The sequence below is a fragment of the Anastrepha obliqua genome, chromosome 2 (assembly GCF_027943255.1).
Source record: "Anastrepha obliqua isolate idAnaObli1 chromosome 2, idAnaObli1_1.0, whole genome shotgun sequence".
NCBI lineage: Eukaryota > Metazoa > Arthropoda > Insecta > Diptera > Tephritidae > Anastrepha > Anastrepha obliqua.
This window is the reverse complement of record NC_072893.1, coordinates 45,595,728-45,721,797: the sequence shown is the minus strand read 5'-3', so window position 1 is coordinate 45,721,797 and position 126,070 is coordinate 45,595,728. Positions and strand designations below refer to the sequence as shown.

The 126,070-nt window shown below is 35.4% G+C and overlaps 8 protein-coding genes across 8 annotated transcripts; 1 reads left to right on the top strand and 7 right to left on the bottom strand.

The window, feature by feature from the left end:
• Positions 1-5,115: 5,115 nt before the first annotated feature.
• On the bottom strand, positions 5,116-31,694 carry LOC129239201 (uncharacterized). Its single transcript, XM_054874545.1, has 4 exons — positions 31,546-31,694; positions 10,885-11,056; positions 5,856-6,032; positions 5,116-5,773 (listed from the first exon to the last, which is right to left on the bottom strand). The coding sequence occupies exons 2-4, from the start codon at positions 10,999-11,001 to the stop codon at positions 5,576-5,578; spliced, it is 492 nt and encodes a 163-aa protein (XP_054730520.1). The 5' UTR covers positions 11,002-11,056; positions 31,546-31,694; the 3' UTR covers positions 5,116-5,575.
• A 9,441-nt stretch (positions 31,695-41,135) lies between these two features.
• Positions 41,136-42,372, bottom strand: LOC129238111 (hsc70-interacting protein 1-like). The gene is made up of 2 exons (XM_054873151.1): positions 42,336-42,372; positions 41,136-42,031 (listed from the first exon to the last, which is right to left on the bottom strand). The coding sequence occupies exons 1-2, from the start codon at positions 42,370-42,372 to the stop codon at positions 41,136-41,138; spliced, it is 933 nt and encodes a 310-aa protein (XP_054729126.1).
• A 1,244-nt stretch (positions 42,373-43,616) lies between these two features.
• On the bottom strand, positions 43,617-47,338 carry LOC129237463 (uncharacterized). Its single transcript, XM_054872241.1, has 3 exons — positions 46,849-47,338; positions 46,641-46,774; positions 43,617-46,377 (listed from the first exon to the last, which is right to left on the bottom strand). Exons 1-3 carry the CDS (start codon positions 47,028-47,030, stop codon positions 44,039-44,041), a joined length of 2,655 nt encoding a protein of 884 aa, XP_054728216.1. The 5' UTR covers positions 47,031-47,338; the 3' UTR covers positions 43,617-44,038.
• Positions 47,339-51,903: 4,565 nt separating this feature from the next.
• LOC129237908 (selenoprotein BthD-like) lies at positions 51,904-53,750 on the top strand. The gene is made up of 3 exons (XM_054872884.1): positions 51,904-52,037; positions 52,257-52,878; positions 53,476-53,750. Exons 1-2 carry the CDS (start codon positions 51,996-51,998, stop codon positions 52,734-52,736), a joined length of 522 nt encoding a protein of 173 aa, XP_054728859.1. The 5' UTR covers positions 51,904-51,995; the 3' UTR covers positions 52,737-52,878; positions 53,476-53,750.
• On the bottom strand, positions 53,746-55,493 carry LOC129237906 (beta-Tubulin at 65B). Its single transcript, XM_054872882.1, has 2 exons — positions 55,098-55,493; positions 53,746-55,038 (listed from the first exon to the last, which is right to left on the bottom strand). The coding sequence occupies exons 1-2, from the start codon at positions 55,152-55,154 to the stop codon at positions 53,746-53,748; spliced, it is 1,350 nt and encodes a 449-aa protein (XP_054728857.1). The 5' UTR covers positions 55,155-55,493.
• Positions 55,494-55,531: 38 nt separating this feature from the next.
• Positions 55,532-56,665, bottom strand: LOC129237907 (signal peptidase complex subunit 2). The gene is made up of 2 exons (XM_054872883.1): positions 56,494-56,665; positions 55,532-56,334 (listed from the first exon to the last, which is right to left on the bottom strand). Exons 1-2 carry the CDS (start codon positions 56,533-56,535, stop codon positions 55,795-55,797), a joined length of 582 nt encoding a protein of 193 aa, XP_054728858.1. The 5' UTR covers positions 56,536-56,665; the 3' UTR covers positions 55,532-55,794.
• A 1,407-nt stretch (positions 56,666-58,072) lies between these two features.
• Positions 58,073-59,514, bottom strand: LOC129238903 (ubiquitin-like modifier-activating enzyme 5). The gene is made up of 2 exons (XM_054874131.1): positions 59,139-59,514; positions 58,073-59,082 (listed from the first exon to the last, which is right to left on the bottom strand). The coding sequence occupies exons 1-2, from the start codon at positions 59,393-59,395 to the stop codon at positions 58,143-58,145; spliced, it is 1,197 nt and encodes a 398-aa protein (XP_054730106.1). The 5' UTR covers positions 59,396-59,514; the 3' UTR covers positions 58,073-58,142.
• Positions 59,515-65,395: 5,881 nt separating this feature from the next.
• Positions 65,396-88,994, bottom strand: LOC129239495 (synaptic vesicle glycoprotein 2B). The gene is made up of 11 exons (XM_054875009.1): positions 88,811-88,994; positions 88,451-88,741; positions 77,107-77,269; positions 76,864-77,042; positions 76,620-76,801; positions 67,910-68,160; positions 67,674-67,836; positions 67,454-67,565; positions 65,907-66,066; positions 65,690-65,817; positions 65,396-65,614 (listed from the first exon to the last, which is right to left on the bottom strand). The coding sequence occupies exons 1-11, from the start codon at positions 88,842-88,844 to the stop codon at positions 65,559-65,561; spliced, it is 1,719 nt and encodes a 572-aa protein (XP_054730984.1). The 5' UTR covers positions 88,845-88,994; the 3' UTR covers positions 65,396-65,558.
• Positions 88,995-126,070: the final 37,076 nt, after the last annotated feature.

The window sequence follows — 126,070 nt, the reverse complement described above, 5'->3', positions numbered from 1 at the left end:
TTCGCCAACAAGTTCTCCTCGCCCACTTAAGTTCAAGCTCAATCCATCATCTAATGAATAGATGGAAGCTTCAACTTACATTTCTGGACTGTTTTTGAAGAAGTACGAGCTATTTCTGAGGCCTTTAGAGCAGCTTGTTTGTCACTAGAGACCCTGATCTTATGTTCTTGCCTACTTTTCGTCAATTATCCAGTCAGCTACTTTAAGTATTGCAAAAGCTTAGAATCGAAAGTCTGCTGTCATATACCTGGAACAGTAAAGCAACTGAAATAGCTCTCCAAATGTCATCCAGCTCCAGGGCCATTTTCAGTTTTGAAGCCCTCTGTGCGGAAAATTTTTACCGAACTGCTAAAGAAAGAGTCTCAATCTATTTCCCCCTTGTAGGAAAGCTAACCACATACTTTTTTTCGAAAGAAGTTCCAAGTATCAAGTATGTTCGGAGCTCCGATCGACGTTCCACAATCCACACATCGTTCTCAATGCCTCCTCCACCGAGTTGCACACCAGAAGTGGCAGTTACAGTCGAAGATTATTTCTTAATCCTAGAATAGCATGAGTGGAATTTTGTATCGCTAATACGGTTTTTTAATTACGAATTTGGGAACTAAACGTGAAAAAGGAAATAAGCTCGCATGTGTGATTGTACGAGGGTTGCTACTTATATTTCTACCCTTGGGCATTTCTGGTGCTGTGCGACGCCTTCTGACGTTTCCATCAGAAATTTTGACACATTTTATCATAACAACACTCAGAATGTTTTAAATGTGTGAGCCATATTCCTGCGATTATTTTTCGCAATTATCGTCGTGGTTTAACAAGACAAGAATACATCGATGCGACTAAAATTAATAGGTATATGGTGAGCGAGCACCATCCAAACTTTTTGTTATTTCTTTGACAATAAATTGAATGAAAAAATAAAATGAGTTTAGCATTACAATTTGTGTCGTTCCTAGTCGGAACATTAGACGGAGTTCCGTTACTTGGATATTTTGGTTTTACGACTGAGCTACCAACCCTGCGCAGCTCCACATGCTTCAATGGGGAACGCACTGGTAAATACAGTCATACCAGTCATATCACGTTTTTTATATTGGTACTATAAATTAATTTTAAGGATTTTCTGAATGAATTTGAAGCTTTGTTATAAAAATTTAGTACAATATATTTTATTCAAAGTACTCGTATTGTCCATCGTTAGCCACTACTTTTTCCCATCTTTCTGGTAATTTGTGGACACCGTCCCAAAAGAATTGTGCCGGCTTGGCTGCCAAGAAGGAATCGATCCAATTTTTGATACCCTCAACTGAAGTGAATCGTATTCCAGTGAGTGCGTTCTGCATCGACCGGAACAAATGGTAGTCGGACGCGGCAATGTCTGGGCTATAAGGTGGGTGAGGTAAAATTTCCCATCCACTGTTTTCCAAATATGTTTTGGCCGGTTGAGCAACATGTGGCCGAGCGTTATCATGTTGTAAAATTATGGCCTCGTGCCTGGTCGCATATTCCGGCCGTTTTTCGGCGATTGCTCTCTTCAAACGAATCAATTGTGTTCGATAGGGGCCCCCTGTGATCGTCTGGGCCGATTTCAACAGCTCATAATAGAGCACACCTTTCTGATTCCACCAAATACAGAGCATTACCTTGGCGCAATGAATATTCTTCTTCGGCGTCGATTTCGCTGGTTGGCCGGTCTTCACGTATGATATTTTGCGCTTAGGGTTGTCATAATGAATCTATTTTTTATCCCCAGTCACAACCCGATGCAAAAACGACTTCAGTTTGTGGCGTTCAAGCAGCAATTCGGCCATGCATTTTCGCTTTTCAACGTCTCTCGGCTTCAGTTCATGGGGAACCCAATTTCCAAGCTTCTGAATGAATCCGGCTGCTTTTAAATGTTTTAAAATGGCTGCTTGAGTGACTCCCAATGATTTTGCTAGTTCTTCTTGAGTTTGACAGCAATCTTCATAGAGTAATGTCTCTAATTCTTCATCTTCAAACTTTTTTGGCTGTCCTGGACATTCCTTGTCTTCCAAGTCAAAATCTCCACTCTTAAAACGTTGAAACCAGTACTCACACGTTTGTTGCGATGGAGCATGTTCACCATAAACTTCACACAGCAATCGATGACTTTCAGCTGCTTTTTTCTTCCAATTGAAACAGAAAAGTAATGCTTCCCGCAAATTGCGTTTTGTTGGCACAAAAGTTGACATGTTGATGGCTACAAAAAAAAATATTGTTTACACTTTAACGAAATGACACATACTGAAAAATAAAGCGCAATAATAACGCTTCACAATGACGTTAGTTAATGTATGACCTGTTGCGATTTTATATTGGTAATGCCATCTCTCAGAAAATCCTTAAAATTAAGTTATGGAACCAATAGCGAGCCGCTTGCTCCAAGTACAAACATCCGCATTCGACCACATCCCGTATGATGAAACAGACATCGCAGAAAGTTAGTTTCTTAACGAAGTTTACCAGCCCTATCATAGAATCCGTCGTAGAAAACCTTCGAATACGAATTTCTACTACGAATACGAAAAAAAATTGTAATCGTGGGTCCCATGTGAACACGAAAAAAGTTCTGCCAAACTGAAATGTCAAATTTTGATATTTCGACAAAAGCCCACTTCAATGTAAACAACACAAATTAGCAAATAATCTTTAAGTTTGTTTTCAAGTTAGCTGAATTTTCAAATTAAATTTGAAATTTTTTATTCGTTGACATGTGCGGCTGTGTTAATAGAGGAGGAAAGTGAGAGAAGCAAACGGAGTCTCAGAATTGAGCGAAAAATATTGAGAGATGCAAGCAACTCTCTCGATATGGACGAACCAATGTAAGTGCTCGCCTTTTTGTTAACAGTTTACTTAAATACAGTTTAAAACAGGTTGATCAAAAATTACCGCTTAAATAAAGCTGCATTTACCTACATTTTGAGTTTTATTGAAAACAGCGCAAACTCAACCAGGTCGTCGTCCATAACCCCAGTTCTCCGACTATCCTCTGTTTTACGGTTTCCTTCGGAGAGAAGCTATCAGCATGGAGTTGGCAAAGATTTCGACGTGCCAATGAGGCAGTCTACATTTTGTTATGTACTAAAAGACGTGTTGGTGTCACTATAAACACGATTGTGTACTCAGTGGGTAAATCTCCACATGAATGCCAATTAAAAACGACAAAGCAAGATGGAATTCTATCAAAAATATTATATATGTATGTAGATTTTCTGGCATCATTTTGTGTGTGGATGGGACGCACATAAAAAGTATTTCCCACACTAAAGAAATATTCCTCTACTTCAACCGGAAGGGCTCCTACAGTATCAATGGCATGATTGATTTCTCCTTTATTATCTCCAACAACTTTACACCTGTGGAAGTCACATAAAAGTGCATATACTTCAAAGATTTCTTTTTATTTATAGTTTAGTTAATATAGGACTTATAGTCTGGGAGCCAGGGGTCGATTTTGGACTGCGTTTTTATACCGTTAAATTAAAGCAAGAATGTATCATTGCGTTCATACATCGAGGCGGCGCTCGGATTTTTCAATGCTTCGGCTGACGGTCTTCCCACCGCTATAAACACAGCTGACCATCAATATTATATTTTCATATGTGTCCAAAATTATGCACGCACGAAAAAATATGTCATTACCTTGCTCATTAGTGTTACCTTGCTCATTTGTCGTTACCTTGAATGAACTGCAAGCGAGAGCGCGGAACGAACGACAAAGAGCACAATCGGCCCCCGCGTTCGGCAACCGTTCGACACTCTGTCCTACTTGAGTGAGCATATATATGTATGTATTGTATATGCGCATATGTAGGTATATAAATTCACATACTTGTATTTGCATATGCCTTCTTCCTGTGTGCATGGTAATGAACCATTTCTCTGTTGAGAATAGGACGATGATAGAAAAAGTAGGAATGAAAGGGAGTGTTTCGAGTGTAAAGTGTCTTGAAAAAGGCAAATCGATGATGGTGCCTCTTAGTGTTGTTGACTTATTAACGCCTGATGCACAATCGAAATTGAAGATATCTTTCGTGAATTTGATAAATGTTTCGTCATTTTTCACGTTTGTGTAAATGTAACTTGACCTATTCCATTGCAATTCCATTTACCTCCTCCTCTATATCCATACAAAATATCTATCAAACAAATAAAATTAAAATTTTGTTTTGAAAATTGCAACCATTCCATCAATATTTTCTTATGACGTTGTCACGTTAAACTATCGTCAGTAAACCGACTTTACAGACAGCCTCTTTTTTTTAATCTATTAAATGTCAACAATATACAAAAAAAATTTCAGCCGGTATTAAATGAGTTGTTAAAATTTTTTTTCGACACGTTTCGCAGCATCCCACGACCGTACCCACCGAATGGAACAAAGCACTGGCACCGCGACTGGACGAAGTGCTTCGAAAATTGGTTCAAACCAATACAAAACTAAAGGGCTTTCCAATAAGATGTGTTATTTTGATATTCAAAGCAAAATGCTATTTTTTAATATAAATGATCGGATGTTTATTTCATTATAAAGAGGAAGGTAATAGTGGAAAATAACATAGGGCAAGTGACCACCACGACCACGCTTACAGGACAATATCCTTTTCATGAAATTTTCCCATAACCGAATTGCAAAGTGGCTGCCCTATGTCCTCGATAGCCTCACGAATTCCATCTTTGAGGTCTTGCATTGACCCTGGGCCGTTGGCGCGAGCCTTCTCTTTCACGTGGCCCCAAAGAAAAAAGTCACAAGGTGTTAAATCACAAGATCTCGGTGGCCAATTGTGATCACCTCTTCGAGAGATAACACGGTCCGGAAACTTTTAGCGTGAAAGATCAATGGTTTCGTTGCTTGTGTGGCACGTAGCGCCGTCTTGTTGAAAATAAACGTTGTCCAGATCAATACCATCCAATTCCGGCCATAAAAAATCGTTAATCATCTCTCGATAGCGCAATCCATTCACCTGTAACACCTGTTATTGGAAAACCCTTTATGTTGGTCATCATGGAGAACAATTTGAAAAATAATAAAACCATTTCACCCATCAGTGTTCATTTTTCCTTTCTAGGCCAGAAATATAAATGCAACCCTCGTATCAAACACTCGCAATCAATAAGAAATTTTTTATTCGAAAATTACATAAAAGTACATTTTACACAAAATACATATTTACTTTTGTTAGAACAATATAATTTACATATGCAAATATATGCAATGGACGAGTATTTAAAAAATAATCATGCGTATATTTTGTTTACACTTATACTTAATTGTATGTAGACAAGGCAAAACATTTTTATTGTTAACAAATATTTGGTTTGTTTTTTTAATTCATTCTGTTGTTTTTTGTTTGAAGTTGTTTTTTGGACTGGGTGTAAAAAATCCTCATTCATTTGTTTCTGCGTTCTCACTTAAAATTTAAATAAATCTAGATAATATTTTAACTTAAGTTATCAATTAAAAAAAAACGATTTCCATGAACACCTTTGGAAACGTCGCCACGAAGGGGAATCCAACGTCTAACGCTGCGCTGTTTTGGTTCGCTCAGCGGCCTTAGATGCCACGATATGATCGGTGAGCCAGGAATGCGCTGATGAAGTACAAAATCGTGTTCACGAGACCCATAATTCCGGCGGCCATATAAGCATCGTACCGTTTACTATATTTAAAACGTCTGTCATTCAATTCAATGACGAGGTTTACTGAAGCGGCTAGCAGCAGTATGGCCGCAATGCTATGATAGATGAGTTCCTGGTAGAAAAAGATATTAAAAATAATAAATATTTTTATTTAAACATAGGTACATATATGCGTGTGTATGTGTATAACTCACATAAATGGTTTTGGAAATAATTCCACCCGTACTGAGTGACGTTAGACACGCCAGTAATAAACAAAATGTCCCAATCATAAATGTTGTAGCCATGAGGAACATAAAGATTTCGGCTGAGGGAGTGTCAGCTCTATTGAAGTAATAGCCAAAGATGCCAACTATGGCAATTCCAATTAACTGTGGAGGATTAAAATATATTATATATAAGTTAATAAAGTTTTACGTTCAAAATTAAAATATTTCAAAATTAACGAAAGAAATATTAAAGTTATAGGGATTCCTTAAACTTCCTAATGTTTACAAAGTCCCCACGCCACCATATCAATTTACAGAGATTATAAATCCTAATACGACGATAGAGGAGGACGTAAAGATATTGTAGTAGAAGGATGACGTCGTTCGATCGCCCACTGGCAAAACCGGTAGAACGATTAGGTAAGAGTGTTTTTGTTTACTATTTTATAGGCCTTGTGGTAGCTCACAACCCTTAAGTGGTCTTCTGAAACCATGCCAAGCCTGTTTATTTCCAACACCTCTCGCCTGGCTTTTTACATCAAGTATTAAATCGCGGAGACGCAGGCGATTAACCGCCGCTGCAGCATCTCACTCTTTCTATACCCCTCTTCTCTTTCATAGTCTCGGCCACTACGTCGCATGCCGCATTCCATTTCCTTCGAGCGCAAATCCACAAATGTTTTCAGCGAAGGAGGTTCGCCAAAGACTCTATGGAGTTTTTTGTTTGCAAAACAAAAGCGCGAGCAGGCGAGGAATATTTGGGGAACATCTTTAAGGGGGGGGTAAGGGATAAAAATCGATTTTTTTTTTTTTTTGCATGTTATTGTAGTAAAACATTTCAAAAATACCGTGTTAAAATTTTAAGTCAATCCGAGCAAAACTTTTTAAGTTATAGAGCATAAAGCCGAGCCGCCTCAAACATCTGCCGAGACGCAGCAGTTGCGCGCGTAGTCCGTTACAAACTTTAAACGCGGTTTTCTCGAACCTTTTTTTTTAAAGTGCGTAGTCATTGGCATTTGAAAACTACTCAACCGATCCTTTTGAAATTTTGCACACATATTTTACATATAAAAAACCTCCCGCCAAAGTTTTTTTTCGCCATTTTTTTTAAATTAAGGTGGTTTTACAGCTACAAAATGGCGGCATTTTTTCGTCAAAAATCACTTTTTACTTCAAACGACTACCAAATGGCTGAAAATGAAAATAAATCGTCAAAATAAACGTTGGGGGGAAGTTTAACTCATACTTTAACTAAATTATTCGATTTTTTTGATTTCAGATGATTCTACGTTGAGATATGCTGACTACTGCAAAATGTATTTTTGAAAAGACGTCTACGTAAATGTGCTCTCATTCGCTCATTTTGCAATATTTTTACATGAAAATTTTATCAAATATTCTTGAAATGTTACTTTATAATATGCAACAACTTTTAATAAACTGACTTGAACCGTTTCGCTACAATAAATTCATGAAAAAAGTGTTTTTTTAGCGTTTATCCCTTACCCCCCCTTAATAAAGTTTTCGTCGCAGTGATCGCAATATGGATTGCCGTCGTGGTTGAACCTGTATAAGTATGCTTTGAAGCAGCGATGATCACTCAAGAACTGAATCAGGTAAAAGCCCACTTCTCCATGTGGCCTCGTTAGCCAAACCTTAAGGTTTTCGTCAAAGTGAATGCATTTGTGCGTCCGACACCCTTTTTTTGAGTTATCCCGCCTCGTTTACCGCTCATCGATGCAGTTTACTCGTAAGCCCGCACGAGAAGACGAGCTTATAGGCCTCTGTATTCTCGCTTTGTGGTAGATGGACACATAAGTGAACACGCATCCGTACGACTGGGTTAGAAAGGAACCATGGAGAAACAAACTACCACCTGAATAAGTTCCCTTCAGAACACGGGATGTTTCGAAAATACCTTCATAGATTTGGCCATGTCGCTTCCCCAAATCGCTCAATCTGCACGTAAGGGAAATAAGATGTTGATCACGTATTGTTCCAATGTCCACGCTATGCTCCCGAGATCTTTAAAAGGAAAGAAAGCAGAAGGAAAAAAACCAAACAGGTGGAAATAGGAAGACGGGGCTTTGGATTAGAGGATGACGGCCAAACGTGGCAAATTACGTTCGTATTAACCGCTTCAAGCTACTGATGATCACCTACCAGGTAGGTGATATTTAAACCCGCAATATTCGCAGGTGCAGCAAAATAGTGAGAGCCCAGATGTCTAAATCTTTGCCCTACGAGAGCAGGGCAGCTGAGAAGAAGGTGCTGAGATGACTCCATCTCATTCTCCAGACTGCTTCCGCAGAAAAGACTTGAAGCAATCCCAAGTCTTACCACATAGACACCTAACGGACAATGTCCGGTAACGACACCTTTAAATTCAATAGCTGCGCTTTGTTAGCCTTAGAAGTTCCTTGGAATGCCCCAATCTACCCGTAGACTTTGCACGGTTGCTCTTTAGCCCAGCTCTCGCTGAGTTGACGCGAGGCCCATTTTTTCAGGAAGAGGCCACAGGTTCTCAAGAGAATCTGAATCTCGTTTTGCGATGAAACCGTCTCCAGGATCCCCTGTCTAGCCAGCTCATCAGCTCAGCCTAGGAGCTGACCAGCCCCGAGAGTGTATGTGATACCTTTTTGGCAGCTCCGCGAGGAGAGTGGCATATAATGAAGGGGGGTTTAGTGCGTAGAGGTAGTTGCGGGAATACAAGTCGTGTATACTGCCATTCCGGTATAGCATCACTCGTGAGAGTTTCCAATCCACGAGCATCATCCCGGGGAAAAACACATGTTAATTTTAACAGTTATCATTTCCAAATAGTAGACGTTTTTTTTAGCTTGAAAGTCAGCATTGCAATGGCAACTTCAGTTTTAAAATCCGGCACAGACTCATTTCTGCCAACAAGTGCTACTTTGGGCAGAGTTAGTAACGTTCGCATTCAACCATAAAACTTTAAATTTTTATAACACAGGAGCAAACACATTAGCAATATCGGATGAGACGACCTTTGAAGTGTATGGAAGCAAAGTTTGACCCAAATTTTTTGGGCATTCGGTCGTTAGTACTAGCGAATAGCGCAGACACTGGAACGGTAACCTAATCTACAGGCGCATTGTTTCTTAACTCTATGCTCTCCGAGCTTTGCAGCGACAAAGGTAGTAAGATAAGATACCACGAGTCCACTAATTAAATAATAAAGAATTGTTTTATCTATAAAAGTAGAGAAAGAGGGAGATCTCTTTTGTATAGGAAAGACCAGCTGGAAAAGTAGTTGATCTCATCTTTTGTTTCTAATATGGATCAACTAATGTGAGAAAGAGGAAACATGTTTTAAGTACTCTACTACAGAAACACGCAACCATTACAAGCTATTTCACCTATCTTAGCCGGCAATGCAATTTTCTAACTAAGCTCAGTCTTAGACACCCAGTTTCTACAGTCCATTTTAGGTGATATTGGACAGAATTAGGTTTGTTTGGGTTATTGATCAAAATTAAAGACCCAAGTAAAGCTGTTATAAAAATATAATCTACAGGGTGGCTGATGAAAGCCGCTACCAAAAAAAAATTGAATAACTTTATTTCTTTTTAAGTTATCTGTTCCATTTTTATTTTAATTTGCAGATTGATCTTTAAAATTTATTAAAATGGATAACTGGGACACGCAAACAAGAATTTGGATAGTCCGCCGCTATCACGCACTGGAGTCCGTAGTTTTGGTACAGAGAGAGTACAGGCGGATGTTTGGCGGCGATCCCCCGAGCAGATGGACCATAATGAGACTGGTGAATAATTTTGCTGAGCAAGGAACAGTCGCAAGAAGGCCTTATCATCGAAACCCACCAGTTCGGACGGAGGAAACGATCGCTGCTGTAGCTGCAGCTATACAAAGCAATCCAAGGGTTTCAACAAGAAGCTTATCTGCTCAACTTGGTGTCAGCCGACAGTCTTTGCAAACAATAATGCACAAAGATTTAGACTTATTTCCCTACAAAATTCAAATGGTTAACAAACTGAATGCAGCAGACTTGCCGATTCGCTTGGAATTTTGCCAGAAGATCCTGCAAATGGTGGAAGAAGACCAAAACATGTTAAACTGCCTTTTCATGTCTGATGAGGCCCATTTCGATTTAAACGGCAATGTGAACAAACAAAATTGTCGAATACTTCTACCCACAGATACTCCACGAGACGGAGTTGCATCCTCTTCGCGTGACAGTGTGATGTGCGGTTTCTTCACGCTGTATTGTCGGGCCTTATTTTTTTGAAGAAAATGGTCACACCGTTACGGTTACTGGAGACCGTTATTTGAAAATGCTGAAAGAATTTTTCTATCCAGAACTACGCCGAAAAAGAATTCCTTTCAACTCTGTGTGGTTTCAACAAGATGGGGCAACGTCTCACATAGCCCAGACTGTTATGACAGAGTTGCGACGAAAATTTCCCAATAAACTGATTTCAAGAAACTCCGAATTTCGTTGGCCCCCCAGGTCGCCTGACCTTACTGCACCTGACTTTTTCTTGTGGGGTTTATGTAAACAAGAAGTTTATAAAACAAAGCCAACAAATTTGGATGAACTAAAACAATCCATTCGGGCAACAATTGCGGCTATTCCTGTCGCAACTCTCAAAGCAGCAATGAACAACTTTTTACTAAGATGCCGCACTTGTGTCAACGAGCATGGGGGGCATTTAAATCCAATTATTTTTAAAACTATTATAGTTAAGCTACATTTAATAAAATTTAATGACCTTCAACTTGAAAAAAAAATAAATGAATTCCATACACTAAAAAAAAAGTTATTTGAGTTTCTTAATGTAGCAAAATTCATGAGCCACCCTGTAGTTACGATTTTTCGCCGTTATTTACTTTGACCAAACTGTCAAGAGTGATCTCCCCACATATTGAGGCATTTACGTCGCAAAACTGAAGGTCTGTAAGGACCCGTGACATACATATGTATAATTTATTCACCCTGTGTTCCTTAATTAATTACTCTCAACACACTCACCAGCTCGAACAATTTCAATAATCCTGGAAATGACTTCAAGTAGCCGGTGTTAAGCACAATATACGATGTATTTGTGGTGCTGGTGGTCGTTCTGGTGATTGTCACTGAGTGAGACATTTTCAAAGTTCCCTTCTCAATTCCTTAGTAGTCCAAAAGAGTTAAGGATCAAATGCTGAAAATAGAACGTGAAGTATTTGTTTATTAAAATAATATATTTATAAGCATAGATTGTTTTCTAATATAAATTTAAAACATTATTTAAATAAATATATTGAAGTTTTTTACTCATTCAGAGAGAAAAATTATGCCCAAAGAATGTCAATGATAACCTGATTGCACACCTTATCAGCCACTTCATTTTACGGATGCATTATTTATAAGTAATTGCGACAAACTATTTGGATAATGTCAGAGGGGGGCATAAAACTGTAGGTCCCTTCATTTCTGGAACAACATCAAGACGCAAACCACAAATTGGAGGAGGAGCTCGGCCAACCATCCAATGATGGACGGACGAATGTGCATATAATCGCTCTCAATAAAAGATATTACAACAACTTTTATAAAAATAATCAAAGTACTACTAATTTCTGTAAATATTAGGTTGGGGTAAAAAGAAATCCGTTATTTTCTCGGAAGATGGCTGTAGTGATCGATATCTCGTAAAGTATCGATCAAAAAATTTGAAGTTTATGCTCGTTGTCAAGGTGACGTTACACACTAAAAAATTATTTTGCTCTTTTTTGTTTGTTCCATTCAGTTGTGAGTTACAGGGTGTACATTTTACAGTTTTACAGGCGAAAATGCAAGCCAAGCGAAATGCGCCATAATTGTGAATGGTGTTTGTGATGCCGATACTTTAATAGCTAATTACGTGCAATTTTGGTTTCGTTGATTCCGTTCAGGCATTATTGATGTCAAAGGAAATGTTAATAAAATCACAAAAATAATCGAAGTTGTTCGGCAAATTAGTTTGTTAGCGTCGCCCAGGAGCTGAAGATCGACCATAAAAAAGTTTTAAACCTTAAAAAATAAAAAGAATGGATATCTTTTTCCCCAATCTAATATACCTATAGACATACTCGAAAACGAGGGCCTACAAAGTATGTTCAATAAATAACAGAACTTTTTATTTAAATCATGGAACACGTAGAGCCGTCTATTAAACTTTGATCCTATTGAAAAGGTACAAGTGTCAGCTTTCAACCGCAGCCAACTTCATGTAAATCGTCTGACAGGTTAAAAAGTTACGCGCCTTTTATTGACAGTATGTTTCGTGCTTGTGTCGTAAAAATACAATGGAGCAAAGAGCAAATATTAAATTCTGTGTTAAACTTGGAAAAACATTTAGTGAGACGTACGAATTGATGCAAAAAGATTATGGTGATGATTGTTTAGCTCGTTCAAATGTATATAATTGGTTTAAATGATTTAAAAATGGTCGTGAATATTTGAATGATGATGAAAGACCTGGTCGTCCAGAAGCAAGTAATCGTGCTGAATTGGTGGAAAAAGTCCGCGAAATCATTGCTGTTGACGGAAATTTCACTGTAAGAATGTTGGCTGAAGAATTAAATTCATCTACTGGTACTATTTGGAAAATTTTAACTGACGATTTGGGTAAAAGAAAGGTTTGTGCACGCTTTGTTCCACACCAATTAAATGAAGATCAAAAAATCGCTCGTGTAGAGCATTGTAAAGACATCATTTCAACAGCTGAAAACGATCCAGATTTTCTTGATTCGATCATAACTGGTGACGAAACATGGTGCTTCAAATATGACCCTGAAACTAAGCGTCAATCTGCAGAATGGAAGACGAAAGGGGAGCCAAAAGCAAAGAAATTGCGTTTTCAGCAGTCAAGAAACAAAACAATGTTGATCACGTTCTACGATTCCAAGGGTATTGTACACAAGGAATTTGTTGCAGAAGGTCAAACTATTAATGGAGAATACTATTTACAAGTTCTACATCGTTTGTGATCAAGAATTGTTCGTGTAAGACCTGAATATCCAGAGGGGAAACAGTTGTTTTTATTGCATGATAATGCACCACCTCACAAAACCAAAAATGTTCGTGAATTTTTATGCAAAAACATATTTGTGTCATCCACCACCCTCCGTATTCTCCTGATCTATCACCATGCGACTATTTTCTGTTCTCTAAATTGAAAACGGCAATGAAAGGTGCGTTTTATGATGATATTCCAGCCATTCAAGCAGCCGTGCCACAGGTGTTAAAGAACATTCCCTTAGATGACATAAAAAAGTCCATGCAGAAATTGGTTGATCGTTCTGAACGTTGTATCGAGTTAAATGGAGACTATTTTGAATAAAAAATAACTTTCAAACACAGTACGATACGTGTTTTATTCTACATCTGAAAAGTTATGTTATTTATTGAACATACTGTGCATACATTTTATTTATAACACCAATTTGTTTGATATTCGGCAGGTGAAAATTTAATCGCTACGACACTGTTCAGAATTCGCCTAAAATATTTATAAATAGTTACGGACAAAAAATTTCGCTCACATATTTAGATTTTCCTGCAGGGCCAGGAATCCACATAGATCATTGACCGCAAACAATATTATATGTTAAAGTAGATAAGTCAATACATCAACCTGAAATTTTTTCCGATCTTTACTCGACTTTGTATTTACACAAATATATGTATGTACTGTTATGTGGCTACGGGAGCAAAAAATATAATAAACAAATTTTCAATTTAAAAAAATTGTGCATAGCATATACATACATACATACAAGCACACATATGTTGTACATACAAAAACTAGATGTTCGAGAATTTATTTTATAAACCTGTTGTTTTTTTCTTAATTTTTAATAAATTCACTTGGTAAAAAGAAAGCGTCGAAGTTTATCGGAGTGAACGCTAATTTTTTGGGGCATGCTTTTTTTTCTTTAATATTCCGCTCGGGAAAATATGTCTTCTACGTAAGGGGTGTTTTTTTAGGGGTTAGGTTTTCAAGTTGGCACTACTTTTTTCGTAGATGGTCTTTTTGACAGCTGTCACTTGATTTATGCTCAGTTTGGTTTGCCATTTCATAATGAATAGACTTACACCTGAACAACGTTTGCAAATCGTGCAAATTTATTACGAAAATAATGGTTCGGTTCGCGCGACGCATCACAAGAAAATTTTGTTCAGCGATGAAGCTCACTTTTGGTTGAATGGGTATGTCAATAAGCAAAATTGTCGCATTTGGAGTGAACATAACTCAAAAAGTCACTGTTTGGTGTGCTCTATGGGCAGAGGGAATCATTGGTTCATATTTCTTTAAAAATGAAGCCGGCCATAATGTTACAGTCAATGGAGAGCGCTATAGAGCCATGATTAATGACTTTTTCGTGCCTGAATTGGACGATGTTGATGTGGACGACCTTTGGTTCCAACAAGACGGCGCTACATGCCATACAGCCAACGCAACAATCGATTTATTGAAGGAAACTTTTGGTGAGCGCATTATCTCGCGCCGTGGAATTGTGGCGTGGCCTCCAAGATCGTGCGATATAACACCGCTGGACTATTTCTTGTGGGGCTATGTGAAGTCGCTTGTCTACGTAGATAAGCCCGAGACGATTGACGTCTTGGAAGAGAATATTCGGCGCGTTATTGCTGACATACGGCCCCAATTGCTGCAAAAAGTGGTTGAAAATTTTGCCTCTCGGCTGGAATTTATTCGAGCCAGCCGCGGCGGCCACTTGCCCGAAATCATTTTTAAAACATAATGGCAAACCCTTATCTTTATAATAAAGCTAAATTCTTGGCCATAACATTAAATTATATACGTTTTATTTCATCTTGAAAACCTAACCTCTAAAAAAAACACCCTTTACTTGGATTTTCAAATGAAAGGCAAAAAGCTCAATTTCAACCTCGAACCGATTTGGCAGCTCCTAAAATAATTCGAAATTTAAAAAACATATATATATGTATATAACATAATATTATATATGCATGCATACATATAACTATATTGTATGCATAAAATTGCGCATACCCATATGTATATATGTATGTAAGTTCACAAGCGTTGAAAGTGTGACCTACACTTGTCTTTTTCGTCAACACCGCAAAATCATTACTTGACGGACTCATAAAGGATGCTAGAATATTCAAAATCTTTCATACGTCCATTTGTGCATACATACACATGCACATGTGTACATCTAAGAATATAAACAGACACACCAACGTGTATATTATTTGCACACCCACACAAAAACCAAAAGCTTTGCGTATTTTTTGAGAAAATACTAAAGATGTTTAATTGATTTTCAAGAATACCGACACACCCAAGCCACAACATGCATACACCCACATATACATATACATTTAATACATTATAGTATCGGGTGATTTTTTAAGAGCTTGAAAACTTAAAATAACAATACAAAACAGAAATGTTTCTGGGATGAATTTTAATGAATTTCTTATAATCTGGTGGTAATTTCATGGTGACTTGATGACTTGCCAAACCTTACTAAAACAGAAATGTCAACACAGCTCGGGTTCTCAGCTGTCAAATCATAATTATCGATATCAATAGTTCTCATGCAGCTAAAAAACCACCCGATGTATACAAGAGCGAACATCGCTAACGTGTTTCGAAATGTGTGCCAGCTCATACCCATGCATAGGGGGACCAACAATTAGTTTATATCTAAAAGTACGCTTTAATTGTCAATAAATCCACAAAATTAATCTCCCCGTTCACATATGGCAGATTACCTGCAAAATTGACAATCAGCTGTCAATACTGTTGTGAAAGGTTTTTCTGCATAGAAATTATTTTGGTGTAATATTTCGGTGTTTTTGGTTTGTTTAATTATTATTGACGATATGAAGAAAAGACAAGGAGAAGAAATAGCTAATTTAATTGCGCAATTGGCTACTAATAATAAACAGTTGAAGAAAATCCGTAAAGTCGTCTACTGAGCTTTCAAAAAATTATGGCAGCAATACGCATTCAGTGTATACCCTCGATTAGTCCAACCGGAAACTTCTCCATTCATATTCCGTCAAGGGAAGAGTGGACGGGGGGCTACACTTGGGGGCAGGGCCTGGTGAACTTGTTCACGGATGGATCGAAGTTGGAAGGAGAGGTTGGCGGAGGAGTCTTTTGTGAGGAGCTCCCCATCAGACTCAAATTCAGGTTACTGGACCACTGCAGGGTGTTCCAGGCAGAGGTAGCCGCAATCAAAGCGGCAGCTGGTTGGTTGCTCACATGCGTTCTAACAGTCAAGAAAGTAAATATTTATTCCGACAGCCAAGCGGCAATAAGGGCCCTCGGGTCAGTGACGCTGCATTCGAAATTGGTCAAGGAATGCTTGACCTCACTTTCGACTGCGTCCGAATTCTTTGACATATGCCTCATCTGGGTTCCTAGTCACAGCGACATTGCGGGAAACTGTGAGGCGGATGAGCTGGCCAGACAAGAGACATGTGAGGTGATTTCCCCGCGAAGGGAGAGAATTGGGATCCCCCTGACTACCTGCGGTCTGCTCCTGGAAAGATGGACATCGCGCCAACTCAACGAGCGTTGGGCAAGTACACAAACTTGTAAGGTCGCGAAATCCTTCTGGCCACGTGTGGACCGGGGGCGCTCGGGCGAGCTTCTGAGGTTGACAAAATATCAGCTCTCGAATCTCGTGGGTTTTCTCACAGGTTACTATGCGAGAGGAATGCATGCTGTGTGACTTGGAATCACCTCGAGTCCTTTTTGCGCTAGATGTATGGAGGATCAGGTGGAATCATCTCAGCACCTTCTCCTTAGCGCCCTGCTCTGACGAGGCTAAGATCCAGGCATCTTGGCTTTTACTCCTTTGCTGCGCCTGCTGATATAGCTGGCGCTGACATTCAAAATCAGCATAGTCATCGTTCGTAATCCACACACTCTAAACCCATCATCCTAACCATCCCACCACCACCTCTTCCCGCCCTCTCCCTGTATCCCATCGGTCTTTCTCTTTCACTTCACCTCCTTCATAATGGTATCACAAAGGACGAATTCATTATTCTTTGTCCAAGTGTGCTCATTCCTTGGGCAACCATACCAACCTAACCTAACCTTGGGAGAATAATTGGGTATGGGAAATCTCGCTTTTTAATTACGGATTGGGAGTTAAGCACGAAAAAGTAGATCATCTGCTTATATGTGAACGTATTATAAGTCATTTCTCTCTATTCTATTTTCTATTACCTTCCATGTTTACATTAACATAACCTAACTTTTCATGTTCCTTTAAAAGATTTTTATTTCAACACTCTCTCCTTAGTTCTCACACACATCTCACCTAAGCTCTTTATTGGTGGATAACGAGTGGGATCAATATTTCATTGTCCATGGTGCAAAATTTGAATTTCTAAATGTTTTTTTTTGGTACATATTCTTTACTGATCACCTGATATAAAAGAATTTCTATATACATTTATTTTTTAAGAATTAGAGATGGAAGATCCGCCATGGATTCCTTAAAAACCCTCGATTTTCGAAGAATCCAAAATCTACGGCTTCTTAAGTTTCTTTCTTTCTTCTCCGCTAACTCAACTTTCCATATAATTGGTTGGGCACAATTTTAGTTAAGTCTAGACTAAGTGAGCAATAAGACGTTCCCTGAGGTTAGGCTTGAATGATGTTATAACTCTGCCAGATAGTAAAAAAGCATTTTAAGGTTGTCGCTAATTAAAAGGCCAATATTTGAAGATCCCGTTTTGATGGGTCAAAAACTGGCACCGCATTGAGAAAGAGTATGTGCTTTAGACGAAATCACATACATATGTATGTACATATAAGTATATTTAAAGTGCTTAATTACTTAAATAGCTTTAGATGGGTTAATTGCTTTTTAAAGTGTCAGCAATAAAGATATTTTTAGACGCACTGCGAGCATACCCCAATCAATAGCACTTGTAATAATATCAATCATGCTTTTAATTAAGAGAAACATAATTGCATTAAAACCCACATATACGTGTGTGTGTGCATACTTGCATGTGTGTGCCTGATTCATCTACTCATCTAGTGCTGCTAATTACTGAAGTTGCTTACAGAAAATAGAACAGTAAGAAATGCTGCAGTTCGAACAGTCCTTGACTTATTTTTGTTGTGCACGAGAATAATGTTATGTTATCGCATACGCTTGTTGTTTGTGCAATTATAACAACACCTCTTTCTGCTGGTTGTCCAACAATGCCGGCTAGCTCAGATAACTGCAATCATTGGATGAATGTGGCTCGCGATCGCAATCGAGAGATCAAAGCATGGCGCTGTGAGTGGCCGAACGGAGATATGTGCACACACTTACATACTCACATACGAGTATAGAGATGTTCATGTGGTCGTTCCCACATATAGTACATGAAAAAATACATCATTCCTCAACATTAACAACCATGACATTTGTGGTTTCCACTTAAAAATATTGACTCACAATTTTATCAGCAGAACCAGCAACAGTTACTAGGGTAAAGAGTGCATACGTACTACATGAATACATATGCATGCATACACACATATGACATACAGGCATATTTGTATGTATAAAGAAATGCTTTTTTAATTGCCACTTTATAGTACTTCTAAAAAGAGTACATATTTGATAAGAGAACTCATTAGCGTTTCTGGAAAGAAACACTTGTGTAAGTAGAGAGCAAACGAATTGTAAACAGAATGAATGGCTTAGTAATTTCCACAATTTCCATGCGGTACGTAGTTTGACTTTAAAAGTTAGATGAATCACCACATTGGGCTTGCATTCTTTATATGTAAATAACTAAAATAATACAGTGCAAGACATTTTAACTATTATTTTTCTCACATGTTTGTGTATGTACATATGAGAAAATATTTGTTTCTGTTTTTCATCACGTCAATATTTTTTTTTTTATTATAAAGGGTGGTTAAGTTTCAAGGGCCGGTGTTGATTTTGAATAAAATACAATTTTTTTAGGAAATTATTGTCATTTTTCTTTATTATGATAATATTGGTATGGCTCAATTACGTATGGAACAAAATATTGGTCAAATGGTCGCCGCAGCCTCGGCGGCACACCTCCATTTCATGGTCCAAACTTTCGATGACGCTGAGGCATAATTGAGGTTCTATGCCGTTAATGTGCCGAATTATCTCATCCTTTAGCTCTTGCATTGTTGCTGGCTTATCGACGTACACCTTTTCTTTCCAATAACCTCAAAGAAAGAAGTCCAACGGTGTCGTTGACGTTTAGGTGTGGTTCACATTCAATATCGGCCCTTAAAATTTAATCACCCTTTATATGGCATATGTAGTAAATAATAAATCTAATGAAACAAGATTCAAGAGAATTAAAAAAAAATGTAATATATTATAATAACCCTTGAATTGCAAAATGTTGTTTTTTGTGAAATTTTCGACCTTCAATATCCAACTGCCTATTCTAATTTTTTTCGGCATAAGCTTCAAGAAAATTATCAAGCTTATTGAAGAACGAATACTTCATTTCTTATTTTTTAGCCAGGATTGTTATGAATAAAATATATATAAATTTTTTTGAATTCTCTTGGCAAAATTTTCTGGTTTATTGAAGGAAGAAAACTTTATTTCTTATTTTTTGGCAAGGATTGTTATGAAAAAAAAAATTGAATTCTCTTCACAAAATTTTCAAGTTTATTGAAGGACTAAAACTTCATTTCCTATTTTTTGGCAAGGATTGTTATGAAAGAAAATATATATTTTTGAGTACTCTTTTATTTGATGCTAAAGTTATAAGTAGCGTGAAGTAAGATTTTAAATATTTTCGAGAGAACATACCATAAGCGATCCGAATTTGGGGTGGGTTAGGTTGGGCGGTCACTATTAGGTTCCTGGCTCTCTTTCTCTTACAATTTCTATAGTAACTCACGGTCTCTTATAGATTCTAATATTTATGGATGATTTGCTCGAAATGTCGCAGCTTTTCGTTAAAACATTGCTGACATTTCACAGCAACTTCAGGGGAAGTCAGAAATTCTTTTCTGAATGGCTTTCAGTGAAGGCGTAAACGTCCTGAATGAAACATAATACACTAGTTATGCTAAAGAACAACAGAAGACCATCTACTGTGGTCACGTTAAGTAGATAGAATGACGAGGAGATGCAAGAGAGAGAGATTAGGAAAATCAGTGGATATATGGAAAAATACAATTAACATACAACAACAACAGAATGTGAATTTGACAGAACTTTCGGTACTATTGTCCATTTTAGTCCACCCCAATATGGAGTGCGGAGTTAGAATAAGTGTTAAGGGGGGAAGCTGGTCTAGAGCGCAAAAAATGGGCATATTTTATGAATTTATTTTGACTCAACAAAGGAATCAATCGAAAATCTATGAAATAGGTTTAATAATATAGCTTTCATGGTACAAATACAAAATGTTTCGTCTGAATTAATTTCAAAATGGCCGCTGTCCAGCAGTTCTCCTAAGGCGCCTTTTTTTTTCCGAAGACGTAAACTCCTTAATTTTTGTCCTGGATCAAAAAATAAAATTTTTTTAGTTTCTATATAACAACAGAAAGAGACGTACGTAGGATTTTTTCGATATTTTGTTTTTTCGTGAAATGGTGCACGTTTGAACAAAAAGTTACAATTTTCACTATAAAGAACGACATAAAATTGTTGATTAAAAAAAAAACTATGTAATATAAATAAAAAATCCTACGTACGTCTCCGGAGAAAGGTATTTCGAATGTATTGTCAAAATTTCGTAAGAATCGGTAAAGATTTGTTCGAGTTATGTCTTCGGCCAGTTTAAAAAAAGTGATTTCGAGAAAAACGCGTTTAAAGTTGTAAGTAGCGTTCGGGGCATACCTGCGAGGCACTGTCGTCGAATGAAAAATTTGGGCATTTAGACATTTTTGCTGGCATCCCTCATTTGGTATATTATTTCTAAGACCCTAAAGCACCTTTTAAGACAAAAAAAAATTTTTCGATTTTTTCAAAATTCTAGACCAGCTTCCCCCCTTAACTTGGACCTGTCCGCTCTAGGAAGTAATTTTACCAAAGAGCGATTACTAAAGATTATTGTTATCCAATGACTGATAAAACGAGGGATAGGCTCCCCAAGAGATTCACTATTGGTATTTTCAGGCCTGATGGACCTGGTATCCAAACAGTTACCAATAAATTGACTTTGGTTCAATCAAATATAGCAACTGTTTCCGGCTATCCAATGCCTAGTGCAACAGCTAGAACTGCTAATTTTTTTTTTCTTTTTTTTTTAATATGAATATCCATGCTGCGCAACTACCAAGTTATAAACTCCGAATACAGATTGTAAATATGCTGGTATGTATGTATGTATATAGTTACAGCACATTATTCCTTTTTAATATGCTATTTTTATTTAATTGTGCCCAAATAGTAAAATGTTATCGCTTACTTATGCGGCACAAATTTCGTATAAACAAATTCAATATGGCGCACATTCCAAAAAATGGCGCACAAACGATCCAAAATGAAGCTTCCAGGCTCGCATTACAAAATACCTCAATCACAAAACAGTGTATGCCAAAAATGTGTTTTTCAGACATTCTTTGTTATTTGAGTTTATTATTTGTTGTGACTCCTCAGCGCGCGGCGCTGCATATAAACAAGTTTTGAATCCAATTTAAATGTAAACAAACACATTATACCTGATCAACATACGCATTGCAGACATGGGTACATACATACATAAGTGTGTGTGTATGAATGTTCATACAAACAAATACTAAATAGGTGAATACGTTTTAAATTCGGGTTATGAGGTAATCGCAAAAAAATGATCTCATCAATGGAATGCCATGAATTGTTTTCATTCTCATTTTTTATTCTGTGTATTCTGAATATTTTATACTTTATTTCAATAAAAGCGAATACGAAGCAACAAGAATTAAACGTACAAGCATACATATGTATATGTAACCTCTCTGGATGTTTGCGCATACATACATACATATCGCGAGACCCAAGGCGGTGTTGGCCTTCAAAAGGTCGTGTTTTGATCATTACAGCCTTTTTACCGCACAGCCTAACTAACTAACTCACTGCATAACTACGCCGATTAATTAAATATCTCTGCATAAACAAGTGAGTGCCCTGCCGGAAATTCTACAGACTTTGTAAATATATTTCTGCAAGTGCAAAGTATCTCTTTTATCATTTGACAAATATCATGTCACATAGTGTACTTAGAGCCCCGTGTAGAATTGATATTTATTCCCATAGGTGGGCACACTGCATTATAAACTTACTGCATTACAAATAGCAGTAATCAGTAAAATTTTACTGATAATGAAGTTTAATTTGCATTACCAGTAAACTTTTACTGATTACTGAAAAAAATTGCAGTAAAAATATTTTTTTACTGATTACTGAAAAAAATTTGCAGTAAAAATATTTTTTTACTGATTACTGAAAAAAAAGCAGTAAAAATATTTTTTTACTGATTACTGAAAAAAAATTGTAGTAAAATTACTGATAATATAATTTGATTTGCATTATCAGTATAATATTTACTGTTTATGGGAAGTAAAAATGTAATACACTCTCATCACGAAATTCAATCATTTATGTACTCAATAATTCTTTCTTTTTTTTGGTTTCTCTTATTTTCTTTCATTCCAAAGGTAAAAAATCCTTCAATTTAATAGAAATTTTTTATATTTACATATTTTCTTACTGCACAGATGCACACAACTTTGGAATAAATGCAATAGACCGAAATCTGCAGAAGTAGTTAATGGAGTGATAAATGCGAATTTAATAACTCCATGCATAACAAGGTGGAACTCGCTTTATGATTCCGTAAATATTGGTCGTCTATTATTCGTCTGCCTGTTATAAAGGGTGGTTAAGTTACAAGGGCCGGTGTTGATTTTAAATAAAATACATTTTTTTTAGAAAATTATTGTAATTTCTCTTTATTATGATAATATTGGTATGGCTCAATTACGTATGGAACAAAATATTGCCCAAATGGCCGCCGCGTCCTCGGCGGCACACCTCCATCCGATGGTCCAAATTTTCGATGACGCTGAGGCATAATTGAGGTTCTATGCCGTTAATGTGCCGAATTATCTCATCCTTTAGCTCTAGAATTGTTGCTGGCTTATCGACGTACACCTTTTCTTTCAAATAACCCCAAAGAAAGAAGTCCAACGGTGTCGTTGACGTTTAGGTGTGGTTCACATTCAACATCGGCCCTTGAAATTTAACCACCCTTTATTTATGTCGTCGAGAAATATTGCCAGTTAACATTCATGCACCAACAAACACTTCTCGCTATCATATATTGTGCAAAACTTTAAATAATTACTCAATTATCGTAAAATATCATCTGTCACTTGATTGCCAAAACTTTCCCTAATAGCCTGGATTAGCCACTTGATTTGGAATTATCTCACGAATTAAGTGCAACTAATGCGGCTTGACAATTCGACTTAATTCTAATAATTTAAGCGGATTAGTGGAATTTTCGATGCAAATTGCCGAAAAGTAACAGTTAGCATCAAATGTGAAAAATAATGAAAATTGTAAAGCGAAGAACAAAAACGATTGGATGCAATGCTAGTTTTGCACAAACACGTTCGAAATTACATGAATTGTTTTGAATATCGGTGATGAAGATAAAATTAGTCAAAACTAAGATGCTTACTTTATTTTATAGTTCGTAAAATTTATAAAAAATTTATTATTTTTGAAGAAAAAATCAACAACGCGCTGGCAATCTGTCTGCCATGGGATTAAGTTCGATCTTAAAATATTTGCAAGAAATTATTTAAGAATATATTCACAAGTTCATATAAACATTTCAAAGGACTAACTTGCTTTCAGGTTAAACTTTCAGATGTTAATGATAACCTCACAATTCTTGGAAGTTGCAGTTGTTTCAATAAGTGCAACTGCTCCTCATGGAGGTGGAACAATTTCTCAGAAGACAATTTGGTCTCCTCCACAATTCGTGATGGGTTCAACAACCTATTCGACATAACACACACAGTATCTTCAAATTATACTTTTTGCTTCTTCTTCTTCTATTATTAAAATTCTTCTATTATTATGCTGCTATTATAAAATTTAACTTTTTCTGGTTATTATTCAACGTTCATTCATTTTTTTTATTAACTCTTTCATTTTGATTGGACAGCTAATTTCGATCACTTTCCGTTAAAAATTAGGGAATCGTTCATAATATGCAATTGAGACTGAATTAATTATACATACAAATTAGGTAATTCGCTCTCAAAATTGTGTATGGCGATTTACACAATTCTAAGGGTAATTGTGTGAAGGGTGAAGTGAATGACGCATGTGAAGCTTATTACGAATGGGAGTGCGAATTACGTGGCGTGAGAACATAGCATTAGTCGGACCTGTGCAGTATTTCCCTGCAGGGCATGCACAGTGCCAACGCTTACATATATTTACACACATACGAAGCTTATTGGCAATCATTGAACAGTTAAATACCGATTGCGCTATGTATGTATGCAAATACAACTAGCACTATAAAAATAAGCAAAATCTATTTTAAGCGTTTCGGTGACGCTTCGATGATTAATTCATTCGTTTGTGACGCCCATGTGTAAATATGTAGACATTTGCTTTGATCAGTTAGACATGGGATCGCGCAATTTTTTATTCTGCCTCTTCACGGTTGTGAATACATACATATATTTCTAAAGTTTCCTCATTTTTCAAAGCAATGCAAACCACGCATAAGCAGCTCAAGTACGTATGTATGTATGTACAAAGAGGGCGAGTATTCAATTCATTGCATACATATGTATGTATGTATGTATGTGGGCATGCATACATCCATACAAAAAATATTCATTCATCATTCATACGCAGTATACGCATGCATTTTGATTAAATTTTCCTAAGGTGTGTTCACAAAAACTTTACTGTAAATACAAAATAAAAAAATGTACCCCCACCACGTGCTACGAATAGTAAAAGGTAAATAATACAAAATACGGTAAATGATAAAATAAAACAATAAAAAGTAAAATCAAAAACCAAAAATGTAAATAATAATCGTGCAGCAAAAATTAACTTCACTTTTTTAGATGAAACAAAAATTGTTTTTATTCGGCACTGATTTTTTTTCTGTCACAATCAACAACATACATACATACTTACATGCGTTCATACAAGTAAGTCTGCATTGCATTTTTAGTCTTTTGTTTTACTTCTTTACATATGCACATGCATACATACACACGTACGTGATATAGCGCCCTAAAAGCGAATCAAACGATGTGCTTTGAATTCCTAATGCAGCCCGCTTTTGTTCAACAATAAATACCGTTGTTGAATTGCATCTTCTCTTGACTTTCCAACGGCTTCTCGAAAAGAGGAGGTAAATCAATTCAAACGCTTACACGTTTTTTACCCAATAGGCGAAGCATAAATATTTGACTCAATCAATTTAACGTAAATAACATCTTCAACAGCTTTTGAACAGCTAAACGCTGATATATTTCCCGCGCCTCTTTGATAACAATAGCACTCTGAGTGACCAGTCTCCCCCTTAAAAAGGCGCAGCCTGTTATGCGTAAACTCTGGATATTCGATGGATATGAGAAAAAACCCCAAAACAACAAAAAAACATTCGTACTCTCAAACTGTTATTTTGCACTCTTTTATATGATTTGAAATACGATTCATGCATTTTTCAACATGGGAATACTTTTTATCATAAACGTGTTTTCATCAGCTATGCATCGAAAGGGAAAGTGCCGCCACAATGAAAGACGCTCTGGAATTCATAATAATCGCTGGCAAGCATCAGGAGTACCTGTTTTGTGTTGAAATGACAGTGAATGACTTGGGTGTGGCACCAGTGGAACCAAGAAAAGATGTTTTCAAAGACAAAAAAAAAATAGAAAAAAACTGTGAAACCGCATTCCGATGCAGTTCGACTGCCAAATAGGAATTAAATAAATAACTGTATACGTATGTATGTATTGTATTTTTGTATGTAAAAGCCTCAATAGAGTACGTGCGTGTGTATTTACGTAAACAAATCTATAAGTAAACTAGCATAACGGTTTCTAACATAGCAGCCTAATTAGCAGCTCCAAAAACTAACTAAAGCTTTTTTAGATTTCTGCTTATTTTGAGTTACTTTTATTTCGAAATTAAATTTTTAACAGACCAAAACTCAAAGCAGTGCGCGTTTCTATCCGCAATCATTTTTTGCTCGTGAGTTTTTTTGTTGAACGATTTTTATAGCGGTTGGTTTTGCTCTTATTTATGCAACTATTTTTACGAAGTAGTCGTAAGTATAGACTTTGTTTGATGGCTTTATGTTATCTAAATAAACAAGGTCGAAATTCTTACCATAGTTAAATCAAAAACTGAAACGCCAAAACCTAAGGTAGTAGTCTGGTCAAATACTTATTTTTTATAGATATTTTTTAGGATTTTTTTTTTTTAAGAAAATAAAATGCGATCATCTTGATTCTATAGTATGTTATTATTGACATCAAATAGTATACAAAAACAATTTTTTACATATTTGGCACCAACAAGCCTACAAAATAATAATCAGTTTAACTTTTTCGTTTCGGATGTCCTGAAGAGCCAAAATCCTGTGGACAAGCCACCTACCTTTTTTTAAGACGCTTACTTTGGTGTCACACTACTACAAAAAAAACATGTCAAAAAAAATGTTTTGGTATACTAAAGGGTGGTTAAGTTTCAAGGGCCGGTGTTGATTTTGAATAAAATACATTTTTTTTAAGAAATTATTATCATTTCTCTTTTATATGATAATATTGGTGTAATTCAATTATGTATAGAACTAAATATCGGCAAAATGGCCGCCGCGGCCTCGGCGGTACACCTCCATCCGATGGTCCAAATTTTCGATGACGCTGAGGCATAATTGAGGTTCTATGCCGTTAATGTGCCAAATTAGCTCATCCTTTAGCTCTCGAATTGTTGCTGACTTATCGACGTACACCTTTTCTTTCAAATAACCCCAAAGAAAGAAGTCCAACGGTGTCGTTAACGTTTCGGTGTGGTTCACATTCAACATCGGCCCTTGAAATTTAACCAATGTCAAAAATAACATACTAAAAAATTAAAATGATCGCATTTTATTTTCTTACAAAAAAATATCTATAAAAAATGAGTATTTGCCAGACTACTACCTTAATAATGCTGAAAAAAATGAAAAAAATCAAAAAAACGCAACCAGTTAAAATTTATTTGAATAATGTTAAAAGCGCCAATAGAAAAACACAGACTGGTGTGGTAAAAATGTTGACCGGTCATCTAATACATAATTTTTTCCTTGTACACTCCTCTCGGGGGAATAGGGCCTCGACAAGATGTCTTGCGTTGGCCTGCCGCTACCAGTCCTAAATAGTAGGAATGCCCACCTGTCGTTGCTTATAACATATTTTCATTTTTCAGAAAAACTCGGGGACCTCTTTACCAACAAATCGCGGCGCTCACTACATCCTAGCCCAACTCGAATATGTACAAGGTAAAGTCACTACTCACAACAACACTTACTTGCATGAATTTTGTTTCAATAATTTGTTGGTTTGAACGTCAACATTCGACCAGAATGTAAACAAACCATCAAAGCAACAACAAAAAACAGGCATTTAAGCCACAAAATCGCAAGAAGAACAAACACCTTTTATGAATTCGTCTTGCCCTCGCCACTCTAACTACACTTATTTTGATCAATACCCGCAAATTTTTTTACTCTCACATTTCTTATTTTTTTTATTTTAGTAACATGACTCTCAAAAGTATGAAGCAGAATTATCAGAAAAAAAAGTGTGGAAATAATTTTTTTTTTTTCATCAAATTAATCGAACACAAACAATATTATTAGTCACCTAAGCACTGCAGCACAAAGAGGTATTCGATATGCGTGCGTACATACATACATATTTATATTAGTATATTTTGAATGCACAGTAACCAAGTCAATAGCAATTCCAGCATTTTTTTCAGCAAAAATAATTCTTTATTGATTGTATGGGAAAATTCACCACTCAAGTGATCACACAGTGTGATATTTCGACAATGTGTGCAGATGGACAAAATTATTCTCCCACGTTTTTGGTCATTAAATAAGTCAATTTCAAATAAATACATAAAAAAATATGCTTTTTATTTAGAAAAATATGGGCATGCAAGGCCTTCCATTTTTCTACACATTTTTCACTTTTCTAATGCCAATTTAATACCCCAGTATCGATAGACAAAATTATTTTTCTTTATGTTTGTAATAATCATAACAAGAAAAAAGATTCTTTTTATTATTGCGAAAAAAATTGATAAAATATAAAAAGCTAATCATTTTCGAAAATATTTTCAGCGCCATTGGAGGAATGAGGCAATGTTCGCTTTCCGTACTATTTATTTGCGGTTCTTCCAATGAATTCAGTACTTTTGGGAGTGAAACTTCGGAAGCAACAAAGAAGTAATGATTTTCTTGTTGTTTGTTTTTTGTGTGGAGAGTTATGCACCCTAATGTACATACATACATACAAGTGTAAAATATGTATAGGGTCTGTATATCTCGCCACCCAACACTTTTGTATTCTACTCGAAATTGAAATCGGTCTAGCTTTTCCCACCCGTAGTCCCGGCCTTTTTGAGTTTCTTGGCATTGGGGATATGTGGTTTGCTTGTTTATAAAGGGAGAGCCATCGCTTGATTTCTTATTAAGTCACTTTTTGACACTGGCAGCCACTTCGAATTCGAAAAAGTTGTAGAATATCAGCATCTTATATCCGCGATACGAAATCGATTGCTTTAAGCCAGAGCGCATTCATTAAAGATGGTGGCACTAGAAATATGTTGCACAGCCGTCATGAAGTTGGAGCTAGAAGCATACGACGATGGTGCGAATGGAACGGCTTTGCGTCATTTCATTTTATGGTGCCATCCGAATATACACGGTGAACGAAAAAAAACATGTCAGCTGGTCCATCGATATCAGCTTCAATGGATTAGCCTTGCTTTAAGCTTGCAGAACTTTTCGAAAAATATTCAAAACTTACTTAGGAAATGGATGGTATGTAATACGAATTCTGTGTTTATTGAAAAGTAGCAAACAAATGAGTTCAACTGTAAATCAAAAAGGGAGTGATTATCGAGAAGTCAGTGAAATCGCAGAGAGTGACTGTTTGATTTGAATCTTGCAGTATTCGTATGATTGGCCTATTTCGTTGTTGGTTTGGTGATGTTGTTATTGTCGTTGTTGATATTGTTTTTGTTGTTGTAGCAGCACAAACATTCCCCATATATATAATATATACGGAATGCTGCTGATGTGACAGTTCTTGGCCGGATATAAATCCGGCTCGTTCCAGTTACGTAGAGTCGACTGCCGTGAGAACGGGCCCATTTCGTTCGATACTACTGACAGAAACGACAGTTCCTCTTACTCTACTCCACCATGATTACCGACCTTTTGTTGTATCTAATTGCATCTTAGTCTGTCTTCATTTCGGCGCGTTGATGCCTCATGTTGCACGGTCCATTACACGATCGATGTTTTGTGCACCAAGTTCGATAATTCTACTATATAATCAACAGTTTTGATGTTGCAGCTACAGTTTTTGAGAGTTAGAATTCTTTGCGAATAAAGCGGAAGCGATCTAGACGCTTAAGGCGAATATTTGCTGAGCCATTCGTGAGATAGGCGGCCGCCATAGCCGAATGGCCTGGTGCGTGACTACCATTCGGAATTCACAGAGAGAATGTTGGTTCGAATCTGGATGAAACACCAAAATGAAGAAAAAGTTTTTTTTTCTAATAGCGGTCGCCTCTCGGCAGGCAATGGCAAGCCTCCGAGTGTATTTCTGCCATGAAAAAGCTCCTCATAAAATAAAATATCTGCCGTTCGTAGTCGGCTTGAAACTGTAGGTCCCTACATTTGTGGACCAACATTAAGATGCACGCCACAAATAGGAGGAGGATAGAATCTAAAGCCATCAGCATGGGGTTGAAAAATTGGATTGAGAGGATGAGCTAATGTGGGTCTAGTCGAGTCAGCTACTTGAATGAAATTACACTTTCTACTGAACCAATAAATTACACTTTCTACTGAACCAAAAATATTGGAAGGTATGTTTTTTTTATAAAATTTTTAAAAAGAAAACAGCTACTCATATTTTTTTTAAATATTTTTTTAATCTTCCCCCGGAAATTCATATCTAAAACTCGCATTACATACAATGCAAAAGTGTTAGTAGGCCACCCCTTTTACCGATACCCCTTTTACTCATATCTAAAACTGTCATTTCAATGCGTTAATTTGTATTTGACCCCTTTTACACACTTCAAAGTCTTCGATTTTTAGAAAAAATGTATACATACTACATTCGAAAGCAGAAAAAAATCAACAAAGTGTATGGGTATGAGATCATCTTAATAAGTAAATTTTTATGTCGATACCTACTTACATATATATCTATTCTTACTTTACACAACGAATTGCACATGTATTAGTGCGTATATATATACATATGTATGTAGAACAAAGCAAGCGAAAAACCAAGAGAAAAACAGCAAAACAAACATAAAATCAAAATAGAATTTTGAAGATCACAAACAAGTGTTTCCAAAATATTCTCAATTTTTACATACACACTCATTCTTGCATACACAAACAAATATGTATTAGCACATAGGGGTACACTTATGTATATAAATTCACTATTATAATTTTTTTTTTTTTTTTGTGAAAATAGCGCAGAAGGAAAAGCTCATCTGTGTGTACGTACACGAATGACTCCAAAGGCGCGCCCAACCATATGGCGTTCTAAATAAATGCAATACTACAGAGTATACATACAATATATACATATATATTTGTGAGCATACTTATGTGCATGCATACATATTTACAAGCATATACCACAGCCATGTACACTTCTAGCCGCAATTGTATACATACATATGTACATACATATATTTATACATATAACTATTAAATGTTGGGCCATCGACTGTTTTGAAAAAAAAAAAAATCTAGCCTGTTGGCCAACCCAAAGCTAGCCAGTCAGTCATTTATTCAATCGTCTTGCGCACTAACTCACTCATTCCGTAATTTTTTTTGGGTTATTAGTAAATAAGAAATACTCCCACGCCCAAATGACAATATTGGGCCAAGGTGGCAAACAGAAACAAAGATGGCAAAATGGCTAGGATAATGCGGTGTATAAGTAACGTCCAAGTGATATGAAACACCGACCCAAAATAACTGGCAGACAATACTTGGGGGTAGTTGTAAAAAGTTTTGAAATAAGTACTTTTGGATAATTTGTGCCAGAATTTAAAACGAAATTTCAAAAATACATGTTTATGTGTATGTAGGTATATAAAAATATACATGCTTCTGCAATTAACTGTATATAAACATGTAAAAATCTTTTATTTTTTTTTTATTCTTGCTGAATTCATAATAAAAACTAACTTGTTTTTGCATAAAAATATATATAATTATTAACTAAATTTTCACTTTTCGATCTCACTTCATTTTTATGTTTTACTATATTTATTTTTTTATTTGTCAATACTTTACTATTTAATAATATTCTAAAAACAAATCCGTTAAATAATCAAAATGTTTACAATTTCCGCTTACATTTTGTATCCGTTTGTTGAATTTAAAATTCGAGTTCAATTCAAATTGAATCACTTTTTTTATCAAATCTTCACTTGCGGTCGTTGGAAAAGTGTTTCCTTTACTACGTCTTTATACGCGTACGTTACACACAAAACTGAAACTGAAATTTCGCTTTCAGCTTTCCAAGTGCTATGAGCCACTTTATCGTAGCCACCACATTCGGTGGTTTGTTTTGCTCAACCGATGACGTCATAAGATTCCAACAAGTTGAAACGGTGACTACAATATTCATTCAATCAAACGCATAAAAACACACACACACATACATGCATCCATCCGTGTATACAAATAAAGTTTGTTGTAGCAACGCAAGCAACAAAGCCAACAGCGACAATGATAGCGACGCTGACTACCAATGTAGGCAGCACGTACTCACCGCGTCTGTAGGTATTTACAAACATTACACACATCCACACAAACAAGTATACGAATATACGTATTTAATATAATATTATCGCTTAGGTAATGCTACCGAACTTGGGCATTCAACTTATAGGTGTGATTACTGTGATGTGATAATGAAATAAGGTGATCGTTTAAAACGAAAAAATACACAGCGAGAGATATTCAGTTGTTAACCCTGGACGTGCCTCGCTCTTTTGACCCTATCGAAACGTCTAACACCAGCTTAGAATTTAAATAAAAAACCAACAATAGTTAAAAAAGAGGTTGTCTGTAAAGTCGGTTTACTGACGATAGTTTAACGTGATAACGTCATAAGAAAATACTGATTGAATGGTTGCATTTTTCAAAAGAAAATTTTAATTTTATTTGTTTGATAGATATTTGGTATGGATATAGAGAATGAGTTAACATTAACATAACATAATATACTTTAACATAACATAACATAACATAACATAACATAACATAACATAACATAACATAACATAACATAACATAACATAACATAACATAACATAACATAACATAACATAACATAGCATAGCATAACATAACATAACATAACATAACATGCTGTTCAAGCAAGGTAACGACGCATGAGCAAGATAACGACGCATTTTTTGGTGCGTGCAGCCGGCTACATAGAATTATAAGACGTTATCACGTCAAAAAATAATAATAACATTAAAACAACAGGTATTATTAAAAAACTTGGTTTTATTTTAAATTATTCAAGTAATAATAATAATCAATAAGAAGGCATATGCAAATACAAATACGTGAATTTATATTATACCATATATGTACATATGCGCATATACATACACATATACGCTCACTTAAGTAGGAGAGAGCAAGATGTCGAACGTTGCCGTTCGTTTGCTTTGTTCGTTCGGCGCTTTCGCTTGCAGTTCATTCAAGGTAACGGCAATGAGCAAGGTAACGGCAATGAGCAAGGTAACACTAATGAGCAAGGTAACGACACATTTTTTCGTGCGTGCAGCCTGTTAAATCGAATTATAAGACGTTATCACGTCAAAAGGAAAGCACATTTAATGATAATGAGTTTTTTTTTAAACACATTAACAAAATATTAAATGCATATTTTTTCCGTATTCATCATCATCAGTACAGCTTGGGGTGAGTCAGTGGTTCCTTTACAATATCTCTCCATACGTCTCCGTTCATTGCATCGCTCCTTCTAGTGTTTATGCACCGTACGTCTTCTGGGATATCATCAATCCATCTTCTTGGAGGTCTTCCAAGTTTTCTACTACCCATCATATATATAAGAGTTGAAGAACTTTTTCGTTATCCTCTTGTCTTCATTTCTCAGTAGATGCGTAAGCCATCGTAATCTCTGCACCTTAGTTTCTTTTGCCCCGCTATCACTGGCTCGATTTCGATGTTATATCTTATTCTAAAGGGTGATCAGAGTGGAGGTACTTTTTCCAATAGGGTTTTGTTGACAGATCACGCCTGACTATTGTCAATCTAAATATACAATTTTTTTCAATATTCATTGACATTTCTTCAAGGAAAGACCAACGCCTCAACAACGTTTACAAATCGTACAATTACGAAACTCAACGCTCTGTGAAAATTGTTTATCGCGTGCTTAGGCCAAGTTATGGTGTTTAGCAATGAGGCCCGTTTTTGGTTCAATGGCTACGTCAATAAGCAAAATTGTCGTATTCAGGCTGAAGAGCAACCCGAAGTCATTCAAGAACAGCCATAGAAAGCAACCGTTTGGTGCAGCCTATGGGCTAGAGGAATCATCGGCTCATATTTCTTCAAAGAGGAGACTGGCGCCAATGTAACAATGGCGAACACTATCGCGCTATGACAAACGACTTTTTGGTGCCGGAAATTGAAACCCGTGGTCTCCGCAACGTTTGGTTTCAACAAGACGGTGCTACTTTCCATACAGCCTGTGAAACAATGGATTTACTGCATGGTTGTTTGGACTGGCCGCCAAGATCGTGACACCTTTGGACTTTTATTTGTGAATGTATGTAAAGTCTAAATGCGTTGTGGATCAACCAACTTCGATTAAGCATTGGAAGCCAACATTACTAAAGTTATTCACGAGATACCGACCGAAATTCTCCAGCGAGTCATTCAAAAATGGTGTTTACGGACGGGCGATTTACGGCACAGTTGTGTGATGTCATTACCTAAGCAAATCTTCTGGGAATTATACACTTCGCAGTAGCTAGAAACACTGTCCCAGGGCTTATTTTGAGGATATATGTATGTATGTAGTAAGTTTCATTCACTGTTCTTAAAAAAAAAAAATAGAGTTCACTTGGTAGCAGCAGGGACCCTAAGTGGTTCCTAGGTAAAATGTTTCCGGCCCTATCCTTACATTTCCCTAAGCAAAACTGATATTTTTTGGAGGAAAAAAGTCCAATGTGTGATAAGCCAGATTGCGAGAGATTGCACAAATGAATAGGGATGAAAGCAAAAGTGATGAGAGCGATAACTTTAGATGATAAAACCCATTGGGGGTATGAAACGTCAAATATCGAGATGCATACTACAATATTTTAATTGTAGGCAGCAAGAAAAGAGCCGAATGTGGACTAGTGATGCGCCTAGGACAAACCTGTCAAAATACTGCCATCAGAACAGCCACGGGATACTTCTATAGGGTGCCTCTCCTACAATACCTACATAATGAGACTTCTATGCTTACGGTCAAGGGGCACAGTAAAATGCTCAGCAAACAATTCCTGCTTGGGTGTTCCACAGGAATCTTCTCTTCTTCTTAATTGGCACGATAACTGCTTACGCGATTTTGGCCGAATTTAACAAAGCGTGCTAGTCATTTCTTTCTCGTGCTAACCGACACCAGTTGGACACACAAAGTGAAGCTAATTCCTGCTCCATTTGATCTTTCCAACGCAAAGGAGGCCTTCCCCTTCCTCTGCTACCACCAGCTGGTACCGCATCGAATACTTTCAGAACCGAAGCGTTTGTGTCCATTCGGATACCATGACCCAGCCAACGTAGTCGCTGGATCTTTATTCGCTGCGCTATGTCTATGTTGTCGTAAAGCTCATACAGCTCATCGTTCCATCGCCTGCGATGTTCGCCGTTGCCAACCTACAAAGGTGCAAAAATCTTCCGCAGAATCTTTCTCTCAAAAACTCCAAGCAAGGCTTCATCGGATGTTGTCATCGTCTACGCTTCTGCGCCATACGTTAGGACGGGTATGATGGGAGCCTTGTTGAGTGTTAGTTTGGTTCGTCGAGAGAGGACTTTACTATTCAGTTGCCTACTTAGTCCAAAGTAGAACTTGTTTGCAAAACAGATTCTACGTTGGATTTTCAAGCTGTCCTCGTTCACCACCAAACCCATTCGCTTCGATTCTGAGGCTCACAAGATCCTCCTCAACATCAGGCCAAAGAAGTCACACGACAGTGAGTCACCCTGTTTGAAATCTCGTTTAGTATCAAACGGCTCGGAGAGGTCCTTTCCAATTCTGACGGCGCTGCTCGTATTGAGCAACGTTATCTTGCATAGCCGATTAGTTTGCGGGGATACCAAATTCGGACATCGTGGCATACAGGCATCTCCTTTTCGTACTGTCGAATGCAGCTTTGAAATCGACGAAAAGATGGTGTGTGTCGATTCCCCTTTCAAGGATCTTTTCCAAGATTTGGCGTATTGTGAATATTTGGTCGATGGTAGACTTTCTAGGTTAAAGCCACACAGATAAGGTCCAATCAGTTGGTTGACGGTTGGCTTCAGCCTTTCACACAATACGTTCGCTAGAACCTTATAGGCGATATTAAGAAGACTAACCCCGCGGTAATTGGCACATATTGCAGGATCACCCCTACAGATATTTGCTACAACCTGAGCCACCCGCCAGGACCAACCGCGACTGCAACTACAGGCTCGAGATGTATAAAGACAGACATTAAACTCCCGACCCCCGAATGCCGTTATCGCAGTGCAACCACAATCCATTGCAAACGAAGGGCTTCTTTAGTATCTTAGCAATCAATTTTCAGCTGCCTTGTGAGAGCTGCGCAACTTTGGCTCAATTACGGTCTGGATATTGCAGCATATTAAACTCCTACTTAACCAGAATCGACCTCAATACACTCAATATTACCTATTCATATTCCCTTTCAAACCCCCTAACCTAAAAACCCCCTCCCTCTGAACTCAACCTGTGGAAGCAGCACGCTTCCTGGGCCTACCGTTAGATGAGTTAGTCGATGACAATCGGTGAATACACCCCACTGGCAAAGCATGGTGAACTGGTATCACAACAGCAACAACCACAACATACATACATACATACATACATACATACATATATATATATATGTACTTGTACTTATGTATGTAATTAATTTGGTTGCCTCAATGGCTTTGACAAAAATCGTGCTGTAGTAACATGCATACATACGCACACACAGAGGATTTTGTAAGCATTTCAATCACAAACGCATGAAGTCACATACTAAGCGTCGAAAAGTTGATTTTGATGATTTTACTCATTTCATTATATATTAAAAACAATTCACTACTCGTTTTGAGTTGCATTCAGTTGATGCAAATTTTATTAATAGAATTTTAATTCAAACAATTTGAATGAGTAACTCAATCATAAAGCCAGGTACATGCATACATACATATGTAGAATAATATGCATACAATGTAAAAGGTTGAAGTGGAATTTTGATTTCGAAAATACAAAAGATTGCGGATGAGTCACAGACAAATTGCTTTTATTGTGGGTGAGGAGTATCCTTGCTGATTTTCTTTGCTTTTGGTTTTCGTTTTGTATGCTCGCCTGTTTATTTTCTTGAATGCCCAAAAACACCCCACTCGAAGGCAATGAACTTTGCTTACTGCAAGGGCGAATGCTGTTCTATGTAATCAAAATGCACCTACTTGCACACATACATATGAAACATGTACGAATACAAATAAGTTGAAAGAGGTGGTTTCGTTTTTAAAATCCTGCTAAGAATGAATACAAGGTGGCGCAAAATTAATCACCCTATCGAAAAATGTATATTCTTGTAAATGGCATCGTACATATGTCAATCATATTTGGCACCTGTGAACCAGACAACTGTAGTATACAAACAGACAGCAATAGAACGCATAAAGATAAAAATAAAGATTTCCATCACTCAAAATATATTGAGTCATAAAATGGCTCCCCAATTTGGAGGTCACGTAGACCTGTCGAAAATAAACAACTACATATACCTACAAGCCATTCTATGTAAAGAAACTGCTACGAATAAAAAAAAAAGCATTCCTATGGCAGCCGGTTCTACGTTACCGGTATGGCTCGGGTTTTTCCCGACCAAGAGCTGTCGCCCCAGTAAACTGACCTGTCTAGAGTACCATACCTAAAAAAAAAAACTTCCGCTGAAGTTAATATTTCGAAGCATTTAATTAACAAATGAAAACGAAATGCACTAAAAGAAATATAAAACCATCGATACAAAACAAAAATGATTTAGCAGAATTTAAAAAATAAGACGTTAGATATCATAAAAAAATAGAAGCTGCCGTAATAACGGTAGTCTGTACAGTACAGTTTTATGTCAAAATACAGTTTGATCTCACAAACGGCGGAATACTCTGGTGTTTTGTGGATTTCCATCTCGCCATTTTAATTAAAATAAATAAAAAAAAACAAAAGTTAGTTTTTGTATTTAGTAAAAGACGTTATTAAAAAAAATCAGATAATTAATTTTGTGCCACCTCGTAAAAGTTAACTTGGTTACAGTTAAGTCATAAAGTTTACTGGTATTACCTTCCTAAGGTTAATACAAAGCTGTTTCTATCATTTGATGTTTCACGCCTAAAGCTGGCATTTAGGCCGGACGCAACCCGGACCAAAAAAATTATATATATATATATATTTCTCAGGAAAGCGCGGAAAAGATGGAGTTCCATTTCTTCATGTGCTATTTCGAAAACCCTTTGGCCCCAATACGATATACGAAGGACTCAGAAAGTTCATTGGACTCCTCGCCATTCAATTTCCAAACTCGTAGCTGTGTTTACCAGTCACTGGACGATCGGCACATACGCGGAAAAGCTAGGGTTACCATTTAACCCCCATTGCCGAGCTGTGGGAACCTTTCAGAGAAGGAGACTGTAGAGCATTTTCTCTGTAAATGTCCGGGTTTGGCAGCTACAAGACTAAGGTCAAAAGTGATTGCATTATATTTGGTTGCTCGGGGTTCTTAAAGTAAATAAAGTTTTAGTTTATCGCGCCATTACTCGTTAAAATGATACTGGTAGCATCGCGAAACGTCATGGATGTGGTCATGAAAAAGTGAAGAAGCGACTTCAACGAAATCCCCGACGAGGTGCCAATCAGATGGCGAAAGAACTGAAAATATCTGACCGTAGCATCCGCCGCATACTGAAAAATGATCTCGAAGTCCAGCCTTACAAGGTCCAAAAGTCGCATGATCTTACACCAAAGCAGTAACAAGTCAGTCTTGAGAGAGCGAAGGAGTGTTGTGTTTTCTGACGAGAAACTTTTTCAAATTGAGCAATTCGTAAACTCCCAAAACGATAGGGTTTATTTCACCGACCGTTCATATGAAAATTTGAGTAATCGATTGGTCACCAGGAGGCAGCACCCGCCACAGGTAATGGTTTGGGTCGCTGTAACCGCAGATGGGCGCTCTCCAATCGTTTTCATCGTGCCTGGCGTAAAGGTAATTGTGAAATATTATCGGAAAAGTATTCTGGAGGTTGCTTTGAAGCCGTGGGCAGACCAACATTTCAGTGGCAGATCATGGACATTTCAACAGGACTCGGCACCGTCTCACAAAGCTTGAGTGAACCAAGAACTTCATAACGTCCACACAATGGCCCTTAAATTCACCAGACGTGAATCCAATGGATTATTCTCTTTGGGCCATTTTGGAGGGCAAGGTCCGAACTAAAAGATTCACCAGTCTTGAGGCGCTGAAAAAAAAACATTGTCCGCGAGTGGGCCAAAATACCTGCAAGACACATTCGAGCAGCTTGTGATTAGTTTCTGGACCGCCTCAAAGTCATAGTCAAGGCAAAAGGTGGTCATATCGAGCTAAAGTTAATTGATTCTGAATTTTGAATTATTTTCACACATTTTTTACTTTGAATTGAATAAAAGTAATTTTTCAAACTAAATTTATGGCTGTTTTGGTTGGCTACACTTCGAGTGCCGGATCCTGTAACTGGCGCGTATACACTTTTTGGGTGTTTGGCCGAGCTGTTCTTCCTATTTCTGGCGTACGTCGTGATGTTGTTCCACAAATGGCGGAACCTGCAGTTTTAAGCCGACTCCGAGCGGCATTTTTTATGAGGAGCTTTTTCATGACAGAAATACACTCGGAGGTTTGGTATTGCCTGCCGCGGGGCGAATGCTAACTTTTTTTCTTCATTTTAGTGTTTAATGCACGGAGATCCAAACCTACGCGCCCCCGAACGGTAGTCACGCACCTATCCATCGACTACGGCGGCCCCTCTCCCTCTGGACCCAACCTGTCGAAACAGCAAGTTTCCTGGGCCTACCGTTAGATGAGCTAGACAAAGACAACCGATGATTTACACTGCACTGACCGGGCTTAGTGTGCTGCTACAACAACAACTACGGCGGCCGAACTATTTGCGCCGCTCTGAATGAATATAAATCTGAAATGTGATTAGCTAAACCGACAGTATAATTTCGTACCCATAAATACCTTTACCGATCCTCCTTTTGTAAGCTCGCCGGCGGCCTTATTGCCTTTTATCCCAGGAGGCGTAACGCGTTTTTTGCTGCCAGATGCACTTCTTAACAAGCTTGATCATAAATTTCGTAATGGGGAGGTAGTTTGGTCAGTTTAGTTAGCCTGAAAATCCAACGTAGAATCTCTCTTGGCAATAAGTGCTGCTTTGGACTAAGTAGGCAACTGAGTAGCGTGTACGATGACAACATCCGATGAAGCCTTGCTTGGAGTGTTTGAGAGAAAGATTCTGGGTAAGATTTTTGCACCTTTGCACGTTGGCAACGGCGAATATCGCAGGCGATGGAACAATGAGCTGTATGAGCTTTACAACGCCCTAGACATAGCGCAGCGTATAAAGATCCAGCGGCTACGTTGGCTGGGTCATGTCGTCCGAATGAATACAAAAGCTCCGGTTCTGAAACTATTCGATGCGATACCAGCTGGTGGTAGCTGAAGGTAGGGGGAAAGAAGGATTTAGTTTGACTTGGTGTGTTCAACTGGCACCGGTTAGCACGAGAAAGAAACGAATGACGCGCTTTGTTAAACTCGGCCAAAATCTCATAAGCGGTTATTGCGCCCATTAAGAAGAGAGAGTTTGGTCCCAGATCCATGTATAGCTGGGTCGCGTGCACGCTCAAACTTCTAAAAATCTTTAGCGAGACAAATTTTTTTTAAATGCTTGACTTCCTTTATTATTAGTATAATTATTATTTTCATTACAATTTAGTCATTACGACTTTGCTTACAGTGCATATTCGCATAAATTGTATATACGTACATAAGTGTATGTGTATAAATATGCTGTAATGTCTCAAACGCAAAACTCAATGTGTTTTTAGGTTGCTGCATATGAACAAGAGATTTTGTTAATATATTCCGTTATAACTTGTATTAATCATGGCCACTAGTGGTTAACTTTTTCGTTGATTTTATTGTTGGAAAATTTTATTTTTACTTAAAGGTGACATTAATTAAATATGCATTTCAATTGCCATTAGGTATAACAAATCCAAGGAAAAGTAAAGGAATTTTATTGAACAAATTAATAGTTTCTAAATTGCTTAATATTCACTGAATGAACGAAAATGTAATATTATATAAAGACAAATGGTAATAGAAGTAACTATATTTAACCTTTTTGGTTCTTGGCAATTCCATAGATTAGTATATAATTAAAGCGGCTTAGTTATATTTCATTTGACTCCTTAAAAGTGAACATTGACCTCAGAGTTTGTAGTTTGCCAACATTTTTGGTAACTGGTTCGCTGAATGTCTGTTACTACAACTAACACCTTTCTTTACTCAAAACTTATATTTATAGCATAGTATATTTTATAATTTAGAAAACTGCGCCATAAAGCGCTAAGCAGTCGAAGGGGGATGCGCTGTCTTTTAATCTAAGCCATCATCAACGAATTCACGCTTTTTGGGCTCCGGCTTCGGAGCATCTGCAGTTGGCGCTGCACCTGTTCCAGCACCTGCACCAGCTCCAGCTCCAGCTCCGGCGCCAAAACCACCAGCCGAACCTCCCAAGCCACCAAACATGTTAAATACGTTATCCATGCCCAATTGCTTGGCCATACTCTGAAGTTTGGCGAATTTCGGATTGTTCTTATGCTTCTCGATATTTGCTGGGTTATTGGCAATGTCACCCAATATCTCCTGGAGGTCCTTATCGTTAAGGGCAGACAAAAATTCCGGATTGAAGCCCTTTGGTGGACCCTGGTGTTGTTGTTGTTGCTGCTGCTGCTGCTGCTGCTGCTGACGTTCCTTGGCATGTGCACGTGCTCGACGCTGTGCTTTCTTGCTCTCACGTTCAGCACGCTTGCGTTCCTGCTTAATGTGATGTTGCTCGATTTTCTTAGCATTGGGTGTTACCTCACGTAGCCATTCGTCAGCTTCCTCATCAAAGTCCAGCTTGCAAGCTTGTCGCAAATCCTTTGCAGCTTTCTCCCAATTTCCCAGCAAACGATGTGCACGCCCACGGAACTTGTAGGCCGCCGCAGAATCACAATTCAATTCCAAAGCTTTGTCACAATCACGAATACATGCATTGGGTTTCTTCAGTTTGAGGAATGCCTGTCCGCGTTTGGCATGGAATAAAGCATTGCCTGGATTTAGCTCGATGGCTGAAGTGTACAAATCGATAGCCTCTTCGAATTTCTGCTCCGAATAAGCAGCAGCGGCTTGTGAACGCAAATCGCTAGCTTGATCGATTTCCTCCTCAGTTGGTGTTTTATTTGAATCACCCATCGGCTGATCGGCGTCAGTGTCTCCTTCAATAACACCTACAAATAAATGAGAGAAATATCGAGTGTAAAGAAATACGGTTTAAAACTATAGCTAAGTTGCTGATATAAAGAATTCTATACACATTTATGGTTTAACATTTGACATTTTTAAAACGCATTGTGCTTTTCACTTGTCCTACAGGCACCCACTTAACCAAGTATTTCTCCGTTAACACGACAGTTGGTTATCCGGGCAAGGACTGTCATTCCAGCATCTCTCCCCAAACATTTATGGAGAATGGGAAATACTGTTACAACAACAAGAAAGGGCATTCCTCAAGTTAACTGTATCTGTTAGTACCATTACCCAATGTCGAACGTCTAGCAACAGTGTGCATTACGGGAGCAATACGCCCCTGCCGATGGCTGCGATAGGAATGATCAGTGCGTAAATCCCGCTGGCTCGATCTCAAAAGAAAAGGTTGAGAATCGAACTGGACACCCAAGTGTAAAAGGCATGTCCATGACGATAAGAAACTCTCCGAGAATATTTCAAATAGGCGTATTCGCTAGAAGCCTAAGGGTGCGGCCAGAGTGAACGCTAATGCCGAGCGGAGCCGAGCCGAGCTTATTGACGCTTATTTTCATGCGAGAAGAAAATTTGTATATAACACAGTGAATGCGAGAATCAGCGCTGAAATTCTGTTTATTCCATGTGTTTTGCTCTTATGTCATTTAATTTTGTTGTTCATTTGTGTTTATATTATAAAATTGCTGTACACGGTAATGGATTCATCTGATGAAGAGTATTTTGCTTCTCCGTCTCACACTGCACTCGTTCTTCGTGACCATTTCGCCAAAAATTCCACGCATATCGTTCCGCAACCACCGTATTCGCCTGATTTGGCTCCGTGTGATTTCTGGCTATTCCCAAAACTCAAGAGACCATTCCGGGGAACGCGTTTCGAGTCGATTGAGGAGATAAAAGCTGAATCGAAGAAGGTGCTAATGGCTATACCGGAAATGGACTATTTGGCATGTTTCGGGGATTGGAAAAATCGATGGCATAGGTGTATTTTATCGAGAGGGGATTATTTTGAAGGGGATGAAAATGATTTACAAGAATAAATAAAGATTTTTCATTTTACAACCAAATTCACCTTACTCTTTGCCCACAGGTAAAAAAAGAAAATATTAATCCTGGCAATCCTAATAAGGATAATGGAAAACTTTTATCAAATTATTGCATTGTCATCGGTCCTTGATAGGTGTGCAAAATTTCAAGTCGATCAGATTTTTAGAAGCCAGTGAAAATTAAGCTCAAAGATTCCGTTACATACATACATACATACATACAACCCGACCTAATAAAAGTGTGTTAAAAACACAACTGCACTCTAAAAAGTAAACATCAACAATCCAAAAAAGCGAGCAAAACGCTTTGAAACTGTTTTCTCGCACTCATCGGCTTTGCTCTCTGCTCTTGTCGGCGCTCACTGTGTTATACACAAGCTTATTTGTATTGACTTGTATGTAATCAGTTTTATCGCACTGACAATCTTTATCGCACTGACAATCTCGGCTCGGCTTTCAGCGCTCACTCTGGTCGCACCCTAAGTGCAGAAATTAGCTTACAGAAAAACTACTCTAATTAACATGTCAAAGTGACATTCAATTTGTACTCAAAGGCCTATAATCTTTTATGGTAAATTTCTACGGAAACTATACGCCTTAGTGGCATTCTTCTAGGTCTGAGAAGCATCTTCGCCAAATTTCATGAAAATCAAGTTTTTAGCCAGCTACACTTGACGCGTTTTGCTTCATGTCTTTCGCATTAGGCAGGTCGGCCTGTAAATCCGACTTTTATACAAGGATGTAGACCCCAGCATCAACTGACGAGTATATTTTTTGCGAACGAATTTCTTTGTCAACTAAAATATTTAGAGTTTACTTTATTTTGTCTATGACTACGCGTAAATAATGAAAATAATTATCACTTAATGCTAGGTATGTGCATACGTATGTTTTACACAATATATTTATTATCTAAAATGTATTCCTATTTTAAAGCATATGGAAATTTCGTGCGCATTCCTCGCTTTCATAGCCGGCGTTCATAATATGTGGCTGATGCACGTAGTTAATGGCTTGTGGCAGGTGGTAGGTAGATGTAGGCATAGATGGTGGCGGTAGTGGTAGTGATGGTGGTGGTAGTTGTTGGTGTTGTTGTTGCTGCTGGTGCTGTTGCTGTTGTTGATGATATATTGACTGCATGATCACAGGCGTGGGTGCTTGAGGCGCATATCGCTGCTGTAAAAATCGCATCGTTTCGGTTGCATTTGGCGTTAGTTGCGTCCAAAAACCTCCTTCCTCACCCGTAAATGTGGAAATGTTTGGATTGAGTTTTTTTGTTGGTGTTGACGCTATGGGTATATCGGCAGTTGCGCTACAGTTCAACAATGTACCATCTATGTTGTTGCTAGAGCAGGTAGCAGCATTGTTAGATGCGTCATTACTTCTCCTTTGTGAACTTACTTTATGCGCATGCTTAGATGTTGGTTGGAGAAAAGCCAATTTAAAATCTCTATGGAAAACCTTACGGAAGTAACTTGGACTGACCGCAGGCTTATTTTGTCGTTCCATTTCTTCTTTATACTCAGAGTACATTTTAACAATATTCAATGAACTGTGTAGAAAACGTGTCTTGTAGTTTTTATGCGGCACCCAAGTTGGGTAGCTTTTGATATGCTGATGTACACCATCCACAAGTTCATCGGGAATTTTATTCTTTTTAGGTGCTCGTCCGCGCCTATCCTCGCCCGCATAGGCGCCCGTCTGCTTGTCGACATTCTTCTGTGCATTGCCTAAGAAATGACTGCCAACGCAAAGTGTTGTGTTGAAGAATCGCGAACAGACGCGCACATTTTCACCACGTTCACCACGTAGAAAATAGCGATTTGTAAATGTGCGTACTCGGTTCGTTTTTCGATATTCCGCCGCGGTCGTACTTGTGTTTTCATGTACTTCAACGCGTGACAATACGAAATCTTTGCGTCTCTTGTAACCTAAGCGCCAAAATGCCGCACACAACATTGCACGTTGCTCCTCGGTAAATTTTGTGTGGCATTTAAATTTGCACGATTCGGCGCAATTCACCGGCTGTGGTACGCGATCTTTTTTAACTGGTATTCCTTTTCTACTAGCGCGATTTATGGGTTTTGGTTTTTCAACGGATACTAAAGGTTCAGTCTGCGCAACAACTGGACTTACCGTTTGCTTGTTGCTTTCGTTCGGATTTATAGGAGGAATAGAAGCTTTCACAGAAGTTTCTCCCGTCATAGGCAGTTCTTTTGATTCATTCGTCTTAGATGTTTCGTCTTTTATCAATCCCTGCATTTCAATTTCATTAACTGTTACTTCCTCTGTAAGAGACTTTGTCTTGCCTTCTGTGGTTGAATCAATGCCGGAGTTTTCTGTGGTTGCAGACGTGCCTACTTTTACGGCATCTTCACGTCGTTGTTTTGATATTTCATTTTTAATTCGCCTTCCTTCACCGCTACCTCCACGCAAGTCTACCCCAGTATATTTACCATTACCATCGTTATTCTCCAGCGCGTCTTTCACCAGGAAAGCACTTATAACCAAAGTTTTCAGGAAGAAGTCCAAGCAGACCCGTACGCGTTCGCCATCGCTGGTAGGCATGAAATAATGATTTGTGTGCTGGCGTGCTTCCTTAACTCTTTTTATTATGCGCATCTTACCAAGTGGTTTGCGCTCGATGCATGTTAACAAATAGTTTTTTCGTTCTACAAAGCCTAGTTCCCAGAATTCTCTACACAATTTCATTCGCTGTTCCGCATCAATTCTAGCACACTGTTTTTTGCATTTTCCAGTACAACCCACTGGTTTTGGTTTACGCAATTTTTTATCAGGCTTATATTCTCTGAAGACATTCCGACATTTGCGCAATCGCCTTCCTTTCCGGGTGCGCATGCCGCTTCTACAACTTCGTGTTTGTCTGCGGGCTGGGACACGCAAGTCGGAATCGTCGCTTTCAGTATCGCCATCATCATCCTCTTTGTAGTTTTCATCACGGAAATCTTCGTTTTCAAAATCACTATCTACTTCACATTTCATGACAACTGAGCCGACATTGGTTTTGATAGGATCCTCTTCATCAGTGCCATAAACTGCTTCCACTGGGCAATCATACTCTTCTCCATCATCTTCGTCAGTACTAGATTCAGCAGAGTGTTCGCGCTCAGTTTTTATACTCTTTTTTTTTATCCCCTTCGTTTCTTCGAGGTAGACTGTGCTTGTATTGATAAAATTGTCATAAGCAGTAGAAGGCGGTGTCCAATCCGATCCCTTTTCCTGCTTTTCCCGTTCAGAATTTGTTTTGGCTGAAAGCAAAAGTGCGTATACAAGAGCCGTGTCAGGCATAACTCGATAAGTTAAATTATGTGCATATTGACAAAAGTTTCCTGCCTAAAAATATTAAAAAAAAAAATATTGTTCCTAGTATTTTCCTGACACGCCTCTGTACCAAATTCGCAAAGCTACCTTAATAATACAAAAACTACTACTACTTTTGAATAAACATATAACCTACTTCTAACATAACCTTTTATTCTAAATCTACTAATCATTGGCTTAAAACACTCACCTTCCATATCTAATTCGACCTCCGATTCCGGCTCGGAACCTTCCAAATCTGACTCTTCCGATTCATCAACATTCATACCACTAGAAGCTTCACTTGCACCGCCACCACTTGCATCCCCACCAAATGGGCATTTTCTATAAATTTAAATTAATGCACATAAGTGCAAATTATTTTTCTAATTTATGTTTTCGCTTTTTATTTAGCTTACCCTCCAGCAGAACCAGTAGGCAACTTGAATTCACCTGCCGGTACTTTGCCGCCCAATTTTTCCACAAAATCCTTTACAAACTGCAGCTGAGGCAAATTAAGCACGGTTGGATTTTCAGAAACAAAATTTATGAAAAATTTCAATTTTTCCAAGTCGGCGTGAGATAAATTGGGCATAGCCATTTTTGCGTATGTGTTTTAACTTTTCCAAGTATTTCAATAAACTTAGTGAAGCTCGAAATTTATTTATTCCTGATAATCGTTTGGTATATTAAGCGCCTGGTAATTATTAATTTTTCGTTGCCTATTTTATATTTTTGGAGAAATTCTGTTCTCTAATGCGTCGGTAATTGTTATCGCGAAACTTCTTTTGGATTGAGGTGGAAGTCCGTCGATAATAGTACCGATTATTTTACATTTCCGTGATTATCGAGACTTTTAAAACACTATTTATGTAAGGATACAAAATGTGGCAGCAGATTTGAATTTTTTTATTTTCATTTTCAAAATTATTTGTTGAAATTGATGATCAATAAAAACAAAATAAGAAGTGCGTGTAGCGTACACATAACTGAAGTGAAACTTTCAAGGCAGACAAAGAAAGAGGGAGAGACCCGAGAGAGAATGAGAGAGAGAGAGAGAGAGAGAGAAATATTATATGTCTAAATAAATTCACAACATTTGCAGAGAATACAAGTAGACAAAATTTACAAAAAACGGAGACGGATCGACCGGTGTAGGTAAACGCCAGACACAAACCGTGGCAACAACGCGCACTACTCCGAGCGTTTATCACCCGCACAAACGCAGCGATTCCAGGACCGCAGCAACGGCACAAATTACCGCAAGGCAATACCAATTAATCCGACACCGGAATGGATAGCACTTTATAATACGCACAAGCACTAGCCAGGAAACAGAAATAAGCGTCAAAAAGTAGACACAAAAAAAAACGCCAAAAAAATTGGGACCAAAAAACGCCCCACACAGTAGGCACCAAGGAAATATAACGCCAAAAAGTAGGCACCAAAAATATATTTCCTACAAGTTTGCACCAACAAACAAGCGCCAAAAAGTAGGCAGTGTTATTTCTCACTAGAAATTAGCAACCAAAAGGAAAAACTCAGGAAAAATAACCTAAAGTGTATCTAAAATATATATAAGGTATAGCTCTCTCTCTCCTTTTCCTCTACGTTATATCTTTTTTCTCTTTCGCGGAACGAAAATGCCCAAAACGTTGCATGGCCTTGAAATACAAGTTTGTGTACTACAAATTAATACCATTATTACCCGGCACATTTTGTATCATGACACAATGGAAACACTATCAATGATTAATTAGGAAGTGTTAAGCCTCAACAGACGCGGTACGCTACAGGCAACGATATGTGGTCCTAGTACGCGGCAACGATATGTAAAAAGGCACCCGAACAGGAGTGGTGCGGTACAGCAAAATACATTGATTCACAACGAAGCAAGGTGGATTTATTAAGGTGACAGCATTCACCCAGCTGAATTTTTCACCGTAGGTACGGCTTACGTCAAAATGATATGCTTTGTTTGTATGTATTGGTATGTTTACATTCGTATGTTTACATTTGCTTGCTGATTTTGACGTGATGGTTGGACCAAACGCAACAACAAATACATGTAGGGTTTTACTTATATGTGTTTGCTGTCACCTGTAATAAATTCGCCTTGCTACGAAGGCTGTCGAGCTCAGATTTATGGCGCTCTACACCATTTTAAAAAGCATTTCTCTGTGTATGTTTCTTAATCTTCTCAATTTATCACTTCTCGTTGGAGAAAACAGATAGTATGACTATGCACACAACTTTATTTTAATCAACATAAATAGTTCGAAATAAATATATATGTTTTAGATAAAGAAGTTAATCTACGAAATAGAGAGAGAGAAAAAAGAAAAAAGAGAGATGGTCTATCTAGGCTGATATCCTAGCTGTGTTAGTGATTTGACGTATACCGAAAATAATTTGACGTCTTGTAAAAAGACTAAAAAAATGATTTATAATATTTGAAAATACTTTAATTTTGTATAAAAAATGATTTATAATAATTGCAAATACTTTAATTTTGTATTGGTTTTTTTAATTGTTTTATTTTTTAACTTGCAAAACTAGCGCAATTCGTGTATTGCTGCAACGCGTTGTTCAACGTTCGACATTTTAAGCAAAATTAATTGTGATAAGTATTGTCAGCACGCTTACAATTAACAGGGTATTTGACAACTAATACATATTATTTATCATCATGATAGCATTGCCAGTTGTAAATACAAGATTACTTTATGAGAAACAAAACCGAAAAATATTACAATTATTAACCAATGCCTTCCTGGCATGCTTAAACTCATACCTTTATAAAGAAAAGGTGAATTTTCTACTATTCTATAAACTTATATGTGGTAGAACTCTAGCTTTAATTTGTAACTCTGCTTATACCGCGTGGTCAACTATGCACCGATTCTGTTTGAATATTCTCACTTATCTCCATAATATTATATTTGAAACCGCATATCGTACGCGATTTATCCGTCCTGTACCTTACGTACCTGTTTGCGCAGGCCTTTATGACCTTTTTATGTTGACTACCCCACATTTTCATCTTCATTTGCTATGAGCTATCGCATGGGAATAGTCAATTTGATGGCATGCGGAAGAATTATCGTAGATATATATTTTACGTGGGTATTTCAATGCATAACTTTTCATTTGAAAAGCACTCCTAGCATTTTCGAGCAAAAGAAAAAGTTTATTAAATGAAAAATTAAAAAGTGGTCAAATAGGCGAATGAGCTTAAAAGAAACACTTTGTTTTTAAATTTCTATTTTGACTTTATCATGTTGCCACTATAAAGATTTCAGTTAAATGAAAATATATCAGATATATTCATTGCATGATGCTTTTTTCGAACGGAGTCTGCATCATGCGATCTTCGTCCGGCAACTAAATTTTCATTTTAGCGCGCCATTTGCATGCGCAAATTCAACGATACGATTTGCTGCTATTTTAAAAATGAAATGAAAGACAGCAAGTTGCATACATGAGAAAACGAGATAAAGTCAAAACAGAAATTTGATAGATATCGAGGTACATTTAGTAGAAGTTGTAGATATCTCGTTACAGTATTGCCCCAAAGGTTTTTCAAAAGAGCTACTGAACTAGGAAAATATATTTTAAAACATAATAAAAAAATCCCAAAGCAATTAATTAAAAAACAAAATTAAATTACAATTTTCATGAGGATATGGGCGGATGTGTGCGACAAGTTGATCAGTTAAAAAGTCTGCATTGTGTTCACGTAGAGGAGCGTTTTGCTGATATTTTTAGTTTCATCGTAATAAGGCTGCATATCCAACTATTTAATTGGCGACGATTGGGTTGGTAAAGTTTGGGCAAATTTATATCTATTTCTCTTATTTTATTTGCCAAATGTAGTATTTATTTGTAAAATTAGTAATAATAATAATACCTCTTCATGCCATTCAAGAGAGACCGACTAAGTAGTCCATCGATAAAGCCTGCAGTGTGCAGGGGTATTACTTTTCTCTTATATTCCTTGTCGATCCTCTCATATTCCTTGTCCTTCCACTATTCAAATTTTGTCGATTAATGCTTAAGGAAACATTTTTTCTTGCTCAATCGAGCAATTTGTATCGAATCTGTGTGACATCTTTATAATCGACAATTTGATCAATTTCTACAAAAACAGGCTACGACAAACATTAAATCGATTAAAGAACCGATTATGAAATTTCAGCAAAATGGGAATGATACAAAAATCGAGGATGGCTCTGATGGCTACACCTAAAATAGTTTCAGAAATGTTTTCTTGAAACGCTAGCATACGTGCGTTGATATTGATGGTGAGTACTTCGAAGACGATAATATAACTTATGAGAAATAAACTTGTATTTTGAATTTTCTGAATATATTCCGGGAACTTCTTCAAATATCATCTTACAATCAACGATAATAAATCGATTCTCAGTAATTCAGTAGCGTCTCTTCAATTCATTACTTCATGTCAAGGCGAATTTATTACAGGTGACAGCAAACACATATAAGTAAAACCCTACATGTATTTTTTGTTGCGTTTGGTGCAAGCATCACGTCAAAATCAGCAAGCAAATGTAAACATACGAATGTAAACATACCAATACATTCAAACAAAGCATATCATTTTGACGTAAGCCATACCTACGGCGAAAAATTCAGCTGGGTGAATGCTGTCACCTTATTAAATCCACCTTGCTTCATGTCTACAGCAGTAATATTACAAGTCGCATTTAGCAACAGAAGGAAGATATCATCACGCATGTTGCTCGAAATAAGGTTAATTCAGTAGACAAGTTTGGCATACTGATAAATTGATTTATTAAACTAAGTTCCTGTTTACTTTTTTCTATTATGACATCACTGTTTCAGCATTTATCCTTTTTTATAGTGCTCTCTTTGGAACATTCAAAACTTCCACAATTAATTTTGACAAAAGGAACAAGTAAAGAATACGCACCGTTTCGTTACAAAAAAAAAAAAAAAAACAATTAAGTTCCATAGACATTTCTTATTACGTCACTGCTGGAATTAGTTCAATTAAGTTTTTTTTTTTTCAAAGGGAGTCGAAGCAAAGTATACATGTAGAATTTCCAATAAAATGTACTTGAATATAATTTTTAACGAAATTAACTTTACATTATGCTAATGGAACGAGTTTTCAAGCAAAAAATATCGTTTTATATAACTTTTTCATATTTTATCATAAAAACTCACACAGTACTTAGTATTATGGATGTACGGTCAAGTAGTTTTCGAGATATTTTAGTTAAAAAGCTCATAACCTAATTATTGTTTTTTTACAGCGAAACGGTGTGTGTTTTTACTTATACCCATCCAATAAATATTTTATTTGGTTTATGGGAGATGCTGGTATTTATAGTAATACAAAATGTCCAGCTTAACTGATTGTTATTGAGTTTGCGTGCAATATTTTTACACACTCGTATCGATTATTTGCACCGATACTTTTAACATATCTGGTTAGAGTATTATTAGTAAATCAAAAAAACCGCGCAAATTAAGCTTTGGGAAATATTCAATTCATTTAATTTCGAACAAATAAAATTAAATGGCGCCCAAGCGTAAACGTAAAGCAAAAAATGCAGCTGAAGTAAGCCAGTTTTTTTTTTTTTTTTTTCATATTATTTCTTAAGTTAGTGAAAGGTCAAATTGTATAAGCAAAGTAAAACTAATCGGACGCATTTGTGTGCATAGGCCTTGCACTGGCTTGAAGCCCAAAAAAGTGCTTTATCTAAAGTTGGGAGAGAAGCTTTTTAAAAATTTCTACAATATTTTATGCATTATTTTTAAAAATTATCTTTATTTACAGTTAACGGATAGTAGTGCTGCTAAAAAATCAAAAGCTTCAACATTTGAAAATCCAATTACGGACCCAAATCTTCCAGTTTTATATATTGAACATTGCCGCTCCTGAAATGTATTTCGCCGCCGTGCCATCCAAATCCATGCCGATTTACTTGAACGTTTACAAACTTTAAAGCCGGATATAGAACTTCAATTACTCATGAATGTTGATCGTCCTCCTCGACGTGGTGCTTTTGAAATAGCCATTACAACAAAGTCTGGCGAAGAACGCCAAGAATTGTGGTCAGGACTTAATCGCACACCACGAGCACAAAAGTTTCCACCCATGGATGAGTTGGTAAAAGCTGCGAGTCGCGCTTTGAATATCAATTTGGATGCGGATATGGCAGGCGGTTCTGAAGTTACTAATGAAGGCGGGCAGAAAGTAGATGATGAAGCGTTAACCAAGGCGGCAAAAAAGACAAAAAGATTAACTTCTAAATAAAATAGCTGAATTTTTGAAAGCAATAGGTGCTGGTAGCATTTATGACCAGTGTTTTGGTAAATTCCTTTAACGAGAAGCTGAACACTGCGATATTTTTGAGCTCAAGGCGCTTGTTGTTGAATAAAATTTATATTCTTATAAGGTACGTACAAATAAATGTATATATATGTACATGCAGTTATAATACACCTTCAAATGTTTTTCTCTCTAATTCCACACGAATGCCGTCACATATCTTATTTTGTTCGCGGTGCCACTGGCTCTCGATCTATATCCCTTTATGAAAGTGTCTCCAAACCGCCGCTTCAGTTGTTTTTGTAACAGCTTAAACGTTCCTCATACATACTGCTGGAACCGGTAACATGGAAGTGTCGCTTCAGTAGCAGGTGGCGCTTGTTCAAAGTGCGGCGTTGAAATGTCCTTGTGAAGAGAGGTTTATGCTGTATCTAAGGCTTATTGTGCTGCGTCTTTCTCTCTTATAGACTATTTATTCATTATTCGAAACGTTGTAGCAGCATAAATATCCCACATACTTACATACGGGGAATGCTGCTGGAGTGACAGTCCTTGGCCGGATATAAATCCGGATCGTTTCGGTAACGTAGAACCGACTGTTGTGGAAACGTATTCGAAACGATCACAGATTTCTGCTACTTTGCGGCCTCTATCTGCCAATTGTATTATTAGCTTAATGCGCAATATACACTAGCCACTGAAAAGTGAATTTTTCTACTTTCAGATTTAAAACTCGATCACGCTACTTTCATGATGTTAACACTTAAAGCTGGCATTTATGACAATAGTTGTTGGAAACCCATCTTAGGAACACAACTAGACGATATTACAATTTGCCGTTGAGTAACCACAATGAAAGAAGTGATAACGCGATGTATTGGAATTTCATATAAATTATTAAAAAATGAGAATAACATTAAATCTTTCCTTATATTCATCAATGAACGTGTAATTTTGGAAATCATACTATAAAATAATTTCTTCAGTTCAATGCCTAAATATTTTTTATGTCATTACATGGCGCGCATGAATGGCCTTCTTTTTCAGCATCACCTTCCCCGACATCTTCGCCACTCTGCTTATACAAATCAAGCACATCTTGTAGGTCCCGTTGGGCATCTATGAACTCTTGTTCCTCCATTCCTTCACCCGTGTACCAATGCAAATGTGCTTTGCGCCTCAACATAATACCGCTGCCATCTAAAATGCGTTGCAAGAGCTTATGGATTGCCGAGGTGTTGCCAATAAATGTTGCTGACATTTTAAGTCCACGCGGTGGTATGTCGCAAATGGCGGTCTTAATATTATTAGGTATCCATTCGACGAAACTGCTCAGGTTTTTATTGCGCACATTCGTCATTAATTGATCGACCTCACGTGGAGACATGCGACCCCGAAATATACCGGCTGCGGTCAGAAGTTTGCCATGGCGCAAATCGACAGCACATAATAAATTATTGGATGAGAAGATTTGTTGTACTAATTCGCTAACAGTGCCTTGGGCAAATTCCTTTTGCTTGCAGCTAACTAGTGGCGCAAATCCAGGAATGAGAAAGTGCAATTGCGGAAATGGCACCATGTTCACGTAGAGCTTACGCAGTCCAGCATTAAGTTGACCAGGAAAACGCAAGCACGTTGTAATGCCGGACATAGTTAAAGCCACAATATGATTGATATGCTCATAGCCGCTGACCGCCATTTTCAGATTGCGAGAAACAATTTGGAATAATGCCTCATTGTCGAGACAAAACGTTAAATGAGAATTGTGTATGAGGGAAGGCATACTCAGCAAAGCATTATAAGGCTCGACAACAACTTGAGACATTTGTGGGGATGGTATTGATACATAGTTCGCGATAAGATTATCTGGATATTCATCCACCAATGCATTCATGACAAGAGCGGTTAAGCCCGAACCAGTACCACCACCAATGGAGTGTAGGATCTGAAAGCCCTGTAATGAGTCCACCGACTCAGCTTCACGTCGAGTGGCATTTAACACTGCATCAAGAATTTCTGCACCGTCAGTGTGATAGCCACGAGCGAAATTATTTCCAGCGCTGTCAGAGCCCGCCACAAAGTTCTCTGGTCTGTAAAGCGAAGAGCGCTTGTGAAGATTTTCAATGGTTGTTGCCTCAGTATCTACACATATCGTGCGCGCATAGAAGCGTTTACTTGCCGTGGCATTAAAGAACACATTAATCCGCTCCAGTTGTAAAGCACTGGTACCTTGGAAACGCCCAGAGGAGTAGTCAACACCGTGCTCATGTGAGATCACATGCCAGAACTGTTAATAGAGAATTTATTTGTGACACTTTTGACATAAGAATGAAGGCCCAAGATTACCGCATCGCCAATGGAATTACCGCTGCCACCAATTTGGATTGTAATAATTTCGCGCATTTTTAATTTTTGTAAAACTTTTAAATTTAATTACAGATAATTTTTTTGATATTTTCGCGGTTATTTACTTTAAATGTTTTTACTTCACATTCTTCAAGTCTTCCCAGTTTTTTTCCGAAATTTTCCCTTTCAAATATAGCTTGAGTTGATATGAAAATATATTATTTCATAATAGATCCATCATTTGTATAGGTGTTTTGTGAAGCAGAAAATCAATTTTGGAGCAAAGGAATTGGATTACAACTGTTTCCTATCATTTGGTTGAGCGCAGCGCGTTCGAATTCATTCTGACTGGAAAAGTAAGAATGCACCTTTTATTTGAGAGGAAGTTTAAAGCATATTGTGGCAGACAAAACAAAAATAAAAATACACAAAAGTTCTAGTTATATTCAAAAAAGTTCTGGTTACGTGTTCTTATTGTGAAATGCATAATTTTCAAAGTCTTACAATATATGCGAAAGGTCAATATTATAATCAAAACATTTTTCACATTGTGGTTTTATACACATAAAGGTTGTATATCCAAGTTTGCTAAGCTTTCTTTACTATGTCCCATACCATCATTGCAACGTTCGCAAACACTGTGTCCACTATAATTTAAATACATATACTCATACTCCGTCTATACCAACTCAATGAGCTACTCATCCTTTTTCCCAGCTGACAGTGAATTGAAAAGACGATTAACTTCGTTGGCTACCAAATTGTCCAATACTACACCATTGGCATCAATGAAGTTGGCACACGATTTAGTGCTACTTGCTTCACGAACACCTTTCACATCTTTTACAGTGAAAGTTAACGTGTATTTATCATCGTATTTCTTCATATCGGAGCTTGCTTCCCAAGTGCGCGGGCCATTATTTCCATTCTTTTGAACTGCTACAGCAAAAGTTCCCTTCTCACGGAATGTGGTGTGTAAAGTGAGAATGCCCATTAACGCGAAGTAAGCAATGACGCTAAAGAGCAATACTGGACGTGACTCGGGGAAGGGATGTGTATAGTCCCAGCCATGCGCCAGCACAGCCACACCTACTGCTAGAGCGCACAACGCCAAGCGGGCATTGATCAATCCAAATTGTTCTTTCAATTGTGGTCTGTCGCTTAAGAGGCAATTCTTCACTGCATCATCCAAGGCATGTTTCACAGCCGAGCCGTCCCATTTGTTGATTTTTGCAACCTATAAAATCACAATAAAATAAGTATATTAAAATATTGGAACTACTTGTGTGTAGTTGTATTTTTATTCGTCGCTCGAGTTGACGTGTACAAAAAAAAAATACCTTCCTACACCCCTTCTGCTTAAAAGGAATAGTTCCATACAATTTTTGAAACTCACCTCAATTTCAGGTTGTGGCTTTTCCTCTTTTTTATTAGTCATTAAAAAGCTAAAGATCTTTTAAAACTCGAAAAAAGTAAAAAAATGCAGAGATTTAAATATCTAGCACACAATTGGGGACACGACAACAAATATTTGCCGCTGTCAGATTGCACGAAGTATGTTTAGTGGTGGTTAGAAAATGTGTATGAAAAGCTATGTTTATTGAACAATTCGTGTAGAGTTGTATTTTGGTTGGGGCTTCATACGTAAAATGCGAGTTACTAAAATACTTGCCTGTAAACCAGTGCTTCCAAGTCTTCAGCAAGATGCAAGCAACGTTCTTACTTGGTGTGAAAAAACACAAATTCCTGATATAAACCGCCATAAATTGAATGCATACAAAGAGTATTGTTTTTATTAAACTTCTAATGTATATAAATGCGCGTTCGTTATATAAGTATAAATAAATTAGTTTTTCGAAAAATCGTTTAAAATTTTGTATACATCGATGTGAGATGAATAAAATCAATTTATGTTATACATACCACTCTTGGCTATTTCATTACAACAAAGCTCAAGTAAACTTGGTTTAAACTTAAAGTTAAAGCAAGAACATTTATGCAATTTAATTATATTATATTATATAGATATATCAAACAGCTTCTTTTTTGAGTTTTATTCAAATTAATTTTTCAAAAAATTCTGTTGTAAAAAACTAAACATTCTTTACAAATTCTTGGAGAATGCTGCTGGAGTGACAGTGTTTGACCGGATGTAAATCCAGGCCGTTCCAGTAATGTAGAGCAGACTGTCTTGGGAACATTGAAGAAAAATCTATCAAAATTTGCGGAACTATTTGGTACATACAATATTTGTGGAAGGAGTCTTGAAAGAAACGGAAACGGCTAATTTTGGAAGGCTCGCTTTATACTTAAAATTGGTTTGAATATTTTATACAATGAGAAAAATTACCAAGAAGGTAAAAACGTAATTTACGACCCAAAAAACGTCCAAATGTTATCAGGATACGAAAACGTCTAAATCATGTTAAAAACGTCAGCCTGGCATCACTGCTGCAAACAGAACATATATATATCCGGTTCTTGTTGTTGTAGCAGCTTGCAGAAGGTACAAGAAAATGGTAACAAAATTTTGATTAAAGTATTAGTAATATACACTCATAGACAATAAAATAGCTGTGCAACACTTTGAAGAGTTTGGGCTATTTTACAATCAACGGTGTTTTGTAGCCACTCGCAACTTGCACTCTGTTATCCTAAAATTGAATGCGCTATAAAACTGTATACCAAAAAAGCTTGAAATTTGGTGAAAGGTTGTAGAATTTCCAGTTTTCACAATTTTTGCAAAAAGTTTGGGAACGATTTATCTGGTTTTTGTTGCATAATGAGTTAAGTTTTTATAAAATATTAATAGAGACCAAATAAACAAAAATATAATAGCCAAATATGATCAAATAGTCGCATACCTATTTTATTGCCCATGAGTGTATATATTAGTAACTCAAGTCCTCTTTATAGAGTTGTAGTAACACATTTCCTTTTTTCTGGATCATATTCACTAAATACGACAAAGCAAATTATGCATTGAAAAATTGTATAATATTATTTATTGGAATATTTTAGTATCTCAAATTTTATCACTTGGTCTTATAATGCCTTCATTTGCGCAAACAAATCATCTAAATCCACATTAGTAGTTCCAGTAACTGTTGATGAGTCTGCTGCTGTGTTGTCAGGTGCTTCATAAGCCAAACGCAGCCCCGCTGCAACATCACTACCAGACACTGTAGGGTTTAAGCCTCCAGTCGCTTGCGCCACTGGTGGCGAGTCATCCACCAACTCAATACCCCACTCATTTGTTTCATGCAGTGGCGCATCGTCTTCTACAATACTTTCTTCCACGATAGCTTTTGGACACGATTGATATTCTTTTTGACGTTCTTGACAATGCCGGTCATCACATTGCGGATTTGGTTTCAAACTCATTCGCGGAAAGAAGTCATTCATTGCATTATAGCCCAAATAATCAGATACCTCACCGAAATTGAGCAAATACTTGAGTGTGTTTTGAACCAAAATACCTGCTGTTATTCCCATCGTGGTGGGAAGTGAAGCGGCACATACTCCCTCACGTTTAAGAGTTTTCTCGTCTATATTTTCTGCTACCACCAGAGGTGGAGCACAACCGAAACATGCAGTTTCTCCGGGACGTATAAATTGTATATGCCCTGAAACAGCATTCTCTGAAACGCCTGATTCGAACCAATTCAAGCCGAGTTCATTGCAAGCGGCGTTGATTGCCATGCGAGCTTCAAAATTGTCTACACAACTTAAGACAAGGTCAACTGACGTATTTGCCAGTATGCCACCGTGAGAAATTGTGTTCAAGAACTTATCGAATGACTCCACTGTAGTTATGTTATAGTTGTGCGTCTCGATGTGTACATCAGGATTAATGAAGCTTAAAGTGCGAGCTGCCGCCTCCACCTTTGACAAACCCGCTTGATCAGGAGTGAAGAATAGCCGATTCATGTTTGCCAACTCAACTTTGTCGTAATCAAAAAGTATTAGTTTACCAATGCCACATCTGGTGTATAAAGTTGTTCAGTAATTTAAATACTTCCATACGAACAGGAGACTCACCTCGTTAACATATCAGCCGTAACGCTGCCAACGCCACCGATACCAACTACAGCCACGGTTTTTTCCCGTATTCGCTCATATTCTTTAACAATGCCCATGCGTTGGAGTGCCATAAGGCGACTGTAAGGATTGGAGTCCACTACCTCTGCAGACATTTTTTCAATGCGCTCTCGCGCCGCTCTGGTCACACTATTTTGCCGCTCCAATTCGACTTTTAGTTCGGCGATTTTCGCCTGTAATTCATCGATAGCAGACATATTTATATTTATATACTTTAAAATTAGTTTATTGCTAAATTTTTTCTTTCTAGCTGTTACACAGCTGTTTGGAATTTGTTTGCGTGTCACTTTCGCTGCAGAGCCAAGTTGACAAATTGCATTTTCTACTGTCAAATCGAAATAAGGTGCTATTTTTTGTTGAGAATACTACAACGAAAGAAAAGTAATTAGAGGCATTCATAGAAAAGTAATCGAGATGAAACGGTATTGTTCAATTTCGGAGTATAGTAAAATCTCAAACCCATAACGTAGTATTGCCTTTTTATGTTATTTGCATAAACTTTAGTTTAAAGTAAAATTATATTCGTCTATTTTGTACGATGTACCCTATCAAAGACTAAAAGATTGAAATGCAAAAAAAAAAAAATTGAAATCAAACACATTTTTTTAATGCAGTGTTTGATTAAAAATATTCAATATTCACCAGCATGGTGTTTTTATTTCTTCCGCGAACATTTGCCGCGTGGGTAGACATGCTCATGTTACTACAACTACAAGGATCCTGGCTTTATTGGGTGTTAAGAGCAAAAATCATGCACTTTGTGCCTTGAAACAGGAAGACCTTCGCATAGTGCCTGTTCAGTCGGCGAAGGCACATTTGACCGAGATGATGAATAAACTTCCTTAAGGGGACAGATACCTGTAAAATTTCGAAAAAAATTTTTTTTTTTCTTAAAATGTTAATATAATCCTTTAAGAATATGGCAAAAAAATTTGAGTATGTAAATTTAAGTATTTCTTATATTATAGATCGTCAACCGTGACGACTCTATTCTTTGCGTTCGAGCGCTGGGAGAGGTATAGTTACGTTGTATTCAAACTTTAGAAGCGTTTTTCTCAAAACTGAAATTTTGCACACATCCTTTTTATGATATTACTTTCTATGTGAATTTAAAATTTTCGAATTTTTTCGAAGCAAAACTAGTTAGTAGGAAAATTCGCCCCAAAATTCATTTTTTTAAGCATTTTATTTCGCGTATGTTTTTTCCCATTTTTGTTTAATTCATATAGAAATTATGACATTAATAAACAAAAAAATTTTTGGTTTTTTGTATTCAGGTCACTGACGCCAATGCTACAATGCCCGCCGATTCAGAAGCCCTGCTGCGACCTTCCAGGAAGAATTGGGTATACATCCGCCATTTTAAATGAATAAAAAAAAAGTTTGTATTATTTTAATGTATAAATAAACTGTATGCCAATTTTGAAAAAAAAATTTTAACTTCTTCATTTTAAATAGTTTTAACGAAAATCAGGGAAAATATGGCCGTTTACAGGTTTAAGCGGACAGATCCTTAAATACAGAATCAGCATTAAGGGGTAACACCACTGTAGAAATTTCAAAAAATTGATTTTTTTTTTATAAGCTTAAAAAGTTTTTTGAACATTTTAAAATACAGAACAAAAAGTTTTATACGTTACCGATGTCTATTTCATAAATATTTTAAGCTTTTAACCAAGCGTTAGTGACTGCTACCTAACGACTTCTCCAAATTTCCAAACTTTAAACGCGTTTTTCTCAAAACACGTTTTCTGAAATTGGCACGCAGCATAACTCAAACAATTTTAAATATTTTTAATCTGGTTTTTCACTACTTCTGTATAATAACCTTCTTAAGAGAAGAGCGTAGGGGATTTTCGATAGATTAATTTAAACGATTGTTATAATTATTTAAGTGCCGTTTTTTTAGTCCAAAATAGAGTTTTTTCCTTCAAATGCTTGCCAATTCCACAAAAAAAAATATTTTTTAAATCCCCTACGTGTTTCTCTAGCTATTCTTATCTAGATTAAAAAAAAAATGTTTCTTTGTTCCAGACTAAAATTTGCACCCTCTGTGCTGCGTGCCGCGGAGCTCCTTCAAGAGAAACCTCATAACAAACATGTCTCCAATGCCGCCATTTTGTAAAATTTGTCGATCAAACTTTGTAGTTTTGTATTTTAGTATATAAGTAATAACTTCCCAAATCAGAGTGATTGTTTCCCCTTTCCTTCTATACAAACAAATTCTTTAAAAATCGTGTTTATTTTACGCGTGTACAGTGGTGTTACCCCTTAAATCAAAACAAAACATTCGCCCAGCGTTGTGAATGCTCAGTTTTGTCAAACCAGTTCTTTTCGTGGATACATCAAAATGTTTGCGGCATATAGAAGTTGGGAAGTGAAATTATATATAATTATTTTTCTATTACGATTTGTTCACCTTTAAGCCGAATTCAGTTCTTGTTCACTTGTTTTCTAAAGTTTATTTGAGGACTTCATTTCATCATCAAACTAAAATATCTCTCTCGAAATCTGAGATTATGAAATAATCCTAGATTATTGCCACACTTTTTTAAATACAACAATAATTATTTTTGCGAATGCAAAGAGAAACGTCAAAGTAAAAACTGAATAAAATGGTCGCGGCAAAGAAAACAGGTTTGTAGACACAATTCTAATAAAATTTTTCTTAAATACTATTAATTATGTACTCATATTACAGAAGGTAGTGATGGTTGCCCAGAGAGTGGGCCCACTTGGACAAAAAAAAAAGTTTGGTTCATCCTTTGTGATACCATTGCAAGAGAGGGAAAAGAGGTGACGGAAAAGCGTTTCCACGACAGTCGGTTCTAAGTTACTGAAACGACCCGGATTTATATCCGGCCAAGGACTGTCACTCCAGCAGCATTCCCCGTATGTATGTATGGGGAATGTTATGCTGCTACAACAACAACAACAACAGGTGACGGAAAAGGACGATAGGACGAAAGGGAAAGGGGTGGGGAGGGTTGAGGGTTTGTGGACTATGAATGGTGACTGGTCTGCGGTTGTGTTACCCTCTTTATGTTGCTGATGAAGTTCATCAGATTTTTGAAAAGAAGTGAGAACCAAGAAGATGCTTGAATCTTAGTCCCGCGAGGCAGCTCAGGAGCAGGTGCTGAGATGATTCCACCTCATCCTCTATACAGCTGACGCAAAAAGGACTCGAAGTGATTCCGAGTCTCACGGCATGTGTACCCCGCGGGCAGTGCCCCGTGAGGATGCTCACGAAATTTGAGAGATGAGAAATTGTCATCCTCAGAATATCCCTCGAACGGTTCCTATCCAAACGTGGTCAGAAGAACTTCACGACCCTACACGTTCGTGTACTTACCCAGCGCTCGCTGAGTTGGTGCAAAGCCCATCCTTCCAGGAGTAGAGCGCAGGTTGTGAAGGGGATCCCGATCCTCTCCTTTCGCGGGCACACTGCCTCACATATTACAGAAAAAAGCGTGTGTCCATAGACGATTTGGTCTTTTATGGCTTATCATAAAATGTAATATCGAGTTTCGCACGCGTTTTGCAGCCATAATTTTTCGAAACCTCAGTAAACGTCCTTTACGGATTTCCTCCAATTGTTTATTACTAGCAGCCAGTTTCCCAATTAAATTAGCTATTCCTTCTCCTTGTCTTTTCTTCATATCGTTAAATATAATTATACAAACCAAAAACTCCAAAATATTCCACCAAAGCAATTTCTATGAAGAAAAACCTTTCGGTATTGACAGCTGATTGTCAATTTTGCAGGTAATCTGCCATATGTGAACGGGGAGATTAATTTCGTGGATTTATTGTTAATTACATTATATGTGAACGTACTTTAACACGCATAATTTAAATTTCATTTTGTTTGCTAGTTTTAAAAAAGACAAATATTTAAATCACAATATTACCAAGACATTTTATTAATATTTATACATATACTATATATGTATATAGCCCGTACACCCTTTTTGGGTGTTTGGCCGAGCTCCTGCTCCTATTTGTGGTGTGCGTCTTGGTGGTATTCCACAAATGGAGGGACCTACAGTTTCAAGCCGACTCCGAACGGCAGATATTTTTATGAGGAGCTTTTTCATGGCAGAAATACACTCGGAGGTTGCATTGCCTGCCGAGGGGCGACCACTAATTAATATTTATAAACAAGTTATTTCTCTTCCTTTTGTTTGCTTTGTTTTATTTGTGGTGATGACGTCAACCGGTTAACAAAATCGCGAAAAAAGCCACCTTTAGTTTCTATACACCGCACAGCAGCTGATTCTCTCAAATTCACTCAAAGTCGAATAGCGGTACGGCGCACACTGGGGATTTTTGTACTGAGATGCGGAAAAAAGTATACATACCAAAAAATATTTACATTTTTACTACTAACGAAGTTGTATATATTTGTGTATGAAAAGAACATGTTTAAAAACATTATTTTTTAAAACTATTTTTTAAAAAAAATTTTTAAAAAAATTTTAAAAAATAATGTTTTTTAAAATTCATACATTTTATTTTTAAAAATATATGGAAAGAACATGATTTAAAAGAATGTTTAAAAACTGTTTTAAAAAAATGTTGAAAATCAATGTATTTTCCATATAGAAATATATACTACTGCGTTATTTGTAAAAATATGAAAATTTTTATATGGACTGCCGACAAGTGAATAAATAATGAACAAATATTTATTTTTAATGATGTCATACATACACAAATTATACACATTACATATTCATATAAAACATATTTTTTTGCAAATTTTATTCTTGTAAAAGCGCAATTACTTCCTTGCTTAAATCACTGTGCTTTTTCTTATTGAAAGAAGGTGTCAAATGTGATATCAACGGGCCTGATGTCACCATCATTCGGTGCGTGATGTCTTGATTCGTGGCAATTCTGCTGCATTTTCTGGAGTGTCTGAGTCTATACTTTTTGTAGTCTTTGTTTCGACATTCCTGAGCCTCTTCAGACAATATACCCACAGGGAAAATACAATTTTCCATTATATCCTTACCGTATATGAGAATTTTATGGAGAGTAGTTGGCATATTGTACCATTCATACAAAGTAACAAACTTTTTTGCTGTCTCCATACAAAAATCTCCAAATTTTGTTGGGTTCACTGGCTCACGTATGGTTATGGCTTCAAGAATAACAGCAAATCTTTTAATTAAATCTTCGTCCAAACCTGTTATTTCAGAAACTAAGGTTGGATTGGCAAAGAATCTTCGTGACGTGTTTCCGGAATTTGTTGTGCCGGATCCTTGCTTGACAGTATCAACCTGTATCCCAATTTTATCTTTTAGCTCTCGTTTTATCAATTGTTTTCTGGCTTTTTTTATTGGGCGAGTATGTGAGTCGACTCGTCCTCGTTTAAATTCCATATTATAGGCTACATGCAGAAGACACTCCATCAGCTTGATATGAGCATGGAGAGGTGACATGCCGAATTTCAGTGCTTCTTCATTTACGGGCCTGGATTGAACTTCTTCAATTTTATTCATAGTGCTAATGAAAACCATTAACAAAATTATTGCCGCAGTTTTTTTTTTTTTTTGTTGCCCTGTGTTATCATTGCCAAAAAAAAGGCAGTGGCGCCTGGTGGCACCTGCAATTGATTAAAACTGAAAGAGACGCTATTAAGGAACACGTTGATACTAGTTTCTGACCGTAGGTAAATGTAGCTCAACTTGCAGATCCAAGAATATGAAGGAATATGATTTTTTTTTGTTTTTGTAAAATTAATTATAAATAGATAATCAAATGCTTCACAGCCTTTGTTCTTCCGGCTAAAATATATAAAAATATCGTACCCTAAATGAAAAATAAAAAAATCGAAGTCGGCTCAAGCAAAAGGAAAAAAAACCACCTTGGGCTTTGAAGTTTTTTCTTAGTCAGTTCAATACTATAAAACAATTATACTTTTCACATATCTATAAAAAAAAAAAACTGTAAGTCGGAATTTAGTAATTCTTTTTGATTTTATTGTTGGTTCTATTCTGGAATTTAGAAATACCATTAAACATTGCGTAGGTGGTATGTTGGAAATTTGACTTTTTTCCGCAAAATCCCCAGTGTGCGGCGCTATATGACTGTATTCCCTCAAACGTGAATAAAAGCCTTCATTCATGCCAGTACATTAATCTTATATTTCTATTAGTAACTCATATTCACAGCTGTATAAAGTATATATCTTGACATTCCGAAATTTAACTTAAAAATAAAGCAATAAATAACCTCACAATGTAAATATGGCTACATTTATGATAATACATATTTATATCGAGTATATACCTATATGTAATGTATATATTTTTCATATATTTATATGTACATATGTAACTAAACTTAAATGATTTATTTCAAAACTGTCTTCCTGGTACTTGGTAAAAATGCAGACATTATTCCAGCAGCTGAAATGCAATGAAAAGTTAATTAATTAATTTTTTTTTATGATTTTATTTAATAATTAGTGTTTAAAAACTTACAAAACATTACGAATGCGAGCATTATAAATGGTGGAATACAGCCGAGTGACATGAAAATGGGGAAAAGTATGTTCCCCAATATGGAACCTGTGCGTCCGAACATCATTGCCAAAGACACAATCATTGTTCTATAAATTACATAATTTTCATGTGAAAAAAACCATATTTTTTTAAATTTTTTAAAAGAAAATTAGTAAAACAAATTCGTTAAATTCACCTCAAAGAAGTGGGAAATAGATCAACCGAAGAGCTGATTACTGACATAGCTGATATGCTTCCCACAGACACCGATACCGAGATTATGATCAATGTACTCAAAGCGGATATTGAGAAATAAAGTCCAATTGCACAAAGTCCTGCTATTATCGAACAAATTGCTGAAAAAAAAATACCAGTCTAACGGTTAGACGCGATAGAAGTGAAACCTTCCGTAAAACAAACTGAGAGAGAATAAGACGAAAGCAGCATTAGGGGCGGGATAATTATAGGTTCATTATAATATTGCTATAAAGTTCATATTTTATTTTCTTCATTTTATTATTATTCATCCTCAACGTTTTCAATTTCAACAAATGATACGAGTGGCTTATGATAGCTAAAATATGATACAAATGCTTTGGTTTCGATGTTGTCAACATATCTTTGAAATACCGCGTCAATTGTTGTTTTTGATCGTGTTGTCGGTTCAGTGCGATTGTTACACATTTTTAAATTGAATGTTGTATTGAGAAAGTCAATTGAAGGAACCGCTGTGTCTAATGCAAAATTTACGTTAAAATCGCCACTTAAAATCATTGGAACTTTATCGTAATCTTTTCTAAGTATCCGCGATACTTCTGGTGTATACTTTATTAAATTTTCGTGAATGAATTCCGTGATGCTATTTATTGATTTTTTTTTCTGTCGATACTCACGACACTTTTCTGTATTATTTTTCGGCATAATTGCGGTAAATATTTAAAAATGAAAATATTTACGAATATAAAAATACAGACGCGGTTGCTATTATGAGCGTCCCCACCAAAACCTGCGTGACCGAAACTCTAACACAATTACATTTTTTTGAATGTTACAAACACATATGCACGCAGGTTTTGCTGGGGCGTGACCGAAACTCTAACACAATTACACATATGCACTCGTATTTGTTTGAAAATCGACTTTTTTTTTGGTTCTCCGTCACCTTTGGAAAATGTGTAAAAAGTAAGCAAACTTTATTCAAATATTTTCCCTCATTTTTGCATCAGTAAAATTAAACAAACGCCCTAGCCGAATGGGTTGGTGCGTGACTACTATTCAGAATTCACAGAGAGAACGTCAGTTCGAATCTCGGTGAAAACACCAAAATTAAGGAAAACTATTTTTCTAATAGCGCTCACCCCTCAGCAGGCAATGGCAAAACACCGAGTGTATTTCTGCCATGAAAAAAGCTCCTCATAAACATATCATAAAATAAAATAAAATAACTGTATAAAAAAAAAATTTTTTCTTGTGATTCGAACCAAGGATTTTGGATCGGAAGCTCACATTGCTAGTCGCTCGGCTACCGCGCCATGCTGTCGGCGCTGGCCTAAAAGTTATTTAGTTCGTCGCTACGTTTATATCAACATATAATATAACGCTTCGTAGCCAAGAGTGTCGCTTTTTTCGTTTCACTTTTTCTCATATCACTCCCAACGATTCTAAAGAAGTTTTCACTTCAAAAACAGTAATCGATTTGTTACATTCTTTTTCTGGATATGAAAAATATAAAACAAAACTCACCAAGCAACATTTTACTACCAATCCGATTAATTACGAAGCCAGCTAGTAAATAGCCGACACAGCTAGTTATTGCTACCGTTATATTATTGGTATACGAGGCGGCAGTGATGATCTGTAAGAAAATTAAAATAAAATTGGAGAGAAATTTGAAAAAAATTTCAAAAAAATGTAAAGCACCGTTAATTCCATACATAAAACTCAACTCCATATTTTAACTTACCACTTCACATTTGTTTATTGCTGTTTGCGTTATTTGAGACTGCGTCTTGTTAACGCTGTACTCTAAGATGGTACACATTGTAGCATCCTCAGTGCCATGCCTCTGTTCGTATTCCTCAATGGAGGCGAACATTTGTGGCATCCATAGACGCAATGTATTTTGACTGCAAGAATTTTTTTGGTTTGTTTTTTAGTTTTGGCAGAAAAACAGAAAGAATTTACAGAATTTTTATTTACCCAAGCAAAATAGCGAAATTTATCAGGTACACTTGCAGAGACAGACCAAGATAGGGTTTTCTAAGTAGTGGACGGAGCTGTTGTAATCCCTGACGAAGACTCAATTTTGGCTTCTTTTCCTTTATAGGTAATTTGGGCTTGACTGTTTCCTTTTCTTTCGGTATCGACTCCTCAATCGTGGCTATGCTTACAGTAGATGCATCATCACTCGTCTTCTCAGAGCTGGATTGTTCGTTTATGAGTTCTTTGATCTGTTAAATGATTTCCAAAGCAAAACGGAGTTCGTATTAAAAGTTAAGTTGCGGTTCGTAATATAGGATTAAAGTGAACTATATAAGAAATTGAGACATATTTTAAATATGACGCATAGGAAGTGATGGGGCATGTGTTGGTAGAAGAATTTTCATATATTGGCCTGTTGGCATGAGCTAACTCCTTGTGGACGATTCCCTTGGAATCGTAAAAACAAATAAGCATCTACTTGATTTTTGACTTCTCCAAACGCGATTTTTTAGGTGGTGGCTCATCTGGGGCCTTCGGCACTTTGACGCTTAGTTTCAGGTTCATGTTGGAAACACCACGTTTCATCACCAGTTAAAATGTTGTAAAGGAAGCTCTCGTCTTTTTTCGCCTCATTTTTTGGTCCTTAGTTACATTGACCTTTTGTAAGCCCAAATGATCAGTTAAAATGCGATAAATCGATGTTTTGGAGATACTCAACTCCGATTCCATGAATTTCAACGATGATTTCGGTCAATTTTTCATAAATCTACGAACAATGCGCTGGAGTTTTCGGTGAGCACTGATTTTGGGCGGCCTGTATGTTCATTGCCATTTATGTCCTCACAACCATCTCTGAAACGTTTAAATCACTCATGAACTCTGGCACGAGATATACAATCATTGCCAATCATCAATTCAAATTTTTCGGTAAACGTTTTACCGATTTTAAAACAAAATTTAATATTAACTCTTTGTTCGAAACTCCGATGACACAAACACACTGACACTTTAGACGCAATAATTTCACTTCCACTGAACGGAATGTCACAAAACTTTCATTGGAAGTCAGCTAGGGATGTAACTTCCGACGCACTAACTCATTAAAAAGAGGGCACCAGCAAAAACATTTTTTTGACGCCAGTTTTGTTTATTTTGGATTTCACCTTGTATATCTACTTATATTTTCTCTAATATACAAGGTGGCGCAAAATTAATCACCCTATCGGAAGATTTGTAATTTTTGCCAATGGCGTCTTAAGTAAATCATATTTGACACTTGTGAAAACTAGACAACTGCAGTGTACAAACAGACAATGAAGTGCGTACAGCTCAAAATAAATATAGGGTTTTTCAGTAAGAGCGCTTCAACTTTTGAACTTTTTTGAATAAAACACAAACGGTTTGAATTTTTTAACTAATTTTTTTTTTATTATCGAGTTTGAACATATACATTTAAGTATGTCGATTCCTTTTGCATGACCACCGCGTGAACGTTTTACGAAGTCCAATCGTTGAACCCAATTTTTGACCACTCTTTTGCATAAATCGGCCGAAATTCCAGCAATTTCGCGTTCAATATTGGCTTTGAGCTCACAAATCGTCGCCGGCTTGTTACTGCAGATCAATGACTTCACATAACCCCAAAACGGGACGGGTTGTTAAATGGACCGTAAAATGGCCGTAATGCTCTTAAAGTAGCAGCAACAGAACGATTATTTTCATAAAAAATTTGCACGATTTGCAATCGTTGCTCAAGTGTGTAGCGTTCCATGATGAAATGTATACTAATGAAGTTTACAAATGACAAGTGCAAAATAAAAAATATTGCGTCGTTCGCCCTCCCTATCGGAAAAAAGTTGAAGCGCACCTATTGAATAACCCTATATTTGCATCCTTCAAAATAATTTTTTTTATTTAATAAAAAAGTTTTTCAAAAACAATAATTGGATGATTAATTTTCTGCCACATATACATATACGTATACAGTTATGGACGGAGAAATAGCGCAATTCGCCACAATAACATATAATGATGATTATTTTTACTGGATGAAGGAGTTGTTGTTGTTAATAATGGGTACTCAACAAAATACTAATCAGGTAAGAAATAAAAAAAAAAAGACAAACTTAATTAATTTGAAATAACTAGATTAACAGTAAAAGTGCGCTATTTCAGTGTCCAGTTCAAAATGTGATAAATTTCGATTTTTTGAGCTCCATATCATTCTAGATATTGAATTATTAAGTATTTATTTTGCGTTTTTTTTCTGTTTTTGATAATGCTGAAATAAAAGAATAGATTTGGGACCTATTTAGTGTCTATTAATTTTTTTTTGTAATAGCTTAACTCATTATACTACAAAAACCATACCAATCGTTTTTAAAAACTTGGTGCTCAAATTATGAAAACTGAAAGTTTTGTACATTTAAATGAGAATAATCAGAATTTTCAGAATAATTTCTGACATACAGTTTTATGGCCCATTCAATTTTAGTGCAGTCGTTTTTGCTGACGGCTTAAAATACCATATAATTATTCAAAAAAAAAAAAAAAAACTTGAAAGTATGAAGGGCGGTTTTAATGTGTTTAGTATTTCTTGCCATATACTTTATTAGTTTATAGTTTTAAGGCAAATGTGATACCATTGGAAAACTAAATATTACACAATTTATTATACTAGACATATATATATATAAAAGTCAAATCGTATCTACAGTTGATTTCCAACCCAGACCCACCGCTTTATTATGTATACTATACCTCTTTAAGTTCATTATGGAAAAATGTAAGATTAAATTGAGAAAGCTTAAAGTGAAATGAGGAGGCGTAAATCAAAATTCAAAGTTCAAGTGAAAGTTCAAATTGAGAAAATATGAATCAAAATGAGAAAGTATAAAATTGTTTTTTTTTTTAGAATACATAAATTGATATTGAGACATGACAATAAAAGAAATTAAGTAGATCACGCCTTAGTCCACGCAAGTATTTTTTCAATGTGCTCCGGAATTTTAGTATTCTGCACGTAAATGTCCCCAAATCGTGTTTTTGGATACATTAACACTACTTTTCCATAAAACTGCGTCAGCTTCACGCAACGGCTTTGTCGAAATCATCAATGATGCTTTGATCTTTCTTTGGAGAGGTATATTTTTGTATTTTGCCTCATCCAGAGAAGTCGTTAACGTTTTTAACTTCGCTATACCGTTGCTGCAGGTGCAAGTGAAATTTTTGGACCTTTCGGGTGTGTACATAGGAGCACTGCTTCAAATCGTATTTCATGCGCGGAACTCATTTTGTAAAAATAACGTACGCTTTCTAAATCTCTCAGTAAACTAACAAATTGCACTCGAAGTGTAATCAACTTCAGACCGCTCACGCAGCTGATGCGCGTGCATCTGACAGTTGGCTAAATGACAGTCCCGAGTATTGTTTACAAACGCACGGAAACATTTTGCCGAGAGTAAATGCGGAAAAAGAAATCAGTAATGGAATTCAAACGTAAAAGTGTAATTGCATTATATTTGGCTGGCAAATCACAACCAGCGATTGTTCGTGAGCTCGAGTACCTTAAAGTAAATAAAATTTTTGTTTATCGCACCATTACACGTTGCACTGATACTAATAGCATCGCGAAACCTCATAGAGGTGGTCATCAAAACACTGCAACGTCACGTGATATGGTTCAAAAAGTAAAGAAGTGACTTGAGCGAAATCCCCAACGAAGTGCCAATCAAATGCAAAAGCGAAAGAACTGAAAATATCTGACCGTAGCATCTGCCGCATACTGAAAAATGATATCAAACTTAAGCCTTACAAGATCCAAAAGGCGCATGATCTCACATCAAAGCAGCAACAAGTCAGACTTGACAGAGCGAAGGAGTTGCTTTGCTTGACCGAAAGCGATAAATTTCCGAACGTTGGGTTTTCTGACGAGAAAGTTTTTGAAATTGAGCAATTCGTAAACTCTCAAAACGATAGCGTTTATTTGACCGACCGTTTATACGAGAATTTGAGTCATCCATTGGCCACCAGGAGGCAACACCCGCCACAGGTAATTGTTTGGGTCGCTGTAGCCGCTGTAACCGCAGATGGGCGCTCTCCAATCGTTTTCATCGAGAATGGCGTAAAGGTAAATGCGAAATATGTATTATCGGAAAAGTATTCTGGAGGTTGCTTTGAAGTCGTGGGCAGACAAACATTTCGGTGGCAGACCATGGACGTTTCAACTGGACTCGGCGCCGTCTCATAAAGCTCGAGTGAACCAAGAATGGCTAAAAAACAACGTTCAGAACTTTTTAACGTCCATGGGCTCCATGGATTATTCTCTTTGGGAAATTTGGGAGAGCAAGGTCTGAACTAAAAGATTCATCGGTTTCGAGGCGCTGAAAAAAGCCATTCTCCGCGAGTGTGCCAAAATACCTGCAAGTCACATTCGAGTAGCTTGCGAGTCGTTTCTGGACCGTCTCAAGGCCATAGTCAAGGCAAATGGTAAATTGATTTTTAATTTTGTATTGAATTGAATAAAAGTAATTTTTCAAACTAAATTGATGGCCTTTTTAATTGGTTACACTTCGAGTGCCGGACCCTATAATGGAACTCTTAGTTTGAATTTTGCCGGTTACGCTTCTATTAGACAGATTGTACTTATGTACATACATATACATACGTATGACATAAATACTGTAAATTCTGTGCTTTCTTGTTTGAGTTTCTGAAAAAAAAACTCATTATCTCAGTTTGATATCACACATTAACATTTTGGATTTACTTTTCACCAGGCACATTGAACAGGTAGTAGCAGTAAAACAACTGATTTAGCTTTTTGCTATTTACTTAGCCCCTCCAAGTGCATTTATAAAGTGTGCCAGATACTGACTCTAATGTACATACAGGTAACCCTCCTACAACGCGATTAATTGGTTCCTGAAAAACTCCGCGTTGTAGGAAACTTTTTTTTCCTCCATTTTTCCTTTTCTTAAACAATATCACGCAAGTAACATTTTAAAGTTTTCTCAGCCGAATTAATTATATTAGACCTTTCATCGAATAAAAAAAAATTATTTTTTCAAAGATATTTTTCTATTTGTCTATTTCAATATAATAACATAAATTAATTCATTTAATTAACCAGCAAAAAGCAATTCATTTATTTAAATAACATAAAACTAAGGAAAATAAAATCTGGGAAAAATAGACATGGATTTTCAAATCTACATATTTCAGAGGATTTTAAATCTCAACCTTCTACAAATCCGCTTCCTCGCCCTCGCTTATTATAATTTGCTTCAAACGTTTTACTCTTGGTCGTCCTATTTCAAAATCCGAGCAAACGCTTTTAGTCTGTACATATGTATAATACAAACATATTATTATTTCTTTATGAGACTACGAATAATAGATATACACATATACACAAGTAATTTTTGATAATTGTGTGTTTATAGAATACAGTTTATAGAATATGTATTTCAAAAATGCTTAAAAATCGCGTTGTAGGAGTCGCGTTATAAGAAACATTCCGCAATTCGCAAACCGCGTTGTAGCGAAATCGCGCTATAGAAGTACCGCGTTATAGGAGGGTTACCTGTACAGTGTAGACAGTTTTCACCATACCCACAATAGACAATTGTTTGTATGTGACTGTTTACGTTTTGAAATTTTATGTCATTTTCATTAACCCATTTTTTAGGCCGATTTTTTCATATTTTGCAATTATTGAGTACAATAGCAAAAATTATGAATCTATACAAAAATCAAAAAAAAAAAAAATAATAATAATAAGAATTACAATGCCACATACGTGGTTTTAATGTAGAAGTGCGAAGTGAGGTGACGACAGGTCCCTTACCAATACAAAACAAATAGAAGAAGGAGAGCTTGCATGCTTGTGAAAATGTGAAAATTGTGATTGTCAAGCCATTTAATATTGTGATATGTAAGATTTAAACCATGCACTCTATCATCCTTGACTCTGTTTGATTTAATGTGTCTTGATTTTTCCCAATCGCCCTTTACGCATTGTCCTTTCAATTTACATTTTTCCCATAAGGGTTTTCATCTAAACGCTTAGATGCCTCGTAAACCAGGCAAACCTCGTAAATGTACGGGCTAATACTTACACGATTTCTGTAAGTTTAAGCGACGATTTTATTGCGTAAATTTAAATGAATGCAAAAAGCGACCCTGTTTATGTAACAGTGTGTGAAAACGCTTAAATTTCAGCGTTTCGCAAGTTTAGGCGTTTAGATGAATTCAACTAATATAATCTTATAATTTCTCATTTTGAACTTGCACAGTTGTGGTACATAAAAAATTACAAAAAAAAATTACGTTCAAGGAATTGAAGGAACCTTCAAGAACGTCTCGAATTTTCCACTCAAGACGGTTTTCGCAACAGTACTATATTCTTCCTCTTAATACAAGATTAAATAAACTTTCCTCCTGATCGTAGTCGTTATTTTACGTACTCACAGTCTATTTCTATCCCTAGCTGATCATTTTTGTCTGAGCAGCGATACAATTTTCATTTAGTATGGCGTTGAAATTTCTGTGTAGAAGCGTAAAAGTTCATAGAGATGTTTGAGAGGATTGATCGCTCGACTGTTATTTGAGTGAAACCGGATATGACTTATTTTATTCGCCTATTAACTTCTGGAATTCTAACGTTGAACTACAAATTATCTTTGACCGACTGATTTTTTTATAGTTTCTAATAAGAGTACTACTCTACCTAATTTCCGCAACTAACCAGTTTTCAGTTTTGTAATTGTTTAGACAACAAACAGTTGGCGCCCACGTCACTGTTGTGCATCAGCTGCGTGAGCGGTTTGAAGTTGGTTACACTTCGAGTGCCGAGCCCTGTAGAGAGACCGGAATACTAATAAGAGCTATCAAAGAGAAGTCCTGTAGTTCTAGCAGCAAATTCCATGGGATTGTTTGGAAAAGCAGTAAGTGAACCAACAGTATGGCGCAGATTAAAAAGTACAAAAAACTTTTGTTGTACGTAAGGTGATCGACATAAGTCCAGAGAACAAATCCAAGCGTCTCACCTTTGTTAAGGAGTACATACATAAAAAGCCAATTGAGTTCTGGCATAATGTGTTTTGGACAGATGAGTCCTCACATCAGTTTCAGGGTGTATCAGGAAGAAAATTCATGCATTCGCCACAAAACCTACGTAGTAGCGCAGTGCAGCCTATTAGCAGATTCGGAAGCAGTTCAGTTATGTTTTGGCGGTGCGTGTCCTTCAGCGAGTATGGAGAGCTCGGGCCCATTAGCGGTACTGTAAATCAAGGCGATACAGTGATGTTCTTAGTAATCATGCATTCAGTGCAACCAACAACCTTTTCTCAACCAAAGACAGGCTTTTACGATAATAATATGATATGATAATGCGCCATGTCATAAGGGTTGGCCACCTACAACATTTTTGAGTGAAGTAAATTAAACTGTTCTACCTTGGACAACTCAAAGTCCAGATCTAAACATTATTGTTATGTTTGGTCTTTTATCAAACAACAACGGACAATCATTAAATATAGGAAAAGTCCATGACACAATCGAAGAAATTAATGAAATTTTGGATAAGCTGACAATACCATTTTTGCATCGATTGATTGACTCCATTCCTTCCATGCTACAAGCAGTAATCGATGCCAAAGGCAATGAAACGAAATACTAATAAACTTTCTTACAAAATATTATTAAAGGGTTAAATTTTAAGGGCCTATGTTGAATGTGAACCACACCTAAATGTCAAGTTTTTTCTGCACGGCCGGCGGCATCATTGGGCCGTATTTTTTTCCAAAATGAGGCCGATCAGGCAGTTACTGTGAATAGTGTTCGCTATCGTGAGATGATAACGAACTTTTTATGGCCCGAATTGGAAAATATGGATGTGGACGATATGTGGTTTCAACAGGACGGTGCCACTTGTCACACAGCTAACGAAACAATGGCTCTTTTGCACGAAAAATTTGATGGCCGAATAATCTCACGTCGCGGCGATGTTAATTGGCCGCTAAGATCATGTGATTTGACACCGTTGGACTTCTTTCTTTGGGTTTATTTGAAAGAAAAGGTGTACGTCGATAAGCCAGCAACAATTCAAGAGCTAAAGGATGAGATAATTCGGCACATTAACAGCATAGAACCTCAATTATGCCTCAGCGTCATCGAAAATTTGGACCATCGGGTGGAGGTGTGCCGCCGACGCCGCGGAGAGAAATGACAATAATTTCCTAAAAAACTTGTACAATTTTATTCAAAATCAACAGCGGCCCTTGAAACTTAACCACCCTTTATAACATCTAAAATAGCATTTATTTTCTCAAACAATTAACTTTTTAATGCAGTGTAATTACTTTTACTGCCAGGAGGTATAAATTCGGCGGCTTTCCTTAGTATGAAATATACCGTTGTTTTCTTTGAATTTGCACTATTTATCTTGGCATACTCTGAAGATTTGAACAACAACAACATTTTTCAATACTGTTGTTTAACAACAACAAACAAAGGATTTGTAATAAATAGTGCTTTGTGTACATACTTTTGACTATGGGTGTACATATAATAAGTTAAAGTTTGTAGAGTGTATTAATTTGTATTTGTATTGGCATAGGCATGTGTGCATGTAATAATATGAGTAGGCTATTTGAATTTTAGTTTATTTGTTTTTCAAGACACTAAACGAAAATTATCCACTTACCGGATAGTCTTCACGTGGTTTACGATTATTCATCGCATATATGCGCTGAAAAATCCGCAGTGCTTCAGCATTTCGACCTTGTGACATTAAAAATTTCGGGCTTTCGGGGAAGAAACTGAGTAAGGCGCCTCCAAGCAGACAAGGTATAGTGCTAAGTGCCAAAAATATTTGCCACGAATGAACTGTACGAAAAATGGTAAACAAATAAAATTAAAAAAATATATAAAAATTAAATTCCACCTACATTGCAAGCCCAATATCTGGAAGTCCCAATGGCTTGGCAAAACGCCCAGTGCGACTACGGGTAGCAGTATGTTGCCCAGTGAAAACATAAGACCCAGTAACATAACAATACGCGAGCGATATTTCTTGCCATGTAACTCGCTTAGGTAACTCATTAGAACGGCGAAAGGACCACACATGCTATGGAAATTGGAAACTTGGTTAAAGAGTTCAAGTTTAAAGTTACACAAAAATTTGATATTACATAAATCCGGAGATGAATTTGAAGACCATAAGCTGTATGACGTTTTGACTGCACGCTGCACCCAATATGGATATAATATTAGTCAAATAACCAGTGATGAGCAATTTTTTGCGCCCCTTTGTGTCAGCTACGTAGCCCCATAATATGGCTGAAGTAATCATGCCTGTTGAATATTTTAATCAAAATAAATAAAATAAAACATTTTTTATTATCAAATGTTGAGTTAACACTACTAATCGTACAACTGCGTTAGCTTATCTTTATAATTTTCTATGCACTTTTTATCTTTGCACCAACACTAGCGCATGTGACAACGGGCTATTAACTTTTTGAAACAAGTTTTTTGTGTCTTTTTTTTTTTTGTTTTCGTAAAAGCAAATTTGGAAATTTCTATAAAGCGCCGTCCTTGAAAATTTGCATGCATTGCGTGGCAACTTTAAATTTAATGTTTTTTTTGTCAAGAAGTAGCATTCAAAAGAACCCAGCCCAATTTCCCGTCTGATCAGTCAAATGGTTTTGTTGTAACATCCATTCGAAACAGATGCTTGCGAGCCTGTAACATAATCACATAAATCTACAAAGAACTTTGAAATTCCAAGGCTATGATTAATTAAAAAAATGTATGTAAAAACTTCAGTGAAAACTAGAAGGATGAAGTTCGAAAATGTATTAGTTTTCGAAATTGCAAAATGTATCAGAAAAAAGTAACAGAAGTTCTGAAGCTTATTTAAGTATGATACAAAATTTTTAAAAGATATTTTCAATACTTATTCATACTTGAGCATTTAAAAGTTATTTTATTTTTTTTTAAACTTAGGTACATGATGATAAAATTATAAGTAAACTCAAGCAAACGCAGCGCTAGCAGCAGAGGCTTTCGGCTGGCTGGTGATGTGTGTTGGATCAGATACGACGGAGTAGGTCGGTGTCCTTTAGAAATTTGTAAATTTTTTTAATGTTATCTTCAGTGGCATCTTTTAAAAGTTGAAGAGGATCTGTGTTGCTGAAGTGGTGATGCCTTTGAGAAGCAAGTTCTGTGCAGGATACCAGTAGATGATGCACACTGACTGTGGCTTGGCAGAAGGGGCAGGTGTTGGATGTATTACCCTGTAATAGGTGTACGCTAGTAATTATGGTGTGCCCAATACAGAGTCGTGTGTTTGGGCTAATGTGGTTGGTGGGTACCGATGATGGATAGGCAGGTTTTGTACGTTTGAGGTTAATGTTGGAATAATGGTGTTTATAGTACGACCATTCACGAAGTAACTTTGTTTGCCTCTGTTCATGAATAAGTCGGTATATGTCGCTGGGTAGGATGACTTCTGATGTGACTGTTGGTGTGATGGAAATGTCCTTGGCAATTGTATCTGCCAGTATGTTACGCTCGATGCCGGAGTGCCCAAGTATCCACATAATTTTGATGCTACTCCGATGGGTAATTAGTATGTTTTTAATACAGTCGATGATTCTGGTTGATTTTTTGTGGTTTTGGATGGCTTGGAAGCAGGACAAACTGTCGCAGCAAGTTATATTGTATGTTTACCCTTATTTATGGCGCAGTATTGAATGGCCTGTAATATAGCGGTTGCTTCAGCGGTGAAAATCGAGCAGAAGGCCGTATGCGATAACTTCCTGATTTTCCTTTACCACTGCGTAAGAAGTGTGGGATCCTTTTGACCCGTCAGTAAAAACCAATTGCCACCCGTTAAATTTATAGTCTGCGATAGATTTGGAGAACTTGGCCCTGTAAACGGTGTTTGGAGTATTATCTTTCCGTAAATTAGCTAGGTCGTTGATAAAGAATTTTTATCTAACCGCCCACGGTGGGTGATTAGTGTACCGCCGAGTGGGTGGTTTAGAGGGCAGTTCCTCAAGTTTTGCAACGCGTGAAGTTGCAGATTGAAAGTCTTTGCCAATAAGAAGGTTGAGGCTTAGAGTAAGCTTTAAATAGAGCCTGAATATTTTGTTGTCGTATAGAGACGGAAGGCCCGATTCGGCAAGAATGGTCTTTATGGGCGATGTCGGAAAGGCGCGTATGGATCTGCGCACTGCGGCATGGTAGGAGGCAGCAAGCATCTTTAGATTTTGTTTGGCGTGTAATCCATAAACAGCTAGATCGTAATTAATGGTTAATAGCATGAGCGCTTTTACCACGTTAATCAGTAGAGTTGAGCTAATTAGCGAGCGTTTGCTTGATAAGTATTTAATAATATTTAACTTAACATATAGTTTTTCCCTAACATATTTACATTGCTGTTGGAAGGAATATTTGGGATCGAATATAATACCAAGAAACTTAAGATTATCTGTATTTATAATATTTACACCATTGAGGGTAAGGGAAGAAGGTGGACACTCCCGTTTTTACATATATGAAGCATTTTGGTTTTACTAGTGGATAAAAGTTAATGTTTTTTAATTTCAGTAGAATTTTTTCTTTTATTTAATACCCATATTATTATTCTATATTAAACGGAAATTTTTAAATAATTTTCTAATTAAATCAAAATTTTTGAAGGGGTACTCGTATTTTCAATACTTATTCATTCTTGAGCATTTAAAAGTTATTTGTTTTTTATTTCAGTATTCTATAGTGAACGGAAATTTTCAAATAATTTTCTAAATAAATCAAATCCTTGAAATTACAAAGAGCTTTCAAAAATTTCTGACGTGCGAGAGGTAAATTATTTATGTATTTATATATATATTTATTTTTTTTTATACGAAATTTTAACTGAGTATTAGACCGCTCCGAAAAAAAGTGACGAGTTTGTGGCGTACAGCTCTGAGTCTGAAAGGTAATTTGGAAAAAAATATTTGGTTTTTGACCAAATGCCTTTTTACATTTTTCGTTATATTTTCGGCATTTACAGTCAGATTTCGATAACTATTTTTGGTTCAGTTTACTAACATCAGGATGTTACTTTAGAGTGGGGCGAACTGAGATTTGGATGGTAAGTTCTAGGATGCGGTGCTTGATGCCAAACGATCAATGAGACCAAGGAACAAACTAATTTCCTTCTCGAGACAAAAACAGTGATATACCATGCTCAGAGATCCGACCGTAAAAAACGAAGATATAACGAAAACTGTAATGCGTAGAGGTCGCACGTTCGACACAAAAATAACAAATTTTCAAAATCGCTTTGCAAACGTACTTTACGTTGAGAAGTGTCTCAGGAGAGATTTTTTGTTTCTTTAAGGCAACTATCAGCAAAGGCCATCGGCCTAGAGAGATTAAAATTGTAGTTTCACTACGTTTGGCTCCTCAATTCGTGATTTTTTTGTGTGTTCATGGCAGAAATACACTCGGAGGTTTGCCATGGCCTGCCGAGGGGCGACCGCTATTAGAAAAAACTTCTTCTTCACTTTGGTGTATCACCGAGATTCGAACCTACCTTCTCTCTGAATTCCGACTGGTAGTCACGCACCAACCCATTCGGCTACGGCGGCCGCCGTATTAAATACACATCTCAGAAACTACCGTACGCACAAATTGAGAAACACTTTTTTCATTTAGATATCCATACCTACGTAAATAATTGCATTTAAAAGTCCTTTATCGATCAGCGACAATTTGAGATCACATGCAGCACTCGGCAAGATATACGATATCGTTGCAGTCTCGAGCAGCTCGGCTATAGCAGCGGGTAGTGCAGAAATTAATAACAGAATATTAAATGCACCAAAACCAGCCATATGCATAGCCGCCTCAAAATCCACTGGTGCATCTTTACTTGGCCCTTCTGTTTGCTTTTCAGAATTTATATCGAGATCTGTCAGCGTTCGATTCAACTGCATGTCAGGCACATTGCAGTCGGCTGTGGGAAAATTTCCATTAAGAAAATCAATTTCACAATTCCTTCTCAGGATCACTCAATGCTATTTACCGGACGTTTTGTCTGATGCCTCATCTGTGTCCATTATTTATAAGTAGTTATTTTGTTAAATTGAAATTCTCAAAAACAATATTTAATCGCTAATCACTTTTGTTACACTCGTCCAAACTCCTGCACTTGCCAATGAACTCCTTCATCTGAAGTGAACTCATATTTAGTAGCATCTTTTGTACTTCTTTGCATTGGCTTTGTTGTTATTTTTTCGCTGTATAATTTGCTAAATTATTATTAATTAATAGGTTTTTATCAAAATCAACAACAGTGTTTATTTGAGCAGTGGGCATAGTTACTCACATGTCAATAGTGTTAGTACTTATGCCAATTAAAGTGACTGTCATCCTTTTGCAAATAAGCGTTCTTCGCAAGGGCTTTTGCATTCGTTATTTGATTAAATGTCTAATAATTTAATTAGCAATGAAAAGGAACATTTATTTACCTTACCGCGGCTTTTACTACTATAGTTTTATTACGAACACTGTAACCGAATGAGTTTGTACTTGACTACCATTCGGTAGTGTCTGGGTTCGAAACCCATTGTAAGCGTGAAATACCTAATGATAGAAATTTTTTTCTAATAAGGCCACGGCACCATGGCAGGCAAACTGCAAACCTCTGAGTGTATTTCTGCCATGGAAATCTTTCTTATAAAAAACATTTGCCATACGGAAGCGGCACAAAACATAAGTCGCTCCATTTGTGCAACAATACCAATAGGCGCACCTGAAATCGGAGAAGGAGCTCAACCAAACATCTATGGAAGAATGTGTGCTCCAATTATATATATGTATACATTGTGTCAAAAAAATATCGGGAATTGTTCATTTAAAAAGCGCGCGTTACACATATGTATGTCTAATTTTTTTGGTGGAATGTTGGTACAACTGTCCTCTATAGTTTCGCAGAGTTTGAGCGTGAGCGTGTAAATTAGCTTATTTTTGGCATTTAATTATATCAGTCAACTGCAGGTGTGTTCTGCGATCTTCACTATGGATAAAAATATCGAACAAAAAATTTGTCCGAGAAGTCGTGGAAGATTTGCCCCGATCTGGTCGCCCATAAACGTCTTCAACGGATGAAAACGTCGACGAAGTCAAGGAAATGGTGCTGGAAAACCATCATTTAAGTTTGAGGGAGGTAGCTCGTGACTTAAGCGTGTCTTACCAATCAATTCGCAACATTTTACACCATAAATTGGGCATGAGACGCGTGGCTGCTCGACTCGTGCCTGCTCGAATCGTGATGAGACGTGGGTATATGAGTTTGACATGTAAACCAGTCAACAGGCGCAATCCACATGAGCCGAAACCCAAAAAACTACGTCAAAGTCGGTCAAAAGTGAGAGTCATGCTACTCGTTTTCTTATATTGTGCACTCGGAATTCGTTCCAAATGGTTCTACGGTAAATAAAGTAAAGGATTCGAGGTAATTCCAAGTCCACAGCATGCATTACTCGCGCATAGTGTCTTGTGAGAAAACCCATGAGACTCGAGTGCTGATATTTTGTCAACCTCAGAAGCTCGCCCAAGTGCCCCTGATCCACACGTGGCCAGAAAGATTTCGTGCCCTTACAAGTTTGTGTACTTGCCCAACGCTCGCTGAGTTGGCACGAAGCCCATATTTCCAGGTGCAGACTGCAGGTAGTGAGGAGAATTCTCATCCTCTCCCTTTGCGGAGAAATCACCTCACATGCCCCTTGACTGGCCAGCTGAACCCAGATGAGGCTTATGTCAAAGAATTCGGACGTCGTCGAAAGTAAGGCTAGGCATTCTCTGACTAGTTTCGAACGCACCGTCACTGAGCCGAGGGCCTTTATTGCCGCTTGGCTGTCGGAGCTAATCAGCTACCAATCGGCTGTCGATCGGTATCAAATGTCGCCGAACCGAGAATAATCATTTTGCGCTTGAAATATTGTACACTAAAGTTTAGTCAGACATGGCAGGTAAGTGATTTTTTCAATTCATTTGTCTGCCAAAAAAAAATTGCCTTACCCATGTGAACTCCCGAGAAGTAGTTTAAGAAAACTTGGAAAACCTGTATAGTCTGATTGTTCTTGCCACAAAGAAAAGAAATTGAGTTTGTTGGCGTTGTACTAAATAGTTTTCCTTCTTTTGAAGGCTGCTGTCAAACTATTCAAGTTTTGGCGTGCGATATTCTGGGTAAATGTTAAATGGGTGAAAAAGGCAGCTTTGTAAGAACTTTCTTCGCCATACAGTTCATACAGTTAATTTCCATAAAATAGTGCAATATTTTAATAATAGTTTTCTAGATTTTGATTGCGATACAGTCATAAACAGTTACAATCTGTAAGTAAGTCAGTTTTTCATCCGTTGTGGATTTAGAATGGACAGTCTGATCGTATAGATGCCATTGGATGGTCACAAAACACCAAAGCCATGCCTAGAAAAGTGTTTCTCTATCCAACCCTTTCTAATTTTTAAACAATCTCAATGCTTGAGAGTTTAATCAAATCTCAGGAAAAAATTTCCTCATCGTATTTCTATGGCTACTCGAGCTTCAGTTTGGGTTCGGAGCTAGAAACCTGTAATCGATTTGGATTGCTGACTTAATTTCAGTATAATTGCAGAGTAAAATTTTGGATTAATGAATACTCTTTTCTACAGTAAGCGAGCCACACGTCATCTGTCTCATCTTTAAACATCAAATCAAATTCGCACCTGAACCGTTTCTATATCTGTCTGTATGTACAGGCAAACAACATACAAAGATAGATGGTACATACAACGTGTATGTGTATATGTATGTATGTGTACGTAAATAAATAAAATATTTCACCGAAAGTTTATCTTATCGCCTTTGGACTGTGAAGCTGTTACGCTTTTTCACGGCAGTTGCATCAGATTTAATTAATAGATATAACAGAAATTTAAGATTATAAAACAAACACTTTTACATTCATACATTTTTTCAAAATAACACTTGTTTGGAATATATTTTCTTCTTTTCACATGCTCGGATGCATTTTATATGGAAGGAAATGCTCAAATCCTTACTGAAAAAAATTAAAAAAAAAAAAACGAACGAGAATTTGAGGTACTTGAATGAGCCATAAAATTACATACCTAGAATTTTTCTGAAATGTCTGAGTAAAATATTGGAAATTGTGATATATATATACAATATATATATTTTTTTTAAATATATTAAATTTTTGTGAATTGCGTTCAAAGTTTGGAGCTTGGAGTTATACGGTTTTTGTTGTATAATATACTATGTATATTAGGGTGGTCCAAAAATGCATGGGAAAAATTTTAAATTAAAATTTTTATGCTGCCGCCCCCCATAATGGTAAAGAATGAAAAATAAAAAGACCCGTATTTTTTTTTTTTTTAATCAGGCCATATTTAATGGTGCCGCCGGGGCTTTGAAATATCCCATGTATTTTGCATGGGAAAAAAATACTTTTTCGTAGATTTCATGTAAAAACCTGGAAAATGAATATATTTTAACCGGATACCTCAGTTTCTCTTCATAATTGGTCAGGGAATAACAACCAATTATGAAATAATTAATTTTTTTGTATTAACTATTTTTTATAGAACCCCAAAAAGCCCCCATAAAACGAAAATCTAAGAAAAAATCGAAAAACAATATTTTATATTATTTTTATGAAAATAGTTAATACAAAAAAAATTAATTATTTCATAATTGGTTGTTATTCCCTGACCAATTATGAAGAGAAACTGAGTTATCCGGTTAAAATATATTCATTTTCCAGGTTTTTACATGAAATCTACGAAAAAGTATTTTTTTCCCATGCAAAATACATGGGATATTTCAAAGCCCCGGCGGCACCATTAAATATGGTCTGATTAAAAAAAAAAAAAATACGGGTCTTTTTATTTTTCATTCTTTACTATTTTGGAGGGCGGCAGCATACAAATTTTTTTTGGACCACCCTAATGTATATATATATAGTAGCCGCTTATATCCTTTTTGCGTGTTTGGCCCAGCTCCTTCTACTATTTGTGCCGTGCGTCTTGATGTTTTTCCGCAAATGGAGGGCCTTACAGTTTTAAGCCGACTCTGTTGTTGTTGTTGAAGTCGTTGAATACTTCCACTGAAATACTCCTAATTAGTGACCAGTACCGTTTTACTACCAATATCTCGTGTGATGATGTATTTTCTTTTTTTTTTGTTTCCAAGTCAGATCCATTTAGTGAGGTCCAAGTATAACAGCAAATCCTTTATCTCGATATCTGAGATCTCCTTAATTTGCTGTAGGAAAGGCTTACCGAAGGAGCGGAGTCGTGCCCTGGCTAGCTGCGGACATTCACATAAATAGTGGAAAAGACTTTCCTTCGTCCCGTCCGCTTGACAGCTTCTGCAGATAGGATTGAAGGGTAGATTGAGTCTAGCTGCATGATCCCCTACTTTCCAATGACCTGTAAGGGTTGCAGTGATGCGTGAAGTGTTTGGCCGAGAACATCCTAACAGGTCCATTGTCCTTTGGATTTTGTATGACGGCCATGTGTTTTTTGTTGTAATACATGTAATTATTTGCTTCCATCTTCTTTCGGCTAAAGCAAGATAGTGTGAAGCAACGGATGCTTTTAATGTGTTCAGTGGGGTGGAGACTGTCACCCCCTCTGCTAAGTCTAGTGGCGAACCTTTTCTTGCTAGCTCATCCGCTATCTCATTACCCCGTGTGCTCCTGTGACCGGGAACTCATATCAGAGTAATTTCAAGCTAATGGCTAAGCAATTCCAGCTCCTCTCTACACTGTAAGACCGGTTTGGATGAAATAGAGTTAGAGTCTAAGGCCTTTATAGCTGCTTGACTGTCTGAGAAGATAGCTACTCTTGCACCAACTTCCTTATAGAGCCAGCTCTAGGGCGGATATTTTTTGAAGAGCCTTTTCACGGCAGAAATACACTCGGAGGTTTGCTATTGCATGCCGAGGGGCGACCGCTATTAGAAAAACACTTTTTCTTCATTTTGGTGTTTCACCGACATTCGAACCGACGTTCTCTCTGTGAATTCCGAATGGTAGTCGCGCACCAACCCATTCGGCTACGGCGGCCGCCGTTTTTTTTTGATAGAATATCCTTTATTATTTCAATAATGACCTGCCGGGGCCGAATGCGTTGGTGCGTGACTACTATTTTGAATCATCAAATGATACAAAACGTTTTTTTCTAATGGCAGTCGTCCCTTGGCAGGCAATGGCAAATCTCCGATTGTATTTCTGCCTTGAAAAAGCTCTTCATAAAAAACCATTTGCCGGTCGGAGTCGACTTGACACTGTAAGTTCCTCCAATTGTGGAACAACATCGGCATGCATGCCACAAATAGGAGTAGAGCTCGACCGCCAAACACCACCGCCAATTATTTAGGTAGATACATACAGGGTGGCTGATGAAAGCCGCTACCAAAAACAAATTGAATAACTTTTTTTCTTTTTAAGTTATCTGTTCCATTTTTGTTTTAATTTGCAGATTGATCTTTAAAATTTATTAAAATGGATAACTGGGGCACGCAAACAAGAATTTGGATAGTCCGCCGCTATCACGCACTGGAGTCCGTAGTTTTGGTACAGAGAGAGTACAGGCGGATGTTTGGTGGCGATCCCCCGAGCAGATGGACCATAATGAGACTGGTGAATAATTTTGCTGAGCAAGAAACAGTCGCAAGAAGGCCTTATCATCGAAACCGACCAGTTCGGACGGAGGAAACGATCGCTGCTGTAGCTGCAGCTATACAAAGCAATCCAAGGGTTTCAACAAGAAGCTTATCTGCTCAACTTGGTGTCAGCCGACAGTCTTTGCAAACAATAATGCACAAAGATTTAGACTTATTTCCCTACAAAATTCAAATGGTTAACAAACTGAATGCAGCAGACTTGCCGATTCGCTTGGAATTTTGCCAGAAGATCCTGCAAATGGTGGAAGAAGACCAAAACATGTTAAACTGCCTTTTCATGTCTGATGAGGCCCATTTCGATTTAAACTGCAATGTGAACAAACAAAATTGTCGAATATGGAGTACTTCTAACCCACAGATACTCCACGAGACGGAATTGCATCCTCTTCGCGTGACAGTGTGGTGTGCGGTTTCTCCACGCTGTATTGTCGGGCCTTATTTTTTTGAAGAAAATGGTCACACCGTTACGGTTACTGGAGACCGTTATTTGAAAATACTGAAAGAATTTTTCTATCCAGAACTACGCCGAAAGAGAATTCCTTTCAACTCTGTGTGGTTTCAACAAGATGGGAGCCCAGACTGTTATGACAGAGTTGCGACGAAAATTTCCCAATAAACTGATTTCAAGAAACTCCGAATTTCGTTGGCCCCCCAGGTCGCCTGACCTTACTGCACCTGACTTTTTCTTGTGGGGTTTATGTAAACAAGAAGTTTATAAAACAAAGCCAACAAATTTGGATGAACTAATATAAAACAATCCATTCGGACAACAATTGCGGCTATTCCTGTCGCAACTCTCAAAGCAGCAATGAACAACTTTTTACTAAGATGCCGCACTTGTGTCAACGAGCATGGGGGGCATTTAAATTCAATTATTTTCAAAACTAGTTAAGCTACATTTAATAAAATTTAATGACCTTCAACTTGAAAAAAAAAAATAAATGAATTCCATACACTAAAAAAAAGTTATTTGAGTTTCTTAATGTAGCAAAATTCATCAGCCACCCTGTATATTATTTCTCTATTATGAAGTTTATAAATGACTTCTGTGCATCGCTCTTCTTTTAATAATTCTGAACGCACAAATTTTCTTAAATTTTTGGTGGAAGGCGTAAAAAATATACTCTCGAATCCTTATTTTTAGTACTATCGATTTAATTGATGAAAATAGTCCTCTTGGGACTCACTGATCATGACAACTATCATGGTTTTGTTGACTTTTGGCTCATATTAAATCTAACTACAAACTTGGTGAACTTATAGCAGTTCCCTTTTATCCAGAAGTGATCCAGTTAATTGCGAAGTTATACAACTGCAAACTAAATTAAAACATATATTTCATATTGTGATTTTTGTGTTGTTAAACATGTACCGAAAAAAGTTGAAATAAATATTAAGTCCGCATTAAAAGAAAGCGACAATTTTTCTGCTGTTTTGTTTAACGTAGATTGGGCAACCAATATGCTGAATTCTTCTTTTAATTTATATTACGGTACTAATCATCTAATTTACGTACTACTTTTAGGTAAGAAGCGTTTTTCCCGCTTTCCCCATCCATCATAAATGCAACCCTATATAAGGGAGGGTCAAAACTTCATTGTCTTTACTTACATAATCTATTTAACTTATACTTAAATCATAGTTTGAATCAAGGTTTTCTTTGCCTGAAGCTACAAACTGTGAGTTTAAAAAACGAGTTGTTTCCTTATTTAAAAAAAATGTGTTATGATGTAATCAACAGCTGTGCCCTAAACGCACCCATCTGTCCATTTCGATATCCTTACCTACGTAAGTAATTCCATTTAAAAGTCCTTTATCGATCAGCGTCAATTTGAGATCACATTCAGCACTCGGCAAGATGTACGATACCACCGAAGTCTCGAGCACTGTAGCCATAGCAGCGGGTAGTGCAGAAATTAATAACAGAATATTAAATGTACCAAAACCCGCTACATTCATAGCCGTCTCAAAATCCACCGGTGCATCTTTACTTGACGCTTCTGTTTGCTTTTCAGAATTTATATTGAGATCTGTGAGCGTTCGATTCAGCTGCATGCCAGGCACATTGCCCCCGGCTGTGGAAAAATTTCCATTAAGAAAATCAATTTCACAACTCCTTCTAAGGATCACTCAATGCTATTTACCGGACGTTTTGTTTGATGCCTCTTTTTTCTCCATTATTTAGTTATTTTGTTAAATTGAAATTTTCAAAAACAATGTTTAATCACTATTCACTTTTGCTAAATGACAATACTGGAAGGGACTACTCCTATTGTTTTTGCACTATTCACTATTGGTGGGTTACAGTTATCCCACCTGCACCTGCCAATGAACTTCTTCGTCTGAAGCAAACTCATATTTAGTAGCATCTTTTGTACTTCTTCGCATTGGCGTTGTTGTTATTTTTGTGCTACGTAATTTGCCCGTTTTTATCAAGATTAGCAACAGGGTTTATCTGAGCGAATGGGCATTGCTGTCTACATACGACTACATGTAAATGCATACGAGTATGTACATGTGTTTGTATGGATGCAATTATAGTGACTCTCATCCTTTTGCAAATAGACAGCCACGTTTATCGGAGAAGAACCGCGTATGCAATCATAATTTCATCAAATATCTACTAATTTAATTAGCTAAGTAATTACGGTTTTTGACGTGATAACGTCTTATAATTCGATCTAACAGGTTGCACGCACGAAAAAATGTGTCGTTACCTTGCTCATTGCCGTTACCTTGCTCATGTGTCGTTACCTTGTTCATTGCCGTTACCTTGAATAAACTGCAAGCGAAAGCGCGGAACGAACGACAAAGCAAACAAAGCAAACGAACGGCAACGTTCGACATCTTGCTCTCTCCTACTTAAGTGAGCGTATATGTGTATGTATATATGCGCATATGTACATATATAATATAAATTCACGTATTTGTATTTGCATATGCCTTCTTATTGATTATTATTAATTTGATTTACTTGAAGAATTTAAAATAAAACCAAGATTGTTAATAATACCTGTTGTTTTAATGTTATTATTATTTTTTGACGTGATAACGTCTTATAATTCTATGTAGCCGGCTGCACGCACCAAAAAATGCGTCGTTATCTTGCTCATGCGTCGTTACTTTGCTTGAACAGCATGTTATGTTATGTTATGTTATGTTATGTTATATTATGTTATGTTATGTTATGTTATGTTATGTTATGTTATGTTATGTTACGTTATGTTATGTTATGTTATGTTATGTTATATTATGTTATGTTATGTTATGTTATGTTATGTTATGTTATGTTATGTTATGTTATGTTATGTTATGTTATGTTATGTTATGTTATGTTATGTTATGTTATGTTATGTTATGTTATGTTAAAGTATATTATGTTATGTTAATGTTAACTCATTCTCTATATCCATACAAAATATCTATCGAACAAATAAAATTAAAATTTTCTTTTGAAAAATGCAACCATTCAATCAGTATTTTCTTATGACGTTATCACGTTAAACTATCGTCAGTAAACCGACTTTACAGACAACCTCTTTTTTTAGGGTTAGTCAATGAAATGCAACAATCATTTAGCTTATCGTGGTTTGTATTACCACAATTCTATTAAAAAAAAAAAAAAAAAAGTATGCATCTACATTGTGATAAGCACCTGTCCAATAGGGTTTTGCTTCACTGTTTTTTTTTTAATAAAAACAAACGTTTTTCTATTACTAACTGTTAGTCTGTTCCCAAGTGATGCACGCTTTACATACCTAAATTAGCATGCGAGCAAATGTCTGCAAATGTGTATATATTTTTCAAATTCAAATCAAATAATAACAGAAGTGAGTACATTTTAGATGCTTACGTAAAGAGACAACACTTAGGCAAATAATACTTTTGAGCTAATTTATGACTTACTACAAGTATATCAACGAAGAAACGTCATGATGAGGATTACTATATAAAGTGTGAACCAAATGCATATTTTTTTAAAATCATACATCATAGTTTTTATACCGACTATCTTTACTCTGAATAGCAACTAATCTTTCGCAGCGTAAATTGAGGTTTTTCGCTTAAAATATTGCAAACTTATGATTCCGTCAGACATGGCAGGAAAATAGATTTTCAAATTCCGCTTGCTTTCACAAAATGTCACTTACCTCCACATGTGAACCACCGAGAAGTTGTTTGAGAACGTCTTGAAAACTTGGGTAATCTGAGCAGTTGTATGAATGAATGAATGACCTCATGGCCTTTTGTACCCTCTTCCCATCGCAGTACCTCATCCAAGCCCAGTTCCCTACCCACTTCCGAATGGCAGTCATGCACCAACCCATTCGGATACTGTGGCCCCAAACACAGATAGTATGTATAAGTATATAGTATATACATATGTACGTACGAGGTGTGTTCAAAAAGTATCGCGAATTTTGTGTTTTTTCAAAAATTATTTATTTATTCATTAATATCTATTTTGTCCCCTTCAAAGTAATCCCCATGAGATATTATGCACTTGTGCCAACGTTTGTTCCAATCTTCGAGGTACTTCAAAAAATCATTTTTTTTAATCTTGTTCAGCTCCTCCTTCGATGCCATCTTTATCTCGTCAAGCGTCTCGTGGCATCATAAGTGTGTTGTTTTCGGCCAAAAAGTCGCGCATAAGCAATGAGCAGGGGCGTTATCGTGATGCAAGAGCCAATTTTTGTTCTTCCACTAATCCGGGCGTCTCGGACGGATTGCTTTGCGCATAACTTGCAGGTAATATTCCTTATTGACCATTTTACCCTGTGGCAAGAACTCATGTAAGCAAAACTTTTACATTCGACCGAACTTGGCGCGCTTTTTTCGGTATTGGTTCGTGCGGCAGCTTCCATTGAGATGATTGAGCTTTGGTTTCCACGTCATAACCATAAACCCACGATTCGTTACCAGTTATGATCCTATGGAGTAAATTTGTGTCGTCGCGGACAGAGTCCTACATCTCATTAGCAACGTTCAGGCGATGCTGCTTTTGGTCGAAATTGAGCAGTTTTGGTACGCATTTTGCGGCGACCCGTCTCATGCCCAAATCATTGAAAAAAATCGAATGGCACGAATGGTCAATCGATATGTCTAGGTCCTCAGCAACTTCTCTAACGGTGATTCGACGATTGGCCAATACCATTTTCTTCACTCCATCAATTTTTTCGTCTGTTGTTGAAGTGCTCGGGCGTTCGGCACGCTTTTCGTCGTTCGCATCTTCTCGGCCTTTGGAGAACATTTTGTACCACCGATAAACGTTGCTTTGGTCCAAAGTAGCTGCTCTGTACGACACAGTCAACATTTGGAATGCATCCGCGCACTTAATTTCGTTTTTCACACAAAATTCGATACAGAGTCTTTGATCCATCTTTTTGAATAAATGTGCAAGCAAAGCAGCTGTCAACAATTAACTGAAGATTCAAAATGGCCGAACTCGTCGGCGTGAGTGAGAGACATGAGTACCAACATATCGCCACAAAAAAATCGAAATTCGAATATACATAATCTGCGAAAATGCAAAATTCGCGATACTTTTTGAACACACCTCGTATGCATGCGTACATTAATAAAATACAGACAAAATACAAAATATGTACAAAATAGTACACAGAGGGTTTATCTTATCGCTTTTCCACAGTGAAGCGTTCACGTTTTTTTCACGGAAGCTGCATGCGACTAAATTCATAAATATAAAACAAAACATTGTCAAATAAAGAAATTTAAGATTTTAAAGCTAACACTTTTACATTTATAAATTTTCCACAATAAACCAGTTTTGAATATTTTTTCTTCTTATTAACAGAAATTTGTTTAAATTATTGTATGTTTCTTATACAGTTGGGAGAATAAGAATTCGGACAAATATAAAATTAATCACCCTATCAGAAGATTTATAATTTTTTATATGGCGCACCGTATGTCAAACATATTTGAAACTTGTACACTCCGTTTAAAGGGTTGTAGTGTAGAGCAGGTATAATATTTAGGCCCATATATCGGGCGCAAATGATATAAAAAACTATGGCACGTACTGGGTTGTTCTATAAGTTTTGCGGTTCGATAAGAGAGGGCGTTGCTACTAGTCTAAATGTTGGTGCACTCTTCATATGAACGTATGTGAAATTTCATTTCAATCTGTCAATTCATACTAATATTTTCTATAATGGAAAAAATCAAGTATGCTGCAGTGACTGAATTTTTATTTTTGGAAGGTTTAAAAGCAAATGAAATTTATGAACGAATTTTGAAGTGTAAAGGGACGTTTCGCCATCAATTAGTACAGTAGAAAAATGAGTTGCTGAATGTAAACGTGGTCGTACAAGCCTTGAAGACGATCCACGTCAAGGATGTCCAAAAACATCAACAACACCAGAAATCGTTGAAAAAAGACAGAAAATTGTATTGGAAAATCGTTAAGTGACTGAAATAAATTCAGTAGAAACCCTAGGCATCTCATTGAGCTAGGTAGGCAATATTTTGACTGAAGTATTGGATTATTGGGTTTCCGAAAGCTGTGTGCGCAATGGGTGCCGCATTTGCTAACAATGGAACACAAAAACACATCCGAATGCGACTTCCTCAGCAACATCTAGAGCGTTTTCGAATTGACCATTCATCACTATGGATGAGACTTGGATCCATCACCATGATCCTAAATCAAAACAAGAGACTAAAGAGTGTGAACCCGGTTGCTCCGAAACGAATTCGTGCCCAAAAATGAGACAAAAAGGTGTTCTTCTTCTTCTTAATTAGCGCGATAACCACTCACGCGATTTTTAACGAGTTTAACAAAGCGCGCCAGTCGTTTCTTTCTCGTGCTAACCGGCGCCAGTTGGACACACCAAGTGAAGCCAAGCCCTTCTCGACCTGATCTTTCCAACGTAGACGAGGCCTTTCACTTCCTCTACTACCGTCAGCTTTCAGAGCCAGAGCGTTTGTATCCATTCGAACGACATGACCCAGCCAACGTAACCGCTGGATCTTTATTCCCTATGCTATGTCTATGTCGTCGTAAAGCTCATATAGCTCATCGTTCCATCACCTGCGATATTCGCCCTTGCCAACCTACAAAGGTCCAAAAATCTTGCGCAGAATCTTTCTCTCCACTCCACACTCCAAGCGTCGCTTCATCGGATGTTGTCATCGAGCACGCTTCTGTGCCATACAATAGGACGGGCTTGATGAGAGTCTTGTTGAGTGTTAGTTTTGTTCGTCGAGAGAGGACTTTACTACTCATTTGCCTACTTAGTCCAAAGTAGCACTTGTTGGCAAGAGAGATTCTACGTTGGATTTCAAGGCTGATATCGGTGTTAATACTGGTTCCTAAATAAACGAAGTATTTTACAACCTCGAAATCATAGCTGTCAACAGTGACGTGGGTGCCGATACGCGAATGCGCCGACTGTTTGTTTGAAGACAGGAGGTACATCGTTTTGTCCTCGTTCCCCAAAAGATGGTGTGTGTCGATTCTCCTTTCGTGGGTCTTTTCCAAGATTTGGCGTATTGTGAATATTTGGTCGATGGTAGACTTTCCAGGTCTAAAGCCACACTGATAAGGTCCAATCAGTTGGTTGATGGTGGGCTTCAGCCTTTCACACAATACGCTCGCTAAAACCCTATACGCGATATTTAGAAGACTAATCCCGCGATAATTGGCACAGATTGCAGGATCATCCTTCTTATGGATGGGGCAGAGCATACTTTAATTCCAATCGGCTGCATGCTTTCTTCCGATATGTTCATTAAAACAATTTACATTTTTGCTGAGTTCTTTGAAAATAAATTGTACATACCTACATCTGAAAGGAGACATATGTACAAAATTTCAAAGCATACCTAATTAATTTCCGTAATTTATTACTTTTTTCCTGCCCAAAGCCTTTATTTTAGATAAAAACCAAAACAAAACAGAATGATGAAATTTAAAAAAAAAATTGACGAACTCTTTGAGATAAGACAAACAGTTGTGAGTTGCCCCAAATTCACTTATCAATCCTAGGCGATGAGCAGAAATGGAGAGTCGGAAGTATGTAAGCGAATTCGAACGGACGATCAATAACTTTTATTTCATAACTATGCACATGACGCCCTGTGCTACAAATAGGAGTTAAAGGATCACATATATAATATATGTTAATATATTCCTCTAATAAACATACACATAAGCAGTAAACGCGGTAATCCCTGACAGCTGTTCCTTAAAAGTGCTAAAAGTGAACTGGTAACTCATTTGAAAATTCAAGGGGAAAGATGACTAACTAATCATACACACGAGATCTGATCTGTGCACCAGTAGACTTGGTTATAGACTTCATTGTGAAAATAAAGAAACATTTATCGCGTAATGCATTACGCTTTCTTTTATAAAGGTACGCACATAATCTAATCAGAGTGTTTTTTAGCAAACAATTTCTCATACGTTTTACAACTCTCTTTTAGTGAAATTGCATAAAATCTTTTTATTTTGCTCAGGAGTGATGACGTCAGCCCGAGTCAAAAATCATCCAAATCGCGTCGGTATTACGTTGGCATATATCACAATGTATTATTTGATGTACAAATTGTTATATTTATAATATTTATTCATTAAGGGGTTATATACACTTAGAAGGCCGAAAAAAGCGATTTTTTATAAGCAAAAACTTTTAAATTTATTGATCCAAAAATGTGTACACTTATTATGTTACCTTTAACTGTATTTTAAGACTTAGTATTAGTAAAAATATTTATTTGGAAAGGAGCTACAGCTGATCTCCGGGAGCTCCTCTCAAACAAGACGTTTTGCGGTGACCACTATATCTCTGAACTGGATCCTCTGAAGTTAAAAACCAAACAGATTTCGCAAAGTAATGTAAAATCTAGTAATTAATCGAAGGAATAAGCAAAATACATTTTTTGCACAAAATGGCGGTTTCTAAAAAAAAAAGATTTTTGATCAAAATTCCGGCCTTTGATTGTTTATCAAAAAAAAAAAAAAGCCTTAATCGGTGAGAAAAAGTCTTCTATTAATTACAAAAACATATATTTAAGAAGCGCGTGTTAAAATTTGAGACTAATCGGTTTAGCCGTTTTCGAGTAATGTTGGTCACTGACTTTGAAAACAACATTTTGAAAAAAAAAACGCGCTGCCTCTCCGGCCTTGAACTTTCAAGCACTCTGAAACGGCCTTTGCGTGTAACTTTGAAAATATTCACCGGAACGATATTAAATTTTCTGAGTGTATTCTTTAATATATGGACATTAAAAAAAAATATATAAATATATACATAAATAAATATAATACATAAAATATAAATAAATAATAAATATTTTTTGAAAATTGTAACTGTATATGACCCCTTAATGTCTAGCCAAATTCCAAACATTTCTTGATTTGTTGCATAGAAAGACATTTTTTAATTGCATTTGAAATACTTCTTTGACCATGTTTCTGTAAGGAACATGAAACTGTATTCTTTCTAGAAGAGCCGGGCAGTCAATTTCGCCTTTAACGACATCAGAGATAAATGAAGCTGCCATTTTTTAAATGCCGTAAATTGCAAATTCAAAAATCCGGCTGGACAGACCATAACTACAACTTTATTTTATAAGAATTTTTGTACTTTTTAGAGCAACTTTGTTTTCATTGTACTTTGGGTCACGTGATTTATATTATACTAATTTTTGTAAGGTAGGTAGGTAGGTAGGTAATAATGTGGACCACTACCTGTGCAAAGAAAAACTTTTGGGAAGAGAAAACCTTCTACAGCCACCCAGTGCTGTTGATGTAGTGGAGGAGAGAAAAGGGATCTAGGCTGGAGATTTTCTTCAAGTCATCCCCAAAGGGGTAAGGAATCTCAAGCGCCTAGCCACCAGAGCCGGACATTTGCAGAAAAAGTGTTCAACAGCCTCTTTGTCTGCAGCATCCCCACAGCTTCTCCAATAGGGGTTGTACGGAATTCCAAGCTTCTCCGCATGAGCACTGATCACCCAATGACCAGTGAACACCGCAATGAGTTTGAAAATTGAATGGCAGGGGATTCCCATCACCTTAAGCGTTCTGCTTCTATCGTATTGGGGCCATAGTGTTTCCGAAATAGCACACGATGAGGCAGACCTCCATCTGTCTTGCGCTTTTTTTAGAAAGAAATTGGGTAGTTTCCCTTTAACAACGGACAAAGGGACACCGATGTCTGATAGGGGGACAGCTGAACCGGTTCTGTCGAACCCTTCCTGGCAAGCTCGTCGGCAATTTCATTTTCCTCTATACTCCTGTGCCCAGGAACCCAGATAAGGGAGATGTTTCCTGCTCGTTCGAGAGAGCTGCAATACGGCGACGACAGGGCATTGATCGCAGCTTGGCTATCGGAAAAAATATTAATGTCTCCCTCCCAACAGCGAGCATTTTGTATGCCTGCAGGATCGTGAAGACCTCTGCTTGAAAAACGCTGCTCGTTTTCGGCAGTTTAAAGGAGTCCGAAATGCAGGCTGATTTAGAGAAAACCCCCGCTCCCTCTCCAGGTTCCATCTTGGATCCCTCAGTGACAACAGAGGTATCTATATCCGTGCCGACTCTTCCCTTTTTCCAGTCTTGTCTGCACAACCCTCAAATCCCAGTTTTCGGATGGAGTGATCAGTGCGAAGAACAGAGAAGGAAAGGGGAGATCTGCTTCAAGATGCTACTATGTCCTACAGGAAAGTGTCTCCAGAGGCCAATCTTCTTCAACCTAATAGCGCTCTGAGGAGCAATGGATTTCACTTGCAGATCCACAGGAAGTAAGTGCAGAATAACGTTGAGGGCAGCAGTGGGACCATCAGCACCAGTGATGCCCACACATGCAGTTCTCTGCACTCTCTCTAGTTTAGTGGTGTTGTAGCTCTTCTGAAGAGCTACCCACCAAACTAGGCAACCATATGTGAAAATTGACAGAACCACTAAGTTGTACATCCAAAGTACGACACGTGGCTTGAGACCCCATTTTTTGCCGAACATAGATTTACAGGCGTAGAAGGCTATACTGGCCTTCTTAACTCGATTTTCTATGTGAAGCTTCCAGTGGAGCTTGGGTCAAGTTTTACACCTAGGTACCTGACTTCCAATGCGAGTGTAAGACACTGGTTGTTTAGTCTTGGAAGCTTAAAAGACGAAGGCTTGTGAATAGCATCGACTCCGTTTTGTCAGAGTTGACTCTGAGACCGCAACTGGCCGCCCAACTACTGAGTGTAGCCAGTGGACCTTCCAAAATTTCAGCCATTACTGATGGAAAGGGACCTGAGACCATTAGGATCAAGTCGTCGGCATATCCTACCACCACCTTTACTCCTTCCCTGTTTAAGAGAGTTAAAGCTTCATCCATAGCTACTAGCCAAAGGAGAGGCGAGAGGACGCCGCCCTGTGGTGTACCTCTATGAACGAACCTAGTGATTCGAGTGATTATTTCCCTACCGCCAAGATCCAGAGGTAGATAGGTCTTTCTACCCCCTGCCTATTTAGAGCAGTGACAATTGACTCAGCCGTAATATTATTAAAGGCGCCCTCTACGTCTATAAAGACCGCTAAAGTGAATTGTTTTCCCGCCAGAGATTTCTCTACAGTCCATACTACTCATGTCAGGCTCTATTGGTATATTTCCCTTTCAGGTAAGCGTGTAGGTCTGGAGAAAGTCTGGTTTCCAAGGGCTCTCGAATGTGATAGTCGATCACTCTTTCGAATACCTTGAGAATAAAGGAGGTAAGACTTATAGGTCTGAAGACCTTGGCCAAGACGTGGCCCCTTCTTCCTACTTTAGGAATGAAGACCACCTTGGGTTTCTTCCAGATTTTTGTAAAGAAATTAAAATAATCTATATATATAAAAAGAAGTTACATTTCCTTGGTAATCTTATAACTCAAGAACGGGCTCACCTATCCAAACCAAATTTTTAGGCTTTGTTTGGACTATTCAGTAGATGGTTTGTGTTTTGAAATTTTAAGAATCGGATACCAGGGTCTCGAGAAATAGGCCAAAACGTGAACCCGGGTAACCCCAGGATGTGTTTGTACAATATGGGTAGCAAATGGGAGCTATTGATGATTGCTATAGTATAGAGTATTTTTAATGCCCCTCCGTAACTAGGGTCTCGAGATGTAGACCAAAACGTGGACCTGGATAACCCTAGGATGTGTTTGAACCACATGAGTATCCATTGTAAGTTGTTGATTAATGCTAATGAAAAGAGGACTTTTCTTTTCGCTGGGTAACTAAGGACTCCAGATATAGACCAATTGGGAACTCGCCTCCAGGTTAAGAGATTGCATTCTTATGTACTAGAACCAGTTAAAATGTTTTTAAAAATTCAGATCCGTTATCTACATATATTTCTCGAACTTTACAGATTCAAGGTCAAATATACCATAGAGCTGGGCTGACCCAGATGGTGACCATCAATTTTTGCAAATATATTTTATTGGTGATGAGAATCGTGAATTAGATCAGCGCTGTGCAATTTCGACGAATACGAGAAGATCAATCGTGAATGAATTGCAAACAATGTTCCATCAACACAATGAATTGGTGAAATTGTTCAAAGTGGCACTCGATCTGATGCCCACCGATGGCCACAAAATCATAATAAAAGCCGATACAACACCAATTGGGAGCACGCCAGACGATTCAATGTACCAACGATTGATGGATGAAGTAGCCATTGTTATGGTTGGTGAACAGTTTCGGCCACGAGATATTGTTTTGTTTCAGAACTCCATCGCTGTTATGATGCATTGCAATACCCCATTTTGTTTTGGAGAGGGGACGATGGCTATCATATCAACATACCAATGATAAACCCAACAACTGGTACATACACATTTTATTTTTGTTTAAATATGATTTTTAAATAATTTTCATACGCTAATTAATTTTTGCATCGCAGGTCAAAAATCAACGAAAACCGTCAGTGCGATGAATTTTTATTCGTATCGATTGATGATTCGCCCTCAAGAAAACAATTTTATTTTGCGATGCAATCAACTTTCGCATCAATTTTTTATCGAATTGGAAGTCATTTTGGACGCAAATATAATAAAAAATTGAATGCTCCAGGAGGAACTGGAAAAACATTTTTAACTTTATTTATTTTAGCATAATTTATTTAGCGTAAAAAATTGAAATGGAAATTAAAGAATCAAAGTTTAATTACAAGTTTTTATCGGCTCTTTCACCTTACCTGTATATACATATGTAGGTGACCACCACAATCAAATTTTAAAAAAGTACAGAAAAGGCTATTGTGACATCTTTAGAAAGTATGTTGAATGAAAAAAATCAACTAATTCAACTGTTTAAACATTTTACGAGTTCTATAAAGAAAACTTAATATGAAAAATTTCTTGCGATATAAAAAAACATTTTATGTATGGTGGTGCGAAGCCCACTGGGTAATGCTAGTTTCTTTTATATTTATTTCTATTGTTGTCACTTCTAAAAACAGTTTTTCTTTTAGCGCATTTTTGGCACTGCTGAACGTATGCACGTAACCCCTTAATTGCAAATTTTGCCTACAACCCGTACATTGCGCCAAATAAAAAGTACAACACTGAAAGTCTTGTTTTTCAAATTTTACTTTATTTATTGTTTTTATAATATGGAACAATACACAATTTAAAGAGTACATTTTGTTATTTTGTTTTTGTTTTGGTGTGGAAATGTCACCGTTTTTTGTGTTTTATTAAAATTGTTTGTAGATAATGCTCGAATACACAAACATTCAAATTATGTATGTATTTATGTATATGTATATATCGGTATATATATATATATATATATATATATATATGTCGTACATACAATATATTGATTGTATATATACTTTATATGCATGTATATGTAACTAATATATGTATGTATATAAGTATGATTTCATTTACTCTCATTTCACAATTTAGTTCTATTAGTTTTAAGTTTTTGCCCTTTAACATGTTTTTGTTAAACTTCATTTGAGTTTAAAGTAGTTCTTTTTAATGTTAAGATGATGGATTTTGAAAATATACTAACTGATTGCTAGCAACTGTTGCTTTATTTGTTTTTTTGTCTATCTGCTTAGCTTTTTGGTTTTCTTTGTTTTGTCTTCTAGTAATTAGTAATATTAGTTTTGAAAATACATGCTACCTTTTTATTTGTTTTTTTTATTGGTTTTTGCTTTCTTTATTTTTGTTTTTTTGTTCAGAGTATAGAAACATGTATTGTATGTATTATAGCACGGAATAATGTACTAATAAATATATTTACATACAATACAATACAAGCATAAGTAATATATTGTAAGTAAGAGTATATTCCCAGTGTAGATGAGTATATTTAGTTACAAAGGACTAATTGTATTCTTAGTTGGCTACAATTCACTGTTTTTACTTTCAAACTATTAAATGTTTTTTTTTTGTATTTTTTGTTTGATAGTTTTTTTTTGTTACTTATTTGATTTTTTGTTTTGTGTTACATAATTTTGTCTTAGCTTGCAATTTGTTTTCATGTGTATAAATATGTAAATATGCTCGTAGCTAAGCAGGAGTATGTAGTAGGAGTAGTTAGATTTAAGCAAGTTCGTTTCCGTTCATGAGCTTTTGAAAATTTAATTTTATGCGATCTAATTTTGGATCATTCCCGGTAAAGCTTTAAAAATGCTTAAGAACAAAATAAACTTGAGAAATAAATACTACAAATAAAGATTTAACCGAAATTCAAAATTATTTCTGTTGCATGAAATATTCTTTTTAAGTTTCCTACTAAAAAATAGAAACAAAATTTGGTTTTTAGATAGCGGCTCGGGGATTGAGATCAAGTATTCTTGAATTTTACTTCTCATTCAATAAATTGCTACAAACTTCAAATTGTAATTAACCAGATCGTAGAAATCTAACACATTGTCAGCAGAAAGTACTCACGCACACAAAAAGCACACTAAATACACAAGCCAAATAGTTTTTGTTTCATTCATGGTTAGTAAAGTTTTAAAATGAAATGTGTTACTTGGAAGAGACTGATGTATAACAATAAACACAAGAGAACAAGCTAATATTACATTTTAAGAATGTCAGCGGAGTAGTTATTGTTGCCTTTCGTGCCTAGAGCACTAAATCAAAATTATCGATACAAGTAATACTGTATCTTTGCTCTCACCTTCACACATAAAACTGGAGCGAGTTAAATAGTATGAATACTGCTATTAATCTTTGTTGTTGCTTTAACCGCAATTCACGTTGAACTACAGCCAAGGTGGATTTATTAAGGTGACAGCATTCACCCAGCTGAATTTTTCACCGTAGGTATGGCTTACGTCAAAATGATATGATTTGTTTGTATGTATTGGTATGTTTACATTCGTATGTTTACATTTGCTTGCTGATTTTGACGTGATGGTTGGACCAAACGCAACAACAAATACATGTAAGGTTTTACTTATATGTGTTTGCTGTCACCTGTAATAAATTCGCCTTGACTACAGCTAAACACTCAATTTTAAATGCCTAATTCCCCTGTGATTCTTGTTGTATCAGAGATCGGGTGCTCTCATTCAGAAAGAGACTAACTGTGTTAAACAACAAGAGTAACGACTCTATAAGGGCACCCGCAATACACGCATGTATTCGCAGAGACAAATTTAAAGAGCTATACATTAGAATGCAAATGTGATGCCTGTTCGCTGTTAAACTCTTCCGAAGACAAAAGAAAAGAAAGTTTTGTTTTTCTTTAAAATAAATAAAAATAAATGCATTGCAAAAGGGTTTGAGACTTGCATCTAAAGCTTGGGTTAAACTCTGTTTGACTTCGGGCTATCAATATATTTATTATTGTATTTATTTCTGGTTATTTCAATAAATTTAAAAATGCCACTCGAGGACACCGTTTCAAGCAGAAAGATATAAAAGTCTACTTGAAAGCTGCGTAGTTAAAGTTTATCTGGAAAACTGGTAGATATTTTGTTTACGAATTTTACTCCTCATATCTCAATAACCGTAGCTGCTTTTGGAAAAGAAACTTGATATTTGTGAGCTTAATATAATATAATATTTAAAATTATACAATAAGTATAGAATGAAACTTCATGCAACAAAATCACTATTTATCAGTGTATATGAAATGGTTGGAGTACCAGTCTGGCACTCCCCAAGTAGCACCAAAGCGCCATTTTGATTTATCAGTGTAACTAATTAATCTTTTTTTAATTGTGTGTAATTTTAAGTTGATTCAGTAAACCCCGGTTAGGTGTTTCCCCACTTAAGTGCACATTTCGCTTAAATACCTACTTTCATCAAACCTCATGGCGGAACGCACCCGAAAATTAAGGCGAAGAAAAAGCTGAAAACGAGTTGGTTGTTTGCAAGCTGCCGAGTGTACCTGCATACATATGTATATATGTACGTATGTAATTGAATTTGAATCTGGTGCCTTGCTTTTGCGTGGGAAATTGATCTGCGTTTTTTCTCTGAGAAGAATCCCAAATGCATTTATATAAATAAAAAAGGAAAAACAAAAAATAATACTTTTTTTAATATTTTAAATACGTGGGATGCCTTTGAAGATATTTTTGCATATAACTGCAGTTAAGTATAAACTTCGTAACGCGACGATCTTGGGTTCTTTAGGTGTTTAAAGAAATGTAGAAAATGGTATGCAAGTTGCTTAATGAAATGTCAAATATTTGGTTTGTGAAATCACCGAATTTTCTATTATATTAATTAATACTCATTGAAGGCCTAAAATGTATTTAATAAAATAATTTTAAGGGGTCAGTCTACTTTGGAGACTCGAAAAAAAGGCTATATTCGTGATTTTTGTTTTGAGAAAACTATAAATGATAGTAATATAAAATTTGTTTGATTTATTAAATAAAGTCTTAAAATTCAGAAATAAATTTTTTTTTATTCAATTTTATAGTATTTTTAGTAAAAAAATAGCAGTGAAGCGTAACGTCTCAAACATGGGTTGGTGAGGCAGCTCCATCAGAACTCAAGAACGGCTTGTCTGAAACAAAAAAATCAAAATGTTTCAGATTCAGTAAGATACTGGCTACAAAATGACCCTCGGATATTAGGTTTTAATGAAGACAAAAAAAATGGCTGATAAAAATGGAAAATTTTTGATAGAACAGTTTTTTTTTTCGCATATTTAAAAAAAATATATAGTAAAAATTTAAAATTTCAAAACCCCCGAGCGTCAATTTGGTGCAAATTATGTCTAGAATAGGTGATCCAAATTTTATGAAAATCGGTTGATTAGTTTTTGAGATACAGTGGAGCTAGATTTTGAAAACGTTGTTTTGAGAAAAACGCGTTTAAAGTTTTTAATGCACGCTATACGCGCAGGTAGACGAAATGATGTTCAGGTAAAAAAAAATAGTTAGAGTGCTCGGATTTTCTTAAAATTTTTACACAATATTTCTGGATATATATACTTTCAAATTATGCAAAAAAAAAAAATTTTAAAATTTTAAAGTGACAAAGTAGACTAACCCCTTAATGCAAATATTTTTGAAATATCTGAAATGGCGCAACGTTAAGTAAAAAAAAAACTATTTCGATTTTTTTTTGAAATATCTGAAATGGCGCAACGTTAAGTAAAAAAAAAACTATTTCGATTTTAAATATTTTTTACACAAATTAGAAGCTAGAAAGTTCTTAGGGTGCTTAAGGGGACAGATACCGGTATAATTTCGAAAAAAAAATTTTTTTTTTCATAAAATGTTAAAATAACCCTGTAAGAATATGTCAAAAAAATTTTAGACCGCAAATTTAAGTATTTCTTATATTATAGATCGCCAACCGTGACGACGCTATTCTTTGCGTTCGAGCGCTAGGAGAGGTATAGTTACAACGTACAAACTTTACACGCGTTTTTCTCAAAACTATATTTTTCGAATTGGCGTAAACGATAACTCGAAAAGTTATTGACCGATCTCTCTGAAATTTTGCACACATCTTTTTTATGACATTACTTTCTATGTGAATTTAAAATTTTCGAAAACGTTTCGAAAAAATATTTTTTCGAAGCAAAACTAGTAGGAAAATTCGCCCCAAAATTAATTTTTTTAAGATTTTATTTAGCGATTTTTTTTTAAATTCATATAGAAATTATGACATTAATAAACAAAAATTTTTTTGGTTTTTTGTATTCAGGTCACTGACGCCGATGCTAATGTATAAATAAACTGTATGCCAATTTTGAAAAAAAATATTGACTTCTTCATTTTTAATAATTTTAATGAAAATCAGGGAAAACATGGCTGTTAACAGGTATCTGTCCCCTTAACGAAATACTGAAATGAGGTACTTAAGCGGAACGGCGTTACTCAAGCGCGTTTTATTATAAAGTTCATAGGCATATGAAAATCAATGTGGAAGTGCAGCTCCTGAGTAAAATACCTTTGGCGTAAAACGAAATAACGAAATTCAAATTATTTCCATAACATTTTGTTAACAAATTTGCTTAAATGTTTATTGGGTTTAGTTTCTATGTTTAGTGTTTTTGTTATTAAAAAATCTATTCGCTGTAAGGCTGGGCTTGATTTATTGTGTGCACATATCAACGTGTTTTACCTCACTTTTTTACCAATACAATTTACACGAAAGGTTTCGAAACATTAGTCGGTATTGTAGAGAGCAAAAATAAAAATATACTTTCATGTAAATAAATAATTGATTTTTCATCAAATTCACTTTGTTGGTTTTTCGTAAATTTTTTTGTTGCTATTGTTTCACATGCAGTTAATGTTTCTATACACATTTCACACTTTTCTCTACACTTGAGAGTGCATTTTGTGTAAAATTGTTAAATTTTGCTTTTCAATAAATTCGTTAGGGCAATGGACTAAGACACAGCAATAATTTTCAATGAATAATTCGTAAAATTTTTTTGTGGTTTTTTCTTACATTTTTATTAATTTTTTTTTTTATTTTTTTTTGCATTGTATGCATTTTTTTCTTGAGCTTGAATAGAAATAAATAGCAAAAACGCAGTAAAACTCCCTTTTTTGTTTTTTCTTTGTTTGTCATTTTTTTTTTTTGGTTTGGCGTTAAAGTATTCATTACACTTTTGTTTTCTCGCATTTTTGGTACTTATTGAAACAAACACGTTTTTACAAAAGTTGCATGATTATATAATCATAAATTTGTTTTTTTGTTTTTTTTTTCTAATTGTGGGTGTAAACATCAACACATGTTCTTTTCCGATAAAACTCTTTTTTTTGTGCTTTTAAATTTTTTAATTTTTTTGGCTTTTTCATTTTTATTTTTTTCATTTAAAAATCATTTACAATAACTCCAGCTACTTAAATAAATATATATATTTTTTCTTTGCTTGCATAAAACTGATTAAATATTTATGTGTATATGTATTGTATATCCAATAAATATGTGTATATATGTATGTATGTTATGTATGTATATATGTAGGTATGTATATGTTTATATATCATTAAGTTAGTTGTTGTTTGCTTGCCTGCACCTCTACTTCACCCAGCTACGCCTGCTCATATTACCTTTTTGCAATATGTAAATACATATGTATGTGCATATGTATGCACATTTCCATATGACTTCTTATGTATATTATATATAATTAATTTATAAATATTAAAAGGCTTCACTTAGACAATTTTCTAGTTGTATTTCATTGGCTTACACGCATATCAGTATGTATGTATGTATATAATATATTGCTGTGTTGGAAAAAATATCGAAGCCTCTATCGATCTAATAAAAAAAATCAAATTTTATACATTCATATGTATTTATTGATTTGTAAATTAGAAATAGTGCCATTCTCGTCTGTACTACAGAGAATACGATATTATCAACATTACTTTGTTTTTGCTTGTTTAGCCGTTTCGTTATTTGAATTGAATATTTTTGCACGCAACAATTTTTTACTTACTCATTTTTATGTTAAATTTAAACTTTTAAATTTTTTGTTTCACTACGTCTTGGCGAAAAATTTGTCAGAAAAGCTTTCAATATCTAAATGTGTAAGTGCCTTGCATACACATGTATATGTATGTATATGTTAATGTATATGAATTTATGTAAAGTATAATATTCAGTAATTCAATTTGAAGCTTTTCGTTTTTTGCATATTCACCACAATTATCATTATACTACGTTTAACCTCATCATCGCCACCTCAATCAATATTTGCGTGAATCCGATGATGAAACTCTTTTAAGTTTATACATTTTTTCTTTTCTTTTTTAAAACTATTTTGTTTTTAATTTTATTATTACACTATTATTAAATTTGTTTGATATGTTGGCATTAAAAAAGGGCATTCGAGTTTAAAAAATTTGTTGATTTGAAAAAATTAAATTCGTTTTCAAAAAATAGTAAAATGCAGTGATTTCAACTCAGGTCATTTAAGTTTTAAGTTAGTAAAATGTTAATTCCTCAGTTATTGCACCGAAATTGAGCTTTCAAATGTCGTATAGGAAAACCTATAGCTTAATATTGCATGTGAATAACACAATTTCAGTGCTATATTACATATTTAACTACAATACATATTTGGACGAAGTCTAATCCTAGTAAATCACTTTCGAAATTGTATGTCCATGGCTTTCCTGACCAACACACAATGGGCATTTTTCGACCAATTTTGTTCAAAAATCCTAGCGAAAGTAATTTTCGACCGGTTTTAATAGCATTTTTTTTTTGACGCGCATCTAGAGCGCTTTGCAGCGCGCGTGCAGCCAGTTAATGCCAACGCTACACTACTAAAATCGTCAAAGCTTTCAATGCTGCATTAGTACTTAGCGCAAGCCGTGCTTTCACACCTTCAGCACTTTCCTGTATTCTGCCTGCATGCCCGCTTTAATTACATTCCCTTGTGTTGGCCAACTCGCACAGATTCTCTAGCCGTGCTTTTATGTGACAATTTCGAAAGTTTTTAAAAAGTTTTATATTTATTTTTCTTTCAATTTATTTGTGAATGGGAGACATTTTTACTCTTCTTCTATACTTAAAACTCAGCTTATTTAAGCTACGCTTTTCTTAGCATGCCCTTCGTTTCTTCTCTCCTTGTGCACGCTAAAGAGGTAAACTTTTCTTAGTCGACAATTCTTTCCAATTGTTTTTTCTTTTCTTTTCAAAACGCACAGATTGTTCGCTGCATTAAATTATTTGAGCTTTCTTTTCTAATTCACAAATCGCAGTCCTCTTACGCCAAGCGCTAGCTAAAACTTCATTTCCTAATTGAGTTTATTTGATGGGGGGTTCAATATTAAAAGCACATCAGCGTTTTCGTTTTTTAACATTTTTTGTTTTTTGTTATCTCTTTAGATTAATTTAAAACCCAACTCAAATGCAAATTATATGCTATCCTTTGCTTTATTTCTTTGGTTGTAGGGCAAATTGCAATGTTTCGTTTTTTATTTTTTTTTTATTTAAAAAGTGGCCAAAGCTTATTGTCAGAAGCGAATATACATACTACTATGATTTTTTTTTATTTTTTTTTTTTTGTTTTTGCAATTTAATGTATATTAATATATTAAATTTTCATTAAAACTATTAAAAAAATTGCGTAACATGAGTGAACTGTAAAAATATTTGTTTTCTAAATACATACATCAAATTTAATCTTCTTTTGTCACTTTGTTGGTTTGGTTGCTTTGGAAAATGTACGAAAAAATATTCCATCTTAATAATACTATTTCATATTCTATATACTACTTTATTGATAAATTCACACATTTTTGTGAAATACATATTTATGTACTGTTAGCATGTATGTAAGTATATAAAATAATATGTGTTTCTTGCAATCTGTTATCGAATAAAGTGAGATCTTCCCAGTAGAGCTCTGTAAACTTCATCTCTATATGCGTGAATATGCCTTAGTGCAAAAAGGACAAAGAGAAAAAACAACAACGTGCCTGTAGCGTAGTACACATAACAGAAGTGAAACTTTCAAGGCAGCCAAAGAAAGAGGGAGAGACCCGAGAGAGAATGAGAGAGAGAGAGAGAGGGAGAAAGAATATATGTATATCTAAATAAATTCATAATATTTTTAGAGAATACGAATAGACAAAATTTACAAAAATCATTTTTGACGAGAATTCATAGAACATACAAGTAAGTGTTGCTCAATATATGCATACATACATACATATGTATATTATGTTAGTTATGTTTGTGCAAAAGTTCAATTGCATCTTCAATTCTTATAGTGTTACATAGTATGTGCACACGCACTGCAGCAACCATGACCTAATTTTTTTTCAATTTACATTTTACTACAGGGAATAATAATATATATATATGCGTTTCCTAGTTAGTATAAAACTTTGAAATTTAAAACAAATAAAAGAAAACTTCAAAGAAACGTATTTGCATATCTGGGACAACTAAGTTCAATTGCATCTTTATTGAATATAGTGTTGTACGCATATGCATGCACTGAAGCAACCATGACCTACCTCACGAGCATCGCCTTATCATATTTCATGCAATAATTAGGGAGTAAATATCCTTATGATAAAATTTATGCCTAACAAATGCTAAAAAAATTATCGTTTGCATATGCATGTAATATACATACTTATTTGTATGTGCGTATGCATACTTGATGTCCTAGCCTAAGTACGTATATATATACATGTATCTGAACTTCCAGCAAAACAATGCTTATTAATATACACATATGCACATAGGTAAATATACCCGCTCACACAGGGCACTCAATTTATTCGTCTAAATGCGTATGTCGTTCAAAGCATACTAAATTCTATGCCTAGCGACTACAAAAACAAAATGGATTAATAGGCGCAGCCGTAGCGGCCATCATTCTAGTTGCCATAGTGCTGAACAGCCTGAAATAGTCGCGGCGGGGCCGAACAGTTTCAACTATGGTACTGTACAACAAAAACTCATCATAAAATATATATAAGGTATAAGGCTCTCTCTCTTCTTTTCCTCTACGTTATATCTTTTTTCTTTCTCGCGGAACGAAAATGCCCGAAACGTTGCATGGCCTTGAAATTTTACTATCCATTCTCGCTCGTTCGTCGACGCCTAAGAAGTTTCACTTCAAAAATACGTTTATAATAAATATATATCCCTTCGTGCAAGGTGGCGCAAAACTAAACATCCAATCTTGTTTTAGAATAACTTGTTTACTAAATATTGTAAAAATATTTGATTGGGAGTAATGGAAATCTTTATTATGACCTTTACGCGAGTTAGGTCTACATACAAAGAATATATGTTAATGTTAATGTTAAAGCAATACTATATAACTTACACACACATATATGTTGGGGAACTAAGTTAAACGGTTTAACTAACAGCAAACTATGTGAAGATGTTCTTCCACCAAACTTTCTGCGAAGAGCATTAAGTAAACAAAGGGGGTCTGGGTAGTGCGGATTGCTTCTTATATGGGCAAATATTATAATATACGTTGTCTATTATTGAGTCAATAAACCAGAAAATTTCTATATCTATGTGCATAGACTATGAAGCAATAGGAGTTATACAGTATAGTATGCCCCTTTAAAGTATTGTTGGGTAACGGACAGTAAAAACAACACAATGTAATATTTTTTAGGTAATAAGCTTTTAGTTTTTATATTCAGCGTTTAGTTCTTAAGTCGATATAGTTAAATAAAGACTTAATTTGTATTAAACTACCCACTGTTATAATTTTGTTATTTAACTCGCACTCTATTGGTTGTCTATTTGCATACTGCAGCTGTCTAGTTCACCAGTGTCAAATATGATAGACGCACGCCGCCATTCGCAAAAATTATAGGATGATTAATTTTGCGCCACTTTGTATATGCATGCATGTATGTATGTAATAAAGGCTTTTTGCAAATCAAACTTAATATTGTAAGTTGTTTTTTGGATGTGCTCGAGCTTGTTTATTGCTTGATTTTAAATAATTCAATCTCTCGCCTCAAATGGCTCAAGTTTATATGAATCTAAAAAGAGGAGTTAAAGAGAAGGGAAGAAGAAAAGTGGCCTTCAATTTTATACATTTTTTTATGCATATTTGAATGCTTTTATGGGACCTGGAAGAAAGCAGCTGGCAACTATGTGACCAGCTATGTAAAGTAAAATGATTAATTAGATTAAAGCAGCTAAACTGGGACTAAGGAGAAGGTAATGACTTTTGAGTAAAGCTCACTTCAATTTCATGAAATTTAACATGCTGTGAGATACAAAATCGCGTAAACGGTTGTCGCGCCAATCAAGAAGAAGAAGAGATACGTAATGTTTACCAGTTTAACGGCATGCAAATTTCATAGATCTCGGCTTGAAAAATGCTGCAGTAGTATAACAGCATGCAAACTTCTTTCAATGAGAGCTGTTTGGCGGAAGGCGATAGGTCTTATTTCACTATCCATTTTTGAGTGGTCCGTGAAAATTGGAATCCCGCCATCGCTGAGAACGATATGAGATTTCTCGTTGGAAGTGAACATCAAAGTAGCGACCAAAGGCGTTCTCTGTGATCTGATAGTTAAGGTTTGTTCAGATGAACGTCAGCTGTTTTGCTTTTGCTACTACCTTGCAAAATTGCCGAACTTTTAATTTGTCGTTTGCGAAAATGTTTCATGATCGGTGCGAAAAAAACCTGTAAAAAGCTAGTCTGTTTCGCCTTTCTCTACTCATATCCTTTTTAATTAGACAAATTGCTATATATGGTGAATATCTCTACCAGCGCATACAGATAAAATCATAATACTGTGAGCTCTATTTATTTAAATTTGCCTTGGTTTAGAAAAAAATTAATAGTTTAATTTTTCTGTTACTGTTAATATTTTGCTGCTATTGTATGTAGATTACTTTTACTCATAGAGAAGGCAATCATTTTTGGATTTTGACGGAAAAATTAAGATCAATATCTCATAAATTTTTTCTTCTAATTTTCATATTAAATTAAGTACAAGTAGTATACCATATATAAGTATATATGCTTGTAATTATGCATGTAAGTAAAATAGGCATTTTTGTATTTATATTCAGTAGTAAATATACGATTAACATACAAGTAAAGTATCGAAACTATCTAAGGTGGTGGTGGTGGTTAGGCATAAAATGGGGGCTCGGGCACTGGTGCCATCAGGACGTGGTGTATACGAGTATGTAAATAGTAGGTATGTATGTATTGTATTAGTCTCACTATGATAAATTTAAAAAAGTTTCATCTTTTCCAACTACCGAGATCGATATCTACAATTGTTATTGTTATCTACATATGTAGTGTAAAAATACGTCACAAAAACTATTATTTATTCGTATTTAAGTATGTATGTATGCACTCGGATGCATGTATGCACATATATACATAGATATATGTACTACCATAAAATATGCCTCGATAAACGAAATTCAAAAAAATAGAACAATTTTGATTTTAATACCTGATTGCATTAACTGTTAATTGTTGGTGTGTATATGTAAAATTTTATACTTTTTTATATTATATAATAGTAGTAATGTATGTATATAGTAATTAGTAGTTAAATAGTTACTGGCTTGCATTTGTATTGTATCGTAATAGTTTGTGAATTTCATTTCTTAATGCTCTTTAAAAACATTAGTTAAGATAATTGCAATTTTTTGTCTGATTTTCTTTTTAGTTCACGTTGTTTGGATTTTGTTTTTGTTTTTTTCTTGTTTTGGTTTTGTAAATGAATTCAAAGAGTTATTTGCAATGGTGTTTTCTGACAACTTTGTTTTATTTTTATTTTTTTTCTAAATGTTACGCTTTTGTTCAGTAGTTGCAGTTAATACTTTCAAACATTTGTAAAGGTAGGTACATACATACATATGTTATATAATATGTGTTTATATTGCATTTTTTCTGCACTTAAACCTTTCATTTTTATAATCTTTTTTTTTTTTGCATAAAACATAACCAATACTAGTTTTTATTTTTGTTTTATGCTGTTATTTTTTTTCTTTTCTTTTTTAAATTTATTTAATTGCTGATAAACCATTTCAAAAACGTTGTGCTGTTTGCATTCAATTTATTGAAGTTTTTAATTCATTAACTAATCACGTCATTGTGTTTTGTTTTTGTTTTTGTAAACTCTAATATGTAAATATACAACTTCTACCCATAAATGTCTACATACAATATACAATATACATATGTTTGTTTGTTTGTTTGTTTGTCAATAATATCTATAATTCGCAAGTGAGCAAAAAATATACCTACTTAGTACGTATGCATCGATTTTTTTCCGATACATGTTTGTATGTATAATATATGCATGTGATCTCTCATACACCTAAGTATGTGTGGGGATGCATGTTTGTTCTCTATAAGTTAAGGTTTGTTTGTGTAAGTTTAAATAGTCTGCTTCGACCCACAAAAATCCCGCTATGTGTGCAGTTTTGTTTTCCCACTAAGTATGTACGTATTTATGTGTGTCAATTTGCTTTATGAAATGCAATTTTACGAAAATTTTGTAAATTTCAGTTAAGTGTTAGTAACGTAGATATTAGCGTTTTTCGTTTTTAATTTTTAACGGTTATTTTGTTTGTGTATTTTTTTTTTTGTGTTTTTTTTTTTGTTTTGGTGAACAGAAAAGATCTAAGGATTTTCAGCTTTTTCTTGATTCAAAGCTATTAGAAGCGTAGGTGCTTTCAATAATTAATTCATGGAAATGTTCATATGGAACGTACTTTTATATTCGCTTGAAGCCCTTAGTTTTGTCAATCCTCGTTCTTCACTTCGCAGCTTTGATTCGCTTGTGTTTGTAAGCTTTAATAAGCTTTAACTTATTCGAATGTCAACAGCGCCAAGTATTTCTCATCTTGTAGCGCCAGTGTGAAGGTCTGAAACTCTCGGTGGGCTAATTGTTGGTTTAGATGGTTTCTGGCAATCGATTACAATACTTTCGGTAGTTTCTTAAGGGGTTATATACAGTTAGAATTTTCAAAAATTCCTTTTTTTTATTTTTAGTTTTTTTAATGTCCATATATTTAAGAATACACACAGAAAATTTAATACCGTTCCGGAGAATATTTTCGAAGTTATACGCAAATTGGAAAAGGCGTTTCAGAGTGCTTGAAAGTTCAAGGCCGGAGCGGCAGCGCGCTTTCTCAAAATGATGTTTTCAACGTCGGTGACCAATATTACTCGAAAACTGCTAAACCGATTTGTCTCAAATTTTAGCACGAGCTTCTTAAATAAGTAATCAAAGATTTTTTCTCACCAATAAATATTTTTTTTTTATAAACAATTTAAGGCTGACATTTTGATCAAAAGAGGTTGTCTGTAAAGTCGGTTTACTGACGATAGTTTAACGTGACAACGTCATAAGAAAATACTGAGGGAATGGTTGCATTTTTCAAAAGAAAGTTTTAGTTTTATTTGTTTGATAGATATTTTGTATGGATATGGAGAAGGAGATAAATGGAATCGCAATGGAATTGATCAAGTTACATTTACAAAAACGTGAAAAATTACGAAACATTTATCACGTCAAAAATCGATTTATTTTTTTGATAAATCACCATTTTGCTTATTCCTTCGATTAATTACTAGATTTTACATTACTTTGCGAAATCTGTTTGGTTTTTAACTTCAGAGAGTCCAGTTCAGAGATATAGTGGTCAACGCAAAACGTCTTTTTTGAGAGGAGCTCCCGGAGATCAGCTGTAGCTCCTTTCCAAATAAATATTTTTACTAATACTAAGTCTAAAAATACAGTTAAAGGTAACATAATAAGTGTGCACATTTTTGGATCAATAAATTTAAAAGCTTTCTCAGAAAAAATTCTGGAAAATTCGCTTTTTTCGGCCTTCTAACTGTATATTACCGCTTAACTCTTTCACTATTACACCGTGTGACTAAACTCGACTTGATTTGTTATGCAAAAAAATTGCGTATGCGCGTGAAACTATAGATTTTACAAGTAATGCTGCATACTCAGTTATTAATTTGCTTATAAATTTACAGAAAATAGCTTGCTTTTCGCCTGAACAAAAATAGATCATTTTTTTAGTATCCACTGCGTGTACTTTATTTCTTAGACGGAAAGTTCAACTATTTTTACGCTTTTCGAAAATAGCAACAATAATGAACTGGAAGTATGTATGACTACATAACTTTAACAAATATTTTTTCCTGGACAAAATTAACAAAAAAAAAAGTTGAATAGCCGAATACTTCCGCTTTCGTTCTATATCCACATTAAAATCATCGAATTAGTAAAAGTGTTTAAAACATTTTTTTTTTTTCAATTTAGTCTACCGATAGTTTCAGACCACCACGTCAATAGTTTCCACATTGCAAATGCACAAGCTCACATTTTGAGAATTTGAAGCCCTTTATATTTAATATTACAGTTAACAAATTTATATGCAAAATTCTGCTTGAGACAGTTTAAAAGTGGCAACTTTGACATGATCGATGAAAAATAGGCGATAAGGCCAAAGATATGCGAAGAGAAATTCCTAGAAAAACTTGCGTGTTATGGTTCTTGTCTCCCCCTCACCTCATGTTTACCATATAGTAAGTAATGGTTGATTTGAAAATGCCATAAAGCAAAACTTGATAAAGTGGTCATGGAACCAGTAAGCAAATGACCTGTGTAACCATACATTGGCTCAGCCGATGGCACACAATTATTCTACAATACATTTACATTTTTCTTCTTCAACAACACGAATAAATAAATCGCTTTTGAAAACCTTTTTCAAATTAAAGAAAATTACAGAACAGGTACCCACGATTCGCTTAGAAGCCTTGGGATATGACGAAATTTAGTTGTTACCGTCGGAAGGACCATTTATTAGATTTTGTTATTTTGACTCTAACATTATTTTGTGCTCGAAAAGGTTGCAAAACTTCTTATTATATATCTGTTACACAAAATGAGTTACGCTTGAACGAAGTATTCGAATAATGAAAACTTAAACCCGAAGTGGCTGCTGTAGTGCGAAGAAAGTGCAAAATAAAAAAAAAATTCCTGTCGAGATGTTGCACCAACCTCGCAAAGTTATGCAGAAAGTACGAGTAATTGGCATATTAATTGATTTCAGCTACCTTAAATGTAATATAACTAAATTAAGCAAATAAAATTTTGGTTTCCAGTTTATAAAGTAAACTTTTTTAACGCCCTTTGCTTCACTAAGAGTTAAAGGAAAACGTTAATATTATAAAATAATTTTCTTTCAAAATAAGTTTCAATTGTCACAACCTTCGTTGAAAAAAAAAAACTTGTAATTATTTCTTATAATGGATGATTAGTTAATATTAGGACTTAAAGCTGCTTTTAATCGTGTTTTTCGCTAATAATCCATATGCACATAGTTTATCGCGATCAGATCGGCTTGAAATTTTCTTCAAATACTTTATATAATAACTGTGCTAGTCAAATTGCGTGTACGTGTTTTTGTTGCTCTACTGAAACAACAAAGCTCTTCAAATATTCGTTTCCTTGTCAACTTCGCACTGTGCAGCCATTAAGGCGTATGCGGAAAAGCTTTTCTCTATTTTTAATTGTTCTCGCAGTAAAATTTTATTTTAATTGAGTAGACAAAAGAAAAAAAAGTAAATTTCTGGAAGTGATGTCGTGCTTTTGACACCAAGTTTATTCTTGCGAAAGTTACAAAGAGCGACAACTGTTTATAAAATATGTCAGATTTTTATGATATACAGAGGTTTAAGGGGTTAGGGGTAGTCAGAATTTTCAAAAATTGGATTATTTTTTTTTTGCATTTTCTTAAAGTATAATATCTTAAAAATATTGTGTGGAAATTTAAAGTGAATCCGACAAATACTTTTCAAGTTATTCAACAATTAACAAAGGGCGCTGCGGAGCGTTCGAGAGCAAGTAGCTGGCTGCTGCACGTATAAAATTGGCAGATAAGCGCGCTAACGATAACACTCGAGAAGGTAGAATGATGCTACGTAGGCAACAGCAAATCGATATTTTGGAAGCTGCTATGACGGTTGAGGAGCTATTATATGGCCCTGGAACAGATGACACAGTGTAAGTAATTAAATAATTCGTATAACTCTACATAAATTGATAGCAGAACTTTAAAGGCGTTTTTCTCAAAACTATGTTCTTTTGAACTGGTGATCACTGTAACTTAAGAACCGCTTGGTATATTTCAATAAAGTTAATACTGCTTTTGAAAAACATAAAAAACTCGTGCCTGATCGAAGAATTTTTTTCAACAATTCCGATTTTTTTCTGGAAAATCAGAAAAATATTTCCTGAGGCCCCCATATTGTTAATCTTGAAAAACAAGCTTCAATCAGGCACAAGATTATCTTTTAATAAAACTAATTTCTCTTGTCCGATTGATTTTAGATGAATTTCCAAGGACCGCAAGGGACTTCTGGAGAGACGGGCTCCACACAAACAGCGAAAACTTTTACAATTATTAATGTTTTTTGGAAATTTTGCTAAAGTCAAGTCGAAACATGATGCATTAATGCTATGTTTTGTAAAATAAAGCAATTGACTAGCAAAAAAACAAATTATTGAAAATCATAATTTTTTCGGGCATCTGACTACCCCTAACACCTTAAAACCACGAAGTACCAGAACGACTCGAATTTTGCGGAAAATGTAAAAGAAGAGTAAAAAATAAACTTCAAAAGCGCTAAGTCAACAAATTTTTTCTCAAATTCGATTACAAATTCACGGTTGACTGATTACGTGATCTCTAGTAATTAGTTCATATTATCAGCTATTGAAATGCAGGCCCTTATTATCATCAGACAAATAGTAATTAGAACACAAATAAAATAAAAAATTTTAGAATACAAAGAAAACAAAAAAATACAAAAAATTCTATTCGTTTAAAATTTTCTGCAAACTCCTTGTGTGTGACACACATGCTCGTACTTGTGTAAATACGTTATATATTAGTACAATATACATATATATATTTTTTTTTTTCTTCACACAGCTAAAACATTTTGATGAAAATTTGAAGCCGACCAACCGCGTCTAGGTGCCTTAAAGGTGACTTGCACATACTTTGTATTTGATCATTTCATTTTCTTATTTTACTTTAGTCTGTTGTATGCTATTTTGGCATTTAAAAAAATTAAATTATTATTATTAAATTGTTTATCAAGCGAAAGCTTTTCAATTAAATTTTGCAAGAAATTGCATTGTTTTAATTTTTGTTTTTGCATATTTTGAATCATAGTAAGTATGTATGTCTTTAAAAAATAGTAGTAGTTTTTGATAGTGGTACAGATATACTTTGTTTTTGGTTTTTCTCTTTTGTTTAGTTGTTTTTATTTTACATTATTTTCTTGTTGTTTTCATGTACAAATTTCAGAAATTAGAAAGTATATAAATTTGTTGTTTTTTTTTGTGTAAATATGCACCTTTCATATTAATTTTCAGCTTGTTTCTGTGTTTGCATTAACGGTTGTGCTTATATTCAACTAGGAAGATTTGCATGCCCAGAAATAGGAGCAGAAGTACCTAATAATATTCTTAGTAGATGTCTGTGTGTATGCCCAAAAGGTGTATATGTATGTTTGTATGTCGGCAATTTCGTATACGGAAAGTGATACATAGTACGTACTTAAGTGTTACTCATAAGTAAATGTTCTTATGTAAGGGTAGAACAACACTTGAAAAAACTCTAGACGCATAGTGTTCTTTGCATATGGTTCTTTTACTGAATAAATTTTTGTAAATGGAATTATTGCTTTTACTTTGAATTTTAATTGTTTTTTGTTTTTTTGTTAATTAAATGAAAAATGGCTCACTATTTGGAATAGCCGGTTTATACCAGAGTTGATAAATTTTGTTTACTGTAAGTAATGAAAACGATAATTGATAATTTTTTATCATAACAGGTGATGGGTTATAATTAGAATTGATCAAAAATAGATATGAGTATTTGCCACTAAAATATATAGTCTGCATTAATAAAAAAAATAATCAATTACTTGTTTGAATAATCGATAAGTTTTTTATTACGATTGGTTATGAAACTAAGTCCTCTCATTAATCATAATCAAAAAATAATCGATTACTATTACTACGCATAAGACTAATTCATTTACATAGTTTTTGTTTTCAAAACACATAAATGGTTAATTTATTATAATTAAAACTAATCGTGATTATTTTCCTTTTAAAATATATATCTAATTAATCAAAAATTCTACAAAAAATAATCGATTACTTTTATTAATCTTAATGACTAATTCATTTAATTTTTTCACAAGACAGTGATTAGTGATTTGATTAAATTCATAATACCTAAAAATAATCACAAAAAAAGTAGTGATTATAAATATATATATATAAATCATATAATCAGAAATAATCGAAAGTGATTAATCGATTATTTCTTTATTACGGTTAGTTATGAAACGACTAGGCGTTACCATTAATCATAATGACTAACCATTTGCCTTTTTTCCTTCAAAACGACATTTGGTAACCGACTAAAGTTAAAAGTAATCAAAAACAGCCATGATATTTTTTCTTTAAAGCAAATAATTAGATATTATGAAAAAAAAATTTAATACTTATTCTCCACATTTATATTTTTAAATAATTAGCTATTATTCGGTGCTCTTATTAATCATAATGGCTAATCATGTTTTTTATCAAAACACAAAAATTAGTAATCGATTATATAATAAATAAAAGTAATCAAAAGTAGTAAAGATTATATTTCAATTAAAATAAATATTCAAATAACTTAGCGATTAGTTCTTTATTAGTTCGCAGTTTTTTATTAAAGTTAGTTGAAAAGTCGGCAATAATCAAAAATAAATATCGATAATTTTTATTAATCATTAATTATTTTTTTTAGTTCATTTCATTCTTTCAAAACACCGCAATTTATAACTTATTATAAGTAAAAATAAACAAAAGAGCCATGATTGTTTTCGATTAAAACATATAATCAGAAATAATCAAAAATAATAATCGATTGCATATTTTGTTTAATCGATTATTTTTTATAACGCTTAGTAATAAACCATACTAGGTACCTACTTTTAGTAATCATAATGACTATAATTTTTTTGTCAAACCCGATACTTCTTTGCGTCATAAATAGTCCTGATTACTTTCTATTAAAACAAATATTGGGAAGTGGTAGACAAATTATCGACTATTTTTCGACATTAATCAATTATTTTTTTATTATTTCCGACTTGCCAACAATTTTTTTATTACATTTAGTTGGTAAGTCGGAAATAATCAAAAAATCGATTATTTTTCCTAATCGTGATAACTAATTTACTTACCTTTTTTTTCAAAGCAGAGCAATTGGTAATTATTGTAATTAAAAATAATCGATTCAACACACATAATCAGGAATAATTCAAAAATTATCGACTACTTTTCCTCATTAATCGATAATTTTTTTTATTACAATATGTTGTGAGAGAGAGTAGTTACTCTCATAATCACAATGACTACTGAATTTTTTGAAATAATCGATTGCTTTTTTTTTGATATTTTTGATGAATCCACTTTTTTTGCATATTATTTTTAGTTTACATAAAAACTAACATATTTTTGTCCTTTATTATAACTGATTGAGTTCAACTCGAAGGCAAAATTGCGAAATGTATTGTCGGCAAACAAAAAGAATTATTTAAAAATATTTAAAAATTCTTAAAATATCGAAATAAATATATTATATAATTAAATAATAAAAATAAAAAAATCGAAACAAAATATCGCATTCCATTTGAGTGTTTCACATTTTACTCAATTATTTTTTCTTTTATCTGTGATGGTAATCGATTACTAATCACCGAAAAGTGCAAATTATAGTCCAAAGAAACCAAAAATAATAACAAACCTTTAATTATTTGACTACTCTGATTTCTACTTGCATATCCGTAAACAAATAAACACAAAAATGTTTTTGATCCTTCACAATTTTTTCTTTGCTTGTTTTTGTTAGTCATTTTCGAATTTTATTTTTTTATTTTTTTTTTATGTTGTTTCTGTTTTTGTTTTTTAGTTTTACTTTTGAGACGGGGAAGACATTAACTCGTAGTTTTGTTTTATTGTAGAGCAGTTCATGTTATTCTGGTTGTTGTAAATTGGACTTGGTTTTGGTTCTTGTATGTATTTATGTATGTGTTAATATATTTAAATTTGCTTAAAAAGTTTAGTTTTGGTTTTGTTGTTATACATTCCATAAATCCTTAAACATCCATTAAAGCATTTTAATTTTATTGAGTAATTATTTACCATCTTTTTAAAAGTATTTATCTTTATATTCCTATTACATATGTCTTTATTTTTCATTAAAATTCAATTTTGCGTTTTTATTGTTGTTGCTTGTTAATTGTTATTTATTTGATTTATCTGCAGTTGATAGTGCGAGTTCAATCCAAGAAATATAAATGAAAATTGAATCGTGCAAAAGCTTCAAATTGAAGTTTGTTTTTTTTTATTTAATTGTTAAAGTACTTATAATAGATTTTTTTTTTCTTTTTTATTGCACATTTGTTTACTCCTTTACTTGCGTTGCATTCTATAATTGATTGGTTTATTGTTGACAAGTTCGAAGTTCGTTTCTTAAATCTTTTGATTACAGTTATCGTTAATGATTTTGTTGCTTTTGCTTAGTAGTTATATTTGTCTTTTGCCATTTCCAGTTTTTTATTCACACATTTTTACAAATATTTAGTGTATATACTACATGAATATGAATCAGATTTGAAACTATTTTGCTTTGCCTTTAGAACAATGAATTTCCATTTTTTTTTTGCTTTTTTTTTTGTTTTTGTATGGTCTATCTATTTGCGTTTTTGTGTGCTTTTGTTTTGCATGCGAAAAAATTTGCAGATTTTTATTTAATACTAATCAATTGTTTGTTATTAAATTTTAATTATTAGTTAATATAAGTTTTAATATTACAGTAAAAATATCAAGTGGATGGAGTGATGTCTAAATCTTCATATTCTTCAACATTCTCTCTGTATTTAAATACAACTTCTCTTACTCTTAACTTCAAACCTTTGCTGTAGTTAACATTGCATTGTTGTTGTTTGTTATATTTTCCAAAGGATTAGGAATTTCTTTGTCTGTTACTTACTTGTGTAGATAAAAATTGGTATTCGTAAATTTATCAAAATATTCAAATTTAGTATTTTGCGTCTATTAAGTGAGGAGTAGATGTATGTATGTAGAAATTTGCATCTGTATTCAATTTTAATAGCAAAACGATTTGATACCATACACATAGGTATGAGATTTTGAGGTTAAAGCCGAAAGCAGGGATCAAACGTCAGCGGGCAGTCTGCTAAGTGTTTGAACTAACAAGAAATGAAAAATGTCCCCACAAAGTTTTATTTTAATCCTCAACGTAGTAACTTTTCAGCACGATGCATTTGTCCCAATTTTTTTTATAATTTATGAAAAAAAAAATTTTTTTGAAGGAAAAAAAAATATTTTTTTGACTCAGCGAAATACGCCTCAGTTTTCTATTTAGGAGAGTCATATGGAGCGGAGCTAGAAAGTAGTAGTTAATTAATAGCGGCGAATTTGTATAAATACTCAACGTCAGGGCAGAAAGTTGACCAGTGGAATGACTATTTAAAAGTCCATAATGCAACGCTTAATCCACCATGGCTCTGAAATTAAAAGTCTACAAACGGCTACAAATTCACGGACTTACTAGCACCGAGGCTGAAAAGAAAAATCAACGAAGTCAAAAGATCTTACACCAATACGCATACTTCTCTCTTTCTCATAATTGTTTCACAATCTGCAAAATTTTGGGAAGTTAATGGAATAATTATACTTCAAAGCATTTTTGGTGTTCCAGTATGGAGGGGTGATGCTGAAAAACGAATAATTCCATTGAAGCTCATTAAACGAGGATAAAGATGCCAGACGCTTCAAATATGGACGTTTAGAGAAGTAAGACATATCCGGCTGTCTCAAATTTATTTGAAATTCGAAAATATCAAAATATCAAATATATAGCAAAATATGTCTTAATACTTGTAACGCGGGGTTCATATTCAGGGAACTCCGTTGATTTATTTAATGCTTTCTATGAAAGTTCAATCTCTGTATAGGCCATTTTAGATGTAGATTCAACTCTCATCTCTGCATAGGCTATTTTAGATGTAGATTCAACTCCCAAGCGTCTAAAGTATACATTTCAAATCGATCCTTAGAAAACTTTCTTTCTAGAGCTGTTTAGTGTAGGCGTGTTAAGGTATTTCTTAGATGTGTAAAAAATCGCCAAATGTATTGACTTATTTTCTACAGAATTTCCTTATTATGGATAAGGCTTATTACAATGACACTGAATTGAAAAAAACTAAGGACTGGACTCAGTCTGATTGTTCAAGTCCAAAGCAGTCAAAGGAGACGAATTCGTTCAAAAATGTTATGTTTCAGTTTTCTAATATGCTGAGGATATATTGTTTATGGTTTATATTTAAAAAGCTAGTACTAGCATCACACCCCTAAAATGTTGCTAGCAATATTGATTGCCAAATGAAAGGAAACGTCAAATGTATGAACATCGTGCCAGAAGCAATTGGCAAATTTTCGTGAGAAAAGTATTTTTAAACAAATTAATATCTGTATCATTAATTTACTTAGAAACAAACGGACAGCTTTCGCTCAGTTTTAAATGACGTGAGAATTTTAAATAGGCGTGAAAAAATGTTGCTAGCATCATGTTGCTGGTATGTTGCGCGGCATTTTCACGGCTTACTCTGAGATACTTGCCGTGAGATATATACGAAATTTGCCGACAATGCGATTTGCATGGATTTTGACAATAATTTCACGTGAAATGCGTACTTAATACTATGCTTAAGTCGGTAAAACAATATGGATCAGTTGAAGGAAAAAATCGTGAGAAAATAGGCAGTTGCATGAAAACAAAGCAATCAGCAAGAAATCAAGACAAGCCAAAGAAAGCTCTTAATGATTTTTAGGCAGTGACTAAATTGAAGGAATTACGCTTTCTGGAACATCCACCTTCTTCGTCAGATTCGCGAGCTACCTCTGATTTCTGGTTGCACCCAAAACCTAAAAAGGTTTCAACATGTATGCAGCGTTTTTTAACAAATAGAGAGCTGATAGCTGGCTTCTTCACATTTCAGCAATGGTAGGTGGAAAATCGCTGGAAAAAATCTACTGAGGTTCAAGCGAGATTATATTGAAGCATAACCGTACATTATTTCGTATTGTTTCATTATCAGACTAAAAATATATTGAATAAAATGTTTGGGGAATGCGGCCTAAGAATTAAAAGCCGACTTTGGCAAATTTTTGGAAATTTGTATCGCAGGAAAGTGCTTTGGCCTTTAATTTTTCCAGTATAATTCCAATTTAATGATGCATTTAAAGCAAAACTTTTCATTTTTTCACAGTAATTTTTTAGACTAATGGCAAAGTAATTTTGCTTTCTCTTTTTAAGTTACAGCGCGCGTTCATGAGTATTGGTGTATGCAGAAAATATGGCCTACTATTTTTACGCTTTGATGCCTTCTCAGAGTGCAATACATAACATAATGTTAAACATAACATAAATGTTATCAATAACGTTGAAGACTTTAATTTCAATGCCCTAAATATATACGCTTGTAAAAAGTGTGCTCTTCTCAAAAATAATAATTTTTGCGCATGGTAATAAATCGAGAATACAAAGCGTTTCAATTATTTTAGGGTTTACAAATTTTCGCTTTACTTGTATAGGTATGCAATCAGTAGCTAGATAGAGATATCAAATATCATACATACATATGTAGTCGAAAAAGTGTAGTATTTGAAACAGTTGCAGTGGCAAATCAGACATTCAAAGTGTAGCCTGTTTGAAAAGCTGTCAAGATATTGTCATTAGTTTACGAAATGCCATTCTAAATTGAACTAAATTTTCCAAAATAAAATTAACAGCATTCTATAGACTATAAAATGTATTCGTTATTGTTTTTGTAAGAAGTAATTTTATTGGCTATGTTTCGTATTTCGATTTCCAAAAATAAAATCATAAGAACTTGATCAATTTTTTTTTGTTTTTTGTATGTTTGTTAAATATTTTATTATCTATCACAGGCAGGATCTTAATAATATACTCAGAAAAGTTTCGTGTATGTAAGCAAGGGTATGATGCTGGATTATTTTCCTTACGGGTTTAGGGAAATTTAAAAATAATTACTGTAATATAAATAGAAAAAAAATTAAATAAAATTGCTTGAAATGTATTCTTATTAGACATAATTGTATAGAACTCAACTTTTTTACATATTGTTTTTCAAAAATTTAGTTAAAATAATTTTTAATTAAATTGCTGTGCTTTTGTGAGTAATGGGATTTTTTACTCTACACATACTTACACATATTGTTTGTTGTGTTCATAAATATTTTATTGTAAATATATAATAGCATCATACATCACATTGCATATGCATGTATGTATGTGTGTATATACATGTACAAATACATATAAGTGTAGGGTTGTTTTTAATGCAAATACGTATTTTGTGAAATATTAATAGAGTTTTTGTTTTTTTGTAATAAATATGTATTTAAGTGTGCTAGCATCTATTGTATTGATAACTACACAATTTACAAAACTTCAAAATCATTTTCACCATTTCTTTTTCAATATCAAAGAGTAAATTGTGGTGTAAAAAGCCTAAGGAATACAGTCACACATCAGCAAAAATTTAGATTTACATTGATTTTCTATACTCGTTGCGAATTCGTGAAGTTTTTTAATTGTCGCAAACCTTTTTTGTTTTTTTTTTTTCAAAAAACTTATTTATATATATTTTTACTTTTATATTTTCTTATTATAATATCATTAAATACTCACTTACGATTTGACTAAATTTCTAAAGTTATTCATATTCATTTATAAGTATATGCATATGTATGTATTGTATGTATGTACGTGTGTGTTTATTTCTTATTGTTTGTAAGGAAGGGGGGTTAAATTGTTTTGGTGTTTGCTTTCAACTCTTCACTAATAAAAAAACTCACAAAGCAGTTTATTATTCAGAAAAAACTTGTTGTTGTTTATATTTTTAAACTAAATAGAAAAAAATGTACATATATATTTAATATTAATAGTAAAACGCGAAGCGCCAAAATGGGCAAAAAGTTTTAATCGGCCATAAACCGGCTGGTTATTTGCATTAGCTTTATATGTATGCATGTAAATCTATTTATTTTTATTTTTTATTTTTTTTTTATTTTAAATCAAAAAATCTTTTAATAATTATTGGTTTGCTCAAATATGTATATATTTTTTTACTGAGGCAGCTTTTAAAGTTACATCACTTTCATACTACACTAACGCATTTGTTTGCAGTTTAAAAAACACCAGAGTTGCCAAATTTCCGTGAACTGTTATTAAATATTTTGCGTGTACTTAGGTATAAGAGCATTTTGCCTTTTTTATTCTTAAATGTTCATTTGTAAACATCAAATAACAGCTACAAT

Bases quoted from the DNA above. Each gene is read 5' to 3' on its own strand.
- LOC129237463 (XM_054872241.1), bottom strand. From the start codon at position 47,030: ATGGCTATGCCCAATTTATCTCACGCCGACTTGGAAAAATTGAAATTT. The intron at 46,775-46,848 runs GTAAGCTAAATA...TTAAATTTATAG, and splicing joins CCTACTGGTTCTGCTGGAGG to AAAATGCCCATTTGGTGGGG. The intron at 46,378-46,640 runs GTGAGTGTTTTA...TTTTGCTTTCAG, and splicing joins GGTCGAATTAGATATGGAAG to CCAAAACAAATTCTGAACGG.
- LOC129237907 (XM_054872883.1), bottom strand. From the start codon at position 56,535: ATGACTAATAAAAAAGAGGAAAAGCCACAACCTGAAATTGAG. The intron at 56,335-56,493 runs GTGAGTTTCAAA...GTGATTTTATAG, and splicing joins AGCCACAACCTGAAATTGAG to GTTGCAAAAATCAACAAATG.
- LOC129239201 (XM_054874545.1), bottom strand. From the start codon at position 11,001: ATGTCTCACTCAGTGACAATCACCAGAACGACCACCAGCACCACAAAT. The intron at 6,033-10,884 runs GTGAGTGTGTTG...AATCCTCCACAG, and splicing joins TATTGAAATTGTTCGAGCTG to TTAATTGGAATTGCCATAGT. The intron at 5,774-5,855 runs GTGAGTTATACA...TTTTTCTACCAG, and splicing joins TTATTTCCAAAACCATTTAT to GAACTCATCTATCATAGCAT.
- LOC129238111 (XM_054873151.1), bottom strand. From the start codon at position 42,372: ATGCACACTGTTGCTAGACGTTCGACATTGGGTAATG. The intron at 42,032-42,335 runs GTACTAACAGAT...ATTTATTTGTAG, and splicing joins ACGTTCGACATTGGGTAATG to GTGTTATTGAAGGAGACACT.
- LOC129237906 (XM_054872882.1), bottom strand. From the start codon at position 55,154: ATGCGCGAAATTATTACAATCCAAATTGGTGGCAGCGGTAATTCCATT. The intron at 55,039-55,097 runs GTAATCTTGGGC...CTCTATTAACAG, and splicing joins GTAATTCCATTGGCGATGCG to TTCTGGCATGTGATCTCACA.
- LOC129238903 (XM_054874131.1), bottom strand. From the start codon at position 59,395: ATGTCTGCTATCGATGAATTACAGGCGAAAATCGCCGAACTAAAAGTC. The intron at 59,083-59,138 runs GTGAGTCTCCTG...TTTATACACCAG, and splicing joins ACGGCTGATATGTTAACGAG to ATGTGGCATTGGTAAACTAA.
- LOC129239495 (XM_054875009.1), bottom strand. From the start codon at position 88,844: ATGGAGAAAAAAGAGGCATCAAACAAAACGTCCG. The intron at 68,161-76,619 runs GTAAGTGGATAA...ATCATTTAACAG, and splicing joins AACCACGTGAAGACTATCCG to ATCAAAGAACTCATAAACGA. The intron at 65,615-65,689 runs GTAAGTTTTTAA...ATTGCATTTCAG, and splicing joins GCTCGCATTCGTAATGTTTT to CTGCTGGAATAATGTCTGCA.